Source organism: Manis javanica, chromosome 17 (assembly GCF_040802235.1).
Source record: "Manis javanica isolate MJ-LG chromosome 17, MJ_LKY, whole genome shotgun sequence".
In the NCBI taxonomy this organism is placed as follows: domain Eukaryota; kingdom Metazoa; phylum Chordata; class Mammalia; order Pholidota; family Manidae; genus Manis; species Manis javanica.
This window is the reverse complement of record NC_133172.1, coordinates 34041926-34186104: the sequence shown is the minus strand read 5'-3', so window position 1 is coordinate 34186104 and position 144179 is coordinate 34041926. Positions and strand designations below refer to the sequence as shown.

At 39.8% G+C, this 144179-nt stretch overlaps 1 protein-coding gene and 1 long non-coding RNA gene across 3 annotated transcripts in view; one reads left to right on the top strand and one right to left on the bottom strand.

Moving 5' to 3' along the window:
- LOC118968918 (uncharacterized) overlaps positions 1–12462 on the bottom strand; it is a 21553-nt gene extending 9091 nt beyond the window's left edge. The window contains exons 1-2 of the long non-coding RNA XR_005056795.2: positions 12370–12462; positions 4310–4420 (exon numbers count right to left, since the gene is read on the bottom strand). This is a non-coding gene — a long non-coding RNA (uncharacterized lncRNA). The remainder of the gene's footprint in view (positions 1–4309; positions 4421–12369) is intronic.
- Positions 12463–39655: 27193 nt separating this feature from the next.
- TOX3 (TOX high mobility group box family member 3) lies at positions 39656–139255 on the top strand. Of its 2 annotated transcripts, none has more exons than XM_037001479.2 (7): positions 39656–40184; positions 110518–110583; positions 114579–114827; positions 127213–127482; positions 131461–131688; positions 133366–133446; positions 137313–139255. In XM_037001479.2, the coding sequence occupies exons 1-7, from the start codon at positions 40098–40100 to the stop codon at positions 138045–138047; spliced, it is 1716 nt and encodes a 571-aa protein (XP_036857374.2). In that variant the 5' UTR covers positions 39656–40097; the 3' UTR covers positions 138048–139255. The 2 variants fall into 2 exon arrangements, with proteins under 2 accessions (XP_036857374.2, XP_036857373.2); XM_037001478.2 differs by having other exon boundaries at positions 39657–40184; positions 114576–114827.
- The last annotated feature ends 4924 nt before the right edge of the window (positions 139256–144179 follow it).

The window sequence follows — 144179 nt, the reverse complement described above, 5'->3', positions numbered from 1 at the left end:
GGATTAAAACAAAAAGATGAATTATAAATTATTGATTCATATAAGTGAAAAATCCAGGGGGGTAGTTGTGTGTATTAGTTAGTTATTGATGAATAATAGATCATGTTATTATATGATACACATATAGTAGCTTAACAAACTATTTAGGTCAGAATCTTCAGGTCAGCCATGTAAGCTGGGATCAGTTGAATGGTTCTTTTGGTCTATACTGAGCACCCTTATTCACTTGCATTTAGTTGTGGGTGGGCTAGGTAGCCCTGCTCCTGGCAGTTGGCTGGGGAGCTTGGCTCTCCCACACATCATCTCTCATCCTCCAGCAGGCTAGCCCAGGATTTGCTGCATGGTGGCAGGATTCCGAGAGGGTGAAAGTGGACATGATCACTTCCAAATGCATTGTACTGGCCAAAGCATGTCCGAAGACCAGTCCTTATTCAAGGGGCAGGAAAAATTCCCATCTCTTAAAGTTCTCAATGAGAAAATATATAAAGTTATATTGGAAACAGGGAAGTGTAAGAATTTATTTATGTGTTTCTCCACTCAATCTCATTAAGAGCTTTAGGCAAAGCTCTGCTGGGGCCTTGAACAATTTCATCATTCTACTCTGCTGGCTGCAGCAGTTCCAGACCCCCCATTCAAGTCTGGTGGGAAAGGACAGCCCATCTAACCACTTACTGCATCTCAGTCTCATTGGCTAACTGGATCATGTGCAGATAATCCAATCTCTGAAGCCAAGGGTATTCCGTACATTGATTGGTTCAGGCCTGTTCACATATTCCATCTTTGCACTAGGAATCGAGTCTCACTGGAGGTGTAAAGCCTTTGAGTATGGGAGCGATGGACCCTCAAGTGAAAATTGGTGGCTCTTTCCAGAAGAAATAATGGATGCTGCTGGTGATAATGATCATGGTAGAATGACAACAGACATCCATAACATACCCATAACAGAACACAACACATTTGCTGAGGCTTCATTTGATGGTTGTATAGGATAATGCAATAGTTTAGGAAAAAAGCAGTGCATTCACATTTGAATCCAGATCTTCAGAAACCAAATCTTACAATTTGACCTGAATTATTTTCTCCTCAACAGTGGGCATAATTATGCATAATGAGGAACAGATGATCCTGAATGGAAGAAGAATTTCTTTTTCTTTGTAATAGAAATATCACCCTGATGGCAGCTTTGGCTTTTTTTGATCATCTTCTTCATGTTGTGGGATCAATATACTTTCAAACACTTGTCCATTCACTGAGACATTATCTCCCCAAACTTCTTTGTCCCTGCTTATATTTGTCAACTTTACAATCCTTTTATTACCAGCAAAAGCTTTGGGAAGCAACAAATAAAAGCAGGGATTATAAAAGGATTCTTATTAAAGCATGCTTTCTTTGAGGCACAGAGTACAATGCCCTCCGTTCTCCCCTTGTGAAAAGATGTGTTTTCTTGTTTAATTAGAACAGACCTCCATTCCATTAGAAGAGGACACGTAGGGCAGCAGGATTGAGACTCCGGGCCCCAAGAAAAAAAAAAGGTTTATTTATTTCAGCTCCAGCCAACTTTAAGAGCATTTTGGGACTTTGTGAAATATGCTATCATATTCAGGATGGATGAATGCAAGTAAAGCACCACATCTCTGCACGTAGTAATTGATCATAGTCTCCATTTTGGGTGTTGACTTTGCTGTTGTTACTTTGCAATTAAAGCCCGTGTTGGAGACATGCAAAGCCAAGTGCATCAATTAGGGTCCTAGCGGGAAACAGATGGTACACTCAATTTGGATAATTCGAGAGGAGCTTAGTAAAGGGATTGTTTGAGAAAATGTGAGCAGGGTTAAAGGAAGCCACCAGGGACAGTGTTGTAGCCTAGAGTTAGCCCTGTGGGAAACTATCTCACTTAGTTCAGGGGTAAGTAAACTATGGTCCATGGGCCAAATCTGGCCTACTACCTGTTTATGAAAATAAAGCTTTATTGAAACACAGCTATGTCCAGTGTCTTGTCTGTGAACACTTTCACACTTCAAAGGCAGAGTTGAATAGTTGTATCAGAGACTGTACAGACTGGAACAATGAAATATTTACTTTCTGGCCCTTTACTGAAAATGTTTACATCAGTACTGGGACAAGGCATGGGCGTGAGAGTCAGTACTTCCTGAAATTTTGCACCTAGCCACCTCACTTTCCTCACCCTTGCCCAGCCTGGTTTGCTAATACCTCATCTGGAGAGTAGCTCTATAATAGACAAAGCTACTTGACAGGAGCTATAGTTGTCTGGAGAGAGCTGCAACCAACACACGGCAACTCTGCAGATACGGAGATTGGGAGCAAATGCCACAGCTTCTATTTTCTCCTGCCTTCCAAGCCCTCATATGGTGCAGGGCCAGGGAGCCAGTTGATAGGTCCACAAGGATCAGCCTCCTGGGTAACAGAATAGGTTGGAGAAGGGTGGAGGGAGTATCTGTGGGGCAAACTGGAGGACAGGGAAGAAAAGAGGTAGGTGAGAGAACTTGCTCCATATCCCAAGAGGCTCCAGCCACTACAGAATCATGGTCTGGGACAGGTAAGGATGATGGCCATTATTTGCCCAAAGAGACTTCATTATCAAGACATCAAATTATGTTGATATATACACACAATAAACACAATTTTATTTTTAATTTATACCTCAATAAAGCAGGAAGGAAAAAAAAAGAAGAAACTGCATTAAAAATTGTAACCAAGGAAAGAAAGTTGCTTGCTTATTCAAAAAACACTTATTTTTACCTCCAGAAATAGAAAACTCATCTTAAATTTGAGTTATATAAGGACAGGGTGAACCTTTCCTTCTCCATACGCACATCACAATTATTATTAAATGATATGAGTCTGTGATTGTTTATTTAAAGTCTGTGTTCCTCATTGTAAGCTCTATGGTTCACTGATTTATCCCCACATCCAATCCAGTGCCTGGCATATAGCAGCCATTCAATAATATGTGTTGGATAAGTTAATTGAATGAACAATATGTGAAAGAGCTTGCCCTTAAAAATAGCACAGTATGTCTATGGAATGAAGGGTAAATAGGCAAATGAGAAACACAAGAGCTAGGAATTTGAAAGCCTCAGAATCAATTAGGATAATGAAATTAGAAATGATTAAAAAGGATACATACCTCAAATATTTAATTCTATTTTAACCCCAAACACATATTATTTTCTCAAGCATTTGGGCCTCTCTTTTGAAATATGGTTACATTACATTGTAAAAATTCTAGATTATCTTCTTCACATAAACCACATTTATATTGTGTTATCTATAAGTTTCAGTTTCATTTTCTTCAAAATGGAATACAAAATCTTAAGAGGCTAAAAGAATATTCTAAGGGCAGTTTCCATATAGATCTTCACAATTTTCCTCAATTTTTTGCAGATTTACCATCACTCTCTTTAGTGACTTCCCTTTATTGAATATTTCCAAATCTTTTGATCTGGTTTTCACAGAAATATCTCTGTTCCCTTTGTCACTCACATTGCATTAATGTACCTAACCGCAAATACAGCAGGAATAAGGGCTGGAAATGAACATAACGGATTCCTAGTAAACACAGAGCTCAATTATGGAAGAGCAGGGGTAGAGCTGTACTGGAATGTAGTCTACTTTCCAAGAGCCTTCAACCATCTGGGGGCATGAGAAGTGTGTTTTGTAGTCGGGTGGAGCTTTGGTTAATTTGGTTTGTTGATTAAATGGAAGTTATTTCAGAAAGATTCTACTGAATGTAAGTAAACTAGTGCTCAATATTTTTGAGGTCTTATGACAAAGGATGAGCCCTTCATCATAGATCTCTGCCATTCTATCCTGCAGACAGCCCAAAACAGTCATAAGAAACACAGACCAGAACTGGACATACAGCTGCTTGTGGTTGCCTACAGTGAGGGTCGCCATTCCAGATTTTGTCTGGTGTTCCGCCCCCAGCGTAGACCCAGGGCAGCCAGTTGCTGGCAACTACCTGCACCTGTTTTTCTTTGGTCTGAATTTTGCCCAGTAATCTGGCTTCCTCCTGAGGGGTGGGGACAGGGAAGGATGAACACAGAGCTGCGTGCACCAACATGGGGCTTGAGCTGGGGGCAGGTCAGGGAGCAGGGCTCTACTCCTGTCTCGGAGGAAATGTCCCGGGTCGAGGAAGGGTAGTCATCAGGTAACCTGTGCCCCGAACCCAGCACTGCCACTTAGAAGCTTGGTGGCCTTGGCAGGGCACTTAAACTACTGTGTCTTTGTTAAATTATCTATAAAATCAATGATAATAATTATGTAAGAAATAGTATCTGTGTCCTACCTCTCTTGTAGGAATGCTGTGAGTCTCAAGTGAAACAAGAAATCAGTACTGTGCGGTGAGGAGAGGGCAGTCGTGTTGATTGTCCTTCCTCCCTCTTGTCCAGATCGGCATCTGAAAGAGTCAAAATTGGCTCAGTTACGCTGCAGTAACAAATAGCCTCAAACGTCAGTGGCTCAAAAAAAAGGTTTGTTTTTTCTCATGTCATGTGTCCATCCCAGGCTGGCAGGGGTCCCCAGACAGCACACACATTCTTGTTGGGTCACAGGCTGATGGCACAGCCACCCTCTTAAATATTTCCAATTGTCATGGCAGAGATGAGAGAGGGAGCCCTGTAACGTATCCACTGGCAATTAAATATTTGACCCGAAAATAACACATGAAATTCCTTCTGGAAATTCATTAGCCAGAGCTATCCATGTGGCCTCCGCCTTCTCCCGCGGGGGGCAGGAAATACAAATGACCGCAAACCTCCGAGTAAGAACTGGGGATGTTTGGTAAGCAGCCCTAATGATGACACCCCACCCTTTACCTCATCTTGTCTCCTTCCCTCAGTCCCTTCCTTCTGTCTTCCTCTATTTTCATTTTTAGAGAAAATATAGTACAGTGAAAGTATAAACTTTGAAGTCAAGTACAATCCCGTCTCTGTCACTTGCCAGTTATGTAGGGGATTTGGGGCATATAACATAAACATCTTCTTAGTCAATTTATCTAAAAAAGATGTGCACTGTGAAGATTAAATGAAATAATCATGGAAAACCTCCAGGAACAAAGTCGACACTTAACAAATGCCTGCCCCTTTCCTCAGCTCATCAGTTTCTCCTTTCCTTTCCTCTCCATTTTTCAAAATTCTTCTTGAAGGGAAGGTGAGGGTTTGGGGGTCAGGTGTGGGGCTAAAAAGAAAAACCATATGTGCTTTTACTGCATCCTCTACCTCCAGCCATGCCTTCAGATGACATGGCAGTGGAGGCCAGAGTCAACCTTGATCACTCAAGGTCATCTCAAGATCACCTCAAAGTGTTGAGAGTTGCCAGAAAATACTTAGCCGATTAGTTGGTATCAGAGCTCCTGAAAATCATCTCCCTAAGACGCTTGTCCGAGTCACTATTCTTTCCAGGAAAGGCACTGTGATATTCACCAGTGCCAGCATTTCTCCTCTTCTACATGCATCTGAATCACCAGGGGATCTTGTAAAATTAAGATTCTGATTCTTCAGGTCTAGGGCAGGGCCAAGATTCTGTACTTTTGACAGACTTCTAGATGATGCAAAGCTGCTGGTCCCCAGCCCATACTTTGATAAATGAAGTTCCAGGAAAAAGAAATGACAATTTGGGAGCTGTGGGTCTATGTAAGAATCCTGAATCTTCTACTGGCATATTTCAAAGCTTGGGTAAAACATTTTTCTATTCCAAAACTTCATTTCCTCGTCTGTAAAGTAGGCAACAATAACCATACTGGGTCATGGTGCTGTTGCAAGGCTTAAATGAGATCACACACCTGGGAAACTTTGTCGACTGGAAAACACTGTGAAGTGTGAGCTATTAGCATCTTCTTCAGGCTTACAGCACTAGGCTCTTCTCTCTACCAGAAAAGGAACACTAAATGGAGACCACATACGTGTGTGTGGGCAGGGAGCTCGAGGGGAGGGCTGGGGGGTGGCCCCAAAGCTAAGTAAAGTTGGTATAAATGGTCAACGCAAAGGCATCTTAGCCAAATAGAACCTGTTAAACCAGGCCACAAGCAATGAGACCCTACTTCTTCTTAGGGGATGCAGTGATAAAGAAATTACATAGTTATTTGAGAGGAACATAAATAAAGATTAATAGGTTAATGAGTTATTTTCCTTTCATTACTACACTATTGTACTTTATTATAATTGCTTTGCACTCATTTAATTAAATTTGAACTGGGGCCAACACAAGATAATTTGTTTTCCCTGTACTGAACAATGAGTATGCAGATTGGATGTACTGAAGCAGTAATCAGCCCTCTGTTTGCAACACTTTTCTACTCTGAGTAGACATTATAATTGATAATTTGATTGTTGCAGCGCTCTGTGCAATATATTTTAAAGCAACATTAACATAATGGAAATTATGTTGTGAGCTTAATCTCAGCTTTTCAGTGAGAGGCTATCCGGCTCCTCAGTGTAAACCAGCGAGGGTTTCGCGGCAGATTTCTCTCTCTCTTCCTGTTCCCTTTCTCTCTCCCTCTGCCTCTCTCCCTTCCTCTTTCCCCCTTTCCTCGCCTTGCATTCCCTCCCTTCTGTTTCCCATATGTTCTCCATCCCTCCTTCTCTTCCTTCCTTTTCCATCTTTCCTCTCCTTGCCTTCCTCCCTCCTTCTCTTTCTCTTTTGTTTCCCGTCCCCCCCAGCCCCCATAACCACATTCACTTTCTGTTCTTTCCCGGTTCTGTAGCTCCAAAAAGAAGCCAGAAGGATGGCAGAGGAAGTGCTCACAATGACCACTCGGTGGGTTGGCTTCACTTCCTAATTTTGAGACCCAGTTCACATCCGGAACATCCGGGAAAAGCATACAAGGGCCTTTCCTGCAAAGAATCAAAGGAGAAATTACTCAAGGTGGCCAGCACAACAGGCAGCACCATGCTTTGACCCTGTTGATAAACATAATGGATTAACTCACAAGGTGCTCTCTCTGAGGGCATTTCTGCACAATTTGGCCAATTTGGCTTAAATTGTCAGGAGAAAAGCCACTGACATTGTCTTTGAAGCCCATTCTTCCCCTCTTGAAAAGATGGGACCTTTATTCTTGGGAACACATTCTGGAGATGAATGCTCTTTGGGTCAAGGATTTGCTGTCCCACAGGGGAAACTAGGTGTGAGAATCTGTTTAATGATCTCAGGCCAGAGGTCTTGGGTACAGTTGGGGGAACCTTGTGTCTAGGTGACTTCTGTTGAGTTTTCCTAACTCTGTAAATATTTGTTTCTGTGTTTGTTTTGGGAGGAAAAACACCTGTGAGTGGTTGGAAATGACCGAGTTTGTTTTAGAACGTCTAGGGAGGGGATTCTCAGTGTCCTTTGTCCTCCTCTAAACTGTCCAGGCCCTGCTTTGTTGCCCAAATCCAGTTCCTTTGAAGAAAAGTCTGCTCTTGGTCTCTTTGCTCTTTCTAAGGTCTGGGCACCCACACTCTAGTCTTCTGTTATATTTCCAAACTACCCACCAGTGTGGAGGGAAAAAGCTGCACCACAGAGCGTGCAGAGCGGACAACTTTCCTTCAGAGCAGACTTTTTGCAGAAGGCAGATTTGTCTCCTTAATGCATTAGTTTCTCCAGTGAACACTTGAGTGCCAGTGCTGACTCTGAGAGTCTTTTCTTTTCTCTTTCTATGTTTTTATTTTTCATGGAAAGTGAAGCTAGAACTTGACTCACTCACACACCTGTTACCAGTTCAGAAACAGTGCTTCTGTTTCACTTTCTGCCTCACCGTCTCATTTGCTTAGGGAGCATGTCCTCTTAGTTTCTCTCACTGGGAGATGGACTCCTCTCAGCTAGGTGTACTGTTCTAGTTGCCTTTATTTTTTAAAAGAAAAAGGGCCCAGAGACTTTTGTATTTTTACTTTTTACCCTTGGTTAACAAAAAAGATAAAGAAGGAAGAGAAAACTGCATTTTGCCTGGATGGGTGTGCTTCCTTTTGTTCACAGATGCTGTGCTTAAGTTGAACAGCCTACATTGGGATATGGTCCCAGCCTGGAGACACAATCCCAGCTTCTTGCATCAGTCCACCCTGGGCTCCCTGCCTCCAGGGACATTGCTAAGGAAGCCTGATCCCAAGCAAGGACCTGAGGGTGAATTCTTGGAGCACAAGTATCAGGTATGCAGACACACAGGAGTTCCCCACTGAGGGAAACCACGGCAAAGGGTCTCTCTCTAGGTCCCAGCCTTGGATTCCGGGCACCCGCAGCCTCTACAGACAGCCTGATTCCTCAGATTTATTTCTCATAATTTGGTTCCTAAGACAGTGATTCAAGTGCAATAAGCTATTTGGAGATGACCCCAGTAAACACCAGGAGGGGGAATGAAGGATCAGGACGGAGAAGGAAAGCAGCCAAGAAATGATGTGTCATCCAGTCAGTGAGCAAAGGCTGCATCCTGTCGGGGGGCTCTGGGAACTGATGCAGAACATGGACTGCAGAGTCAGTGCACTGAGGCACCAGGGAGCTGCGGTGTTTAGAAGGCTGTGGCTCTTCCTAGGGGAGCATTAATTCTCGGGGATTTGTGCCCTGCTGAACACATGGGCAGAGCAGGCTCTGGACACCAGAGGGGAGATGCAGAGGCTGGCCATTGAAAGGAGCTGCAAGGCCAACACCTGAGAGGATGTGGGTGGGCGTAAGCAGTCTCTCCCACAGCTTTGCTGTGAAGTATCTCGTGTGTCTATGCAGTCTCTTCCTAGATTGTGCAGTAGCCGCTCCCACCCTTATCTGCAGTTTCATTCACACACAGTCCAGAAGCAAATGCTCCTCCTCCTGACGTTTGGTCAGAAGGTCAGCAGCAGCCTCACGCCGCCTCACAAGGCCTGCGTCCTCTGCCTCACTTCATCTCATCACACAGATGAGAAATCTATCATCTCACAGCATCACCAGGAGGGGAAGAGTGAGCACAGGACAGTAAGATATTTTGAGAGAGACAGGCTATATTCACACAACTTTTACTACATTATATTGTTAAAAATGTTCTAATTTACCATTAGTTATTGTTTTTAATCTCTTATTATGCCTAATTTATGAATTAAACTTTGTCAGAGGTATGTAGGTATAGGAAAAAATATACTGCCTGTGGGGTTCAGTATTATCTGCAGTCTCAGGCATTCAGTGGGGGTCTTGGAACGTATCCCCACAGATGAGGGGGGACGAGTATAAGCCCCATAATGACAATGGCTGAGCTCATGAACCAGTCTGTGTTCCCCAGTGCCCACCTGGACGCTAACATCATCATCCATTCAGCATTCCTGGTGGAGGTAATACTCTGCACAGAACAGGTCAGCTCTGTCAGTCTTCCCAACAGCCCCTTGGGGTAGGTCCTACTGTCACCTACGCCTTACAGATGGGGAAATGGGAGCTCAGGGAGTTAAGTAACTTGCTGAAGTGGAAGGGTCTGGATTTTCAAACTCGGGCCATCTGGCGCCACAGCCTACCATTTGGGGTGCTGTACTGGGCTGCCTCTCACAGCTTTGTGGTTAGAACCTGAATCTGAAGCTCTAGAGAGCATGCTCCCACAGCTGTCACAGTCACTTACCGACTGCTTCTCTCGTGTCTCATTCTGGGGTAGATGCTTTCCATCCAGTATTTTGTTTTGATTTTCTTCTCATTGAGGCCAAGTAGTATGTATTGTTATCCCCATCTTAGAGCTAAAGGCAGTGAGTTTCAGAGAGGTTATATCACAGAGCTGGTTAGTGAAAGGGTCGGTAGGGACACCTGCACACCAGACAGCAAAGCCGTGACTTCAAGATGCTGTGCTTCCCACTTGGGCCTCCGCAGCAGGGAGTGAGCAAGTGATGAAGGAAATCAAGAAAGAAAGTTACATCCTCTGGATTGCCCCAGAGAGAGCAGGTGGGCCAAGGGTCAAGCAAGAAACCAGGTTCATGAAGGACATCCCAGACCCTTTCACCCCATTTACCTATGTGAACATGGCACAATTAGGTGAGGTGGTTACTGTTTTTAAGTAACCTTTGGTAATATCCGAAGGGCTTTATAATCTACTTCTCTTTCACCTAGTGCACCAGCAGGGATACTGGCATGGACCCAACCTTGCCAGGCTTGGAGAAGCCATGCCTCCAACACGCTTATGAAAACTTTTCCCTCCGTACCTAAGGCTAATAACAGCACCACAATGACCCACAAGCTGGAGTCTGGGGGTTGCGTGCATTCTTCTCCATGCATGGGCCAACAGCCAAGCCCTGCCCAGGGTGCATGGCCATTTTGGGGTGCCCACCTCTGCTCCTCTGAAAGGCATGCTGGGTACTCCCTAGCTTGTGCTAATCTTCCCTTTCCTCCACTAGCTCCTAAGTCCCTTTTCTTCTTCATTTGTCTCTTGCTTCTTCCATTTCCTTTCTAGGAAAGGAAGCCCGGTGTGGTGAACAAGCACACCCAGGAAACCGGGAGGCCTGGCTGTGGCTTGCAAAGATTGCTGGACACCGCATCCACGGGAGGCAGCCCAGCTCAACCGCTCCCCAGCCAGCCAGCCTTCTTCTGTGTGCTGAACTTCAGTCCCCAAACTGTCACACAGGACAGTCATACTACATTATGGTTTTCAGCCCTTTTGAAAAGACAACAGAATTTTTCCTACACTGTTCACAATTATTTTTGAGCCTGCATTTTTTTTAAATGGTAGGTTTCACATTAAAAAAATATTAAGATGATTGGCATTCCTTGAAAAATTGGATCTGGATACACTGAAACTACAGTTCCCTCATGCCAACTGTCTGTTCCCTCTTCTAGGTGGGGTGTGCATGACTCACTCAGAGCTCGCACTGTTGTATACCCATCCTGTTTCTGGCTTCATAAGAGGCAAGGGAAAGATATAACCCCAAAGGGACCTCTGACATGCCCAAAGTGCATGCGGATAAGGAATTGACATGTCTGTGCTTTTACTGTGTGAGAAAAACTGAAAGCAAGACAGAACACGAGGCCAGCAATAACCTGGAGAGACTGCAGACAGCGGCAGCCATGAAGGGTCCTGCATGCACAGTTTCCAACGTGTGTTCACCCATGGGAGCTCGTGGATCCTCTGACATGGAGCAGCACAGCCTCCAGGGGCTGCTTTGCTCATTGTAAGATGAGAAGCCAGAGGTGCAGGGAGGGGAAGTGACTCACCTCAAGTCACAAAGCTGCTGCAGTCAATGCCAGAGTTAAACTCGGGTCTGCTCCGTCCTGGCCCAGTGCTCCCCCCACCGTCTGCTAGGAAGTCTCCCCATCTCAGTTTGTATTCTACCTTACATTTCCCACCACCTTATCCACTTTTCTCCTTTAAGGACTTGGCAAGCTCGCCAGGCAGCTGCTCCTGAACATATTTCAATAGATGAGGAAACTGAGGCAGTGAAGTCAGAATAAAGGCATAAAGTATACGGTATAAAGGTAGAAAAGCAGAGTAAGCAGTTCTCTCTGTGGCATAACTGGAGGGATAATGGAAGGGATGTGTCTTGTTCTCTTTCCCTCTCTCTGTATTTATCTCCCTCTTGTCTCTCCTTTTGCCTCTCTCTCAGTTTGGATGGGGAGACCCTAATACACATACCCTCTTTTTTTTTTAAGGGAAAAATAATGGGCAGAGAAAGTAGAGGTCCCAAAGTACCCAACACCCATCTTGCTCTCTTTACACATTTGGAAACATCAGTCCTGGATTCTTTTCTTTTTAGCTCCGCTTCCTTCCTGCCTTTCTTTATACTATGCAAACACAGGATTATCTAACAGCACTTTAGATTTTCAAAATGCTACATGAGCTTCTCAGTTATCAAAATACATAAAGGGAAGAATGGGATGATGAGCTCTCTTCCTAAGTTAGGGTACAGAATCAGCAGTGGAACTAACACGTCCAGGTTCTCTCAATAGCTGAGAAAGGAGGCTGAGAGCATGTCTCAGATCACTTGGGGTTGCAGTGTGAGCCTAGCTAAGCCTCTCAAAAGAATCGTTTCAGGTTCAGGAATATCTACAATGTGCCAGGGAAACTGCTGGGTACTTTACAGACAAAATCTCACAAAATTTTCCTAGAAGGGCATACGGTTGCCTCCATTTCCTCACTGAGAAAACTGAGGCAGGCCCAAACTGCCCGAATGCTGCCCAAGGGCATCCCACAGGCCTGAATCTGATGCCGGAGCTCTCATCCCCTCTACCAACTTGATTTCACAATAGAAAAAAAATGTTCTTAATGCCTCCCCTTCCCCAGTAATCCTGTGAGGCAGGTCCTTTCTCTAATCCACGTATCCCACTGATCCCTCCTGGGTGTTTGGGGGTTCCTACAGGTCCTCTGGGATTGTCTGAAGGCTAGATAAACTTGGGCCAGTTTGCCACCAAAGAAGCTTCAACAGTATAAAAAGAACGACAAAATCCTACCGCTGAGCCAATCGCCCACTTGAGCGAGCTCTTGCTTCTCCATTCATCTTAGGCATGTCCCTTTGGAAAGGAATGAAGCCGGTTGAAACTGAGGAACAAACATGCAGGAAGCAAAAAGCCACGCCACACCCCTGACACGGTGTACCAGGGAGGAAAGAGTAAACATTAACCAGAAGGCAAACGCGGAAACATCAGAGAGGCGGCGCGCATGGAGGCAAAAGCAAGTGAAACTGGGTAACAGTAGCTAAACCCATGGACGTGGAAATCAGCCAAAACCTGGGTTCAATTCCCTACTTTGATATTTGCTAGCATCATGGTATTGTTAAGTACCATTACTTAACATTTTTTTAGCCTTAAGTTTCTGTATAAATCTGGGATGATAATAATAGATTCCTCTGAGCCTTGTTATATAGATTAAATCATATAATGTATAGAACATGCTTAGGAGAGTGCCTCACATTATATGGGCTAAACCCAATGACAGCTCTTATTATATACAATTAACTGCAATTAACCTATTTTCAGCCTTTCACCTCTCAAATTTCATTGCTCCTATTTCAAGAAAAATGTCACATCAGGATTTCTATTCTGTTATTCTTTCTGAATCTCTAAAGCATGTTCTGTGGCCACTACAGACTCAGGCTAAATCATCCACAATGTGAATCTGTGAGCCTTAACATTAAGGATGGCTCCTCTATGACAAGCAGGTGAGACCAGGCAAGCACCTAAGAAAGAGAGTGACGTGACCACTGTCCTCCACGTACGAAGGAAAGAAGGCAGACAGGAACCCAAGAGACTTTTAGAAATTTGTGCAGAATGGACTTTGGGGAGAATGCCAACTGTCCATTAACCCGAGTCCCAGTCCTGGGTTGGGGCATCCTGGCCAGCCAATACCACGCAGAAATGGGAACTGGCAGAGACTGGAAAACAACGGCCACAAGACTTAGGGAAAATAAGCCCCTGGTTCATAAGAGGCAGGATGAAAGCTGAGACCAGTCCTTTCTGAAAAGAGAAAATGGGGGTATCTGATAGGATGGTGAGTGGCATCTGTGATGAATGCAGCGATTCTGGCCTGGTACAAAAGTCTACTGTGCCATTTTGGATATCTTATTATGAAAAGGTATCCATTAGTGAGGCCCAGTCAACACAGTTGATGTGATTGGGGCACAAAGATCCCTGCATATTTTAAAAGGGAAGTGAGACCAGGCTGGTATCGTTCAGGAAAGGGGAGATAGAGAGGAGGAGATTCACAGAGTGACACAGCATTCCGAAGTGAAAACCAAATAGAAGTTCAAAAGGCTTATTGGAATTCACTGGTCTCTCTCCCTGTCTCCCTTCCACTTCTTCCTAACCCAAGCAGCGCAGCACAGTCCGAAGGAGTTGTATAGTAACAAAGGCATTTGACGTTTGGTATGGGCACTCAAAAATATACTAAACATTGACCTGGGAACCAAACAGAGAAAAGAGAGAAAGAGAATGAAGCATTACAGGATTGAGGCGCGGAGTAACTCCAGCAACCACTCCAGTGATTTGGGAACAGCACCAAATAATTGGAGAAAAGAACAAAGGAAACAACGAAGTACTGAGCAACTGATGTGCTCCAGGCCTGGCACCTCCATTAACTGTGTGACGTTGGGCAAGCCCCTCAACTTCTCTAAGCCCCAAAAGCACTGCAAGCCCCTACCTCATTGTGTCTTTGTGAAGACCAAAAAGAATAATGCTTATAAAATACCTAGAACGGATGTTTTCTACCTTTATCTTGCATCTACCTACCACTTCAGCATTTTATTAAAAATAAAAATAATAATAATAATAGAGGGAGAAATGTGGGATCAACATATAAATCAAGTACAAAAATCAAACGAATATTCATATTTGACCTGATAGTTTATAGATCATAATGCGTGATCAAAACCGAAAGTTTCTGTGATGAATGCCCTTGTACTGTTCACCATGTAAGAATTTATTCACTATGTAAGAATTCGTTCGCCATGTAAGAACTTGTTCGTTATGCTTCAGAAGATTGGAGACTGACGAGAATTAGGCTTGAGATGGATTAATGATTGTACATTGAGCATCGACCCCCTATACTGAATTTTATTGTTGTTAACAACCATTTGATCAATAAATATGAGAGATGCCCTCTCAAAATAAATAAATAAATAAATAAATAAATAAATAAATAAATAAATAAATAAATAAATAAATAAATAAATAAATACCAAAAAAAAAAAAAATACCTAGAACGGGGCCCAATGTGGGATGGGCGCCCATGAAAGGGTTGTTATTATTATTGTAGCTGCTCTCAGTGTCCATCTACACAGCATCCCTGGGACACAGTACATGTGCTGCATGTAAGGAAATAAAGACTCAGAGAGGTAAAATAATTTGCCCAAGGTCACACAGACCGTAAATGTTGGGGCCTGTATTTAATCTCTGGCTTCTCAGGCACATTCACGCCCCATCCTGCCTCGTGATAAAGGAAAGATAAAATCCTACATACTAGCTATGCTTAATCTAGGCTTCCTTCACGGATGTTACATTTTTGTAGGAACTTAAAACACTAGCATATATTTACATGGTCTCTACACCTATGAGGGCTCTGCAGGCCTCAGTAAAAACCTGACTTATATTTGGAGATCCAGGGAAATGATCATCCTTGGAAGTCAAATGAATGGGGCATGGGGACTGCCTGCATTCCAAATGGATAAAAATAGTATTAAGACAATGCATTGGAGACTAGGGAGCATCTTGGAAAATTCATGAAGCTTCTGTGTACATGGACATGTTTCCCTCAGCAAACATACTGTCATACATGGTCATCTATGTATACAAACTGCTCTTCTTATTTACCATCCCCCCTTCTTTCTTGCTTACAGTTCACAGCCTAGGTTTTCATGGCAATATAGCCCCAACAATGGATCATGCATATCCAAAGGTCATCTGGACAACCTATTTTTCTTTTCCAGTAATAGTCAAGGATGGGTGTGTGGCCCATTTCTAGCCAATGAGATGTAAGGAAGTGTCAGCAGGAAACCTTTGGGTTCTCTTTTTCTGGCAATAGAGACATATGATAATATTCCTCCCATGTCTCCTTTGTTCCTGCTTGGTATGCTGCTGTGAGAATGTGATGCTTGGAACCACAGCAACTGTCTTGCAACCATGAGGGAAGACGTTGCTACCTTGAGAATGACAAAGCAGGGAGACACTCATAGCCTAAGTTAGTGGTGACAGCATTAAACTGCTGTGTCAATCCTGAAGCCACCTATTTCCATATACTTTGCTATGTCAGTTAACTAAGAGTTTTTATGCTTAAATCAACACTGGAACTTCTGTCACCAGGTCAATAATATGAGACCGTCTTTGGAAGGGACCTAGACATAGATCTTTTAAATATTGCCAAATCACCCTAAAAGGGTTAGGGTTGAGAACCATTTTCTTGTGAGAAGTGTTAGGGCTATTAAGAAGATGAAGAGTCTTCTTTCTGGGTGGAGTATCACTGAAAACATTTTGGAGTAGGTAGCCTTTGGTTTGTCCTGGGTGGGATGGGTAGTATCTGAACCTATGAGGATAAGAGAGAATGGTGTTTGAGTGAACAAAGCCCTGAGAGGCTGAGGATGTGTATATGGAAGAGCAATTTGTCTGGACCACAGGGTATGAGAAGTGATGAGACTGGAGATATGGTTTGGGGCTGGACTGGGTGTTGGGTGGTGGTTTAATGCCATGCTAAGAAGTTGGTGCCTGACACTGAGCTAGTCGCTATAGACAAGGGAAAAGAACCTTAAGACCCAGCCTGAACCACTGAAATGCTTCCAAAACATTTGGGAACACAAGGAATACTCATGCAAAACTCTCAGAGACACAAATAAGCCATATATAATCAAGCTGCTCAGGGCAGGGAACAGAGAGAAATAGCCATAGGATGTCCAAGCTGGGAGAGAAGGGTGTGGGGTAGAACAGGACTGTGGAATTGTAGGATGTTCGATGTAAAGATATCAACTGGTTCAGGGTCTAAGTTTTCAGATGAGGCTGAACTCCACCTGTAATGCTCTTGGGAAAGGAGCCATTGGACTCTGGCTAACCTCTTCTGGGACAGGGATTTCAAGGATGCAAAATTTGCATCCATTTTTAGACAGTTTCAATGACTATTCATTTTTTCATTACATTGTACCACAATCAATCTTCTAACTTTAGCCCAGTGACCCAAATTTTGCCCTACTGGTCTGGGGTGGGACCAGTTGAATTGATTAGTTCTAATACTTTATAATGTTAATATGTCTGCTTCTCTTCCCATGGCCTTATAGTGGATGAAGTGTATCTTCCTGACCCTGCACTTTGGGCTGGCTTGATTTGGGCAATTGCAATGTTGGTGGATGTGATGGCAGCAGAAGCTTTTAACATATGTGACTATTTGGAAAAGACCTCTTGTGCCTCTTACGCCACTGTGAGAAAAATATTCCCAGGGGCACCTACCAATTCTCTAAGAAAAAGAAACATATGGAATAAAACTGAACCCAAACCACAACTTGGAGCCAAGCCCAGCCAAGCCTGTATCAATCAGATCAAACTCCAGTAACCTGCAGATATGTGAGTTAATGGATGTGGTTATAAGCATTAATGTGGCAAAAGCTGACTAAAACATACAGCAAAGAACAGGTTTACTCCCTCTTACACCAGAATGCTCTTCAAATAGGTGAAGGTCACTCATTATTCCCCCAAAATATTATCATTTTGTTCTCATTTATCCCCAGTGCTGATGACCATTCCTGTGTGACATGCATTCCAAATCCCTCCTGAATGTAATTGCTCACTCTTTCACCCAGAGCTGAGCTTACAATACTCCAGATGTGATGCGCCCCTCACGGAATTAGGGTCATCACTGCCCTTCAACTGAAAATAATACTTTACTATTGCAGCCTAAAATTGCTTAAAAAATTTAAAAAGCAATCCATTGTTGGATCATATTAATCTTTGGGCTAATTAATCCTCTGATCTTTTCTGACTCAATTGCTGTCAATCAGCTCCCTGACCCTGGACTTACACAGTTGACTTTTTTTGATGTTAAATACAGATTCTATTACTCTTGAATTGTGTATGGTTTTGACCTGTTAGGTTTTGACCTAACAACCTGGCCTGTCAGTACAATTTTAATCCTTATTCTGCCATCAAACATACCAACTATTCCTTCTCTATTTATGCCATCCATAGTGTGGTAAGTATGCCCCATCCAAATCATCAGAGAAGAACACAGCACACACCAGGGGTAAAGACAAGAACCTTACACTGTATCTCTAGAGACTTCCAGGTTGGATATGAGTGTGGCTGATTGAAATCGGCAACAAATCCCCTTTCAGCTGTACAGTCATCCTGTCTGTTTTTTGACATGTTGTCCACAGAATATTGAGTGACATGGCCAGAAGCTTTTGCTTAGATCAATGTTTATCAGTGAAGCAGCTTTACCAAAAATGGAAATTGGTTGGTAGAGTATGATCTGCTCTTGGAGAGTTGATAATGGATCTCGGGAGTTACCTCTTTCTCTTCTATGGGCTTATCACTATTGTTGAATGATTTCTATCATATAATTGTCACGAAACAATATTGAAATAATGTCTCTAGGCTTGAGGACCTACCTTTAAAATTTTTAGTGACATTTCTCATTGATGAAGTAGCATAATTTGGGACAATGTGTCTGATGTGTGGGACAATGTGTAAGATGATGTGTTTTATCAGCACACTTTCCCTGGGCTTGGCCCAGTCTCCCACACTGTCTCTTGGACCAGAGGTGTTTGTGTACCACCCCAAACCCATCCTGACTGGGCTAGCAGTCAGGCGACCCCAGTGTGGATACGCACTGTCCCCGTGATTATGAAGCCAAGTCACTACAGCTTCTGCCCGTGTCATGGACGGAAGAGCACTCCAGAGCGGCAGCTCCAGACTCCGTGGAATATCAGGCACCTCCTCTTCTCACTTCCCCGTTACGTACCTCTCATCTCCTGATCCAGGACTTTCCTACTGTCACTGAGGCGCAGGATACCATGACATCCACGAGGCACCTTTGTGCGCACAACGCACAAGTACGGAGGAGTGGAAGTCCCTTGGAAATCCCTCTTCCTCCCTCCTTGCGCAGGCTGGTGTGGAGATGAGGCAACTTCCTATGGTCTCCGAAAAGACATCTGGTAAGCAGTTAGCTTGTCACAAAGTCGTACACTTCCATGTAGGGCTTCTCTCTTCCCCTGCCCCATAAGCACATAAGCGTTTGCCGAGTTTCACTTTCCAGGTAGTGCCCCGCTTCTAGCTTCTATCCCAGTGGCGCTCACTTTCTCTGCTCACTGAAGACTCCCTATGCCCCGCACTTGCTCTGGCTTCTCAGCCTGCATGTGAAACAGGCTGGCAGTGCTGGGGACCTGATTCCCCCAGAAGCAGAGGATAAATATCTCAGATTCCTCCCTCCTGGGGTGGGATGACTCTGAAGCAAGTTCTACCCTGTCTCTAAGAGGTCCCAGCGGGATGCAGCCCCAGCTAACCAGAGCGAACCCTCAGCCTAACCCTACTGACCGCCTTCCCTTTCCAATCTCCCTTTACCACTCCTGTTTTGGTGCTTCTTGGATGCTCTGCCTTCCAAGCAAATTATTTCCACTAAAATCCTTGACTCTGGACCTGCTTCTTGGAAAGCCCAACCTGAAGGACCGACTCTATCGGTACCATACTCTACAGACTCTTCTAAATGTTGCTTTCTCCCGTGAGAGTAAATCCTGGTGTTCATTTTACATCAGTAAACTTAGCCCTGCCTTCCTCTTAAAGTGGCATCATTCTCCATGTGTGGATCAGTTTTGTAATGATGGCTATGGAAGTAATTTTGCTTCTTTAACATAATCTAAAACTTAAAAAAACACTTTTATTTGCTCATGATTCTGAAATCTGAACTGGCCTCTGCTGAGCAATTCCTGTGGTCATTTCTGCAGATGGTTCAGCTGACAGGTGGATTTGGGGCTGCTCTCAGCTGGCACGCTGGGGCAGCTGGGTCTCTTGCTACCACTGTGTGTAGTCTCCGGGCCTCTTTCTTTCCCCATGAGCTCCTTGAGGTTTCTCTGCATGACCTCTCCAGCAGGGTAATTAGACTTCTATCTTCATCTTTGTTGAATTCTATTGGTTTGATCAGGTCATGGGTCAGCCAAGATTCAAAGGTAAGGGTCTTCACAAGGGTTCAGGCATAGGGAGATGTGGTTCATTGGGGGTCACTGATATGACAGACTACTATAAGGGCTTCAGGGGAAACTAACTAGTTAGGGGATCAGGGCTCTCAACAGATGTATGTTCCCTTTTATTGGATTTGTGATATTTTGTTTGAGAGCATGATTATACTTTTTAATAGTCACTAAAAATCACTAATTTACATCATAGAGTTACACAAGGACTTAGATCATCCAACTCTTTCCCTTCATTTGACCAATGAGAGATATGAACGTTTAAGAGGCTAATGGTCAAAAGAATCACAACATTGCCCTGACTTGTGGTCCCGGTGTCAGCACCCCAGTGCTTTATCCTGCTTCTTATCCCACTGATTTTTCTACGTGGGTTTCTACCTATTCAGTTCCTGGCTTAACAAATATTTATTGAGCACCTGCTATGTTCCAGGCACTGTTCCAGATCATTATTTCAGTGATGTAGTAATTCCAGCCTCACACATGTAAGTGGTATGCTTGGACCCTCTTGTAAGACCTGCTTGGGCTCATCTCCAGCTCCATGTTTGGTGAAGTCATGTTGGTAGCTTGAAATCAGCCATGCCAGGAATATTTACAGCAGAAAAATTGACAAACACCACACATCAAGACTTTTTTTCCCTCCAAAGAGTTGGTTGTTAAACATTTATCAGCACACCCTGGACCTAGTCTTAAACTGCATTCTCTTTCAGGCTAAGAGGGGTTCCTTTATCACAGTCCATGCTGACCTTTAGGTCTCTGTATTATTATTCCTCTACTCAAGCATTCAGTTAATTTTTATTGGTCAACTACCATGTTATAGGCCCTGCCTAAAAGAGGCAGCCTCTACTTTTTACCAGATAATTGTTTTCAAGCAGGAATGTGGGCCTGGTGTTATTAGATTTGATTTTTAGGAGAAGATGGTAATCCAGATTTTCATATAGAATTGCCCAATTTTTAAATGTGAGCAACAAATGAAGAAAATTTTAAACTAGTGCCTGAGCCAAACTACACACATGTTTCAGTTATATTTGTCATGGGGGGCACCAGTTTGTACCTTCTATTCTAATCCTACCAAAAGTGTGTGACGTCAAGGTCCTAGCCTCTCTACCCCTCCATCCCCATCCATCTTGCTGCAGTTAAGCCATCCAGAAATAATCCAGGAACACACGGAGTGCTCTACCCTCAACCCTATGTCTTTCATGGTAAGTTTTACAGGTGTGTTTAAAATAACATCCTTTGCATAAGGGCCTCATGCAGATCCAAATGGTGCCCACTTCTCCAGCCCTGCAGGCCATCTCTGCCAGACTGCACTGGTCCCCTTTCAGTTTCTTGAACAACCCCTGCTGCCTTCTGCCATAAGGTCTTTGAATTTTCTGTTCCCTCTTCCTGAAACATCATAGTTTCACCTCATTAAACTCAATACAAAGATTATTTTCTCAGGGAATCTCCATTCTTCTAGACCAGATTAAGTTCCACTGTTATTACCATACTTTACTTCTTTACAGTATTGTGGTGGCCATGAAAATGCACTTCTTGATTTTTACAGAGGGCAGCATGATCGACTGGCAGCCCCAGGTGCTGCACTCTGAATCCACCTTCACCTCTCCACGAGGCCACACTTTCTAAGGGTTGATCCCATCCTGTGACGGAGCACAGAAGGAACACACGGTAGGTCTGTTCTTTAGAATGTGAAACCCTCCTGATGGGCAACTTTGACCTTGCCAGTACGTCTTTAGAACTCTCCTTCACAGACCTACCCACTATCTGGTGACTCCCTGTCTGCTCCAGTCTTCTCCGGATTTTCACTCACAAGTAAATCTTTTGCATGTTTAGTTCTGTCTTATGTCTGCTTCTTGGAGGACATAAACTAACATAAGCCGTGTATTATTGTGGTAAATTTATATTTGTATGTGGAATGATTTAACAAGTGCTTCCCTCCCTCCTAGACTAGACTTTGAGGGCAGAGGTCGGTTCAGACATATGTTTGTCTTTGGCTGACCATTAAATCCCCTCCACCCGCCAGCACCTCCCACAGGTCCTGGCACATAGTGGGTACTCAGGAAACACTTGCTGATTGAACAAATGAATAAAACAATTGAAAATACAATGAATTGTGAAAATGGAAGCTTTGGTGAAAGGTAATGTTTGTTTGTCCTAACCATAGGCTGTACTCATTTCAACAGAAGAAACTGAAATTGAGCAATGTCCCCTGGAGAAGAAGGTAAATAAGTGGAAGACAAATTCAGCCAGTCCCAGCAATCCATGTGGCAATTTAGGGATTTAGAATTGGATTACATTTCAGTGTGCCTCTAGAAGGAAGCTCTGGTTTCTCCTTTCCTGTGCCATAATTGGTAATGGAGAACATACTAAGAGTCAATACAAATACTGTCCAAGATTGACAACCTCGGTAGTAGTAAGTAATTAATGAAAGCAGTTGACAAAGGAGTTTTGAGACCTGCCTAGCTTGAAATCTACAGTGACCTGGCTCTGCATTTTGGACAAGTCAGTTCCCTCTTTGGAAGTGACTTTGAATGTTCCCACCTGCAGCTTGAGAGAGGTGGCCTGGGACTCTGAGGCCCATCTAGCTTGGACACCCCTGGATTGTAAGTGGAGAGGACAGGAGTCAGGGGAGGAGGGACCTCTTCCATGTTTCTTACTGTGTTTCCAGGATCTACCTCAGTGTCTGGTGCTTGTCAGGCTCACAGTAAATCTTGCTTGAATGAATTAATGAAAGAACGAATAGAGGAGAGTTCCTCTTTCCCCCAGGTACACAGTGTTTCGAGGCCCCAGTTTGCACTAGCAGCGAAAGCAGGAAGCTTCTGTTTACCTTTAAGGAGCGGCAGGGTGATGTGCCTGTGTAAACAGCCATTTACCCAGGTGTCAAGAGGAGCAACTGAGAGAGAACACACATTTATTCCTTCCCCCACGGTAATGATGCAGAAATCCTGGCTTATCTCTCTGCATTTTTCCAGGCAAGGCTGGAGTGGGAGTCTGTTGGGTTCTGACTGGTCTGGGGCCAACCCAGACTCCCACCCTTACTCTTTCCATGCCCATGTCACTGCCTCTGCAGTGACCCTTCAGGACAAATACCAACATCCAAAGTTACCTTACTATTGAAATTTTTGCCTGCTTGTTGTCTGTATCTTTCCACTAGAATGCAAATGCCTTGAGAGTGGACCATTTGTCTAGTTCATTGCCCCATCCCCTTACCTGGTGGAGCGTCTTGTACTTGGCAGGTATTGCCTAATAACAGATGTTGATGGACTGATGGACCAGTGAGGTTTGCTCCAAGCCTGGTCCAGTGCAATTGCCAGACTGAAATTCCCACCATTAAAGTCAGCTCTTCAGGGGAAGTCAGCATTCATGACTCAGTCATGACATTATCACTCTTATAGTCTTTGTCATGTCTCATACTCATATACTTGATATATTTCTCTAATTCACTTCTTCAGTTTAATTTAAATAAATTTACTTAAAATGGACACTGTATGTCATGACTATAAATGGAAACCAATATCACTTTCCATAAATGCAAAGTAACCAATAAAAGAAATGCAATCATCACAAGACTTAGCACTAAGGGGATGGTGGATGGAACTCTATTTCAACATATTTTCCCTTTGTAGTACTAGGCACTTTACTGTATGCATTTATAAACCTTATTTTGGTATGCATTTACATGCCTTATTTTGATATAGGGCCAATGGGCTTCACAATTCTTCCAAAGGAGCCTGTGGCATCTTGCTTAAGAACCTCAGAGAAGAGATACCAAAATACAGTCTGCCAATGTAGTTTATTCAATGAGGCCTGTTTTTCCTGATGAAAAGAAAAATCCAGTAGTGTTAGGATAGTGTTAAAGAACATGTTAGCACCCACCTGAGACCTTCTACAACATAATCAGGACTAAAAAGAAATTGAAAAAGAGAAGGATTTTTAGATGTAATTTAGTGTCTGTGGGCCACATTAAGTCATCTCCAGTTCCTTGGATTAAGGGAGGGTCTTTAGAAATTTCAATTAAATTCCACTAAATTATTTAGTGTTAAATTGTAAATCCATTTATTTGGATTAATATATCAGCTCATATCAGTAAATACTTGTTGTATGACTATTATGTACAAAGGTCATGGGTTATTGGAGAAGAATGACTATGTAACTATGATATCAATATATATATGATAAAAGCTAATACCTCCCATGATAGATGGATCCCAAGATGCTGTGAGAATGGTGAGAAGATAACTTTGGCTAGTATTGGAAGGCAAGGCCAGGAAAGGATTCCTGGGGCAGTAATATGGGAGCTAAATTCTAAAGGATAGGCCCACATTTTATTTTTCAAAACTGCCTAGTCATGAGAATGAATGACCTATAGGATTTGTCAAAATGCAGATTTCTGGGCTCTATTTCAGACTATCTAGACCAGAATCTCCAGTAGAAGAACCTGGAAATCTTTTTTAGAAAAAGTGTCCCAGTTGATTCTTATGATCAGGTAAGTTTGGAAACTACCATACTACAAAGTCAGCAGCTCTCAGACTTGATTGTATGTTGGAATTCTACTATATATTTGTAATTACATAGATATTGGGATTATCTGATCAGATTCTCCAATTAAAATGGCATGGCTCAGAATCACTGAGCTAGACTGGAGGTGCGTGGTGTGGAGGTTAGGGTGTGGATAATGAATGGTTTAGGCAGAAGAAGACCATAAATGAATACTAGGTGTTGTAATATATGGGAATCTATGAGCAGCAGAGCACAAAGAGGGACCACATGAAGAGCCTGAATGTCATGGTAAGGAGCCTGGAATTTCTCCTACAAGTCATTGCTTCTTACTGATGTGTGTGTGCATGTGGTTGGAGAAGCACCCATCGGAATCATGGGTAGGATTTGTTGGGAAGAAGTATTAGAAGTGGAAAGTATATGAACTGGGAAGAGCACCAGGATATTTTTTTCTGGCAACTTCCTCAGTTTTAGAGCTCACTTTAAAAAATTACTCAAGTATACTCTACTCACAGAAAAATGCACAAATGTAAGTATAGAGCTTGAAGTAACACAAAAATCAGTATACCCAAACACCACCCAAATGAAGGAAAGGATTGCTACCATCATCTAGAAATCCCATTTGTTCCCCTACTAATCACTACCCTTGCTTTATCCCCAAAGCTAACCACTATCTTCACTTCTAACATCATAGATTATCTTCTCTACTTTTTGAACTTAATATAAATGAAATCACACAGTACATACTTCTTTGAGTCTGGATTCTTTCATTCAACATTATGTTTGGGAAAGGAATCTGTGACGTTGCCCATAGAAGGAGTTTATATTTTCATTTTTGTATAGTATTTCATGAACAGAGAGTACTTTGCCTATTTTAATGTCATTTCCAAATGTTGGCAATTATGAATAATGCTACTGTAGACATCCTTGGATATATTTTTTGGTGCATATATGTACTCATTACTTTGAACATGTTTTTCTAAGTGGAATTCCTGGATCATGGTGCATGTGTATGTTCAATTTTATATATACACTGTCAAAGAGTTTTTAAAATTTTGATTTTTCACCAGTTTATAATTCTACCAGCAGTATGAAAATTTCAGTTTCTCTGTATCCTCACCTCATTTTTATTAACAATCTTTTTCATTTCAGCTATTCTGTTGGGTATGCAGTGTAAATCCTTGTAGCTTTATTTTGTATTTTCCCAGCGACTAATAAGGCTGAACACTTTTCCATGTGTTTATTGTCCATTTGGATATCTTCTCTGTGGATTGCCTGTTTTTCCAGTATTTTTCTTATCTATTTGTAGGGGTTTATATATGTATTCTGAATATAACTCTTTCAGTACTTTGAGTTCTTTTCTCACTGTAATTCACTTTTCTACTCTCTTAATGATGTCTTTTAATGAAGGGTGAGTCTTTATTTTAACGAAATCCAAATCACCAATATTTTCCTTTGTAATTTTTACGGTGCCCTATTAAGAAATCTTAGTCTATCCCAAGATCATGAAGATCTTTTCCTATATTGTATTCTGAAAACACTATTGTTTTAACCTTTCACAGGCATATCTATAATCTACTTTGGGTATATAGGGTGAGGTATGAATTTTTCTCTATTTTCCCATATGAATTTTTAAATGTTTAGAACCTTTTCTGAAAAAACCATCCTTTCCCATTGCCTTACAGTGTCATCTTTTTCATAAAACTAGTGTTCATATATGTCTAGATCTCTGTCTGGACCCTGTATTATTTCCTTTATCCTTGAATCAATACCACACTGTCTTAATTACTGCAGCTTTATAATAAATCTTAGTCTCTGGTAGTATAACTCCTTTAATGTGTTCTTTTTCCAGATGGTCTTGCTATTCTTGGACATTTTCATTTTAACATAAATTTTGAGTGAACTTGTCAGTTTTTCCCGCAAAATCTACTAATATTTTGGTTGTATTTTGCACTGGTATTGGTACTGCATAGAAATTTGGGAGGAGCTGATAAATGTACAGTACTGTGCCTTTGTTTTTTAAAGCTTTCTTTTCAAAATTTTAGTTTGGCAGTTATTTTCTTTCTCTACTTTGAATATATTATTCCATTGAATTATGAGTTCCATCATTTCATTTAGAAGTTACCTGGAAATCTAATTATTACATCTTTAAAGGAAAAATGTTTCCTTCAAGATTTTTCCATTTGTCTTGGTTTTTAGTAGTTTTACTGTAACGTGCAAAGTATTAATTTCTTCTTGTTTGAAGTTAAAATACTTCTTGAATCTGTGGATTGAAGTTTTTTATTTGTTTTGAAAAACTTTTAGCTATTATTTCTTCATGTATTATTTCTACTCCATTTGCTCTTTCCTCTTTTGAGATTCCAACTCCCTATCTTTTTAGAAAAACCATGGTCATATGACTACTAGTCTCTTCACTGCATTAATCTATTTTTTCCATTCTCTTTGCATTAGATCAGCTATTTTCTCCTCATATAGCTTTCAGTTGACTAATCTTCCCTTTATCTGTGGCTAGTCTATTGTTAAACCCATATGATTTATTAATTTCAGTCATTTTATTTTTCAGTTACCAAGTTTTCATTTCTTTTTTATAGTTTTCTATTTTCTGCTGAAACTCTGTGTATTATAATCTAATTTTTAAGGTCTTAATCATAGTTATTTAAAAATCCATGTCTAATAAGTCCAATATCTGGGCACCCTCTAAGTATTCTTTCATCTATTTCTTCAGTCATGCTGTTTTTCCTCCTGAAATGACTGATGATTTAGAATTAGATACCAGTTGAAGTACTGAAAACAAAATTAAGATCATAGAGAGTCTGGGTAATTTTGTTTTCAAACAAAGATTTTCTTTTACTTTGAGCAAACTGAGTAAAGACAAATCACCTAACTCAGTCAGGGGAATTTATTCAAAATTGGACTTCCCTCTGTGCAGGCTGCTTTATTTCTGATTTACTCCCACTTCTAGGGTACAGCCTTTGTGATGCCAACTGAAAACCTGAGAGGCTTCTCATGGACTGCCAGAGGATTGCTCAGCTTCTCTGCTCTCAGCCACTGCTTGTGGACTGGGCAGAGGCCCGGAGGGGGAAGCAGGCTGGGTGTTGAGCTCACCTCCTTGCACTTGCCTTTCTCAAGGATCTTAGCTCCTCAAGTCCTTGGAGACTTGGTAGCTCTCTGATGCCTTCCAACCAAATTAATTCTACTTGTCCTTGGCTGATGGATTGGTGTGCAGCAAACAAATCTACCATTACCGCCTGTAGGTACACTGTTACACTGGACAAGGAATACGTGTGTTAAAATGATTATGTGTGTGATCTTATACTCATTACAATAAAAATACTAATAATTTGTTGAAAGATGCCTAGAAATATGATCTGAAAAAGTCACCCATTGACGTTGGTTAGATATTATGTAGTATTTCATTTTCTACACTGCATATTTCTGTATTGTTTGTACTTTAGCTTTCAGTGAGGATATATTCATATATATGGGGAAAATAATAAGGTCATTTAAAAAAATCAGAAGAATACAAATGGAATAATAGACAAGCAGCTAGAAAGTGAGCTTGTCTTTGTGTCTGTTTCTTAATTTGGGAAAGCCATGCTTACAACATATCTAGCTATATACAGAGAGATATAGTATCATGATTTGACTCAGGCTGTATATTACAGCAGTTTCCTCTTATTAAGCCATATTACGGAGGGGCCTCCTAGAACAGAGATTTTCCAGGTTGGTGACTTACCTGTGGAGACCCAAAATTATTTACTGGGTCTGTTATTGGCTTGATCTGCAAATAAAAGAGAAACCAACATTATAGGAATCTTCCAGCTCTAGGAAAATATTTACTTTGCCAAGGTACTGTACTATGCACCTAATTAAAAAGGGCTTCCTTCTTAGAGAAGACACAGACCCATAGAATTCTACAGTTTATATAAGGGCTTAATTTGAAAACTCCAGCCCATTGTTTTGGAGTGAATACTGAAATCTAAATTTGGAAGTGACTGCTTATCTGAGCTAATTTTTATCATATTCATTCTACCCAGGCTTCTAGAATTTTATGACCATTTTGAGTCTGAATTTTGTGTCAATCTATATTAATTCAACTCTTTCATCATTTTGTCAACTGAAAATTCAATTGGCATGTTTACTATGTCCTATTCTAAGTTATTTATCAAATTGTTAGAAAAATAAAGAAATCAGAACCAAGGGCAGAATACAGTGAAACTTTACTAAAGGCTTCTCTGCAGGTTGTCAATAATAAATCAACACCTGGTATGTATGATCCTTCAGTCTACTTCAGATGTACCTAACTACAGTGCAAACTTACCTGTATTTCGCTCAGTCTACTGGAGCTGCCAAGTATCTCATTCCCATTCAAATTCCCTTAGTGGAGTGGACTTAGTCACAGACTACAAGAGCAGCTCTTATGTCTCTGGCCACATTAAATTGGAGCAATGGTGAACAAACTGGGCCAGTCGGATTGTCTATCTCAAGAGTGTGGTAAAGAGTTGATAAGAGAGCAGATCTTAAAAGTTCTCATCACAAGGAAAACGTCCTAACATGTGAGGTGATGGATGTTAACTAAACTTATTGTGGTAATCATTTTCCAACATATACACATATCAAATCATCATGTTGTACATTTGAAACTTATTCAATGTTACATGTCAATTATATCTCAATAAAACTGGGGGACAAAAGCCTGAAACCTGAGTCTGTTGGTTGTAGAGAGCCAGACAGGAGGTCACGTGATTTCATGGCTGAGGCCAGCAATCCTGGGCACCCACGATGGGACAAGTAGAAGCAGAAGGGTGGAGGCTAATCTGTAGGGAGAAAGAAAGAATCGAAGTGTACATGCCGAGAGAAATAGAAATTTGAGACAAGAAAGAGGAAAAAGATGAAGAGAGGAACTACTTGCTGGCTTCCCAGTTTCCATGAGGTCTAACTTGATAACCTGAATCTTAACTCTGTGAGTTTCTCTGTAGTTTTATCCCTTTTTAGCTTGAGTATGTGTCATAACTACTCCCCTCTCCCCCACCAAGTTGGTATATTGGAGCCCTAACCCTCTGTACCTTAGAATTTGAGTATACTTGGAGATAGGGTTTTTCAAGAGGCGACTGGGTTAAAATGAGGCCTTAGGGTGGGTCCCCACTAGGGTGGGTCTCCACCCAGTCTGACTGGTTTCCTTATAAAGGAAATCAGGACGTTCAAAGAGACACCAGGAGGGCATGAGCACAGAGGGCGTCCCTCTGCAAGCTGAGGGGAGTGGTCTCAGGAGAAACCAAACCTGTCAACACCTGGGGCTGGGGCTTCCAGCCTCCAGAACTGTGAGAAAACACATTTCTGTTGTTTAAGCCACCCAGTCTGTGGTATTTTGTATGACAGCTCCTGGCAAATTAATACAGCACATTTAAGTGGGTTTCAGTGCTTTCAGCTGCATGAAACACAACACTTAGACTTAATTAGACCAAAGGATAAGAATGTGTATTATTTCACATAACCAGAAGTCAGGAGGAAAAGAGCTCCAGGGTTGGTTAATTCAGTGACTCATGACATCATCAAGGGTCTGTGTTCTTGGCACGTTTCCGTTTGACCATTCTCATCTCAGTGTGCCAGCTCTGATGGCAGGCTAGAGTTTTTCAGGTTGACAAGGTGGTTGCAACGTTTCTAGATATGACATTGTCCAGAATAAAAGATCATTATATTATCATGAGCATTTCTTTTTAAGACCAAGGGAACCTTCTAGAAGGCCTCCTGCACTCTTTTGCTCATGTCTTATTGACCAGGAATGCATCATAGCCAATGACTAAACTAATCACTGGCAGTAAAAATGGGGCCATCAAGATAGGGTCTACTCTGAATGAATGTGGCCCCATGGATGAGGGTGGAGCCTACATAAAACGGTTAAGCAAAAAGAAGGGGGAATGAATTTGGAGAAGGTGACCAACAGTGCCTTTCTGTTTCTGTTTAAAACATTCCCTCAATAGCAATTGTATTTACAAGATCATCATGGAAATTTTGGGCCAGTGTGTTGCTGAAATGGAGATATCTTCTTTAATATTACTCCGCTAATCTATTAATCTAGTTAATATACACAAAAACAAATACAAGATAGGTATGGATTTTTATATTTGCATAATTCTGCATACTTTAAAATGTATGTATTTCCTCATTTGTTATAGATACATTTTATGAGTGAGAAACTGAAGTGAAGAAAGCTGAAAAGAACATACAGTATTTACTCCTGGAACAGTGGAAAAATGACTAGGGATACATGACAGGGAGTAATGATATATTTGATTAGAGATATAAAGTAGTAATATCACAGGAATCCAGCTCAGATTACAAGGACCTTGAATGTCAGGGGGAGGAGTTTGAAATTGAATAAATATATAGTGAGATCTTAATCTGAGGAATGATATGATACAATGATATCTCAGGAATATTAATCTACCCGAACTTGCCATAAATAGTTCCTAGGTGGTTGAACCAATTTTGGATTCATTCATTTTCCTTCAACCAATGTTTGTTAAGTATATACCACATGGGAAACCTGTATTCAGCAACAGAGATAAGAGAGTGAGCAAGACAGATATGGTACTTCCCTTGTGTCATTAAAGTAAGGGAGATTTGTATTGATCAGGATAGTCCACATTATGTTACAGTAACAAGTAAACACTGATATTTCATGGCTCAACACCAGAAAGACATATTTTTGCTCATGTAACTTTGTGAGGCTTAAATGGTCCTCCTCCATCTTCTACCTACCTGGCCTCCAAGGACATCACAGTAGGGCAAGAGAGATATGGAGGATGCATATCAGCTCTAAATTGTCTAAGCCTGGGAGTGATGCATGTTTGCTCAGTCCATTGGACAGGCCACAGAACTGGTCACATGACCCCCTTGCCTAAAGGCAAGAAAAGCTGGGAAGTACATGGTGAGGGCAGGACGGGCAGCCCATGAACATCTGGTAAACAGTAATTGTCTCTGCCACAAGATTTGATAATAAATACCTAAGTAAAGACTTCTTTATTCACTGACAAAGTTGGACTCTGCAGAAAATGGTTATATAAACATCATTTTAATGACAGCTTCTGCTTAAAGAGTATCATCTTAACCTTGCTATCAGACTGTGGGTATAAGGAGAGATAAAGAATAACAAGTCAATACTAAAGCAAGTGACACGTTTATTCTTTGCCCTGTAGTGATGTAGTAGAAAGAAAAGATCTCAATTTGCATTTCATCTTTACACCTGCTACTTCTGTGTCCTTAAACGAGTCATTTAACCTCTGTGAACTCACTTCTTCAATTTAAATAAAAGGGAGGGATAATACTACTACCTGAGAAGGATGTAGTAAAGATTGAAATTTCAAAACATATGCAAATGTCTACATTGCACCTCAAATGGGTGCACAGCATAAACTCATTTAATGTTAAATGAGTTTGCTGTATATGAGTCAAAGCAAATTTTAGATCAGAGCATGCAGGGATGTTTTTCATGTCATTCCCTGTATAACCTCTTACATCAAGTCTAACTCAGCTGCCTGGCCTTCAAAACTCCATTTCACTCTCATCCTGTCTCCTCCCCTGACATCTTCCCTTCATCTTGTCTCACCAAGCTCTTCTCTTCAATATTCACTTACAGCTCCAGCTAAATGATTTTACTTGTTGTCTGAGACTTTTGATAAGTCTCTCAAAAACATCTTCTATGTCACTGATCCCATTATTACAAAATATCAGGGACCCCTCCCTGCAGGAGGGTCATTTTTTTGTCCCACTGGCACCAGGCTTGGCCACTGACTCACATTGATAAGGGAGAAGTGGTTGGAAATGACGTGGGCTTCCTCTATCGCTTTTTCCTCTGCCACAAGACCAGACAGAAGCTTCTGTTTCAGTTTTGGTCCTGAAATGAAAATGTGGAGCTGGCTGGTGGTAGACAGAAATGTGGGTGAGAAATTATCCTTTGTGGTGGTAACCCACTGAGACATTAGGGGTTATTTATTACCACAGCATAATCTATCCAAGAAATGGTTGATAAAACCCCATCTCCCCAACACACATATAACACTTCTGTTTATTAACCTGTGTTGGAAACCTTCCTCCCCAGGACATGTTTTTATCTGCTTGCCTCCCCCAAATGCTTTCTACTTTCAAATACCTTCTCTATGAAGCTTCCCTGATTATCCTGATCATAAGTGATCTCTCCCTTCTCTAAGCAACACGCTAGTATGTTACCTGTAATAATATCTGTAGATAAATGTTGACTTCTTTAGGTGGGAATGTTTCTCCATAGGACACTGATGCCAATATTTCACCATTATTATAACACTTCCCTTGTGTCTTACAGTCTTCAGTGCAAACAGAATCATGGTTTTTCCAATTCTGGGAACTTAGCACCACATACCTGAAAGGCACAGCAAAAATTTGTTGAACAATAAATGACATGAGTATCCATTCTGGGTGCAATGGAGTAATCCCATTCTGTACCATCTCCTCACTGAGCTCAGCTGTAGCACTTGGTACATCAAGCACACAGAACACATTTGGTGCTGTTTCTAGGTTAAGAGAGCTCAGTCTTTCAGTAAGACAACAGCTGGCATTGGACTTTGAACTGCAGAACAGATTTCTTTTAACCAGCTAAATATGAAAACTTCCTGAAGCTCTTTTCCCTGAGCCTGAGAATTGGCCAGGCCTACCGATATTAACCAGTTAAGTTGGGTCTTTAATGGCTATAATTTTGTTGCAACTGATGTGGGAATGTGAGAGACCAACAAGGGTTTGTAGTGCTCTCTCCATGATTACAACATCCCCAGTGAAAAGTGGGGAGAGGCCCATGTCCCAGGAGATCAGAAGGGAAAGGATGGTCCATAATATTTGGGGTAGTGTTTGCCTGGCAACTGCATGACTTGTGCAATTGGCTTTATTTTACAGTGAAAAGATATTTTGAGGAATAGTATAAAGTCTTTCTTAAAAAAAAAACAAAACAAAACCATAATTATTTGCACCTGGGGAAAAAGAGGTGGTAGAAAAGGTCAGCCTTGGGACCAGGCACACAAGTTACAGGGGTGTCACTTTTGACTAGCATTCTGTGTCAAGATTTTCAGTGACACACCAGTTCCAAAGAGTCTTCCACCGCTGTGATCTTCATTTCCTGCCTGCCCTGGGTTTCTGGAGTGTGTGGGTTGGGGTAAGTGGAGAAAGGGAATGGCATGGCTAGTACACTGCACAACTCTAGGGGGCACCATTCACACCGCATTTATGTAACAGGAAGAAGTTGTATTCTTCTTCCCCCTAGCAAGAGTGTATTCAACCACTCTTTAATTCCAAGAGCCTTAGGTCGAAACTTTTAATATCATCCTTTTCTTTGACATGTTGTTGACACAAAACACACTGAGTAGATAAAACTGATTTTTACCTGTGCATCTTAAAAAGAAAAGCTCTTTTGCTAACCAGACTTAACTTCCTTAAACACGCTTTTTAAAAGAAGTGCAAATCCTCTAATCTAACTTGTAAAACATTTAATATTTTAGCTATATGGCTTTAATGACCATCCAAAAGTCAGACTGGCTGGACAATGGGAGCTGCCAGACTATTATTGATTGGCCACAAAGCCATGAGGTGGCTCTTTCTCCCAGGTCAAGAGGTCAAGCTCCATGGCATTAATTTTGCTGAGTTTCTTTGTTATAAATAACAAACAAGGTCATTTATTTTCATTTTCTTGTTTCTAATTGCATGCATCTATTCCCGGGGATGAACTCCATAAACAGGTGGCTGGAATGCTGGGGAGAAAGCATAAAACTGTTCCAGAAAAGAGGGCATGTCCCGCTCTGGTGAGACGGTTTGAGGAGTTAGAGGTTTCGTCACTGCAGGGTACACACCTGCACTGTTACTCGGAAAGCAAACACTCATCTGTTTGGCACAAACACATTGTAAATTAGAGGAGATTATTTTGCTACTAGTCCTTGGCTGTTTCTGTGATCGATGCAATTGTTCCCCATTTCTTAAGACTCTTTATTAGATTCAGTTCTCTTCTTGGTTATTTTTACAATTTTAATTTTTCTAAAGTTATTAAAAATAACATGTCATTTAAATCAAGCCTAGAAGCACAGGTGTTTATCAAAGAAAGGATGCCATCAGAAGTTCCAACTCTGAGAGATATTGATGTGCAGTACTATAGAGATCTGTCATGGAAGGGTTTGCTTAATATCTGCCTAATGATTTTCTCTTCCTTAATGCCCCTAGAATTAGTTGTACCTTGGTGAAGAATAACAAATGGAATGACCCCACCTCCCACCCATCCCTAAGGGAGTCCTGGGTCCTCAGCTTTATTGTTCAGCCAGTGGTCTTTGTGGGCCACACTGCAGGACCCCTCCTGCTGGGAACTCTCTGAAGCTTCCTGATTTCGCTCCTGTATAAACCTCCTCCCCCATCACAACCTTTGTCTCTTCCAGGGGAAAAAAATCTTTTTCACTTGAGCAAAATAAAAACTACCCAGTACTTGTTTCTGGTGTGTAATTATAAACTTCATTTGTACATTCTTCCTGGCTTTGATGCTTATCTTGAAGAGTTCAGTGAAAATAAATTGTTTTTATGAAAGCAGAGAAACCATTTGATAAACACACTGTCTCTGAAAATTGTTCCTGCAAAAGAGGTCATTCTTTCATTTTAAAAGAAATAGAATATATTTCAGAAAACAGGCAGGACAACAGTTTAGGATTTCTGTGAATACAGGAAATTTTTTTTTAAGGCAGGGTGTAAACACACTGAAAATTACACACCTCCTGATTGTGTTGAGTGTATTGGTTTTTAAAATGGCTTTATTGAAGAGCTACTTAGGTCACAAGCAAATGCTTGCTGCCCTTCATATTCCTGGGAATGAGTTCTCAGCTCAGTACTTTTTTGCTACAAGGGTTTTGGAGGGGCTACCTTTCCATAATTACTATATATCTGTCAGAACCTATGCGTATATCTATTCTTAGTAAAAGTAATAGCCAACTGGGAAAATGATTACTTTTCTAGAGCTATTCTTGCTTTAGAGACCAATATGGCCAAAATGGGCTGTAGTAATATGAATAATGTTAGAAGCAATCTCACGTGTGTAACTGAATGTATATTTATTATCATGTATGAAACGTTTGCTTATTTTCTTCCCAATTTTACTCATGTTTCTGAATTTTTTGACCTAAGTAAAAATATAAAAATACTTCACATTTCCAGGCCTGAAAAGTTTGGATTCACTGAAAACTGAAACTAAAAATGACAAAGTCTGAGATTTTTTTCACACTATAATTCCTGTGTGGAATTCTCTCCTGGTGATTGGTTTAAAATCCTGCACTGGAGACATGTAATGAGGACCCCAAGGTCAGAATGCTTCCTGTATGCCATGTGTACATTCACTATAGTGAGAGCCTTGGTGGGTTTGACTTTATTTTATCTGCATGTGATTTAGGCTGTGAATGTGAAGTGTTGACTTTCTGACAGGAAACCCTCTTAAATTTCATGGAGATGAGTTATACAGATACTAAGAATCCATGCTGGAGAGAAATGCGATGCTTTATGACATGAAGCCAAATTCAGATGTAAAACCAAATATAAGACATTTTACCAATATAATACATTTGCTGTTACTATGGGAATAAATGAGAAGAAACGTGAGTAGCTCTGGCTTTGTTAATTACCATTTGGAGCTGCTGTTAATTTGGCTACATTACATATTGCAAACAAGAATCATAATATTTGGATAGGACTTTTCATGACCAAAACTCAAGAAAAAATTAAATTGTTTATAATGTTCTACTAGTATTGTCATCTCCTCTGGGCAAGTAGAACACAGAGAGGTTAAATTACGGTCCACAGATCCTTAAAAGCTAGGGTCTCAGTAAGATCTCAGGTTATAAAACTCAGCAGGTTTAATTCAGTCCTCATGGAGATTTTCTTGCTTAATCTGGAGCCAGATAAAGTAAAGAAATAAAGTTTTCCAGTTCTGTCAAGATATAAAATAGTTTTCCAATTATGTAAAGTTTGTGTATTTTCCCCCATGTTTTAGAGATTTATGGATGATACCAACTATTCAATTAGAAACTTCAAGCTAGTAAGGCTGACAGTTTCAACCGAAATCATATAAAAACCCTATAGGAATTTTCTTATGCCCAGAACCCATATTTTGGCTGCATAACTGATTCTTGTGTTGCCCTTCTAAATAACTGTTAGCACTGTGCAGCACAAATTCAAAGCATGTTTAAGATTTGTTCTTGGAGAAGTTTCTTCAAATTCAAGGCTAACCTAGTACAAAGAAAACCTTTGTGGCATTTCAGAAACAAAACCACTGACAGCCTGAAAAAGGTGACACCCTTAAGATGACAAATAGCATGACAGTTACAATTGCATTAAATTCTTTAAAGCATCATTCTCAAATTTTTAATGGATGTGCTTCAAATCCACTGGAACCCTTACATTAGATGGTATTCTGAATGCAATGGGAAGTTTAATCAGATCAGCTCTAAATGAAACATAATTCCAGTCTCAATGTATACAAAGGATCTAAGCAGGGTGCAGATGGCTCTGCTACCCAACCTTTAGGTATTGTGTACTGTTATCCAGATCAGAGAAAGAGGTCTTGGATTCACTCTTCTCAAATCTTATCTTAACCAGGTTCCCTGGGAATGATATTCCAGTATTAAAATATGTCCTTTCTTCCATTAAAATATAACCTTTTTTCTTTTCTTCCTTCCCACTTGCCTTTGTAAATGAATATTTATTTATTGTAAATCACTTAAGTACTTCAAGTCCAAGGTTCCAAGGTTCTTTGGATACAGCAGTGATCCAGCTTGGCTCTTGAACAGTGTGTCCTGCTCCCTCCCTTAAGCTTTCTTTTACAAATACCGTGAATGTGCAGAGCCTGGCATTCCTAGCACTGTATATGAATTTGTTAGATTCTTCTCTTTTCTTTTTATTAGATTTCCTACTTTTAATATTAGCAGTAGATGGGTCATGACAGGGTTTCCAGGTGATTGAATGGGACAGGACATGTGTGAATGGGAATGTATGTGTGTGCATGCATGCACACGCATGTGTGAAGAGGTATATCAAGGTCCAGGTCCTAGTCTCCTTTGAGGATTTCTAGGGGGTGCCACTTTTGGGATCCTCTCTCATTGACAAGTACCTCAAACAGCTGCTGGCACAGAGTAGGCTCGCAAAAAACAGCTGCTGAGCACACAAAGACAGAGCAAGACCTTACAACTGGCAGTCTTCCCAAATGACTGTTTCTGTTTTCAGTAATTTTATTTCATTCTAAATGCTTCAACATACATATATCTTCACTCATAAGTTTCTTTTTTCCCTCTCTGTCATCAAGATGTACTCTCAGAACTTTCACTTAACCTCCTGAACCATCATCACAATAAATATTGACTGATGAATACTGTTTCCCTTTCAAAGGCATTTGCATCAGAACAGAGAGGGGGATTTTAAGAGAAAAAGACTTTTCCTAAATAGTGGCCAAACTGTTGTTTTGGATATGAGCGGGCATTCCTAGCTCCTGGGCGTCTACCAGAAGGTTCTCACTTTAGTTATTAAAAGGCTTCCCAACTCAGAGCAACTCATCAGCTCACATGCAATTCCCATTCTCACAGCTAGTGGGGCTTCCGCTGCGAATATTTGTATTCCTCATCCTCAAAGTCTGATTACAACTTCAGGTTTCGTCTCTTTGTAACTTTGATTATGCTCTCCTTCATCCTCTGTAATCAAGCTCAGATTGCTCCAGATGTACGACAGAAGGTGAGGAATGTGAGTGTGCAGAGAAAAACTCTGCTTCCCAGCCTTTTGGGCCTCCTTTGAACAACTGTCTGGGAAAAAAAGTAATTTCTTCTTTTGGTACCTCAGATCAGCAGGTTGCTCCTCTCCTGTGGCCAGATGCTGCACTACATACCCATTGTTAAATACTAATAGTCAAACTTAAAAGATGTTCTCTTGCGAGACAACAGGTGGCCACTGCAACTTCCAGCTCTGATTGGTGGAAAGGCCACAGGCGCCCAGTGGCCCAGAGAAAGGCCTCCACTTCTGTGTTTCAAGAACCTGCTCAATGGGGTGTTGTCCTGATAATATCTCAGCTCGCTGCCAATTTGTGCAACCCGCTGGGCCATTAGGGAGCGCCGCTGGGTTGTCAACGTTAAATGGAGACTCGGGAGAGGAGACCAAAGCATTTTCGGGAGGGGGGATTGGAGTCAACCCAGGGCCAATGTGAGCAATCGTTCCGTTCCTGAATACACATCGCTCTTTCATGCAGTCTCCAAACACGCGTTTCTGCTAAGAGAGGAACAAGTACACAGACTTTCACCTAATTGAAGTTTATTTTTTCTGCTTGGTTCCAGAGAGATAATATTGAATGAAGGTAGGTACACAGGTGTCACCAAGCAGGAGTGCCTACTTTGGAGAACGCAAGAAATGAAAAGAAAAAACTGATGCTCGTCTAAAAAAGTTCAGGCCCTGGGCCAGCCAAGTGTGATCAGGGGACGAAAGTGTTCGCGTCAGCTCAAGTATTTGCAAAATCTCCCTTCCGGTTAAAGTAGCTCCTAGATAACTAAACCGGGGAGGGGGCGCAAATCTCTCAGCCTTTCCCTGATGTTCTCATCTAGTATAAACTCTCTTGCCCTCGCCAAGGCTGAGGGCCAAACTCTAAATTAATCCAAAGCAATAAAAGCCGAGGAGAGAGAGAAAAAGATGAAGCTTAAAAAAAGAGAAATAAGGAGGGGGTGCGGGTGGTTGAGTGCAGTGCGAGGAAGTTAATCACCCAGAACCTTTTAGGAAAATAGGGACATTTTCTCTGAGAGAGCAGTGAATGATCCGCCTATATCCAGTTACTCAAATGCCATTCGAATACAAACAAGAGCCAAGAAAATACGAAGAGAACCGACACGAGGCTTAACCCGGGAAGCTTCAAGTCCGCCTACCTGTGAAAGGTCAGGCCCCGACACCCCTTCTGGAAAAGACCACAGGTGTACATGGGTCCCGCTCCCGGCTACCGGGTGGCACTGGTGCGGCTTAGCTGCTCGGTTAGGTGCCTCCAAGCAGGGGACACTCGTGGGGAAAGGCGGACTGGGGCAGACGGAACGGGGCACCCGTCCCACGAGGCAGGGCTGAGGGCAAGGAGAGGACACCCATGGAAGGAGGCGCACGGCGGCGGAGGCCGGCAGCAGGGGCCGGGGCCCGCGGGAAGCGGCGGTCGGAGAGGGGCTGGAGGGCCACACCGGGCGCGGGGCTGGGGCCGGCCAAAGCGGCCGAGGCAAGCCGGGGAGCGAGGGGCGCTCCGAGGCAGCGGGGACAAAGAGGACCGGAGAGGGAAGGGGGGCGAGATGGGAAGCAGAGGGGCCCGGAGAGGGGGAGGCCGAGGCCGAGGAGCAGCGCGGGGGACGGCGGGGCGGCGCGGGGCAGGGGCCGCGGCGGGGCGGGGTCGGTGCGCCCGGAGGCGGGCCGGGCCGGGGAGCGCACCGGCGGGGCGGGCGGCGCGCCAGCTGCCCGCGGTGGGAGGGGCGGAGCGGCGGCGGCGCGGGGAGGGGACCGGCGGGGGAGGCAGGAGGGGGAGAAAGAGGGGAGGGGCCGGGCCCCTTGTCTCCGCGGCTCCTCTGCTCAGTCCGCCCGGGGAGGAGGAGGAGGAGCGGGGCCAGCCGCCGCCGCCGTCGTCCCAGCCTCGCCCCGCGCACCTGAGCTCGCCGCGTCGCCCCGGGACCCCGCGCCGCGCCCCGCGCCCCGGGCGCCCTGCCCGCGCGCAGCGCTGCCTCGGTGCCCCTGCGGGGCGCGTCCCCCGGGCCGCCTCCCGCTCTCCCGCGGCTCGCGTGGCCGCGCCTTTGTGTGCGGCGGTCGCGGCTCCCGGGCTCCTCTGCTCGGGTCGCGGCGCCCCTCCAGCCCCGAGTCGCTCGCGCCGCCCGCGGGCAACCCTGGCCGGGCGCCCCCGACGGTGGATCTAGCGGCTTCGAGGAGGCGGGCACCCGCCCCGGCGAGCCCCAGCCCCGGCCCCCCGGCCCCGGGCCCGGCTCCGGCATGGATGTGAGGTTCTACCCCGCGGCGGCCGGGGACCCCGCCGGCCTGGACTTCGCACAGTGCCTGGGGTACTACGGCTACAGCAAGGTGACCGGGCCGGGCCGGGGCTGGGGGCGGCGGGGCGGGGGCCACCTCCCCATCCTGGGCGCTCCCCGCGCCCCAGCTACCCGCGCGCTGCACTTTACTCTCCCCTCTCCACTCCTTCCCCTTTGCTCCTTCGTGTCTGTGCAACTCTTTGGCTCTACTCTTTTTGCCCTCTTTGCACCCCCTTTTTTGTGCCTTGCAGGCGCTCCTATCTCTCCCCACTCTCTCCACCCCCTAGCCCGGTCGACTCTGCTTTGCTGCCCCAAAGAAGCGAAGAGCAGCCTAAGGACTGAAAGAGGGGACTCCCGTGTGGTTCTTTGTTGTTGTTAGTAGTAAACACAATCGCAGCCCCCCTGAGTTTGTGGGGGCGACGCAGGAGTCCCTGGTCTTATGGTGCGATGACCTCGCCGCCCCCTCCCGGTGCATCTTGCCTCCCCCACTCATTAGAGACCTGGACCCGGGGACCGCTTAGGGAAGGAAAGCAACAAACTTTTGAGCGTGCCCTAGATTGTGGGGGAGGAGGGGGGCGCGAAGGGGTGGGATCCCCGCAGGTGGCCTTTGGTGCCCTCTTGCTGGGGCGCTTTGGACCAAGGGACAGAGATGCCTGCCCCTCCTTAGTTAGCGCAAGGGACTTACCATCTTTCATTTTGGGGGTAGGGGGGAGTTGGAGTTTCGGGGAGATCAGGGTTAGAGACCTCCACACCACGCCCTGGGTCACCTCTCCCACCTCCCCCTGCGCCAACTTCGAGGACCGAGCGTTTTAGGTGGGCAAAGGTGGATCTCAGAAGGGCAGCTGGCGCTGCTCCGAGCTGCGAGTCCGTACCGGAGCTGCAGTCCATGGGCCGGGGCGGCCGGACTCCCGTTCTCTATCCTTCCTGAAGCCCCAGGGCCAAGGTTTGGAGCAAACATCGTCTCGAGGGCGATATTCAGAGAAAGAGCTGTTCTCTGGATGGCCTGTGCCTTTTGAATGTGGTTTTTCTTTCTCCTTCTCCCTGCTCCTCCCTCCGCCCCCCTTTTTCTTTCAAATTGTAGTTTGTTTATGATTGCTTGGATAACAGAGGAGGAAATAAGGAGACTGCCGAAAGAAAGGTGCTATACAAAACTAATGAATAAATAACAGGAAGGGGAGGAATTGTGTCTAGAGAGGAACAGTTCGCTGTGCCCCGTGGCTGATAGAGGCTGGTGTTCCTGTCTATTTGTTTATACTTCGTTTCAACTCCAGGGCTGAAGTTTGTAAAAGACCATTAGGGTCTCTCTTCCTCACGCCCGTGTCATCATCGCCCAGCTCTGCGCCTGGCACAGAGGGGCCTCCCTTCTAGTACAGAAGGAGGGTACATGATACAATGTGTTTGGACCCTTTGGTGGTGGTGGGCGTTCATGCTCGCAAAATTCCAAGAGTGATACATTAAGCATTGAAAGAGAAGCGCGAAAAGGCTTGTCTCTGTAGCCAGAGTTAAGGTTTCGTTCCTGTCCTCTGATTTTGGATTTACTCAGATTATTAAATGCCTTAAGAAAGTCCCCCTTGTATGCTTAGTTAGGGACTTAGGCAGCCTAATTAAGTATGTAGTGTTTCTGAGAATCCACCTAATTGTTCCAGGGGAGTATTATTTATCTCCTAACAACTTAGCCTGTGTGTGCAAGCCTTGTATAACTGGGCAAGCTTTTATTTTTGGAAGCCATTACCTTGCCTAATGTAACTACTTTTTTCTCTGATTTAAGATCTGCAACCCTCGAATGACACCAAAATAGAAACCTTTTGTACTAATCCAGTCACTGCAATGCGTGGCAAATCTCTCTGTTCACTAGGATCCCAAGGGTACTTCAAGAGACCAGAGGAAATTGTGGGTGTTTTGTGTGTGTGTCTTTTTATTTTTTGAGAAAGCCTATTTTGACTCCATTTAAACTCAGAACATTCATTTTATGGAGGGTATAGAAAGCTTGAAAACAAGACATTTATTGAGATGCTTATTCAACTTCAGGAGTTGGTTTGCTGTCATATTTTCTTAATGCAGCTATTTGCCCGAAATAACTTGGTTTCTTTGTAATTCAGCAATTTGGTCATCATAAATGCTGTGTGTATCCAAATTATGAAAGTTATGAAAGTCAGACACAGTGCCTAATATTTGGTAGAAGTTAAATTTTAAGGGATGTTTGCATTTAATTCTTTGCAGATAAAAGGACAGTAATCTTTAAGTTGACCCCCAATGCTATAATTTCCTCCTCTTAATTTCAGAAGTGAAAAACCGAATTTTATTCCCTGTAATTTTTCTTTACAGGGAGAATGTAGTAGTAGAGGAAGTATTAACTTTCTGGGTATAAAACAGCAAGTGCTAATTAAAGGTTTATGGCATTTTGTTTCATAGCTAACTTGTGTGTCTGAAGAGGTTCTCTTCAGTATAGATTTATACTGAAAAAGTAAAAACTGGCAGGCAAAGACATGCATTTATTTTATTCGAAAATACCTGTAACTATTAATCTCTTAAGACCTAACTTCTGATGACATGTATTATTTTTCTGGATGGGAAATGATGGATTTCAAAGAAAGTATGTTTCTGCCCTTCCGTGTTTCAACGACCATCTGGGAAAGTTTAAAAGAAATACAGAACCCTCTGCTCCAGGCTTAACAAGTGAAAAGTTAGCACTTATCTTTAAACTAGTTTACAAACCATGAATAATAGGGTTTCATTCATTTCTCCCTTTAACAAATGACCAGAGTCCTTTGTATAAATTATATGCCTGTGTATTATCTTTACATTCTGTGACTTTGGGGATCTTTCTTAAATGCTCATGAAAGTGTACTCTATCTATGGAGAATGGGTGAGTTTTGAGGGTTCAAAAGTCATTGCAAGTAGGAGAATAACTTCAAATAAAATATGGCTAGGATCATTAAAATCAGTTAATAATTCATGAACCAGCCACTGATGTATAAACTTATAGTCATCTCTATTTTCTAAGGGCTAATTTCCATTTTAATTCCAAGTGGAAAATCTACTATTTGAACATTGCTTTTTCAGATGTGGCTACCAAATTAAAACCTATTTTTTTTTTAAAGAAAAAAAAGGGTTTATGTTTTTCAAGTGACTTAGTGACCCTTTGTTTATATGTTTGGAATTTTTCTTTCCCCAGGTTCCATTTGTCTTTTAAGCTGTTAGAAAATAATACACAAGCTATCAATTGGCATGAAGTTGTCAGAAGTCTGATACCCCAACATAAACTCTAGTATTTAATATCAGTGTAGGAAGGAGAAATCACAGTGGGTTAAGAATGAACTTGAACTAAACTCTAGTTTCTAGTTTTTTTTCTTATATTTTTAGGGTATTTTTACCCCCCCCCTTTCAAAATATGACTAGTGACTTCTTACCCTATGTAGAATAGTCCTATGTTGCTTTTACTCATTCCCAAACCTTGCTTTCTAATTATTATACATGTTATTGATCACTCTCAACATGTGTGAAAGCTTTCATTCTAACTTATTGGGCCTCTGCCATGGTTAGCTTGAAGAGTAAGAGGTCCTGAGGGCCGTTTTGTCATTTGTCTCTCTTATTGGAGACTGTGGTTTAAATTGAGAGCCGCAAGAGAGGGATTTGACTGAAACTCTTCTGCAGTTGAAACCTTGTACCAGTATGAGAACTAAGGAATTTATTTCTAGGGTGTGGCATATTGCGGGTGTTGACTTTTGAGAACAGGTTGAGAGATTTACACGTCAGGTCTTCAGACAAGTTGTTGAAACTATACATTGTGAAAGATAAAAAAGATTTTTCTAAGGACCTGAAACCAGGCATCATAAACTCAGAATGTTTAGGGACAGCCTTTTAAGCTACATGAAGATAAGGTTTCTGGTCAAGGGGAGAATGTTTCCCACTGAAAGGGGTAGCCTTGCTCTGAATTAGTACCTTGTTGCCTTGCCAACATTTGGGCCTAATATCTCCACATTTTGCAATTATTTTTTCAAGAGAATGATAATCTGGGTTTTCATGTGAAATGTCCTGAATTTTAAATGTTGGCAGCAAATTATCAAATTAACAAACACTTACATAATAATTTTATGGGATCCTCAAAATATGCTTGTGTGCTTCCTCTTTGCATTTTTTGTATTAGACAAACTCATATGCAGGTGAAGATTCAAAATCATTTTTAAATAAGTCACTTACTGTTTGTATTCAACTATGTGGACAGTTCCACTCCTTTGCCCAACTGGTGTACACAATATTGCTGAGTGTACGGAGGAACTAGAATCTAACCACTTTCAGTGTAGTTCTCATCTGATAATTTGTATTCTGTCATTTATTAGTTTTATGGGTTAAAGTCAGTGGAATTGTCCTAGATTGGGGTTGGCAAACTGCAGCCCATGGGTCACATCTGGTGTTCTTCCTATTCTTGAATGGTCTGTGCATTAAGAATGGTTTTTACGTTTTTAAATAGTTGAGAGAAATCAAAAGAATAGTACTTCAAAACTGTGACGATTACTACATGAAGTTCCTATTTGTGTCCATAAAGTTTTATTGGAACACGGCCCCTCTCATTTGTTTACATGTTTTCTACAGCTGCTTTCATGCTACTATAGCAGAGTTGAGTAGTTGTTGCAGAGACTATATGGCTTGCAAAGCCTAAAGCAAATCATCAGACCATTTGATGGTGCCATGATCTTCCTTTGTTCCAAGGCTGGGCAGTAGCAAGAAAACCTACTTAACAAGATAGAATAACTGGAGAGATGATTATCTCAGAGTTTACAAAAATGCTTCCAGAGCAGTGGGTTTTCAGCCCTGCTTTAGCTGTGGTCAGGTGGGAGGAGGCTTCTAAAACATACTCAAGCTCAGCCTTACCCTAGAGCAGTTCAATAAGAATCATTGTGGGTGGAACCCAGAAAACAAGAGCTCCCAGGTTATTTCAATGTGCAGTCATGGTTAAAGACTTTGTTTTAGTCTGAGGATCCTGCGGTGGAGTGAGCAACATTGAGGGGCAGTAGAACTGGGTGGGCAAAGAAGTTTGTGATTGCTATAAAGTAGACAAGCCTTACAGTAAGTAGATTGGTTGGTTCCAGGTTGGCATTCAGAACCTTTTTAAGACCTCGGCAGGTCCTAAGCACTATTGATCTGGGCTCCCCACCACATAATATCAGATTTTAAAATGGATCCATATCCTGTATTTAATGTAATCTGATATACCATATCTGCGTTTATGTTGATCAGTTGACTTATGTTTACATTTTGTAGGCATTAAATAAGCATCTATTAGTTTTAATTTTGAAGTGTGTGTGTGTGTGTGTGTGTGTGTGTGTGTGTGTGTGTGTGTGTGTGTATGTGTGTTGTATGGCCAGTTAATTTTTTTTCCCACATGTTAAACATTTTTGTAAGCCCATGAGAAGCTTGGATGGTTTAATCATGTCTTCAAGGACCCTCTTCTTTTTTATTCTGCCATCCTTGGAGTTTCAGCGGTCTCCTAATGGTCACAACTTTGCTGCTGTAGCTCTAGGCATCACAACTTCACATGAGAGCATACAAAACAGGAAGTAAGGTAGTGGTGGGGTAGAAATGATAGCAAAAGAGCACTTTCTCCATCTGTACTTCTCTTAGAGAGAAGAAATGGCTTGCTTGGAAATAGTCCCATTAGATTCCTTTATCTTATTCATCAGAAATGACTCACATGCCCACCCTAGGCCAGTCATTGACAAAGAAGATGGAGATCGCTATGATGAGTTTAGACCAATCCCATGTCATCCCTCAGGGCTGGACACAATGTCATGTGAACGTAATTGAGCATAATTGATAGTATGCTCTGTTAGCAAGAAAGAAGCTGCTAGAAAGGCCATGATGCCTACTACTGAACACATTTGAAGAATTTTGAGTGGTCCAGGGTGTGGTTGTAGGTGTACCTTGTGAAGATGCATCTGACCTGTTGAGTAGGTTAGTGTAGGACCAGGAGGATGCCACTGCCCAGTCATGATAAAGATGTGAGAGGGATTTGAACTAAGGAGATGTGAATAAAGATGTGATGCAGAGATGGACACAGAGTAGAGCATCTCTGTAACTTAGGGAGAAAGTGGAGGCAGAGATGACTCAGGATGTTTGAGCTCAGGGCCTGGACAAACTGTAGGACCTTGAACAGAAGCAGAGAGGTTAGAGGCGAAGCTTGTTTAGAAGGAAAGATAGAGCTGCTATTGGATATTTTAGTGGAATATTCCCAGAGACATCAGGTAGGCACCATTTACATTATTGCACTGGAACTCAAGAGAGAGCTCAAGACTGAAAAACCAAAGTTGGAGTCTCCCTGTGTGTGGCCAAGCAATGGAGATGGAAGTGACTCTCTAAGAGTGGGGAGACAGGAGTTACAAGGACACATCCTTGGTCTTGAGAGGTGGTTGGTGGTGTGTTTGCTAACTCAGCTTCCCAGTTAGTAAGGCACTATTTACTGAAGTAATGTGAGGGACTCAGAAAATTTGAAAATCTTACTGTACCATTAAAACAATGGTCTAAAAAATGTGTGTTTGTAAATTATATATCCTTTTTATCTTAATAGTTGTTTGGAAAGAAACATTCTTAAATGGTTGTTATTAAGAGGCAATGTTGCAAAATTTGCAATAAAATCATTTAAAATCATATCAGCCATTTGCGAATTAAAGCATTTCATGTTTTTTCCTTTATGTAAGATGTGCAATTTCAAATTGGATTTTTGTGGCATGTTAATGATGTCATAAGTATCTTGGAGAATCTGTTTTGAGTGTGGTTAATAAGGAAGGACAGGATTTTTGCTAAGTAAGTATGCTTACAAATGCAATGTTTTTTGAAGGTGGATTAAGCTCTTTTTTTAAAAAAAGCAAACCCTGGTTAAAATATAAGTAACAGAGGCTTTTATTCAAGGTCTGCATGAGCTTCTGACAGGTTTTATCTTCTCCCTTTGTAGTAGATCATTTTATTTTCTTTGTTTCCTTGGTTTGTGTCCTTAATCCTTTCCTCAGGGAGGCCATATTCTCTTAAATATGTTCCATGCTTGTGTAAAAAAAACACACACCAGCCATTGAAAAATGGCCCTTCTTGTATAACTAACATTCTGTCTTTAATCTTAATTTAATTTTACTTTGTTTATGAAAGAATAATTTGAGTGCCATGATAATCCATAAGTTAAACAAACTGGCCAGTGTCAAGAAGTATTTGGATTTCACACTAAATACATATTTGAATGTTATAGACTCATTCTTTTGGAGGAGAGAGATTTTGAGCTGGGCCTTTCTGTTCCAAATGTTGCAAGTTTAATGTGCCCTTTTCTGCATTAATGGAACTGTCTATATAGAAGAATTATATTAAATATGGTGATAGAATGAGTTTTAAAATATTTTTAATTGATGTAGAATAAGGAAGTGTACTTACTGTATTGTAAAAATTTCTAGCAATTTCTGTAGCTACTTCATAATGAGCAAGGAGTTTTGATGTAGAATAATAAACGTTTTACACTTTCTTTTTAAAGTCTCCAGGTATAGGAAGTAGAAGTCCCAAATGCTGACCTGCCTAGAAAATGTTTATGAAATATGTATGATTGATTGGAAGTTGATTTTCTTGAAAAAAGGATGAGTTAAATCTAGAAATACTGAACACTTTAAACACCTACTCAGTTGATGTGTTCTGCCACTCCTTTATGCCTCTGACTCTGATGAGAAACTCAATTCTTACTATATTTGGCTTTTACAAAAATTCTAATAAAAATGTTTAGTGGAGAAGTGGTTGAAAGTGTTGCATTTGTGAAAATTCCATTGATATCAAATGGGAAAAAGTCCTCAAACTGAATTAAATAGGAAATTAGTTGTAAGTTTTGTTTCTGGCATAGCTGGATCCAGAGTTTCAAGGGATGTTATCAATATTAGTTAACTAATATCCTATATTAGTTCTGCTTTCATCTGTTTGGCTGCTTTATCCATCAGGCTATGCTCAGGTGGGGAGATGTGCCATAGCAGCTCTGAATCACATCCCCAGAGCTCAGTCTCCTCAGGACAGAGAGATTCTTTTTTCCCACTTGTTTCAGCAGCTTCTCTGGGTTGAGTCTCATTGGACAGACTTGGGTCATATGCCCAAGCCCAATAGTCACATACCCATTCAGGAGTCGGGTTCTTACTGTTATCCTATGGAAACCACATGGGCTAAGAATCGGGAACAGAGCAGTTCCTAAGAGGAAAAGCAAAGTGCTAATGTCACAATGAGGGAAAGTGGGGTAGGGAAAAAAAACCCCACTTACCTGCAAAATGAAGTGAAGCTTGATAATTTGGAAGATTTATGAGGAATTGAGTTGTCCATGCTTATTATTATTCTTTGTGGAAATCAGAAATGGCCTGTGCTTATTTAATGCAGATATAATAATTATTATTTATTAAGTGCCTATTAAGAATGCACTCCTTTATGGACACCAGAAATAATGGTACTTATTTAATGCAGATACGGTGATTATTATTTATTAAGTACTTATAAGGAATGCACTTCTTACTAGGGGCTGACATTAAATGTGGTCTGCCTTCACGAAATCGCTAGCTTGGTAGGGGAGCAGGTGTGTACACGTGAGTGTTCATAAAATACGCATTTGTGTCAGTATGTGTAGGTAAGGGAGACGTTTAGGCTGAAGCCAGTGATTGGTGAACGTGAAAGTGCTCCAGGCACAGACTGGATGAGGGGAAGATCTCTGTCAGGTGCTGTGGTCAGAGCTCATGGAGGCCATCAGGCTTGGAATGGACACATAGGAAAAAATGGGATTTCAGAGAAGAGAGAGTAGGACAAGGAATTCCTGGCAGGGCTTTCTGCATGAGTGTAACTCTGTAGCAAAGGTCCCATTAAAGGGACAATTACAGAGATGAGTTTGCATCTGTGGAGAAGTTCCCTGTGGTGGGAGATGTGTTGGTTGAGACACAGTTGTGGGGGCACTAGAACGTCTGGTGAGAGACCTGAGGTTTTATTTAATTAGTGCTAGTCGAGTAAAGTATGTGTGTAAGTATAAGTGTATAGGTGCATTTGCATGTGCATAAGTACATGTATTTACATATGTGTATGTGTGTGTGCACGTCTGTGGAGGGGTGTGAGTGTGTGTATGTAGAGGATGACAGGTTGAGTGAGGTGGCTAATAGAGCAGCTCTTTTCAAGACAGTACCTGAAAATGTTTAAGGAAGAGATGAAAGAGGCACAAAGAGTGAGGGACAGAATGACGGGATGATGGATAAGGTGGTTGGTTGGTATTGGAATGAAGGTGGTAGATAAAGGGGAGTAGTGTTGACATGAAAGCATGTCAGCCTTTCTTAGAGATGAAACAGGGCAGAAAGAGAAGATGGTTAAAGATTGAGATATACAGTCCAATGGAAAAGATATGAGGGGACAGAGAGAGGAGAGGAGAGGAGGGAGAGAGGGAGGGAGATGAGAATGAGTATGAATGGGTCTGAGGTGGACGGACGAGCCCAACATCTACCCCTGCCTATTTCTACCTCATTTTGTACTGTGGCTGCCTCCCCCTTTGTGTGTCTTATACCACACCAGCCTTTTCCACTGGTTACCTTTGTCTGGAGCCCTCTCTTCCAAAGATCTTTTTCTCAGCATCAGTTCTCAGCTCAAGCGTCACCCTCCAGTGGAACCTGACCATTTAAAAATATCTAAATATCTGACATACCCTGTCCCCCATTCCTCCAGTCACTATCTCCCTACCCTCTGTATTTATTCCTAGCATGTATCCTATCCCTCTTTGAATTTTTTGTTTATTCATTTGTTTCTTGTTTATCTCTTTGTACTAGAATGCAAGCTTCATGAAGGTGGGGACTTTTGATGCCCATTGTATGCCAACATCTGCTTGGCACATAACAGAACATGTGATAAGGAGTGAACTAGGGATAATAAAAATATTGTTGAGCAGAAGGTCTTGCTGTAGTTTAATTTTTGAATAAACATATGTTGGAACTCTCTGTGCCAGATACTTCTAGGCAATGGGAATGCAATGGAAAAGAGTCTGTTCTCCTATTACCAAAGAGCTTGCCTATGGTTGTAATGAGCTCTGTTAGAAGTTTTTAAGCATAAATTTTATTTTAAATATCCTCTATCAGTATTTCATGTTTCCACAGGAATGGAGAAATGGATGGTCAGGAGAGTTGGTGGTAGATCTTGCCTGGGAATAGTAGAAGAACAGGGATTGAGGGAAACGAGTGAAGGAGTTGAAATGACTGTTCTTAATCCAAGTATTCAGGCTGGTAAAGAAATTGGTCAAGGAAAGGGAGACTTTGATATAGGCAAAGAAGGCTGTGTTAGCTAGGGTTCACCTGCAAGTAACACAAAAAAATAACTCGAGTAGCAATGGCTTAAATGAAGTCTGGAGGTAAGTAATCCAAGGCTGTTATGGGGACTTTATATAGACGTCTGGGAGCCAGGCTACCTGCAGCTTTCATGTGACTTGTCTGCATGATTCAGGGCAGAGCTCCAGTCATCATCCATGGTCCAGCCAGGAGGAAGGTGGTCAAGGGAAGAGGGTGGTTTCCAGAAGCTGCCACAGGACACTTGCTTATTTCTCAGTGGCCAGAACTGAGACCCATGGCCACTCCTGTGACTACAAGGTACCCAGGAAATGCAGTCAATTCCTGTGGTAGAAGGGGTGAGTAGATGGACAGAGACCACAAGTAATTTAGAAGGTGTGTGTGAGTGACTGATGGGTGAGATCCAAGAAACTATTTGGGTATCTTCATCTTTTGATTTTATGTACAAACTATAGCATTATAGTTTGATAACTTCATTTAGTGTTTTCATTTTCATTCGCTCCTTAGAGGGTCCTCTTTTGGTGACATGCTGTGATAAGGTGTCTTTTCAGTCCTTTTTTTCAGTGTTGGGGTTTTATTTGGGGCATTTAAAATACCCAATGATTTATGCTTTTCTTTGTAGGAACTATAAATCCCTATGTCCTAATTTTAATTGACTACCTATATTTTAGGCCCCAATTTTTTTTCTTTTCAAAATACTTCTTGAACTTATATGCTGTCATTTCTCAAGTCCTAACTGTTGGTAATAAAGTTTGGAGCACAAGTCAATCTTCACTCAACGTTTTTTGAGCTAGATTTTTTTAAACTGATGCTTTTCCTTTTTGATCAAACCCAGCCTGACTGAATCCTTATATCCCTGTGTCTACTGAATCCTCTTTCCCAGAAACCTACCCTTTGTGCCCCTTTTCCTCACTTAATCCACTGGCCCATTTTGTTAACTCTTGACTCTTAAAAATATTATTGAAGTATAGAAATACAATGTTATGTTAGCTTCAGGTGTATAATATAATGATTCAACAATTATATACATCACAAAATGCTCACCATGGTAAGTGCAGTTACAATCCATCAGTCACCAAAACCCTTGATTCTTTATGCAGCCTCTACTCAGAAGACAAATGTCAGCTGTCCTGGGTACCACCCAGCCTTCTCTGTCCCCTTTCCTGTTGCTGTATTTGTTGTGTCAGCCTTCAGGCAGTCTCATTTCTCAGCTTTAAAGAGATAACTGAAAGTGGTGTCCATTTTCCTTACTGAAAATGAATGCTGTTCGAGTATGTGTGGGTCCTTGCTACATAATCGTTTTGTTCATCTTCTTCTTCTCTTGGGCATTCTCCACAATGGGTAGCCCAATCTTTGCCAGTCTTTTCAAATTCCCTTCCCACATTCTTAGAAGGGAACTCTGATCTTTCCCTTTTTAAAGAATGTTGGTAGTATCTGCTATGAATCACTCATTTGCTGTGTTCACTTGTCTAGGAACTGGGTCTCTTCCCCAGATCAAGGTGAAAGCAGTTCTCTTCTGTGGGATCCTTCCAACCATGGTGTCGTCTTCTGACTACTGAATATTCTTGGTCCTAGAGGCAGCTCCCCACTTTCCTGTGTTGTTCTTCCTTTCTGCTTACAATGTGCCTGGATGTCCTCTGACCTCCACTGCAGATTTTCCATTCTTTAGTTTGAGTGCTCACTTTACTTGTGACAAATTTTTGCTATAATTCCATCCACATTATGTTACACTTCATATTTTGTTTAACTTAATTTTTTCTTCTTAGAGTAATGTGAAATTAAGACTACCACAAATGAAAAACCCTATCACTTTCCATACAGAGAAGAAACTCCTAAAAAACCCAAAGGGAGTAAATAGTACTGTTGATCTTACTGGAGACCTTGCTTTGCCTAAGGCTCTGCTCTCTGTTTATTGAAAAGGGAAATTTGCGAATGTGGGGGAGGTGTTGAGGAAGTGTTAGCTCCAAACTGAGACTTTGTCTTTGATTTTATCTGGGGGCTTGAAAAGGAATTCAAAACAGAATGACTTTCTCAAAATGTGATTAAATGCTTCTTCTTCCTTGTCTCTGTACCTCTTAAAGCATTGCTTCTCAAACTAGCCCGCTGGGGATTGGATAGAATGCAGATCGGCAGGTCTGGGCTGGGCCTGAGAGTTGGCATTGCTAACACATTCCCTGGAGATGTTGATGATCTTAGTTGTCAGACACCCTTGTAGTTGTGGAGTCCTGGAGAAAGGATCATCCCATTTACACTTTTGCCTGACTTTTGGACCCCCTCTCTAACAAGTCCTGAAATAAATCTTTAGGGTTCCATGTCTTTCCCACCCAGGCCCTCCTTAACACCCTGTAGTCTACTTTTTTTCCTTGCTATCTTATTGAAATTATCTTTCTGCTTTTCTCCAGTGAGCTCTGCCTTGCCAGATCAGACTTCCTTCATTCATGCAAGAATGTGGAGTGCCTACTTTAGGCCAGGTACTGTTCTAAGGTCCTGGGGTTTTTCCTGATGACTCCTTAAAAATCTCCTATCCCTACTCCATCCATCTCCTCTAGGCCCCATGTCCCTATTGTATATTTGGAGGCTTCTGATGGATTTTGCTCTGTCACCTTGTCTGCTGTTTTCCCTCATCTTCCCAGGCATTGGGAATATCCTCCCAAAGCTTGACTTCTTGCTTGTTTGCCTCTGTATGTTTTACACTTTGCATGTGGATCTTATTTTCTGCCTTTCATTGTTCCTGTCTGATGTTGTTTGTATCAGCTACCTATTATTGTGTGATAAATTAAACTTTGTGACTTAAAACAAAAAACATGTTTTGCTCATGATTGTGCAAGTCAGCAACTTAGGCTGGTTCCCATATGTGTTTGCAGCCAACCACGGGTTTGACTTTGCCTCTGGAGGTTGGGTAGCTTCAGCTGGGGCCCCTCATTTCTCTGCATCTAGTCTCTTGCCTCTGGCAGGCTGAGAGCCCTTGGTGGTGGTGGGGCAGCATTCTGAGAAGTGCAAAAGCCTTTGAGCCCAGCTCAGAAATGTCATTCTGTTCTTACTACCACATTCTGCTGCCTCTAGAAAGTCACAAGGCCAACCCAGATTCAAGGGGAGAGGAAATAGATGCCATTTCTTGAGGGACAGAGCTGAAAAATCACATTGTAAAAGGGTGTGGATACAGGGAGGTGAGAAGAATTGTGGTCCTTTTTGCAATCTACTCCCAGGCCTCAACTCTTCATCTCTAGCTTGATTCTATATTTCTCGCAGCCCACTATAGGATAGTACCACTGCCGTTTGCCATCAGTTCAAGTCCAACATAAGCCATATGACAATCTGCATCACTTCCACTCCCAAGACTCCCATTCAAGTTTTCAACATTTTTCTCAGTGCTTCCATCTTTTCTAGGTTAAAAAAAAAATGGTTTTGATTACTTGGCTTCTTTTGTTTTTTTTCAGTGCAACGGGGCTTCATATCGTCTTTACTTTTCCTTCTAATGATCTCTTTGCTTCTGTCTTCTTTCTCTCCACTGACAATATCCTAGCTTAGGCCTCTGCTCTATCCACAGGTTCGTGACTGACTCTCTATACTCTAAATTTCTCTCACCTCCAGTCAAATCTATGTTCCGCTTTTGGTTTAATCTTCAAAAGGGTATCAGTCTAAGCTCTCATTCTCCTTCTAAAAACACTTCCAATGGCTTTTCTTATAGCAGTGCTTTCTTATACTTGCCACTTTCGTTTTGGCCATATCTACATGACTAGTATTATTATTTATTTGAATTTTTTTAATATTGACTCACTTATCAATTTATATTGGTATTGCATATGGCAACTTTGTATTGCTCATAATATAAAAATTATCCATACCATACATGCATAACTACTAAAATCTTAAAAATTTATTTATATACCAATTAAATTAATCAAGTATGCCTAAGAGATATTGGGAGAATTGGTCTACAGAATGTTCTCAACATTGCTATATCCTCAGTGACATTGAAGACCCTCCAAGTCTAGTGTCAATGTTACCACATTAAGGAAAACAAAATTCATTAGCATAAAGCTGGTGAATTTTCTTAAAGATTAGAGTTGTGCTCAGGATCATTGTAGCAGTTATAGATCAGCTCCACCAAGTAGTGTTTTGCATATTGCTAAGACATATTAGTTGTTTTGAAAATATTAATTCAAAAGAGCTACTTTCTCTGTCCTTCAAAGCCCCGTTGTTCATAATAAAATCCTTTCTTGATGTTATAATAGCCTTGCTCAGTCTGCATTAATCATTTTTCAAATATCCTCTTCAATTCTGGCTTTGGCTTAACAGGTTTCTAATTACCAATAGTCTAAACTCATATACCACACATTCTCTTTTTTTATGGCTTGTGTCAATACTAGCTTCCTAGCAAACACTGTAGTTGTGATATGTACTGCTTTGGTCTTCTGAGCCTCCCCTCACACACACTTAGAAAATGCTGGCACTCAAGGATGTGCAGGGTGGAGTGTTGCCATTAGCATTCCCCTTCCTCCAAATTTCTTGAGACTGCATGCTTATTTACAGAGGAACAAGGCAGAAACCAAGCACAGGAAACCCAAATCAAGTTAAAGAAATTTTGATGCTATTAAAAAAAGTAAGAACAGTGATAACAGAAGACAAGAAGAATGGAAAAGCGGGATCCAGAAGATCCCAAAGTTAAGGGAGAGAGCAAAAAACATCCAGTTGTGGAAAGGAAAAAGAAAGGGTATGTATTTTTTTAATGAGGACAATTCAACCCAAAGTTAACAGGCACTTTAGAGGACAGACAAACACCTCATTGCTTGATTATACTCACCAACTAAAATTTCCCATTGTAACAGAATCCATATGTTAGAATTCAACTTTCTGGGAAATCTTTTTCTAATGATGAATTTTGCCATAATACTTCATTGTTAACACAGAATTTTTGTCCTTTGGTTTCTTATCAGAAATTACAGTCTTGAAGTCTGCTTTTCAATCCTTACTAAAAGCTCTGTTGTAAGAATAATATATTTATAGAGAATGGCTTAAAGAAGATGCAGTGCCTCCATTCATCCAGGTAATTTAACGTGAGGCTTCTGCCAGGCTGAGAGCTGAATGCTCAGGATGACACATCGTGGACCCCGCTCCTTAGCTGGCTTTTACTGGGTCTCTGTCGTTCTTTGAATTGCGCACTCTTAGGGCGCCACTTTGCATTGAGGAGAGTCATGAAGAATAGTTGGATGAACTTCCTTGGCTTAGGTTCCATTTAGAGTATAGCCCATTACATATCAGAGTGTCCACTTTTATGATGATTTGCCAGAGAATCTTTTATATCAGTACAGGTTACTATGTTAGGAAAAGCTGAAAAAGATCACTTAGTTTTATGTTCTGGGTATCATTAATCTTGGTCTTCACTGCCAAGAAGCTTGGAGTCCAACATGAAACCCATTTAGTAACTGGCCAGCACAATAGTATATACATTCCTGTATGCTGGCCATCTTGGCTTTATTATTTCTTGGTTTTATTTTTTGCTTGCCTTGATTCTTTGAAGTATTTACCCATCTTTTAAAGGTGACCCCAATTCTTTTGTGGAGAAAAGGTTTTGAAGAAATACTTAAAGTACTTATAAAGGCTATGAATAATGTTTGTATAGTGTCAAGAATACATTGCATATCTCTCTGCGAGAGCGATTTCCCTTAAGAAATTTAAGTCTCTTTTTCTGTCAATGTTCTAAAACTAAGAAACAAACATATCTTTCCCCATCTTCTTATAAGGATGAATGTAATTCTCAATTTAGAGCACTTGCTAGAATTTGTCTCTTACAGAATATTCCCTCCAGAATTATGGAATTATTGAAATAATGGAACTAGGGAAATTGGTACACTCTCTGAGAATTTAATGTTTTCACTCTCATCATTCAAAAAATACGAATTCCCAAAAGTTCACATCATATCATAATCAGCATCTATCTTAATTGAGTAAGATGCGCTTTTAATTTTACTTGAAGACTATGCTAAAATTAACCTGGCACCTAGGGTCTGCTGGACTGACTGTCAAGTGTTGACTGGTCCCACACATGCATCCTGTGATCCAGGAGTTAGCTCCCTAGTGGTGGGAAATCTGCACTGACCCCGGGCACTTCCTTGGAGAAGACACTGCTGTCTTGACTTGGGGAAGCCATCTGGGCCCTGCTTGAATTAAGAGAGGCAGTTAACCTCTTGTAAAACCAGCCACCCTTACAGATTGCTTTAAAATGACTCATGCCAATGCAAATGTACTTTAGCATTGTCTTGGGGTCGCTGTTTGTTTAATCAGCTTCCTGAAAAGTGGAAAACTTTATTTTGGTGACTTTGGAAAGCAGCCTGATCAGTCCTCCTTAGATCGCTGTTGGTTCTGTTGATGTAAGGTTAGGCCCAAGAGGTCTAATCGATTTCGATGACTTCACCTATCAAGCAGTTGGCAGGCTGGCAGGGTGTGAGGGAAGAGGCCAAGTCTGAACCAGTTTCTACCACTTATTGGCTGTGTGAACTTCAGTATGTTCCTGAGCCTCTCAGTGTCCTCATCTCTAAAACAGGCATTTTACTCTTCTGGGTGCTGCATAAAAGGTGGGGAATGAAACAGAAAATCCTGCTCCGTCACGCTTGCATCCTAATGAACCCCACCTCCTACATAGCATTACTGTGTGTAGGTTAACCAGATAGAGAAGAAGAGTAGTATTTTGATGTAGGGCTGTTGTAAATATTGCCAGTAACTCTCTCTATGCTAAGCACTTCACTAATGTTAGCTATGTCATCGTATGTTTCTAACATGTTATTACTATCCTAAGATTAGGTTAATTCTTAACATATGAATAAATTGATGAACATAGACTATGAGAGCAGAGTCTTGCCTCAGAATAGTCTGATATTTTAACAGATTTCCCTGGATGACTTTACATATTGATAGGTGGGCCCTCTGTCCTTTGCTTAATGTATAACTTGAGCGGGATTTCTCAGCCTTGGCACTATTGATGTTTTGGGCCAGATAATTCTGCTTGGGAATCTTTCTGGTTTTGTCCATTTAGAAAGTGCTAACTGGGATGTGTTGCTCCTTTGCTGCAGAGGACATCTATCTAAATATAGGACGGTGTTTCTCTAGGGCCTGATGTCACTCAAAGGACAGATGTCCATCACAGTGGTCCTTACAACCACTGAGGCCAGCGTCCATTCTGAGGAGTAGGTGGTCATCAGGGAAGGAGGGTCCTGGATCAGGTGAAGGAATCTATACCTGTCTTGGCAGCTGCCAACTCTTTTCTTTCTTTTTCCTTTTCATCCTCTCTGCTTAGAATTCTCTCTGGATGAGTAAAACTATATTTTGAATTTACAAAGCTGTGTGATACAGTGGATTGAGAAGAGAAGGTCAGTGTTCATCAGAGGGAACAATTGTCTGTGCACTGGGCAGTTGGCTCAGGTAGGGCCTTACGTATGTCCCTAGGTGCCTGAACTCAGTCAGTCACAAAGCTATTTGGAGTGAGTTGTTAAAACGCCACCAGTGACTGGTTCTGTGCAATGATTATCGTAGAATAACAGATAGGATCTAGATATCAAGGATTTTGAATTCTTATCCCATTTCTTCTTTTAATTTGGGGGATTCACTGAAGTTGATTGTTTTATGTTTGGATGTTTCTAGTACATCTGCCAGTTGTTTTTCTTTCTTAGCCTTGAGTCACATGGTCAGAAGTTTCTTTATTCATTCCTCAAATATTTATAGAATGGCTACTGTGTATGCTATGGTATTGCATGGAAGTTTAAGAAAGTTTTTGTCTCCTAACCTGGCTTCCAGAGAGCAATGACCATTTCTGTTTGTTTGATGCTCTGTCCCTAGTACCCAGCACTCTGCCTGGTGTGTAGGAAAATCTCAGTATAACTAGTTGACAAGATTTCACACTAATATTCAGTGTCCCTTGATTAAAGACTTCATAGGCTGATTACGTATTTTTTGAACAATTGACAGAATGTCTTAAGGAATCTGTAGCAATGTGTTTAAAAGCACAAACTCCAGGGACATGTGCTTGGTGGTCCAACATATCCCAAGCAGTAAATCACAAAGCCTACCTGGCTGATCCTTCCCAAAGCAGTTGTCACCATGTCCCTTCCCTCTCTACCATGCTTGGAATTCCCAAAGGAAAAGGGGGGAGCTACAGACAACAATGTCCCCTCTCTGGCTCTGATCAGAGTTTTATTGTCAGGAAATCCCCCTTTTCAGGCACTTCATTGTCCGCATCCTCTAACCAGCCCTCCCCCTGCCCCCCTTCTCCTGCCAGCTAATGATTTCAAGGCTTTATGGAAATGAAAAGTTGCTCTTCTTCACAACAAAGATTGGAGGAGATAAAGTGATTAACACTTATTTTGTTCGGGAATCCATCCGAGCTACCATCCTTGAACACTCATTTGGCATGTTGGAAGGGTAATCTCTTTCAGGAACATTGGACAGAATTGACCAATTCATTATGTATGTAAGTCTGCTTAAGAATGTTTAATCAGTGAGCCCTCATCTCCTGGCTTCGTAATCTCATGCCTTGGCTATTCTGTTTGTTCTCTTTGAGTTTCTGCAACTCATTTCTCCCCTGATTATTGAATCTTTTCCTGGACATTCCAAGCTTGGTAGAATCTCAATGAATAGATTTATGGGGGGAAAAATTCCATACACTTTTTGTTGGTTGCCGATGACTGGATTGTTCTGTGATAATTAAATCTGGGGAACTCCAAATTTAGGCAGAAAAGTATGAGAATAGTTAAGCCAATGGGAATGTTTGAAAATGTCCTAGGAATAGCGGGAAATTCTTATAAAATGTAACTGCTTTGGATAACATGGGCAGTTCCTGTAGAGCCAGCTCTGGAAGATCTAAATGAAAACAGATTAACATTTAGTTATTTATGGGCAGACCAGTATTTTTACTGTTTAAAGATAGGAACAAAAAATTCAATTGTGTGTATCCTTCAGTGGGGTATATTAGGCATTTTTTTTCAGTTTTTCTTCCTTTTGGGTTTACCTGCCAGGTTTGTATTATAGTCTTACTGCCATTATTACCCATAACAGGGAAGGAAGGTGTAGGCAAAATACAAAAATATTGGAATGTTGGAAGGGTGTGTGTGTGAGGGTGTGTGTGTGAGAGTGTGTGTGTACACACACTGAAACACACGCATTCATGCACCTGCACTCCCTGGGACCCAGATGGACTTCTAAGTCATGGAAAAGAGCAGAGACACAAGAAGAGACCCTTCCTTCGGGTTGCTGCCCATGTAGTTCGTGTTCCCACTATCTCTGAGACCAAAGAAGCAATGAGATAAATTTAGAGTGCTTGATGGTAGCCACTGATTTGAAATTAGTGTTTGACTCTCTGGGTATAGCTGGTAAAGGTCCTAATGGCAGGATGCATGCTTCTTAGCAAGTGGCCAGATGCCCGAAGTAGAATTCGATTGATTTTATTTTTTATGTTCTGTACTGTCTTAGTAAATTAGGTAGGTACAGGGGATGCCACATAAGTTTTCTTTCTATTTCCTTTCCAGCAGAAGGGCTTCAGGGAAAAGGACAGAAGAAAGAGAGAAAGAAAAAACATCCCCCAGATGCATTCAGTGGATCATTACATCATAATAAATACACAGATAGCCTCACTCCCTCACCAGTAGCCTGGGAATGCACCAGGGAGATGCTTGGCCTTTTTTTTTTTTTTTTTTTACTGTATCTGGTTCAGTAATCAGGGGATTAGCACATTACATACAGTTTTGCAGTCAGATTCTGCAATTTTATTTTTAATAAACCAACCAAAAAATTCTGTTTTCCCTCAAATATCTCACCTCTTAAATGTTTGAAACCAGAAAGAACAAGGTAGAGTTTTTCTTCTGTAATTATCACTCCAGTTAAAGAAACTTCCCTGGAATTTTACCTTAACAGAAGGACATCGGGGTAGATGTGCCTGGAGGTGGAAATAGCATCATGCAAGGTGTGGAGTTATGAAAAGGCAGAAAATTGGGGTACTCAGGGAGGCCATCCAGAGGGGAGGGTTGGAGCCAAATTTCAAGAGGTCCTGGCTGCTGTGCTTCAGAGTATGGGCTTTATCTTTTAGGCACTTTTTAGCTCAGCATGCTTCAAGTGTTGTGCTTAGATTTCTGTTTTGCTTAGATTTCTGTTTTGGAAGGTGGCTGGAACTGGTGTGCATGGCGGACTGGGGAGAGGAGAAGGGGGAATGGCCTGTTCTTGTCACAAGAGCTAAGTCCCTTTCGGCCCTCCGAAGAGAAGAGCCTGGAAGCATTCATTTCCTTTATGTCTTGTTGAGTGAATGCCGAAGTCTTCTGAAATCTCATTAAGAGACTTTGTAATCATGTACACGTACCCGTGGTGATTTGAAATCATTTGCATTTACTGCTCCATACATGTAAATCATAGTAATTTTAGTCAGAAAATATCACAAACATCTGAAAAATTCATTTGAATTCATCTCTTAGAGTCTGTCTTTAATATATCCTTTTCTTTCAGGCAATCTAATGTTTTACCAGCTTAAAAAAAAAAATCTCTGAAATAGACTACTTTTAGGCCCTATTGGATTCAGTGAGTTATTAAATTTCACATCTTCCAGGGTTTATTTTTTTCTGATGCCATAGTTCAAGATAATGTTTTTTTAATACTACATGCAGAATTCCAGAGATTCATAATAGCTTATGACATCTTAATGTCCATAGTGACATTCTATGGTCATATCCAACTGTGATAAACAGCTCTGTCCTCTAAAAAGATGACAGTCACTAAGTAAAATGCAGGAAGATGCAAACAGTCCCTCCATCTTATGAATAATGTTACAGATCCTGAATGTTAATTTTGAAGAAAACACATGCTTAAATTTAAAGTTTATGCTTTCGATTCATAGTCCTTTTATTCTTCCAGGAAAAAAAAAATCAAGCAGCTATACTTTAAATGAATTTAATGAACTGCAAAGACTGACATTTTCACTATAAAAGTCACACTTCATTTAATGAGTAGTTAAATATTGATGCTATATTAAAATACAGGCAGAATAAAAATGGCACAATGGATTTCAAAATAGGAATTCAGCGTTCTTTATGTTGAAAATTTCATGAACGGGGAAAAAAAGTATCGTTCACCAGAATGTCTTCATAAACAAATATTCCAGTGAAATAGCATCATAGCCTGCAGTACATAAATCCCAGTAGATGAACTGAGGTAAGTCTTCTCATTGTCTGATTGTATGTCAGTCTTTGTTGCCTAAGGACCCCGTCGTGTTCAGTGCAGTTCCTGTCTTTAATGGAAAGGTTATGAAATTGTAGGAGTGGAGTCTAGTTTCCTTGAACTGACCTTGATGTGAAGCAAAAGTAACTATGTTGATGACTATTCTAGAAAAATGAGCTAGGTCCTGTTACTCCTGTTACTTCTCTGCTCAGAGCTTTTCAGTGGCTCTGATTCATTCCCAGAGTCAAAGTCCACATGAAGGTTTGCACAGCCTTAGCTTGGTGGCAGCCGTATCTCTTCGGCCTCGTCTTCTGGGCATGGTTCCCACTGCTCCTGCCACGCACCTGCTCCTTGTTAGTACTGGACAGCTCCAGGCATATCCCCACCTCAGGGCCTTCAGTTTACTTCCCTCTGCCCCAAAGCCTTGGCTTCAGATATTTTCATGTCTTGCTTCCTTATCTTCTCAAGGTCTTTTGTCAAATACCCCTTCCGCAGGGAGGCCTTTTATGGCCACCCTGTCTAAAATGGAATTCTTTTCACTTTCCACTAGACTCTACATCCATCTTCCCTACTTCATTTTTTTCCCAACGTATGTCTTAAAACATATGTTGCATTTATTTCATTCATGGACTGTCTCCCTCATGTTAGATGTGAGCTTGTGAGGACATTCTCTCTCTTTTCTTCATTGCTTTATCACCATTGCCCAGAACTGTGCCTGCCGTAGAGGAGGCATCAATAAATATCTGTGGGATGCATAGGTGAAGGAGAGTGTTTTTTGAGGCAAAAGTGGGATTTGCAAGGGGAATGTTCCCCGTGGTAGTTGGAAACGGGGCCCAGAATATCAGGAGAGACACCTGGAGTATAGACTGCCATCTGCACCTACAGGGTGACCAACTCATTCTGGTTTCCCTGGGATTTCCCAGTTTTAGCATGAAGGACTCATGTCCCAAGAAACCCCCTTGGTCTCGGGCAGATTGGGATAGTTAATCACCCTGTGCATGGAGAACATATGGAAAGCTACTAGAGTTTGCAGGAGGACGGGACTCCCAAACCCATGGATCACAGACTCCAGGATGATGATACATGGCTGCCGCTGACCTGCCTGTATATGTCTGGGGCCCTAGTGAACAAGGGAAAGTAGGGCTTCAGAGACAGTGGTTGCCACTCAACTGTAGCCAATGGTAGGTGTAGGGAATTGTAAGCCAGGGTTATCTGAGCCCCTAGTATTTTTAAAGGGGCATAGAAATTTTGATTCTGTGACATTTTACAATTTCTGAATTTTGCCAACTAATTCAAAACTGTAAACATTACATATGGCCTGTGGGCTGTCATTTAGCTACCTCTGCTGAAGTAGACTGGGCTTCCAATAATTGAGAGACAAGACCTTGAACCTTCATTTAAAGTGCTGAACAAAGAACATAGTTATTAAGTGTGTTTATTGCTTGCAGAAAAGAAGTACCAATATTAGCTGTAGATAAAGGTTTTATGAAGCTTAAATGGAATACCATTAATGTTTGTGGAATATTTTCAGGAGCTATTCTAAGCACTGTATGTGTAGTAATAAACTTAATCCTCAACAACTCGGTAAGGAAGTACTACACATGTCCCAGTTTACAGACGAGGAAATAGAGGTGTGGCTAGATTAAATAACTCACTCAAGGTCACAGGCTAGGAGGTGATGGATCTGGGATTTAAACCCAACAAGCTGCTTCTGGGGCCTGTGTGCCTTCCCCCATGCCTCCCAAATTCTAATGAGCAGCAGAGTCACCTGGAGGGCTTGTTAAAATCCAGATTTCTGGGTCCCACACCCAGAGTTTCTGATTCATTTGGTCTTGGGTGGGGCCCGAGGACTTGCGTCCCTAACAGGTTCCCAGAAGTCGATAACTCTGGCTGCTGTGTTGGGGCCCCAGTATGACTATACTACTCTGAACCCAAGGCTTCTGAAGGGACCAGGGGCCATCAGGGAGAATATACTGGTATCCCCTGGAGCCGTGTGCACCCCCTTGATCTCTGCTGTCATACTTGCCAATTCTGGTGATGGCAGCGTCTTCCACACAGGCAGCCACAAAGTCAAATGATATTTAACAGGCATAAAATGGGTTTTATATAAAATAAAGCACCACCTGGATCCCTGTGGTCTTATACAACATAAGTTTCTTTTCAGCTGAATACTGAAGACCTCTGTGTGTTTCCAGACATCTGACAGAGCAGGTAGGACCAGCCAGGGACCCAGGAACCCCTGGGCTAACTCAGTACAGGACTAGAGGGAGCCAGGTGGTGGTGAGTGTCTGTCTCCAGTAGGACGTGATTTGATTTTCAGTTACAAGGATATGTTATTGAACAACACAGGAATTACATGGGACGTGTTCCCTTCCATTTCCCTTTGAGTCTCTCTTATAATCTCAGTGAGGAGAATCTCAGTTTGGTGTCAACACCAGACACTACCACCTAACACTTGCTGATGTCTTTTTCCCAACAGAGATTGAGAGACTAGGAGAGGCAGAGGGAGAAAAGGGGGAGGGAAGGAGAGAAGGAGGAATAAGGGAGGGAGAAAGACAGAGAAAGAGAAGGGGGAAGGGACAGAACACAGCACTTGGTTACAAAGCCTTCTGTAACTAGTAGTTTGCTAGAATGAAATAGATTATTTTGTTTTTATCGTATTTCATTTGGTGATTGTGTTCTATTTTGACCAAATATTGGTCTTCCACTTATGATGTAAAATTTCCTTTCATTATTGGAAAAAAACCCACAAATGTTTTTATTTAAATGGATGAATTAAAGAGTAATAAAGGTTCATAATATCTTATCCATAATTACAAAATTCTAAAAGCTCTGAGAAACAAAGTTAAAAAAATTGAGTTCATGACAACCATTTGCAGCCAAGTCGGAACTGAACTCATGCAAGACTCTTTTTGTTCTGCATTTATCTTCCTTTGTGTGAATATTCAGACATTTTGCTGCAGAAATATTCATGTTTGTGGGTGCAGTCCCAGACCACTGGACGTGTTGTGTAACAGGTGGAATATGCACCATGTTACTTTTCTAAATCTTAAAAACTCAAAACTGTAAAACACGTGTGGCCCCAAGTTTTTGGATAAGGATAAATCCTGCTTATAGATCTGCTTTAAATAGCAAAATGCATAAACGTGATATACAAATAACTGAAATTTGGCAGATACTGATCTAGGGTGACGAATTGTAATTTGAGGTGAATACATTAACATGAATAGAACAAACATAACATCTAACGGAATTTCTCAGCTTCTGTTTACTACAAACAGTTGGTAGTGGTTGCGTCTTTATTTGTTATAACTACATTTTTGCATAAGATAAGGTGCTAGTCTTGGCACTAAGTCTGACCTTTTAAAATAAAAAGCCTTTCAGGGAAATTATAATATTGAAAGTCACATTCTTTTCATTGGAAAGCTGCAGAGCCAAGAACCAGGTTTTAAATGGGTTTAGAGATACTATCAGGATTTTAAAAAGTGTCTTAATTACTCTTATGTATCTGATTTTTATGTTTGGATTTTATATACCAATACTTGATAAAACTGGGCATATCTGACATGCAGTGTCCACATCTGTATTCCAGCTGCTGCTCGCCATTGGGCATTGTATTTGCAGGTCAGTTTACCACTTCTTACTTGGGTGAAAAAATGGCTGATGGCCCATCTTTCCCTTTCTCCCTTTGTTCAGCTATGATTCACTTCTTCACCCAACCCAGTCCAGCAAAGAGACAGAAGAGAAGAGAAAGAAGTGGTAGAGCAGAAAGACTCAGATGCTTACAGAAGATATAGTGATGGGCAGTTGCCCAACTCAGGGGGCCCAGCTCACTGATGTAAACCTTGCCTCCTTGATAACCAATTATTTGATAGTTAGACCTAGTCTTCTGCTAAGGTGAACTAATGGATCTTGGGGGGCTGCTTGACCATGTATATTATCAGTTTGTGTGATGAATGAACTAGCCCTTGTTCTAGTTTAAAGACGATGAAAGTGACCTCCTTATTACAAGGTGTAGATCTCAATATAACATGCATGAGCTAATAGATTTCATGGGTTTCAGACAATTTGCAGCCTCTGAAATATTTGTAGATAACTCAAGACAGTTCAGCCCATCATCTGTCAAGGACATTTAGTGCTAGAAAAGGTTAGGTTTTACAAGCCCCGAGTAATACTGTTTCCCTTTGATCTTAGCAATAGCTGTATTGTAAGTGGACCTCACTGTGTGGAAGGATTTCCTGATAAGTTACATTTTGCCCTTCTGTACCTTCCTCCAGCTTCTAAATCCAGGCTCCTTAGTCATCTTCCTTTGTGTTTATACTCAAGTGTAAATTTTGGTAGAAAAAAATTGAAATGATTTACTCAACCACAGAATATTAATGATGATTGAAATATGATTCAAATCAGAAACATCCTACCATGGAAGAGAATGTTTGGAAAAGCAGTTCATTGCTCATCATACTTAAATCTGTGAAAAGTATATACAGTAAAGTAGTTGTTCTTTTTATTTATATTATTCAGATGATCATGAAGCCCCCAATTTTATCTAAAGTAAGTACTCTTCATTTCTGTGCTATATAGTATTGCTAATATTGCATTATATCAAAGCACACATAGATATTTAAGAAATATGTTGCTGACAATTCTTGTAAATATTAGAATTCTGTGTGGGAATATTGATATTAAAGCTATATTAGGACTGATGCCATTAGCAGCAATATAGAGAAAATGTTTTATTAAATACTAATTTTGTATGTTGTTTAACAAGTAGCCGGCTTTGAACACATTAATCTCTCTTTTTAATTCAAGGTTGATGGTCTGGGTCTTACATATTGTATCCCTGAATAGGCCATTCAATAACTATGCAAAATATCTATTTCTCCCATGGGTATTTGTGCTTTGATATATTCTGGTCCTTATTAAATTTAAACAGGATCAAATTTATACAGCTCTGGCAGAGATTTATTAAAATATACTGAATGGACAGCTTGTGGGAGCACAGTGCACTGTAATAACATATGCCTTTTACCAGAGAATAGTAATTATTGAGAATCAAATAAATCTGTAGGAGGTTAAGTATATATATGGAAAAGATATCAATTGCAGATCTTCAAAACTAGCCTGAAATATTATTTGAAGATAGGATACCATGCACAATAATGAGCCTTATCCTTTTAGACTCTAAATATTTAGCAATATTTGAAATGCAGGTTTTTGTTTTAAATTCCAAAAGTGTGTGTGGGGGGTGTTCAGCATTATCATAGGGTTATTACATGCTTTTAGCATACTCCATCTGTAGAGGCACCTGCTTTTTACTTTGTTCTACTTTTGTTAAATAAAATTAAAAGCACATGTATTACATAGTTTGCAAAAAACCATTTTCTGGAAGCAGAAATCTGTGCCTCCTTTGGCTGGGGGGTTTGAGAGAGGGATCACAGCTGAACTAAACAGGAACTTTTTAATATATTCTCAATAGTGTTTATTTTAAAAATATAATAATGTTTTGTTTTTAATTTAGTGTTTTCCTATATACTTTCAAAGTGGTCCGGGCGTGTTTAATCTGACTGAAAAGGTTGCATTATTTCCAGTTTATTAGTTTTGTTGTTATGATGGCACTGTGGAGGACAGTTAGGATTTTAAACACTGAATTTGTAGGTAAGATACATGTAGCCTCTTTGTTATTTCAGAGCTCCTGTGGCTCTAATATTTTATCCTTCATAAATTATTTAATTGTTACATTTATCATTATTAGTGCTTTTTCCTTCTCTGTATTCATAGGCACTCTGGGGGTGCTGGCCAGGGCGCTATCAAGGAGAAGGGAACAATCGGTGTGGCGAGAGGAGGTTTGCCACTACATTCTTCTCCTTCCAGACTGTGAATTTCTTCCTCTGCCTGACTCTTTCTAGTATAGAGGCAGAAGCAGAGGCAGGCTGCCCTTCTGCCCTGGTCAAAGTGATTATGAGTGTCAGCGAGACTAGACTGAAGTGTCTGGGAACCAAGGGAATCTTTGAGTGTTAAGACACCCCTAGAAATTCCCCAATTCTGCCCTGAATTACACCGAATATTGGTAAGAGATAATGTTCTGTTTTATGATGTCTAACTTAATTTTTGTACTTATTATTCCTTAACATAGAGAGTGTGTGTAGTTTGATAGGAGACACTGTCTACTTTATGCATTCTTTGTAATATTATGTTGGGTCATAATTAATATTTGTGTGCACCTGATACTCTTGGCAGGTACTCCATAGAAATTGTTCTTAGGTGTCATGGCACATGTGGGTTTGTTTTTTTGGCAGGTGCGGTGGAGGGTCAGATTTATTGAGATGTAATTTGTACACAATAAAATTTACCTATTTTAAGTGTACAGTTGGATAAATTTTGGTAAGTGTGATAGTTTTGAACAACCACCTCCTCGATAATAGGACATTTCCATCACCTCAAAAAATTTCATTATGCCCCTATGCACAACTTACCCCCAGTCACTGATCTGCTCTCTGACTATGTGATATTTATGATACAATTTTATGTTCCTGGCAACCAAATTAAGCCAGTAAGTGTGTAAATGTTTAGCCTGTATTGGTAAGCCTTTATGGTTAGCATATATGTTTTATATTTTTAAATCTTTGATTACATTTTGGTAATGTTGAGTCATTATCAGAAAGTGGAAATGTCGGAAATTTGAGTAAAAAGTTTGTATCAGTTAAATAGTGAAAAAGAGTTTTAATGCCCCAAATTATTTGTGACTTAGGAAATGAGTGTTATTATCTCTACTGCCAACTTTTCTCTTTCATTGATATGTGAGATAGATTTTTATAAAAGCATATAAATGATGCAACCAGGTCTCCTTGCAATTGCAAATTTTCATTTATAGATCTGTCTCTGTATGGGGAAACATTGTAATTGTCTTTTATTGCACAGGGCTGTACAGACCTAGTTCCTGGAACTTGAAAAGTGATACAAAATACTAGCTGGGATGATTTTTAAAATCTGAATGTGTTAGTGTTAATCTTTGGGTGATTTTCTTAGGTGTTATATCCATGACCATGTTATGTATCTGTGTGAAATTTGAAAGTTACTTTACGTTTGAGGTCATCTGAAATACCAAGAGTTTGGACCAGGTGAACTCCTTTGAGTTTCTTTCTTTCCTTTTTTTTTACAAATATATGTGTGTTGTATGTATGGAAGAGTGTGTATATGCAGATTCACGTACACACATGAATTATAAATGAGAAAGAAAAGAGAAAAAAATAAAGTGTGCTGTTAATATTTTAGTTACTAGTTCAGAAGATTGATTATAAAGGTAATTAAAATTTCTAAAAACATTCTAGATTGCACCAATGTGAACAGTGAAGAAAATGGAAAGCTAAGTAGTGCATTTTGCTATAGGTATTCTTAATATCAAGAAGAAAGAAGCTAATGGGCAAAAAGAAAAAAAATCAATTTATGCTGGTCTTCTGTTTTACCTCTTCCAAATTTAGAGAGTAACATGATCACTAGCTACATAAATGCCAAGCTCTTAAATCCTTTGCAGTAACAAGGGCATGTTTTAGTGTTGTCAGAACTTTTGTTTGCACCTGGTGTTCCACTTGATCACTGAATAATTGAGTGATAATGACTGTTATTTTTAAACTAAAGTATAATACCAGGGGAGGATAAGAAACACATAATGCCTAACTTCCCAAAGGGAGTAGGGAAAATAAAGGTGTCAAACATGATAGTACTATTGAAAGTATATGTAGTTAGCTATGCAAACTCAGAACAGAAGTCAGGGAATGATTTGTTCTGCAGCTCAAAAAAATCACACTCTTTTTTGTATTTCATAAAGATGAAAAATCAAACAAAGAAAAGATAGAATTTGGACACCGGTGAATTAGGATTAGGAAACAGCCATATCTAGCCAAACAACATTCATTCAGGACCAAGGACAAGGCACAGGCATGCCTCTCCCCACTTAAAATTTTTTTTGGTAAATCATAGCTCTGCTTATAAGTTATCCATTTGCTTCCTTTATTCATTCAGCAATTACTTCATGAGCATCTACCATGTGACAAAACCAGACAGACCAGAACTCTGCTCTCATGGGACTTATATTCTCTTGTGTCTTTTTATAAAGTTAGCTCTTTTATAAAGTTATATACTCTTTCTCTTCTTCTGGGGCTTGTCTCCTGCTTCAAGGTAATTCACATCTCCATATAAATACATCTTCTTAGATTTTCGGCCTACTGATCTTCTTCCCATATCCTCATCCGCCTACCGTCTTCACAAGCCTCTGTCTATTTCTGGCTCTACTGAACTTGCTGGAATTGTTATGTCAGCTTTTACAACCACACTGAGAAAACAATACCTATTGTCCTTGTTTTTAAATGGCTGTTGCAAAGATGAATGAAGTATATTAAGAGTAGTTTAGTGGTTACTTGCCAGTTGGGATCTTGCTCAAAACAAGTCCTGTGGAGTTAAATTTGTAAGCATGGGCTCTTGATTTACTGCTAAAATGACACCCAGAAGCACAAGGAGAGACACACAATTTTTAATAAAAATATCTATTGATGTCCCAATATTTTGGAATTCATTAAATTTGTATATTTTGAGAGGCAGTCTGTTATAGTGGGAAAACATGGATTTGGAGCGTAATAACCTCTGTTTAATTCTCACAATTGACATTTATTAATTTTGTGCCTTTGTTTACATTATTTAATATCTGTGAACCACGGTTTCTTCAGAAATAAGGAGATAGTAATACCTACCTCAGGTCCATTGTAAGGTTTAATGTATGTAAAACATCTAGAAAAACATATATAAATTCCCTGCCTTCCTTCTAAGTATTTTTAATGAAGCGAAGAGGTAGTGAATTTCTCCTTATTTTATAAGTTTTTACATTTTAGATTTTTCGGTCTGTGGTTGGCCTTTCCATCTCAATTCTAGGTCACTTTGCTTTTACTCGGTAGAGTTGGTTTCACAACCAGAGTGGAAGCAACACTGACAGATCATATCCCTTTGTTTTGGAAAGGAGCTATCATTTATTGAGCCCTTATAGGATCCTAGGTACTCTGCTTGGAGCTTTGCGTATATTATCCCATTTTAACTACAAGAGAAATAGTTTTCAGTGCATTTTCAATTTCTGTCTCATCTATGCTTCTGTAATTTTTATTCATGCCTTTACCCTTGCAACAATTCTAGTTATATAAATGTTTGTTAAGTATGGGCCTAGTTCTAGTTTCTGTACTTTAAATGTACAAAGAGGAAATGGTAAGTTATTGTCTTTGTGGTGTATATACCATTCATCTCCAGGTATCTAGAGCATTGTCTGTCAGATTGTTTGGAAGAAGGTCCTGCTAATAGTGATGGCTGTCAGTGGGCGTGAGTGAAAACGGAGAACCTCTCCTACAGTGTCTGTCCTTAATAGTGTTCGCTGGGTAAGGCTGTTATTTATTCAGCTTTTCATATTGGTGTCTCCACCTCCTTTTTCTTAAGCTCCTAAAAGACTGCTTTGCTTTCTGTGTGCATTATAGCCATTCTTTCCTTTTGATCCACAGCTATTATGCACAGTGTACACAGATATAATGTACATAGACAGTTTTTAGAATGCAAAAAAGAAAGTTGATCAATTTTGGGATATGAAGAATGGTTTATTTATTCCTTTTGCTGACCTTGCTTCTACCATGTTCTTTAGTCCCCTCCTTCCCGTCCAAGCTCAAGTCATAATACTCCCTGGCATACACTTTGCTTATGTTATCTTGGCCTTCCTGCTTGCTTGCTTTCTCCCTCTTTCTTTCTCTCTCTCTCCTTCCCTCTTTCCTTCCCTTACGCTCTTCTTTCTGCCCTTCCTTCCTTCCTTGCTCCCTTCCACCCTTCCACATGCCAGGCACATTCGTAACTCAGGGCTTTAATGCTTGTTCTTCTGCAAGGAATGCTCTCCCCAGCCCTAGGTATGGCCTGCTCCTTCTTATTGTTTATGTCTCAGCTCAAAATGTCACCTCCTCCAAGAAGACTTTCCTCTTCCCCCTCTCAAAAGTATCCTTACACCAAGTCAGTTTAAGTAACATAATCTGATTTTATTTTCTTCATCTGCATTTCTTATTGTCCTCTGTGTTTGTCTGTTCCCACTAGCCAGGGGCAGGAAGCTTGTTCTCTTTGGTTGTTAGCTGCATCGTAAGAACATAGGATAGACCTGGCTTGTAATAATAAATATGGCATTTGTTGCATAAATGGACATATTGAACAGTAACTATACTCTGGGTAAATATAAAACAGAGGATCATGATGGAATGTCCCTGGAGTAATGTTCTGAGCTGCGGAGCCTTTGGGGCAGTGGCCACTTTGACAGGGGTGACCACGATCCATCAGCTTTGCAGTTTTTCCTTCAAAATTCTTCTTGGCACTTCAGCAACTATTTCTGAGGGAAATTTTTATCCCTGTGATTGAGTTGAAAGAAAATCAACTGGAACCAATATTTCTGTGTCTTTTCCAGAATAAGCCCTGATTTCTGGAGTAGGGTAAAAAAAATATCTTACTCTTTTCACGGTCAGACTATCTTAAAGATAAACCACGAAATACAATCAAACAAATACAAATCATAGGGATTGTCACTTCACATTCAATATTTCACATTAGATCCTCTCAGTCACTCTGGGAGGGAGGTATGACTGGTATGAATAGTTTTTAATTTGGGAAATAGGGTGCTTGAACCTGGAAGATCTGATTCCAAGTCCACTTCTGCACTGTATCCTCAGGAGTTCTTCTCCCTTAGGAGTTCTGCATATATCCAGTTAGGCATCACCTATATTATTTGCTTTATAAGTATTCTTTGAAATTATAAAGTCTAACAGAAGTGAAACATGACTTTACACTGAAGAATTTTTTTAAATGCATTATATTATTGAGTCATGGGAGTTGGACTCATAATTCTCAAACTTCTTGAGACCTTAACAATCAGTCGTTTCATTGTTGTCTGGATCCTTCATGCTTTCTTGGGATAGTTTTTCCTTTTCTTTAACTGCGGGTTACTCAGAGTTCCCATATTCATTCTTTTGTACAAGCACAGATGGTGACCAATGCAGATCCCAACTTTATAAAGAAACGCATGCTTAACAGATGAAACAGAACATTCAAGCCTGTGAACACTTCACCACCTATTAAAATTTACTTTTCTTTTGCATTATGAATACCTTGTTTTGGAACACTTTACATTAACTTTTCTTCTTTAACATTCTGAACTCTGAGCTTTTCATAAGATGCACTTGTCCTAATTAATTGCAATTCATGTTCTCGTGTTGATTCTCAGGTGGTCACAGCCTGACCTGTGGGTCTCCCTAAGCTGCCTCCTTGGACCTCTCACATCCCCCACAGGCAGTCTTGAAAGCACTTTGGTTTTCTGAGAACCACAAGAAGTTCCAGTGGATCTTGATTTTTCTCCTATTTCAGCATATGGAATCAGCTATTCTCCAAGGAGCTCAGATTCCTTTTAATAGAAAATAGTTTAAGAGTCTGAAATTTGGATGCTATTCTGCTCAAGTGCTTCTGGATGGAAGAAAGGACTCCTCCATTAGGTCATTTTAGGGAGAGAGCTGAAAAGATAATATTTTTGTTAAGGTCATGAGTTCAAATAGGCTATTTTCAATTTAAATCCAGCATTACTAAATCCATTTTTATTTTCTTCTCATATAAATTTTTTACATATATTCCTGCTCAATATACCTACTGTAGATTTTAAGCCCCTTGTTCTAAGTATTTTATTCCCTTTCTCTTCTTTAATCTTTGTGTCTCATGGAGTACTTTGCTGAAATTGCTTTGTTGACACAAATATTTTGAGATTATCTATGCTTGTCATAAGAGAAAGGAGAAAGACAAGTAAGTAAAAAGGGATTTTGCATTTTACCTTGTAAGCATCATTTTTACTGAGGCTTGTATCTTTGGTTCTTTCTCTTGGAAATGCAGCAGATAAATTTGAGGTACAAGGGGAGAGGGTGGATTTCCAGAGGTTGGAAGAATATAGCTGAGTTTGTACAGAGAAGCTCCTTCTTCACCAGTACCAGCAGCAAGTGTCTTCGGTTTGAAGGGGCAGGACTCGGGGGTCCTTTCAGATTGGTCTCGCCGTTATAACACCAGCTTGGGGACCACTGCTGTGGATCTCAGACTTTGGACTTGCCAGTTTAAATTGAAAGACTAATTATATTAGTAGAACTGCTAATACCAATCATTCCATTCACTTTATAATGAGACGGGTTGCTAAAAGTGTTTGTTTTTAACCAATACCTAACAGTTAATGTGTTTATACGTAGTTAAGCAGTACATGTGTTTGTGTGCACACATACACACACAGGTTAGACCACACTGCATCGTTTGGGGGAATTGTGAGTGGGTGTGTGTGATTGGCAAGTGTGAAATTGAATTTAGAATGAGATTCTCAGTCTTAGGTAAAATATTTGAAAGAACATTGATAGCGAAAATCCTTTGGAAAAAATGGCTTATGTGTTTTGGGAGCAAGAGGTCTGAATGCTAAAATCTCATTTAAATGGCAAAACGCTTTTAGAGCTATCTAAAGAATTTGGCTTTAGTGGGAAAACTTTAATTTGCCTGTAACTTGAGGTACAAGTTATTAATTGCACCAAAGTTAACATACTAATTAAAAGGTTCATGTATAGTTGTCAGAGGTTAACAGTGCACAGTGACAGATTTGGAATAGAAACTAATTATGTTATGTTCTCTAAAAGGAGTATTTTTACCCACTAATGTAAGATATCTTATTATAGTACTGCTTTTTCTTAGCTTGGAAAGAAATCTCTTAGATGTTCTCTGTAATAAAACTGCAATGATAAGCATTCAAACTGATGCGGAGGCTATATAAATAGCCTTACTTGCAACACTAACTTCAAGCATAGTTATAGAGATAATTCCAAATAAACATTTATTCATATTTGCAGCTTAGAAGAAAGATAAACAGAGAGAAACTTTCCTAAATTTTATTATCCTGGTTTGAAAGTACATCACAACAACTAATATTTCTGGAAATACTCTAATGCTTCTTTTTGACTTACTTTATCAAAAACATCATCTTTTGATTGTTGTTATGCTAGAGATTTGGGTTTATTCACTCTTTATTGCATTTTAAATGGCGGAATTGTTATATATGAAAATATATACGTGTGTATATATGTAACTATTCATGTGAATTTAAATAATGAAATATATTTTACATACCAGAGTATAATTCATGGATATGTTTAAAGAATAATAATAAAATGATCACCTCTTTACCCAACACCCAACTTAATTGAAAGTTATCAATAATTTTGAAGTCCCCTATGTGTCTTCCTCAAATGCAACTCCCTTCATCCCTATCCCCAGAGGTAGTCACTTTCCTGAGTTTTACATTTACCATTTCCTTGTTTTTGTTTACAGTTTTACCGTGCATCTAGTTACCCTCAACAAAATGCTGTTCAGTTTTGCATATTTCTGATCTCCTTAATAAATGAAATTATACTATATATTTTCCTTTCTCCCTTGCTTTGTCTGCCTCAGTATTATTTTTGTGCTGTTCTTCGAAGTCAATGCATGTGGCTATCCTTTTGTTTTCTCTGCTGGAATATAATATTCCACTGTATGAATACACCACTACTCTTAGTGGATATTTGATTCGTTAGCAACATTTTGCTATCATGAACAGTATCCCTGCAGACATCCTTGCATCTGTAACCCAATGTGACATTATGTGTTTGCTCAGGCAGAGACTCATGGGCATTAGGGTAGGGTAGGTGCTTGACTAGGTAATGTTGAACTGTTTTCCAGAGTGGTTGTATTGATTTCTACTCCCATCCAGAATGTATCTGTATTAGACCTCTCCTCTATCTAAATCAGTCTTCATAATAATGTCTCCAGATAATTCTAAGAATAATTTGTTCTCAGTTAAGTCAAAGGGAAACTCTTCTTATATAATGGAAACTTACAGGGGTTCTGCTATGATAGCAAATTTCTTTGCTTACTGTGCTTAGTCAAAAGCACTCAATATTTTTGATCAAATATTAAACATGTTCAGTAACAAATCTGAAACTCATCCATAATATTGTTATAATTATGCGAACCCCATAGTTTAGTTGTATAAGAGTTGAGTCATCTAACTTCCTTTTACACCTTCCTGGGCTTTCTTCTGCCACCTGACATGATTGGAAGTTACTTTCCAAAAGTATAACGTAGATGCCGAAAAGAAAAAAAGAAGATAGTATTATCCCTAGTAAAATACAATTAAGATCATAGAGAGACTGTAAACATTAACATATTTCATTTCCTAGAGTATGACCTGTGGGCTTTAATTCTGGACTAACTGGTTATCTATTGCATTCCTTTGCTCCATTAACATGGAAATACTTGAGTATCTATCATGTCCCTTAAAAATAGTTTTTGACATAATATTTTCCTCAATATTTATTTGTTTATTTGCTTGTTTGTGGCTTATTTAGCTTATTAAAACATGTGTAAACAATTCAGCATACCTGTTGAAATGAAGGCTTCAGTGACTCCTTTAAGATTCATCTTCCTAAACTTTACCACAGAAGCACCCCCATGGCAAAGGCGGAGTGCTCATATTCTTAAGTCACTTAGCTTGCAGCAATTCTTTAAAGTCTTTTGTTTTATTTTTTTAATGCAGTTTCCATTCTTTTACACAGTGTCTCCGCGCGTGCTGTAATACAAAAGTCACGACTCCCTCCCTTGCTCCAGTCTTTAAGTAAAATTGAGTATCTGGGAAATTATCAACTTTGTTCTGTAACTTTGAAAATTTTTCATATATATCTACGTATTTTGTGTGCCCCAGTTAAAAAAGTGATAAGCATTACCACACATTTTCACATTAAATATGAACTCTGTTAGAAGTTTTCCACAGTTTAGCAGAATTCTGAGCTTCCCACAGTTTGAGCTGAATTCTGCTCGAACTGTGGCTGACTCCAACCAGGAGTTCCAGCTGGATTTAAGTAATCCACTCGCCTCCATGATAACCCCCTTTGAGAAATGGACACAAATGATACTCTGTTATAAATCATAGTGCTTTTTACATGAAGTAGATCTTCAAGTATATTCTAAGGAGAGAGTTCTAACAAGGAGAATATTCATATGTTTCTGAATCTTTAAAGTTAAGATTCTAACTGGTATCTTACCAGTGGAGTCCTCCCCAATGAATTCCTCCCCCTGGGCCATCTTCTTGCCTGTCTCTTGCCTGCCTCCAAAGAGTCCTACTTACTGACCAGTATGCTTGTGGTGAAGAGAATCTTATGGGAGGGGCTGGCTACCACGACCCTGTGCATATACCATTGTCTTGAAACCCCTTTGTTTAAAAGAAGGACCAAGAATTTATGAGACCCTTGAGTTGTACACTTCATATTATAAAGTCTCTAATTTGTATACAATCCAGTCTGATATACGTTACATGGTGTGTGGGGTTGAGAGGACGGCACCGGTGTTTTGAGTTCTTAACCTATGAGAAGTCGTTCACCTTGTTCTGTTCTCTTTATTCATCTTGGACAAGGCTTTTTCTACTTGGGGGAAATGTTCCTTTTTTTTTATTTTTTTATTTTGGTATCATTAATCTATAATCACATGAAGGACATTATGTTTACTAGGCTCCCCCCTTCACCAAGTCCCCCCCACATACCCCTTCACAGTCACTGTCCATCAGTGTAGTAAGATGCTGTAAAATCACTACTTGTCTGCTCTGTGTTGCACAGCTGTCCCTGTGCCCCACCCCACACTATACATGCTAATCGTAATGCCCCCTTTCTTTTTCCCCACCCTTGTCCCTCCCTTCCCACCCATCCTCCCCAGTCCCTTTCCTTTTGGTAACTATTAGTCCATTCGTGGGTTCTGTGATTCTGCTACTGTTTTGTTCCTTCAGTTTTCCTTTGTTCTTATACTCCACATATGAGTGAAATCATTTGGTACTTGTCTTTCTCTGCCTGGCTTATTTCACTGAGCATAATGTTCCTTTTTATCTTTCTATTTGTTCTTGACTTCGTAGCTAGACCTTGGACACACAGGAAATGGGGCTTGAGCATGTTGTGTGTTTTAGGCGTGTGCCTAGTGAGATGTGAAACCAAGAGTCATTTGCACATTGTTTTTAAAAAAGTGTGAGAAGAGTTTAAATTACACTGCTCTCTAATTCTTAGATGTAGATAAAATACCCTTAACATTTGATAAGGAGACCTTTCTTCTACAATGAATGTAATTTTGACTAGGAGTGTCAATTCAGGGCAAAGTTAACAAAATTCATCTTTGAGGTTTCAAATAGATTTAGGTAAAAATTGAGTGCTTGCAAGAGATTCTTAATTCTTACTGCGACATAGTATTATTCTGTTGACTGTGATTTTGCCTGTTGTGCATTCTCCAAAAGGAACTTGGGGCTTATCTGTGAGGCCATTCTCTGGATGCCAGCAGTTTGTGATTTCTGTAGGCAAAGTCCAGTCATTGGCTTCGTGAAAACCCAATCCAGTTATATTGTCTAGAAAAATCTGTAATCACTCCAATGTCCAAATTGCCAGTCAATTTGTTTAATAATAGTTTGTAGACCTTGTCATTCAGAATTTTTGATAGCTAAAGAAACAAGAAATAAGTAATCTCTGTGAAAAAAGTGAATTAGCCAGATGATTACTGTTATTCAAATGAGAGATTAATAAAATCAGAACTATTGGTGGCATAAATTAATCATGTCCTAACTGCATTATGACTAAAATCAGACTGGTGAAATGGGAAGACGCAGGGAGACCCAGCCAAGCTTTTTCTTTCCCACATGCTGCTCTTCTTACCTATCATCACTATCTTGCTTCTCTGAAAGTCTCTCCTTTTAGCACATCAGCAGGGACTGCTGTCCCATCAGACTTCTTTCATCTCCGCTCTTCATTTCATCAGATCAAGTCCCTCCTCGCCTTTCCGGCTCTCATGCTAGATCCTTTACTTGTCCGTCCCGTCCCTAGAGTTCTTTAAGAACCTCCTTTATTCTGTCAGTGAAACAAACCACACCTCTTCCACCCTTAGACTGCCACCTGCGCTTTGAGATGTTGCCACATGGGCGAGAGAGAATGTAGACATGCCTGTGCTCTCCAGCTGCTGTGTATTCGTGGGACCTTGTGTGCACACAGACACTTCTCATTCTCCTCACCTGAGAGTGTGAGGTTCTTAAGGGAACATACTGGGCCTTTTCATCCTTCCCCGACAACAGAAATTGTTGCACAACTAGGAATGGTTGGCATATGCTGCCCTCATGTTCAGTTCTGCTGTAAGAAGCTACTTAATCCCTATTATTGATTAAATATCTCATCTCATGCTGTAGTGAATATGAAAGTGATGATTTTGTTGGAGAACAAATACCGGAATATGAGTACTTGATTTTAAAAGGAGCAGAAAAGCCGATTTTGGAGTGATCTGGTACACTTGTTCTTGGAGTAATGTTTTACCATAATGAAACTGGTTAATGCACAATATGTGTGTTGTTCCCATAAACACATCTCTGGTTCAAGTAATGTAAAATAATGGCTCTTTTCATTTACTTTTATTTCTAGTCTTTGGAAGTTGGAGAAAAATAAATTATAATTTTCTCTAGAAAACCTTTTCATACAATTGAAATATTAGCTATTAATTTCTGTTACCCTTCTCTTCTGTCAAACATTAGAAGATTCAAGCTATGCTTTAATTTGGAAACTAAGGTAAAGTTTTGCCATCTTTCACTTGCTCCCTCCTTTTATCCCTTTCATTTGTCATTCACTAAATATGGGTATGTACCTACTTATGTTGGCATTGTGCTGGGTGTTTTTATAATATCATTAGAGAAATGCTAGAAAAAAGTTGATAGCAATAGTTATGAGAGGGTGGGTGGTAGGGTTATGCTTTGTACCTGTCCGATTGTCTAGTCCTCATGGTGAATGACACTGTGAGGTCAGAACTCTTATCATCTTGATTTCACAGGTGAGGAAACCAACACATTGAGATGGTAGGTCACATGTGTTGAATCACACAGCTGTCCTCCAAACCACCTCTGTTTGACTTCGTAGCCCAAGCCTTGCTTTTCATTCTGTTTTTATACTTTCTGAATTTCTTTAATGACAAACATAATTTTGATGGTAGAAAGATCTCAATGAAACAATCTTTAAAAATATTAAATAGATACAAATGCTAATTTAATCCAGGATCAGCAAACTATGGCCCATGGACTGCTTGCCTGTTTTCATAAACAAATTTTATCAGAACACAGCTACACTCATTCATTTATCTTCTATCTTCTTGGTAAGCTAAGTAGTTGCCACAGAGACCAGATGGCCCACAGAGCCTGAAGTATTTACTATCTGGTCTTTTAATAAAAAGTTTCCCAACCCCTGGTTTAAAGTATTGTGTGAAAATGCATTGTCATTGCTATTATTAGTATTAATATTATACTAGCAAGCCAGTGTGATACTTAACACAAGAAGCAATAATATTTAACAGAGTTTTAAAATTTTCAGAAACTGAGTTACTGAGGTTAGTCCTCATTAGGATGTCATGAAATTCTTGTTAGTTTCCAAAAAAAAAAAAACCTGACGATTTTAAGATACTTCCTCTTCTCTTACTTTTGTTGAAAGTTATATTTTAGAGATCTTTCTGGAGTCCTTCATTTTGACCACATTGTAACTAATTATTTGGTAGAACTTCCAAAGATTTCCTTAAAAACTTACTACTTTTTGTTAGACATGACAGCCTGGATCAATGGTAACTTTCCTTCTTTGCTGTTGAAATATTTTCTCAAACCATTCTTTTTGTTGAGAACAGACTTATATATTATGAAAATTGTTTCCTTTTCTTGAAGACCCATTCTTGTAGGTTTGATTTGTATAGAGTGTATTGCTGCTTATCTTACTGGAAACTGACGTTCTGGCTACTGTGTAAGGGAAGACACTTCAGAAATGAGAATTAAACTTGAAGCATGGATGAGGATGGCTTTTTCCACCCTATTTTTTACTTTGAAGTCTTATTCCTAAATGGCTGTAGCTTTTATTTTAGTGTTCCTGGTACTGCACACAGCCTGGCAAATAGTAGGTGCTCAGGAAATGTTTCATTGTTTGTCTAATTGTGGGGTTGGAAGGAACATTCAGGAAAAAATGGAGTTGCAGTATCCCAGAGAACCATGCATTGATAAGCCACCTGGTAAGAGGGCTTCCCTTTCTCCCTTACAGACATGGTCAAGTTTAATTTGTTGGGTATTCAGATTACAGGAAACTGTGATATCCTCTTTCCTTTTTCCTTCCCTCAAGTAACTGCAGGATGGAAAAGAGTCCACGTAACCCCTGGAAGGAAGGCAGAGGGAACCTTAACTGGTGATGTGGTTGTTTCTTATAGATCCTTCTTGATAGGGAGGGTTGTCAAAAGGAATCTGTTTAGATTAGTGGTTTATTCCCCAGTAGGTCCGCCTAGCTCGTAGAGTGAACTTTTTGACTGGGGAAGAGCATGTTAGTAATTATCTCTATGTTTTCTATCATTCTTTTTATTATAATTTTTGATGTGTTCTGATACATGCATAATATGTCAGAATGGTGGTAAGTGTGTATATAACTTATAAGTAAATAAAATGCCATATGTTGAGGGTAGAAGCCTCATGTTTTTAGAGAGAAAATACAAGTGGCTCAAGAGTGTGGACTCAGGAACCCATTTGCCTGCATCATCTTGTAGCCTTGGCCAAGGTAAGGTCCTTAGTTGACTTGTCTGTAGAATGGGTGTAGTGATGGTACCTGTCTCATAGGTTGTTGGGAGACATTTATGAGCTAACGTATGGAAAGGGCTTTGAATTGTGCTTGGCACCCTGGTCAGTAACAGGAAAGTGTTACTGTTGTTATTTATAGGAACATCTTTAGTAGAGGCATGTAATAAAAAGTAATTGGAGGCCAATTATTTAGAATTTAAGATTTCAGAGTCAAATTGTTCCTAGTTTGAATCCAGGCTTTCTTGCTGTGTGACTGTGGGCAAGTTATTTAACCTCTCTGAAATTAGAGTGGTGAATCTTAGTGTAAGTGGGGATAGTAATAATAATAAAAAAAACACTTTTTTTTTTTTTTACATTTTAATATGTCTGTAGTTGGATCTTATCTGTCAATCAGTGGTGTCTTAGATTTTGAAATACCGTATTTTCTGCCTCATAAGGTTTTTGGGAAAGATAAATTAGAATATTAATGGGAAGTGATTAGCATAATGTGTAGCATCCAGGAGGTGCTCAATAAATAGTAATTGTTGTTATTAAGACACATTGGTATGTAGGTTATTCTGAAAGGGGAGTGAGAAAGCAAATTCTTCAGTGACAATAGTTGGAGGGTTTTGAAGACCAGGCTTTGGAATCAAGTAGGAGTATAGGTTTCAGCCTTCCTTTACAACTCCTGGAAATACTTCTCTGGTACCCAGCTTGAGAAACCTAGAAGTATTTTAAGGTTCTTCTGAAGTCTTTGTGAACCATCGTGTGTGATACCATTAGTTCATCTGATCAAGTGCTAAGTAGATGGTTTCAATATTGGTCAATCAGCAGGGTATCTGTCGATTATAATGTTGTGTCAGGAGTTGCTGAGGATGTACCTGTTTTATGTACTTAATCCTGGCTTTTTGTGGGAGTGCCGCCTTCTCCAATAACCAAGATGTGGAAGCACAAAAAAGGAATGTGCAGATAGAGAAAGGGTAAAATCTGGTGGGATGTGACTTCCTCTGCCAACTAAACATTAGTAAGTTGTTCTTTTAAATCTCTAAAATAGAGATCTAAAAACCTCTTTTAGCTTGAGAAGAAAATCATGGTCAGCAAACCCTTTTCTAATCTAGAATGCCCTGTTTTTACAGAGACAGAAAGCTTCTGGCTTACATAAAAGTATCCTTTCTCACTTTAAATCAGAAGCAGAAATTTGCAGTTGTCACTTTGGAGCCAGTGACTCTTGTGTTTAGGCAAAAGGCTGATGCTTGCCATGGGTTTCTGCTTGTTGCAGACCTCTTATACACTCTCAGAAACCAACAGGGAACTGGCATGGAAAGGGTCTGGCATCCTTACCTCATACATGGGGTGGTGCTAGAGGTGGTCCGCAGCTTCCCTTCTGACTTCTACCCTTCCAGGAAGGTAGATGTTTGAAGCCATAGGGGAGAACATATTTTCAGTTCAGTAGAACCATGAGTCCAGATGTGCACCCTCTGCCATCTGAGAGTATCCTGAGGTGGCCCTTAGATCCTTCTAGATTGTAGGGGGAGATTGTCTAGAAATAATCACAATGAGGTGATTATTTATTTGGGGGTGGGGAGTAAAAGCTGTTCTTTGCCCAAGTTTCTCAGGCAGTTTTCCGGATTTTTAAAATCAGTCTGGTCCTCAAAACCTGATTAAAGAAGTGATGGATTCTTCCTATGATTTACCTAGCATCCTCTCATTTATGGGTTTGTTTTTTAAATCAGAAAACCTTGCATTAATACTATACTAGAACACAGCTTTAGTTAATGTTATGAGTATTTGGAACACATGCCATGAAGAATGAGAGGAATACCTCTCAAATAATTCACAAAGAGTGGGCTTTGCATGTTGTTCGGAAGTAAATGCACCCTGGCTTCATTTGAGCAGCTGTCTGCATCACTAAGACTGGTGTGGGAGCACCTAATTCCCTTCTTGCCTGCTGGCTTTCTAATTTTTCCCCTGTGATCCTAGTTATAAAACCTAATTTCCAGGGGGTCTTGTGAATCATATTAGTAGCTTTGTGTTATAATAGCAATTTTATATTGCATTGGTATTCATTTTCACTATTACAGAATAATCAAATCAGCACCTCTCTTATTATGCCGTTGAAATAGAAAATAATGGGACTGTAATGTAAAACTGCTAATGTGATGAAACTCGCTCATTGTGTTAGGGTAAGAATGGCCTCCTTTCTTGTTCTAGCTCACTTGAAACTGTGACTGAGGAAGGAAATGGAAGGCATTTCTACATCTGTGATAAGGCCCCACGTATATATCCTTGATTTAAATATGTAATTGTCTTTCACAGCTCAGAGGGGCTGGTTGCACACGCGGAGGCCTTCCCTGCGGCTCGGGCGATGCGCTGGCTAGCGGGAAGCTGCATGGACCACTGTCATCCTGCGGTTTCCCTTTTAATCATGAGTAACATTTGATGTCTCTGCTTCCAGAGGAATTGTTTGCATCCTCTTTTCATGCTCATCGATGCCTTCCTCTGACTTTTTTTTTTTTAAACATGAAGAGCACATTTAGTCTACATTGTTAGAAAGTACAACAAGCCCCCAAAAGGTTCTCATTTGACAGGGATGTTGGGAGGCAGGTCAAGTGACTGCTTAATGAAGATGAATGAAGAAAATTGTTGGTACTAGGATCACGCGGGGGCACCCAGCCCAGGTTGTTGAAAGTGTGATGGAATCTCATCACTTCATTTATCAGTGTCATATTTGGGCTAAAAGTGAGCAGTATTGTTCTCATTTCTCCCAGATGGATAGGTCAACTTTAATATTTATTGCTCTTGTAGAACATTTGTTTGATGTATTTCCATTAGCTAGGCAATAATAGAAAAGCAGTGGAGAGAAACATAAAACAGTTCCCTTCCTATTCAGTTGAAATACAGCGTACACTAATGTATAACTATGGGCTGAAGTGCCATTGATTTCCCCCTTTTGGTTGATGACATGATTGTATATATTAAAGATTCCCATGAAAATAATGGGGAGGCAGCATGAATATAATATATATTGAGAGCAGCTGGCAGGGTATAAATTGTGTTGTCTTATGATTTTCATGATTTGGTCATATAATTGGTAGATTTCTCTGGGCTATATATTAAATTCTTTGCCCAGTATCATATTTTAGAATTGGGAAAATGTGCAATAGATCGCATCATCCTCTGGGTTCTACTGGCGAATCCTGATAAAGCTACGATTTTCCTCACATTGTAGAGCAAATTGTTTTCAGTCGCTGAGTAATGTTGATTTTTTCTTTATATCTTTGTAGGAGAAAAATACCTTGTTATAAAAAGTATTTTCCCATATGTTTTGAATATATTAAAGATAAGGCCATAAACAGTCAAAAAGATTGGCTCTGCAAAGACATCTAGCTCCCAATTATTACCTGATGTTCACATTTTGCAGGAATCTGAACATTGAGATATTATTTTATACCATGGAACAAACCTAGCTCTTTGTGAGGTAGGTGTTGTCTTAAGTGCAAGGCAAACATCCTAGCCATATGTTTCTATAATTTAAATTAATTTGGTACAGTCATACTGTTAATCTTTAGTGACTTGTTGATTGGCATTTTGCAGACATATTTCTGGAAGCCTCCCAATACCATTTTCTGCAGCCTTTCTGGCAGTAGCAAAGAGCAACATTTCCACAAATTGGAATCTTGTACAGCACTGGGAAGCGAGCCAAGATTTAAATTAGACAATAACCTCTGCTCTGTATATAGCTTCTATTCTTCAGCTGTAGGCAGAGTGATTTGTTTAATACAGTCAGCCCTGTAGCATATAATAGACTGATATATGAGTCACTCCTTGGCAATGTGTGTTTCTTAAATTTATATAGATTGAACAACTGGTTGGTAATGTACTTGGTTACAGTTGTCCAAACAATAACTATTAGCAGGCCTGAAACAGGCCTGGAAAAGCTGCACTGGGCCGGTATTTGTGAGGATCCTGAAGTATTGCTGAATTTCAGATGAATTCCCCTTTTGAGGCTAAGGGAGACTCTAGTTCATAAACATGAGTTTGTTTTTTTAGCAAAGTAGCAATAAAAGTTTTATAGTTTTCTGTTTCTCATTTTCTATTTGTTTAAAATGGAATTGGGGGACCTAATTTGCTTCAAAAATTAAACTTAACATCAGCCTATGTTTTGGGCAGGATACTTTGGTTGCAGAGTTTGTGTGTGTGTGTTTTTAAACATATACTATTTCTTTTCAAAGAACATTGGTATAAATATGTCTTTTCCATTTTTTTTTCCAGGTTAGATTGTTGCTGGCATTAACTGTTCATAGATTGAAAGAGATCTTTCTGAACAACAAAGGTCTTTCCTTAAGGGAAAAGCTTGTGCTCCAAGTTCAGTTCATGTTTATTTAAAAGATTAAAATCATTAGACCAGATCTCACTTTTTTGTCCAAAAGAAAATTGATTTTGCTCCCCATAAAAGTGGGATCTGAAAGAGGATATTCAGGAATACGCAAATAGAGGCGATGTAGAAATCTGTTTGTGCAGCTGAACAAGGCAATTCTGTTTTTACTGCTGAACATTACTTAGCCTTGGTGTGAAAATTTCTGAACAGAATTGTCACCTGTCTTTAGGGAGTACTTCTTTTGTAAGGCAAAGGGGATTGTTTTGATCTGAAGTATTTTAATGCTTTTTTTTCAAACTGACACCAATTCTAGCATTTATAAAATAACGCACCCTGTAAATATTGAATGATACAAAGACATCTTTCATAACAGTTTATACTGTGTTGCGTGTGCTCCGTGGAAGCCAAGCAGTAGTTAGTGGCAAATGATATGCCAATCAAAAATTATTATTACGAGTGTAACCTGGTAAAATGCACTATCTTATCTGGAAGTGTCAACTTGATCTAAGCCAACTCTTTGTCTTTTAAAGTTAAGCTCTTGTTTGCCCTCAGTTAATTCTGTCTCCCAAAGGCTCATTTGAATTGCATAAAGGATAATCTACTTGACAGTTTTATACATTTAAACAATCTTGATTATATGGTATTTTACATGTTTTTTAAGCTGCCGGTTACTATTTTATATATGCTTTTAAGTCTTTGGTAAAGAATGAGAGAAACTCATAGGTAGAATTTGATCCTCTTTTGTGAACAACGTTTAGTAAAACTGGATATAGCACCTCTTTGCCCTGGCCCATGGCTCATGATGAGAATAAATTTGATCATTGTTGATGAGGGGGTGGTGGTTGTCTGAAAAGTTTCTAATGCCTTATTTCTACTGAGAACAAATGGAAGAAAATGTAATACTCACATTTCACTATGCTGAAATAGAGATTTGCAACTTATCTTCTGCCTTCACCCCCTGATAATCTGGAGAATTTTTAGATGAATGTGGGGGAAATTTCAGAATCAAGTGCCTTGCTACAAGAATTTGGAGATTTGTGCCAGCTGTGCTCTAGAAGGGCAGGGTGTGTATAAACACTGGTGTTCATGAAGAACACACCATCTGGCATCAGGCAGACTGGCTTCCAATCCTGTGTCCACCACGTGTGCCGTGGAAAGTGTGACTTTTGAACAAGATACTAAACTTCTCTGAGAATCAGCTATATCTGCAGCCAGGGGAGACAATAATACTTCCCTCAAGGGGTTGTGATGAAAGTCACATATACTGAAATGCCAAGAAATCTTGCTGTTAACATGGCATACCGGTTAGATGTTTTAAAGCCAATAAGATTTAGAAAAGCTGGTCCAGAGCAGTAACTTTACTGCTGATTTTCCTTTCATTGGCAAATTATTTGACAATTATTAGTAGAAAGTTATATGGCTTTTCTCTAGATTGCTGTCAAATCTTCTCTCCAAATTCATGTCCAGTGAATTTTGAAGAGAAGTAAAGCATCAGAATTCCATTTTGAGGAGATAGGGATATTTGCATTTCCAAAAGCGTTTTCTGAACTCTCAGCTCCTTTGAAGGCTGTGATGTCTGAAAGATAAAGGGGCTTCCTTTGCATCTCTTTCAACTGATGGACAACAACAGTTTTGTGAGGTCAGCATTGGTATTATCTCTGTTCTAGAGTTGAGGAAATGGGAATTTAGAGGATTTAAGGAATTTATGAAGAACTTGCATAATCCCAGCTGGTGGGTGGAATTTGAAGCCATGTCTCCAGAATGCAAACCTATGTCCTTTTCCACCACAGCAGGCAGTGTTCCTATTTTCAGGAGAATCACTTCTTTATGGACGACTGCGAACCACCCCACCCTGTGTGGTACTGAGGAGGGTGTTGTCATGAATGAGCCAAGTAAACCCCTTTGGCCAGTTGCCATACCCACTGGTGTATGATGCAGGTGAATGGTTTGTCACAGGAAGGAAAGAAAACTAAAAAAAAACCTCCTTTGTCCTCCAGTGTCATATAATCAGGTTGGCAAAATAACTTTGAATCAGATCTAAGAATACTGAATTAATATTTGTTGATGGGGGATTGAAGGGCTGGTATAACCATATGTAAGTGAATGTAATACAAGCAGTATGTAAGCGTTGAGAGAATGATTTTTGGTGGAACTTTTATTAGAGAAATGGATTTGATCAGAGACTTAAAGGACAAGAAAGATAGAATAATCTAAGTTAGGTTAGAACTGTTGATATTGCCTCAAAAGATACAAGAAGGAGAAATGAGTAAATGGGAGATGGTGGCCAAATAGCCCCCAAATGTATAATGGGGTAAATTTAATAGAGGTCTATTCCTTGTTCACCTATACAGTTCAAGGTTGGTCTGCTTGGCAATGAACTTAGGCTGGTGGAGGCTCCGCCATCTTTTAAGTGCCAACAACCACCTGGAATAGAGGGGAAATAGAAACTGCACTTGCTTCTCAACTGCTTTGGCCCCAAAGTGACACATACATTCCTTCCTGCTCGCATTGCCGTGGCGAGAGCACTGGGCAGAACTAGTTGCCTGGCCCCACCCAGTTGCAAGGGGTTTTAGAAACAGCCAGTAACTCTATACCCTGGAAAGAGGAGCCTGACTTTTAGAAAATAAGTAGCTGTAGCTGCCACAAATGACAAGCAGACCTTGGGGAGTCGGAAGGAGAGATTATAAAATTATTCCTAAAATTGTGGGTGGAAGGGTTATAGGGGAGTTTTGGATTATCAGTCAGAAAATTTCTACTCTCCTAAGAGATAAAATTGAAGCCTTTCAATATTGGTGAAGATAAATGTTTAAGGAGTGGGTGCCCACGGGGAGAGATGTCAACATGGCAGAAGCATCTGAGTATTGACACTGAATATGAGGAGGGTGGCAATGTCACAAGAGCTGTCTGGGTAATTATGCACTAAACGGAGGGAGTTTGGGAAGTAATTGCCACCTATCTTTCAAAGGGGGAGACTTTGTAGGAAAGGTGGGGTTTCAAAAGGTGGAAGTAAATTCACTAGGTTCTGGATGAGAAGGCACGTTCTCTAAACAGGACACAGAAGGTTCTGAGATAGGCTGGGATGAAAATAAAGAAGACAATGAAGAACTCTTGTGAGGCAAAGAAGGTCTGGGAAGGACAAAAGAGAGTATTTAGGGTTGTCAAATATTTATAACCGATTTTCTCTCTTTATTCTTGCCAGTAAGTAATTCTCTTCAGATGATATTTGGTGTAAAAATGTGCTTTATTGCTTTTCATCACCCTGTAGTTTATTTATACATTTATTTTTTAACCTCTTCCAGGAACTCACCATTACTGCTTTTATTTTACAGTCCAATTTATGGATGTGCTGAACTTGAGTAAACACTGGGTCTCTCTCTTTTCCAAAGAGCTGGTTTCCAAGAGGAAAAGGGTGGATGAATGTGTATTTGTGTCCAAGTTTAAGTATTTCTTAATGTTACCTTGCATTTATTTCTCTCTTGCACATTATTTTGCACAGTTGTTTGGAATACTGCTGCTGAGGTCCTATCCTTTTCCCTTTGCCCCAGTTACTAGCCACTGGTTTCAAACACCTATAGCTTTAGTGGGTAGGAGTCCTTTGCAGGTGTGAGTGTTAACGAAGCAGAGGGAAGCTTGGTTCTGTCGGCTTGTTCTGTGTTCAGTGAAAGTACAAAGTACATGTTTGTCTCACTTCTAAGTATAAAGGGGAAAAACCCACCTGTTTTACTTTCAGAAAGATTCTTTTGATCTGACTGTTCTCAGAACGAAAGATGGGGTGAACTTTTTCTTTCAGTTGGTTTCTGATCTACCTTGTGCCACTCATGAAAACAAAATGGGGAGTTGAAAGAGTCTACTCTTGAGGAAAAAAAAAATGAAGATGCTTTTCATCATTCAGCAAATCACAAGCAAAGATAGGGCCTTTTATTTTTCTTGTCATATCTGATAACACCTGGTAATGTTCTGAGCCCTGACTCAACTGGGAAGGGGTAGAGTGACCTAATTTTGATTGGCCATCTGCCTTGGGTCCCAGATACAGTAAATGAAAATTCAGTTGCTCATGAATGTTCTATATAAAAGGGAAGTTAAGGATTTTTTTTTTAGTTTTAAAAGTAACTGGCAATAGTAGCTCCATTAAAGTTTTTTCAAAGTATTGCCAAAGTAATTTGATACCAAAACCCATTGTATAGATCCATTTTGAGAAAGAGATCTAATTTATAAAGCCAGGAACAACGGACGGAGTAGTATTTCACAGTCAGCCTTTGTCATGTCATGGGGGCCTATCAAAGCCTTCAGATGGAAGTCTGTCAAAAGCCGAACTTCGTCTTGCTCCTGGCAACGTGGCATACAGCCCTGAGCACCACTTGGCATGTGGCTCTGTGTGCCTTCCTTTGAGAGAGCCAAGAAACCTTCAGAGAAGTTATTATAGGACACTGGAATATGCTGATGTGTCATCTTTTGGTTTTTGACAGGAAACCCCAGTCAAAGGGTTTGCACTTCAGTTTCCACTCTCTGAGAATGGAGATCACACGAATCATGATCTCACAGGGTCATATATTCATTTGTGCAGGAAATGTTTACTTAGTACCTACTCACACAATGTGTTCAATACTTAAAATAGTGAGCAAAAGGGATGCAATTCTGTTGTGACATTTACAGTCAGTGGGTGGGGCAAGTATGTCAGTCAAATAATTATGCAAATACATATAAATTGCAACACTGCAACTCAAACAATATCTGACATGGCACATAGCACTCAGTCAATTTTTGCTTTTCTTATAAATATGACATAGTAAGTCCTACACTGGTAACACCTTGTCCCTACTCATTTAACACACATTTAAGAAGCTGCTATGAGTCTTCGGCTGTGCAGTAAGATGGGGTATGTCATGGAGGGGCTCACAGCTTAATTAGGAAGAGGGATGAAGAAATCATATTCAGTGTGAAAGACAGTCTGGGTATCTTGGCAGCAAGGCCTGTTACCACTGAACAGTAGGAGGAAAGGCAGAAGTGAAGGATCATGAGAGCAGAGGGGGTGAGGTGACAGCAGAGAAGAGGAAGGGAAGGGTGGGGAATGAGGCTGTATATGGATAAGGTGGCATCCATTTCTGAATGGCCTTTTCCCTACCAAGGAAAGGAGTTTGTGGTCAGTAAACTGTGGGCAGCCTTTGAAGGATTTGAAGCCCCATAGGGACAGGCATGATCAGATTTCCATTTTGGAAGGCTACCATACTGAGAATGGATTAAGTAAATCATGCTGTACCCATGCCTTAGTGTACTCTGTGCCTATTAAAAATCACATCTTAGATGGTAAAGGTGATGGAAATGGTTGTGGATATTCCATAACCATTTAAGGAGGGTATTAAATATACACTCTGATCCCAACTTTGTTTCAGAGATTTTATACATTGCAGCGAGAGGAAAAAGATGGGAAAGTATTATGACAAAATACTGAATGGTCATACTGCGGTGGGGGGTGAGAAATGCTTTTCCTTTGAGTCATACTTTGCAGTATTGTCCCTTCTATTTTAACAGGGTGATAAAAAAAAATGTTACTCAGAAGATAAATTGAAAGACCCTCCAGATGCAGTTAGAGGATGGATTAGAAGGAGAGAAACTGGAAACTGAGGGTTGTTTAGTATTGACAGTGCTCCTAGAAAGAGTGATGCAAAACGTGTGTGTGTAGTTGGTGAGGCTGAATGATTTTATGTGGAAGACGAGAGAGAGGATCAAAGGTAATGTTCCGGTTGGGAAATTTAACAAATAGTGTTGGTTACTTGAGGAGAACACATCTGAGACTGGTAATATAAGCTCCATCCAATTTTGTTGGATTTGTTGAATTTGAGTTGTTAAGATGTCTATGGTGATACTCGGAAAGAGTTGGACAACTGTCCAAGCACAGATATTTAGACTGGAGAGTGTTGGTGGTGGGTTGGTATGTTGGATGTGATGAAATATCAGGGCATGTGTTAAGGGAAAAATGAAAAATCTTCAGGAGCCTAAGAAAACTGGCTGAGAGTAACTGTTTCCAAATGACAATACTCTTTCAGAAAGGGAATGGTTGAAAATGTCAGAGGAGGAAAAGTGAGCACTTTTCCATGCGTCCATGCGATTTGGTAATTAGTAGTCCACAGTAGTCTTCATGACAGCAGTTCATTAATTAGAGGGAGACAGATTGCAGGAGGGTAGAAGTGAATGTAAGATTAAGGTGTGGAGATGGAAACTGGGTTAGTGGGGAGCGAATGGGAATAATGTGAGAGGGGCTCAGTGGTCTTTCTCCTTCCCCCCAACCCCCAAGGATGAACAGGATTTGAACATTTTTATAAGTTGGAGGAAGCAGTTGAGAGGGAAAAGCTGAAGAAACAAATGGGAGGTAAATGGACAGAGCCAAGTCTAGATGACGGGAGGGATTCGGAGCAGAGGTGGGACACGTCTTCCTTGGTAAAGGAAGGAAAGGGATGATTTAAGGTGCTGGTTTGTGGGGTGATACTTGACAAATTCAACTGAAGGCCCTTGTTTTTCTTGATAAGGGACAAAGTTCTTTAGTGGAGGAGTAGGTGAGGATGGGGCCGAGAGCTGGAGTGGATGTGAGAAGGAGAGGGGACGGAGGTTCAGCTGAGCTGCTCTGGGAAGTGGATGGGAAGCGTTACCAGGGATGGCTGGGTGCTGGCAGAAGCAAGGCTGGAACTGAAACCTAATAGTGGCAGACGTCATGCCTATTGGGAGATGGCATATTTTTGGAAACCGTGTCTCAAAGGTTTATTAATCCTTTGTGTATGTGTGTGTGTGTGTGTGTGTGTGTGTGTGTGTGTGTGTGTGTATTCCATAATAAAGAAGGCTCAGTACACATTTCCTGAATAAACAACTTTTATATTTATAGACCAGTTTTTTGGGATCTATTTCCTGGAACCCAAGTAATATCAACAATGTCAAGATTTGAACCCCTTTTCCTTGTTACATTTTATTTTTGTGACCTTTGTTTCTCTTCAGTTGGCATTTCTTCTGCTACTAGAAATGAAATGTTCTTGTGCGAATGAAAAATTAAATCCAAATTCATATTGTGTCCCTTCTAGGGATAAAGCACTGTATGTGGCTGGTCCTGCAAAAAGAGTCATAGGGGACAAGGTGGTCCTTGCTCCTTAACAAGCTTCCAGTGTGGCTGGTGGGATGCAGCATAGAAAGAATTTATTATTACCAGCACAAGCTGAGTGCCCTAAAAAAAGGTGGAGAGGAAGGGCTTTGAAGATTCCAAAGAAAGAGACAGCAACTCTGGTGGCCTCGGCAGAGAAGGGTTTGTGTGGAAGAGGAATAATGTTTGCTTTGCTTCTTGAACGCATGGAATTTCAACAGAAGGCGATTACTGGGGACAAGAGGTTGTTGGAGTAAGGGGTGGGAAGAAAGCATTTCAGATGGAGGGGATGGCCTCACGTTGGGAAAATGTGGGAGGTGCTCTAGAAAGAAAATACATACCAGGAGGCTACATACAGAGAACAGCCAGTGACTCATTTTCAAGTTTGGGGACCCGGAAGTTTATCTTTTGCTTCCTTAAAAGAGCTCACAGGACCTCAGCTGAAAGGGGAAAGATTGAATGTGGGTGAATTTCATTCTTTGTAGGTATCAGAATGGGGAAAAATTAACTTTTCCTGATGAATCATCTTGATTCTAAAAATTGCAGACTTGTAGGAAATCACATTACTCCATAGACGAAACTGTCAGTTTCAAAGTAACCCGATATCAACATTTATCAAAACCAAATAGCTTTGTGAGAAATGGTTTCACATTTTATTAGAAATTTTCTCAGATTTCTAGTTAATATTTCATGCATTATTAACTCATACTAACAAAACCTACTCTGATTATCTTGTTTTTAAAATATTGGGAAGTAATCCTTTTAATCCTGTATCTTCTAGTAAACGTCATTTTCTTCTGAACACATCTGGTTCATTCCTCATACTTAAAGGGTGTGGGTGAATAAAACTGGAGGTGTTTCTTCCTCAATACTGTGATGTTTAATTTTGAACTATCCCTATGTCAAAATTAAGTCTTGAAGTCAATCTGTAATACCTTTTAATATGTAATGTTTCCTTGCAGTGAAAGGGTACTGGGAATGCTCATTGGTGCCCCACCCCCCCGCGATGCCACCACGCGTGATGAAAGGGATGTCTTTTTCTTTTTCCCTTTTTTGTCATCTGTGACTCAGCTGTTCCAGTGGCCCTGAGCTAAGGGTGATGGGGAGGGATATGAGGTATCAGAGTGGGAATGGAGCAGCCCTGTCTTACTACTGCCAGAAACCAACAGTTTCTGGGACATAATGGCTCTTACAGTTTATAGGCAAATAAGGTCTTTTCATTAATCCCAAAAGATGGCTTCTGCTCCATGGTGAGGAAATCTGTTTTGTCTATCTGTTCTAAGGAATATTCCTTTATAGACATTTTTGGACTCTCTACCTATTAAGGGATAATTTAGGTACTAAAGGTACTAATAATAATGCTTATTATTCTTCTCCCATAATAAATCAAGATCCCATATGATGGTGTTCACCACATTTTATTTATATTTCTACTTGCTCCTTAGCCACAGCGTTCCCTCTTGCTTGTCCACTTTCCTGGTCTTCTACTGAAACTGCAGTTGATTGTTTGAGTTTCTTTTAGATATAGTTTCATGCTGCATGTCTGTCTTGTCTTCACAAATCCTGGAGGGCAGCTGGCTCTACCCCTCCCCTTATATTTCTGCTCTGTGCCTTTTGTGAATGGCAGTGTCTTGGTGTCACTAAACCCAACAAATACCTTTCAGCCTCATCGTTCAAGGTTTTTGGTATTTAATGTGACTATCCCTTGTCTTCTCCCAATGTCAGGAATTCTGGTCTCCTAAGCTGCCGTTATACAACTCCTGCCACTCTTTCCCAGGTTCCTTTGCTGGATCAGTATCCCAGTCATTAAATATTGGAGTTCCTTAAGGTTCTACCCCAGGCCTCCTCTTGTCTCTCTCTCTGTAGGTTCTCCCTTCCCCATATCATTCATGTTCATGGCTTCATTGAACACCTGCACCGATGAGTCTCAAAAAGAGTCTCTATCCCAGACCTCTCCCATATAGTACAGGCATCACTTGGCACACTGATCACAACAGCTTTAAAAGGCATCCATGATACAGCCCATCCCTGGAGACTTCATTCTCCTTGGCTTCCCCTTTTTCCCTGAATGGCATTATCACCCATCCAATTAGACAAGCTCCAAATGTAGTTATTTTCCTTGAAGTCCCCTCATTCTCCCTTCCCAACTCATTATCAACTCCAGGGGAAAATCCTTGGAATCCAGCCACTTCTTAACTTTCCCCTTCTTCCCACCTCCAGCCCCCTGCTGCTGCCTCCTGAGTTCATGCTGCTATCATCTCTCATCTGGTCTGTTGCAGTAGTTTCCTAACTGGTCTACCAGCAGCCATTCTAATCCATTTTACACCCTAATCATGGCGTACTTCACAGGTGACGTTTCACCATCTATTTCTATAATCATTTGATTGCTATCTTATTTCCCTGCTCAGGGCTATATGCTCCATGAAGGCAGGGTCCATCTTTTTTGGCTCATGTTGTATTTTCTCAGTACTTTAGCAAACTGCCTGGCACACAATTATTATCAGAACATATTTGTTTTAAGAATGAATAAGTAAATTAACAGTAAAAAATGATTATTGCTATTTTTTTATTTCAGTAATTTTTTTTTACTTATGTACTTTATGCTGATAGAGATTAAGCAAATCCTTCTTGAGCAGTTCCATATAAATATATATTTTTCTGGCCACATACATAGTAGGCACTAATTTTAGAAAGCATAGAAAGATAAAAGAAGAAAAATTACATCACCCTGTATGTAGTTTTGAATCATGGTTTTCTGTTAAACTGTGACCATTTTCTTGTGTCATTAAAACCACTTCAGAACTGTTTAAAATAAAGTCAATAAATTTGTGACATACAGCCTTTCTGGAGTGTTTATATTTGATGCAATAAAACTCTTGGAAAAACCTTGTTTAGCTAATGAAGTTTCTCTACACGCTTGAAGTTGGTAAGGTTTAATGAACGTTAGGCTCCATTTAAAATATATCACATTGTATTTAGTGTCAAAGATACCTTTTACTTCAGTACTGCTGCTACTTTGTAATACTCAGTATTATTATCTGGACCTTCCCTCATTCAGATTTCTCAAGAGCAGCCTAAGGATTCCTTGGTCAGTACTGGTGACAAAGCAACAGATGACCTCATGCAGCACCAGTTTTGTGTTCTGCTATTTGAAATTAAGTCTCCCCTCTTTGGTAAAGTTCCTTTTCTTGTGTTAAAAACGGCCTTCACCAGTAGAGGAAGCAACTTTAAAAACTCCTGCCCAGGAATGGATGGGTAGGCACATGAAGGTTTCCTTTTAGCTCTTGTTTTCAAAAGGCACTTGCGAGTTTCTAATTGTTTAGTGCCAGAATGAGATGAGTCTTTTTTTTTTTCTCAGCTCTTCTCTTCTGGTCAATACAAGGGTCAAAACTTTGACTTAATATAACACATTTTCTGTTCTCTCTGGAGGGCTTATTTTCCTGTGGAGAAATTGGGTCTTTTATGTCGAGAGTTTCTTTTCACTATATACTTCTTTTTTTCCCTAGTTGTGCTTTAGGATATTTTGCTTCACCTCTTTATAATCTTATAAAGGTCATAAATACGTGAAAGTGAAGCAGACTGGGCAATATGCATATTTTTTGAGGACATGGACTTTCTGTGAATGCTAATTTTTGGTATGGAGTATTTAGATAACACAGTGGAGAAGGGAGCGCTAATGGCCAGTGCCAGATGGACATCCCTCATGGAATCTGTTACTTATCCCAGGGGTCCTATTATATGGGTTTGTTTTCAATATTAATTGTGATATGAAAGCAGCTGCAGTTATTTTTTAAAAAATACCTCTAACTTATTTTTACTATGGCCAAAGAAATGTACAGATTGGCCTAAGATGGATCTTCCTTTTTCCCTCAGTTATTAACCAGCACTGTAGAATGTGCAGTAATCTTTCCTTGGTGTCATATATATTCTCCCACTAGTATTAATGAGAAAAAAATCTTTCTAGGAATAAATGGAATCAGTATAGGTTGGTAATATGTGCACCTGGTATAAGAGTCACTGTAAGTAAGGTGCTCTAATAACATTTTACTTTAAAACTAAGCAGTTTGTCTTTTTATTTTTAAGTTTCTAAGCAAAAATTTCCACCTCAAATAGGTCCCCTTTTAACTGTGGCCTATCAAGAAGATCAGTAATTTTTTAGGTAATTTTGACATACTGTCTTTAGCTTACAGTGAAGCCTTGCTAATATCCTTTTGTTTTTGTTTTTTAATATTTTTACATCTGTTTTATCTCCTTTTTGGTCACATTTGCATTTACAACTTGATGTAATTTGCCTTCATAGAGTTGAGTCACTCTTCTGGAATAGAATTTGTTTTTTGCTGAATTGAGTAAAATTTGATATACGATTTAAGAAGAGTTGCTTACAAATTCCTATATAATCACATCTTTTTAAATATGCAAGGAAATGTTAAGGTAATCTTGAATGTATTAGTATACAACGACTGTTTGGAATTTCACAAATAAAATACCTCTCTTATTTAGGAATACTTAAATTTGTGATTATTTTATATCAAATGCTAAAAGTAAGCTTCAGCTATACATCAGATTAACATTGACATCCTGACTGAATTCTGTTATTTGTCTTCAAGATGAAAGCCAACAGTCCTACTTTGAAAGAATTTTATTTCATGGTCATGTTTAAGAAACCATTAGCCTCATACTTAAAGTAATTAAAATATAGGTCTAGAAAGGGGGAGGGGCTTGTTTTAAAATAAATCTAAGATGTAAAATCTTAACTTACAGATTTTGGAATAATTGGTTGGGAGGAATGTAGTTTCCTGTCCTACTGCCCCATGACCTTAATCAGAAGTGGAATTTAGAGTTTCATGTGAGCCCTTTCCTTGTAAAAGATTTTAGATAATAAACATAACTGGTAAGATACCCAAAACTGATGAAAGCTATATGATCACCCATCTGGTAAAAAGTTTCCCCTACAGAATTCAGGCAGCCATAAAATCACAGAAAAATAAATGTAATCAAGATACTCTTGCAGTGTGAGCAAAAGCTCCCTGCTACTACACTGTAAAACACCAGCCCTCACATGTTTCAATAGCCAAAACCATAACAGAGGTCTGTATATTTTTTATAATTTAAGTATCAACTTGTTCTTAAATTTCTGGAAATGATAGCTGTGAATTAATAGCCATTAATAGACCTCATGTATAACCCTGTTTGATTTCAATGATTATATGTTATGTACGCTTGTGAACTTCTCATTGACGATTTTTAGTGAAGTAAGCTTCCAGTATTTGGTTTATCAAATATGACTAAGACTGGAGAATAAACACATTCAGTCACTTAGAATTCTTTGGGAAGAATTTATAGGATCATTGCTCTTTTTAAAAATGTTGGCCTTAGAATAACATGTTAAATTATTTCTATTTCTTGATTTATTCACAGCAGGGAAAAATAAAAAGGAGCAGAGTATTTTTATAAATGGAGAACTTCAGAGCTGACAACCAACTAGTTGATATATGTTTGAAACACTTAAGAAAAACCTTGATGATAGTAATCTCGGAAGCAGCTGTATCCAAAGTCAGCCTAGTACCCACTTGAAGAAAGAGTACTGATAATATTTCAATAGTGTAGAAGTAATGATCCTGTACTATTTATTTTAAGGTACTCTGAATAGCTTTTGTTTATGTTTAAGGTATGGATTTATCCATATCAGGGTTTCTTGGCCACGGCGCTGTGGACATTTTGAACAGGATGATTCTTTGTTGTGGCTGCTGCTCTGTGGATATAGGGTGTTAGCAGCGTCCCTGGCTTTTACCCACCAAATGCCAGAAACATCCCCTAGTTATGACAACAAAAACTTATCTCCAGACATTATCTGATGTCCCCTGGCAGGCAAAATTGTCTCTGGTTGAGAATTATTGATGGATATACGTATATATGGATACCTCTTTGTATCTACGGCTTTACCTGCATCTCTATATTAGCATATTTGTTTAGGCACCTGAACCTGATATGGTTTAAGAGCATTAGATTTTATACTTCCGAGATCAAAGAATGGAAGACAGTAATAGGAAGTCATTGGTGTTCTGGTGGAATTTATATTAAATCAAATTAGAGGGATTGACTGCAGTTAGAGAATGTGTGTTTTACCATTGGCTAGTAGAGTTTGGTTACTAAAGAAACATTGTAATTAGTTAAAATGTTTCCATTTAAACATACTGAGGAACTTTTCACTTAATTTGTTGTTCCTTTTTTACATTTGGAATTTCATATGGTTGTGCAAGAAATAAGGCCCAAGAGACCTACTAAGGGCATTCAGTATAAACATGGCTCATCATTAGCAGCCTCAAAGTCTGTTTTCAGCAGGAAGTCTCTAAGGTCCTCAGTCATTTGATTGCAGCATGAACTACAGAGTCTGGCACTAATAGGAAAATAGCTCAGATTTTATCTTATATAAATTTCCATTTCTATTTTATTTTAAGGCTTGGAGTACTTGGCTAACCATAACAACGGTTCACCTGAATTCATTCAGCTGCTTTCAATGTAGAACAAGTCATGTTCACAGAAAAGTAAATGGCTTGGTTACATATATCTTTAACTACACTGAGGCTGCCAATTGCAAGTACCCTGAGGTTGGTCTGAGGACCTTGTCTTATCAGTTGAGTACCTACTGTGTGCCAGTCTATGGTGGTGCAGTGGCCAAGGAGGCACATATAACCTCTGCCCTCCATGGAGACAGACATGGGAATAGATCATTTTCACCCTGTGTGGAGGGGTGCACAGGTTGCCTCCAACTTGTGGAAGGAGAATCTAGTTCAGCCAGGTGTTGGCAAGGTGGTCTCAAGGAAAGCTCTTTTCAACCAAAGAGTTACTTTCTGGTCATTCTTAAAAATGATACCTACTGTACATCAGTAGATCTACTTACTATAAACAAATTCACATTAAATTGCCCATAATGGATGTGAGCCAAGTTGTTACTCCTCCCAAGGATATTGAACTTATCATGAGATACAACCCTTTCTTTTTTTTTTTTTATTATGGTACCATTAATATACAATCACATGAGCAATATGAGATACAGCCTTTTCTAAACCTGGGTGATGTACTGCTAGTAATGAAAATTTGCTTTTGAATATCAGATCCTTTGGGGCCAGAGGAAGGGGTCTTTCTAGTTCTTACAGTGACATCAAAGAAAGTAGCCACCTTTTCCTTCCTGACTAGTGGGTGATCTTATCATTTCATTGATTTTCAAGGAACTAAAACAGACCAAGCACATCTATTTTACCAGATTATGTCATATAAAAATGCCCACAGTTTGCCAAATACAATAGAAGGGGCACAGAATAAACATTATTCTTTCCTTCTGAAAGTTGTACTCTAAATCTTATCTTCATCTTATTCTCAGCTGATCTTCCTTCTGCTTTGTGTTTAGCTAGTCCTCCACCTACAAACAGGTGCAAATCTCCTTTTACCCACACAGTGTGTTTGAGCTAAAGCTTTCCAAAGTTTGGTGGTACTTGCTAGCTCCTGTTTTAACCTTCCCTCTCTCCTCTCTGCCAGTGCATGCATCCCCATTTCTTGGCCTGTTTAGGGCCACTTTTATGACATTAGGCCTTTGCCCAAGAAACTTTCTCTACCAGACTCCTCTCATCTCACAGGCAAGCTCCTCCACATCCTTCAAGACCCCACTCAAATAGCTCCTCTTATCTGGAACCTACTGCTGCCTTTCCAGGGGAAGTGCTTCACACATATCCCTCCTGTAGAACCTGTCACATGTATCTACCTCTTCCATTAGAATTCTTCTTCGGTGGGAACTGAGTCTTATTCACATATTTTTACCCAGTACCTACCACCATGTCTTTTGTACTATAGACACTTAATAAATAATACATGAAATTTTTCAGTGACACATTTATTTTTCCCACATTACCAAATTTCTACCTTCTCAGCCTCCTCACTCAAGTTTCTCACATTTACCAAGTACCCCTTCCATATAAGACCCTTTGCCAGGATGTCTCATTTCTCCTTACACAGCCCAGTCCCATAAAGTTATGCCTTTTTCTCCTTATAAATGAGAAAATAAATTCAGAGAGGCAACACAAAACAGCTTACCTGGTGATAACCAGCTTGCAGATGGGAGAGCTGGGATTTGAACTGGATCTCTCTGGCTCATTCCTTCACTCACACATTCAACAGATACTATACCAAGCCCCTATCTACCATTGGCCAGCTGTTGTCCTGGGTCCAGAGGAAACCACATTGAACCAGATGAATTCCTTGTCCTTGTGAACTCCCCATTTCAGTGAGGCAAGAGACAGACAACTAAGTACAGTGAAGTCTAAATGCAGTGACAAGTCCTCTGGAGGGAAACAAAGCAGGGAAATAGACAAAAGACTGAGGATAGGATGTGCATATCATTTTAGCTAAGCTGATCTGGGCAGGCCTTTCTGAGGAAGAGACCTACATAGAGTATGGGTGGGGGGAGAGAGGTTGCAATGGGCAAGGACAGCAAGTGCAGCGGCCCTGAGCAGGGAGTGAGGAGCTGCCAGGGCATGTGCCTGGAACTGAGCCGGCAAGAGCAACCCTCTTAGAAGGGAGTTGGGAGAAGCCACCAGGAGCCAAATCCTGTGGGAGCTTGTAGCTCACGGACTGGACTTTGGATTTTACTCTAAATATCATTGGGAAGCCACTGGAGTTCTCTAAGTAGTAGAACTCTCTGTGCTGTCACATAAGCCACAGCAGTTTGTGGAGCAGATATGCTTGGGCTGTTCTGGTTTCTGCAAGGCTCCTTAACATGTTACCTTGGTCATCAGTACAGATAGAAGAGGTGGTTTTAGATGTATGAACCCATCCAATAGGATGAGGCAGAGCTATTCTTAGCCCTGAATGATAGACGGGGAAACTGAAGCACAGAAGGGCTGCATAGCATGTGCACTGTCACATGGCTAGCAAGTAGCCTAGCTGGGTTTTGAACTTGTCCTTAAGACCACTTAGGTAACTTGCCTTCCATCCTGCTAGTTTGGTGGGATTGGAGTTCAAAGCCAGTCAGTTTGGCCTGAGATGAAATGCTCTCTATTTCATTCTTGTTTCTCTGCCACTGCCCAGTCTGGACACCTGCAGCCTCCCTCCAGCCTTAGTGTTTTTGCCTGGTTTTACTGCCAGTCTTCCCTAGTACTGACCTGTACACCCCAGACTACCGTTGTGCTCAGTGGGGGCTTCACATCTCTCCATCTCCTCCCACCAACAAAATCCTTCACGGGCCTTCCTTTGGGACATTTCAGAATATTTGGATTGGCCTTAACAGGCCCTCTGGCTGCCTACTGCCTCTCCCTGCTTTCCTCCTCTTCTGTCAACACCTGGCACCTTCCCCGCAGCCGCGTCGGTCTCTGCCTTGTGTGAACAAAGCCTGTGTGCACGTGGGTCTGCAGCTTTGCTCTCTGCATCCCCTCTGCCTGGGGTGCCCCGCCCTCCTGCCTTCTCCTGCAGTTCCAGACTTGTTCCTTGGAATGGCGGTTCCCTGTTGATTCCTTCTCCTAATCTTGCAGGCCATTTGTCACCATCACTCACTGACCTGGCCCTTAGGTTGATAAGTGTTTTTGCCGCATCCACCTAGCTGAGCTGTCATCCTTTAAAAGAAACGATGTATCTTCTACGTCTGTGCTGCTTCTTGATGTCTCCAAATATATCCTATTAATCAGCATCTAGTAGATACTCCATTTAGTGTTGGTAAGATTTTGGGGAGGAACTGGGGAGATAAGCCAGAATTGCGCACGCAAGGTGTGGTCACTCAACAGCATGTGTGTTACCACTGGCTGCTATGGTCTGTTTGTGTCTAAAGACAATTAGGGCCTTCTTTTCCCGTTCTCTGAATATTGGTGGTGTTTGGTTGCTGAGCCAGTCCCAAAGATGGCTCCATTTTTGCTAAAAAGGAAACTTAATTTGAGAAGCTTAGTGTTCTGTCCTCTACTTATATTTATTTTTCTGATATTAAAACAAGTGCACTTGGGTTTAAGGGGTTTTTTTTTTTCCCCTTGACACTTCTAACTCGTCCAGATGGTTATGCAATTCACAGACTCAACTTTGTCCAGATCATGAAAATCCAAAGGCCTTCCTATTTGGGTAGAGTCCATATGTTTAGGCATTGTTCCTTGTGTGGGTCCAGACCTTGTTGAAAAATCTAACAGTGGAACTTGTATTCCCTACTTGGTCCAACTTAGGATGTTCCCCTCCTCCTGGTCATGAGGTTAAGAGGTCGATGGTCACTTCACAAGTGATTACATTTTCCTGTCAGCAGAGAAGGTGATAAGACATTGTAAACAATCGAGCTATACCTTTTATTGTTCATCATTTATATGCTGCATCAGCATTTCAGTAAGATCATCACCAGATGTACAGAAAGGCTTATTTTAAAAAGAAACTTCCACCACGTTAGTCTAAAATGAATGAGGCTAGTGGTTTTCAAATATTTTAGAGTTCCCGAGAAGCTGGTTCAAGATACAGACTTTTACTGTATCTGTACTTAGTGTATTTTTAGAGATTCTGACACAGTAACTCTAGGGTGGAGGTCAATTAATCTGCATTTTAACAGGTGTCTGATTATTCTGTGGCCCTTAGCACCACACTTTGAGAAATTCTGACTTAGACTATAAAGCAAAATTTTTTTTTTAAAAAAAGCAGAGTATTTTAAAATAGAAAAAAATGAACTGTCAAAGTTAGCATTTTCTTGCCCCTTTGATGTTTGATTGTTGGCTTTCTCTTCTCTCAGCTTTTTGCCTGCAGCACAGATCTGTGTTGGTCCTGCAGCTTGTTTTTAGCCCCTTGGGGCACCCAGCACTCATCCTTAACACTCCAACCCACCTACCCAGGCCTCTGTATCTTTTTTACAAAAGGCTTAGTTCATTTTCCAGAAAAAAAAGCATTTTTTTTTAGTACAGTATTGTACATTTAGAATATTAATTTTGTTGGAATATATAACTCTTCCTATCACCACTTTTTTCCCATAGGTGTGGTTTCTGGCGGGAACCCATGGTGATGGGTGCTTGGTTTCCCCTTTTCACTTGAATTTCAAGTGCTTATACTGTGTGCCCTGCTTGGCTTGGAGAGCAATTACACCTACCCTCATTTCACCTCTAGAAGTGAATTCATTTGTTTGTTCATTCCATAGAGATTTATTGAACATCTACTATTCATCAAACACTCTTCTTGGCAATGGGACATCCGTGTTAACAAGAGACTACACGCTCATATCCTCATTACATTTACACTCCAGTCGGGGGGAGAAAGACAAATATGTTATGCTGAAAAGTGTTATGGAAAAAACCGAGTAGGGGAAGAGGGATACTGAGTGTTGGAGGTGGAGGAGGGCTGCAAAGGTGGTAGTCAGAGAGGTGACATTTGAGAAAAGACTCAGAAGGAGGGGAGTGAACAAGCCTCCAAATGAGGACATTCGAAGGGATGACAATCTGGGCAGAGGAAATAACTAGTGCAAAGGCCTAGAGATGGGAATGTGTCTGGAGTATTGAAGGAACAGCAAGGAGGCCAGCAGGGCCAGAGTAGGATGAACAAAGGGGGACAATGCTGGCCAGGAGTCAGAGAAGAAACAGGGGCCATTGTAAGAACTTGGGCTTCTTCCCTGAGTGAAGGAAACTTGGAAAGTTTGGAGCAGAGGAGTGAGGTGACTAGATATCCAAAGGATCTCTGGCTCTGCTGAGGACAGAGTGTGGCACGGAGCCTGGCGGAGCCAGCTGGACCTGCTAGGAGGCTAGCATGGTGACCCAGGAGGGAGTGAATGGCTTGGGCCTGGGTGAATGTCGTGGAGGTGGTGACAAGCGATCCACTCTGGGTATAGTTGGAAGATGAGCAGATGAATCAACCAAGTCTTTTGATGATTTGATGGGGGAAGGGAGAGAGAAAGAGTGGATGAAAGGGTGATTTTTTGGCCTGAGTCAACAGAACTGAGTCACTTCCCCATCAGCGGAGATGGCGAAGTCTGCGGGTGGAGCAGGTGGGGGGGAGAAGATGAGGAAAGCAGCTTTGCGGATATCATGGAGATGTCTACTTACATCCCAGTGGAAGTGCTGTGGGCAGTCGGAGTATGAGGCTGGTGCTCTGGAGATAATTACCTAAGAGTTTATAGCTTATGGAAATATGGAAGAGTTTATTTTTTTTCAAAATGTCTTGCTTTGTATTTGAATCTGTTAATGTATGTGTGTATGTGTATATATGTGTGTATATATTTAAGGATATGTGGGTACATAATTCTCTCTACATAGTTGTATCTATGTTATTAGCAGAATTGTGTGTGGGTGCCTGTGTGTTATATTTCTCCTGCTAGTTATACTCATAGTCCATTGTTTTCAGTTTTTTTGTTTCCAGACTACTGTTGCATCTGTAATCTTTGGTATTAAGTGTCCATATTCACTGAGTCATCTTTGTTTCCTGGTGTGGTGCTCCAGACCCACCCCTGGTAGTCATCAATGTTATTATCATTTGCCATATTGGGCTTGTATTCACTCCTGGAATGGATCACCATTGCAGAGGAAACAGCCAGTGCAAAGAAAACCACTGAAAATGGCAACTTAGCTCTGCTAAGTTCTTTTCTGAAGGGTAGTTAACAGAACCTTCGAGCGTGTGTGAGCTTTGCAGTGCAGCTTCTCCATCATGTGACCATGCTTGGCACACTTGATCCATGATGGCACAGTTCATTTGTGTAAGCAACCTGACAGATGTCCTTACCGAGGCATCAAATTGGATGGTGTCTGCTAACAAACCTAATGAGAAAAAAGAAAGAGAATTCAAAGGATTACCTTTCTTTTTAAGGATTAAATTTGTGCCATTTAGCTGTTTGATACCCTGTAGTTAATATTGCTTTACTAGAAGCCTATGCAATTCTTCACATGGGTGTCAAAATAATTTCAGTGAAAATGATGTTGTGATGATGTTGTGTGGCCTCATCAAGCTGAAGTATTCGTCTTGTGATTACAGATGGGTTTCTGTCTGTGCCTGCTCCACTTTCTTCCAAGCATTTTGCTTGACGAGCTAGACTTAGCCATCTCCATTAATTTACTCTGGCACTTCACATGGTTAGACAGGCCATGAACACGATGGTCTTTAATATATATTTTTTTACATCCTGCATTACTCCTTTTTAATTGATGCCCTTCATAAATTGTATTTGCTGAATCTATAATTACTCATCAAACAGCAAAAGCAAATCTACCTCCTAGTACAATGAAGATGTTCTTTTGTGGAATTATTAAGATACAGAAGTTCGACATGCAAAGTAATTTAGTTCTGCTTTATAATTATATCTTTTGGGATTATGTCTTTGGAGGTCACATCTACTAGAGCCTATCAATGTGGAAAGGACCGATCGTCAGCAGTGCACCTCATCAATGGCCCTGCCTTGCAGAGACCATTTCCCCATATATAAGCTCTTTAAAGCAGTTGGAATTTCTTGTTTCTTTCATAATATTTTTACGTGCTTCAGAGTAGTTAATTCTGCTTCATCTGATACTCCTTTAGTTTATTTGCAATGTTTTGACTCTTGAAATCGCAAGGAACCTTATATGGTTGAGTGTGGGATCTTTGAGGGAACATCAGTAGGAAGTTACCATCTACCAAGTTTGGAAATACACCAAATTAAGGCAACTTAGAATGTATAATAGAAAAATTCTTGTTTAGGTGACTGGCAAAATGCATAAACTTTACCATGGAGCAAAGTAGGACATTAGTTTTCTTATAAAAAAAGATTCAGGGAAAATAAAAGAATATTGTCAATAAAGGGTTTGTAGCAAGGTTTCCCAAAGTGTGTTCAGGGTGTTAGGGGGGGAAACTGAAGCAGGAGTTCCATAGCAAATTTGAGGTGGTGGTGGAGGTGGTGGTGTTTACTGTCTCCCACTTAAAGAAAAATGTAATCTCTGTCCAAGTAGGGTCCTTGTCACCTTCTTCATCATTTTGTCTCTGGTGCATAGCACAGTACCTTGCATATAGTAAGCGCATAAACATTTGCTAACTGTATGAACTGCAGGACTTCTCAGAGCCTTTGACTTCGTAGTGGCCCTTGTGACTTGTCAAAGAGAGAGAGCAGTGGTCTACAGTCTTTCCTAAACTTACTGGACTGCTGAACCTTTTCCTTGAAGAGCATTTTTACTACACTTAGTTTCCTTGAAAAACCCTCTGGGAAATTCTGGCTTTGGATAAGACAGGTGAAAATAAAGTTTTAAAACTGAATTGAGCACTGAGTGAAATATCCAAGTTTTTCTTGATATCAGAATGTGATACAGATTATAAAGCAGAAGAGATGCCAGGCTTCCTTATTTGTGCCTATGATTTTGGGCAAGTTGACCCCTAGAAACCTATAAAGGGTGATAATTGTGTTTGCCTAATTTGTTATTGGGAAAATGAATTACACTTAGTCCCACTTTGAAAAGTTAAATGAAATAATGTATGTAAAGCACTTCGTTAGGTAAGAACATTACTATTATCATTATCACCATAAAAAGGTAAGTGATAAAATCGCGCCAGTTAGGACGGATGATCAACCTTTCTCCCTCCCTCCCTTCAACTAAAACTGGAGTGCTTCTCATACAGCAGGCATTGTTAGTTGCAGGGGACACAGTGGTGAGCTAAGTAAAGACCTTCCCTGTGGGCCTAGGGTTTTTTGTAGTACTTTGTGTTTACTAATGTCACTGTCTTTTAAAACATAAAGCAAATTTAATTGTACACAATTCAGTTAAAGGTGATTGTTCTGAAGGCATTATATTAGAGATCTGCCTCAGAGGATCACTTTTTCTCTCAGAATCAGATCTGACCTTACACAAAGTAAAGCAGGATTCATAGGTCACATTTGAAAGTAAAAGAAATAAAATGAAGCTAGCATTACTAGAGAAGGTAATCCACATGGCAAGTGAAATCCCCTTTATCCTGGTCAGTTTAACCAGCATTGGAGGTGGACCAGATTTAGCCTGTAAAAATATACAATGCTTAATTAAATGGGAGTCACAGATAAAGAATAGTTTTATTTGTATATAAGTATGTCTCAAATAGTGCATGGTACACACACTAAAAAAAATTGTTTGAAGTCACATTTAACTGGGCATTCTTTATTTTATCTAACTAGGCTAACTACACAAAATGTGGGGCCCAGCCACCTGCACACGAGTAAGACAATTACCTGCACAGATCAACAGTTGAGGCCATCTTTGTAGAGGAGGCATTTTACTCCAAACTGAATAGAAACCTTTGCTTCTATTGGAAATGATTTATAACAGTTCCCGCCTGATTGCCAAGTGTTCCCAAATTAAAAGCCATTAATTAAGGCCTTATATAGATACAAAAGATATGCAAGGAGCGCGTTGTAATTCCAGCTCAGTACTTCAGGTGAGAGCTTTTCAAATTACGTGGACCACTGGAGCCACCTGCTTGACTAGACACAGCGCAGCCTGCACGTGGCTCATCGCGCATGGAGGAGCCCGCGTTGTTACTGATTTTTCTCATTTCTCCAGGGCAAATACTAATTAATGGATACAATTCACAGCTGATTAGCTGTAGTTTCTTCAGTAATTACATTCGCATACTAACTGTTCAGAAGAGGATTTCTAACCCACTTCTTATTTCACTCCAAGCTTAATTTGTTTTTTGAATTGTTTAGGCCCTTAGTTTAATAGCCATTTTATTTTTCTTTGTTGTTTTAGGTGCTATTAGATAATAAGTGAGTTTAATCTTAAAAAAATACTCTCCGATAATGAGCTGTTTTCCTTAAATGGATTTCTAATTTCCCAACCAAACCTACATTTAAATAACGTTAAAGTTGGGATGCAGCGCTGTCGGGTGGTTTGGGGAGACAGGACTGGTGCACCGGATACGTGTGTGACCCACATTCTCATAAATATCTGAAAGAACATTGGGAGTGGAGGCTGAGATTTTAATTCTAGGATCATTAATTCATCAAAATTCCAAGACAGAAATCTGTACTTTTTCTTGCATGTATTTAATATTGAAGGAAAAAAAATTTTCTGCATTTGTGTGTGTGTGCATGCACACCTGCTTATGTGTGTTTTCTTCATTTTTAAATTATTTTTAAACCACTTATTCAGGTGTGATGGACATACCAAAAATTGCACATATTTAATGTATGTGACTTGATGAGTTCAGAGATACGTACATATTTGTGAAACCATTACCACGTAGTTTGATATCACATGCCTTCAGAGAAACCAGATAAAGCACTAACAATACATCTTTCAGAAATCCTTATAAAGATAGTCTGAGGGCTCGTTGTATGCGTATTTATTTAGGTGTTGTTTTGCTGGGCGGGATTTTCCTTCTGGAGACTCTAACAGCACTCTGCAACCATTAGAGCCTTCCGAGTAAATCCCGCGTAGTTCTTGGATCCCTGAGATGATACAGTGTGGCCTGGCAATCCCGCTTCCATGCAAGAATCCTACAGGTTCAGAGGCAGGTGCTGAGAGCCCCCACAGAAATAAGTGTTTGTGGGTTTACTGAGAGGAGGATTATGTGAGCCTGCCGTGTCTATGTGTCTATATCTCTGTGTATTCTCTTTACTTCTCTCTGCCCCTCCCTCTCTTTTCTCTCTCTCTGCCTTTCCTTGGGAAATACGGACCTTTTACTTTAAATGATTACTAGCCCTTTTTATGTTAGAGAATAGATATATGCATTTCACCCTCCAGAGACCAATCCTGTTATTTGATGCATTGAAGGAAGGAAATAATACACTTTATAAAAAGAGGGGCATTCTTTTACCATTTAAAAATCGTGAAAATAATATAGCTTCAGATAATTAGGCTTACAGAGCCTTTCCATATTACCACACTGATAACAGAATGTTTAAAGCAACAAAATGTGGCTGCTTATACCATCTGAACCTGAAAAAACATCTCTGCCAAAATCCAAGTTTTACATTTTGATAACAGGTCTCTCCAAGTAAAGAGCTTATGTCTGAAATGCTGATACAGTCTTATTTGTGATGGAATGAATGGGCTTTTGTGTTAGGGAATTAAATAAAAATTGCTGTGTTCATAGGATCCCGCTTATTTTTTAAACCTCTTTGCACTTAATGTTACACTGAGAGATTAAGTTTCACTGTTTTCAACAGCTCTGATGGATATAGATACTGTTTTAAACTCTGTTTGGAGATTTAAAAAATATTCTTCAGGCTTATTTATTTATATTCATGCCACACCCCATTCAGTAGAAAATAGAATTTGAATTCTGGGAATTGAATTTTATTCCCTTTAATTCACATTTTAACCTACTCACACTTCTGACATCTGTTCTTGAAAAGCAAGCTATGAAATCCCAACATATTTTAAAAATATGTCAAGGTGGTTTTCTTGGAAACTCTTTTCTTTCTAGCCTCTGACAAATGCCAGTTCAATATATAACACCCGCTAGTGACCAGTTGGCCAAATGTTTACAGTTGTCTCCCTTTACTATTAGTCTTGATGGGAAACAACACGATTTTCTGGAATGATCAAGGTAGCTTAACTGTGTGCTTTAGTTTCTGAGGGGCCCAGCCGACAGTGTCCAGCATGGTGCTCTGCAACCTCTGTCACAGTCCACATTCAGTCTGAGTAAAACCCCTTTTATCTCATAACGGCGGCATTCTTTCCAAATCCTATCTGAGTATTAAGTAAATCACCAAAATTCTTTATTATGCTTCACATTAACATAAAACAATCTGTTTTCTTTCAGTTTGGAAATAACAGTAACTACATGAATATGGCTGAGGCAAACAATCCTTTCTTTGCAACCAGTGAGGTAGGTGTCTGTCTTAATGTGTCTGTTCATGTTCTGTGTGTTATTATGTCATTTAAAAGGCTTGAAGGGAAAAGCAAAGTACTGAATTTATCTCTCTCTTATGTGGCACAAGGTAATGGTTTTGGAGGAGAAACGAGAAAAATCTGTTGGAAAAGAAAATAACCTGACAAGTCTTTATCACTGTCCATAGGCTGTTATGAACGTTAGTAATTCACACACATCAAGTAATTTTCTTAATGAGAAGAAGTATATATGCAAACAAAAGTAAATATATAAGAAAGCATATCAAATCTATATATCCAAATTGGTATCTAAGCAGATAAATGGTTATTTTGGTAACTAGGATGGGAGTGACTTTTAATAGAAAATATTTTAATTTTACATTGCTCTGGAGATAATTTCATGTAGTTACTCTGGTTTGGAAAATAACGTGGCAGAACAGTATTAGAGTTTCTTGGGTCTTCGGTGGGAGGGATGTGAAATGGATGTTCTGGTTTTTGTTTGGTGTCCATAGCCTAGTCCAGTGCCTGGCACAAAGTAAGTCCCCAGATATTTATTGAATGAATGAATGAATGGGCATGCTCCAAGACATGGTCATAGCTAGGAAACCTGGGTGATGGACTCCAAAGGCAGCACCACGTGGGCTCTGGGTTGGTCTATAGTTGATCAGGACAAATGGAACAAACACCTTGTTGCAGTTTTCACTGCATTCCCTATGTACTGACGTAGGGCTGTTGTAGGAGGTCTCATCAGCCTACCCTCCAGATACAACTTGATCTTGATTAGATCAAGAAAATGGTTTCCTAAAAATGGTAAGCTGTGTGAGATTAAAGATTTTAAAACAAGAACAAACAGAAGTGAAATTGTTCCAAATGGGATGTTGCCTCTTGTGGTTCCTGTAATAAGAAGTCTTCATTTTCCAAATACAGTCAAATATAGGGAACTGAAGTAGCTTGACCCCAGAGAATGAGAGTCATAATGGCTTTGTAAATGATCTTGGTTACAGGGAAGCAAGTGGCATGAGAGAAATTAACTTTGAGAAATTATTAGAAAAAAAATGGCAAATCAAGAATTAAGGGCGTTCGTAGATTAATCATTTTTATCGTGACCAGCATCTCTCTAACCAAGAAGACAGCCTAGATAAGGGAATATTGTTTGGCACTGGCTGCTGTGTTGTTTGTGATAATGAACACAAACCCCATCTGTAAGGACAACATGATGTTTCATTCTGTAGGATTTTTTCCCTACATTTGAATCAAACATTGATGAAAGCTCTACTGCCAGCAGCTGTTCAGAGACAATTTAATTCCAGCTGTGATAATTCACCGTGTCAGACATTGGCTGTTATATGTTGATACAACAGTTCTCCAGATTTGCATTTTTATCAAAAGGAACAAATGTTTTGAACATTTCAGTACAGATGGTATTTAACCATGTACATACTACTTTAACATGTTCAAGGTAAACACTGAAAAGTCAATATCTGTAAAAAGTAATCATACAAACTCTAAATGATGAATCTAATATTGGTCATATGGTGTAGTTGCAAAAGCCAATGTCTTTTTTGTTGATGCCATACGTGGTTATTTTTATAATCTCAGACATCCCGTGTTTTGGGTTACTCTTTTCTCTAAGGAATGCTTAATTTTTTTTATATTTAATATATTACCTCTTTAAAAGTGGTTGAGGATATTAGCATTTTCTTGGTCATATTTTATAATATACCTTTATTGTATTGTTTTATTACATTATGGTACAGTAATATACTAATTTCTAACATTAAATTAATTTGTCTTTTAAAAAATTATACCACAGGGACATATTATGCATAAGACATCTCTCTCCATTCTTTAAAAAATAAAAATGAAAACCTCCTTAATTTTGACTGCCTAGCAAAAGACATGCTTTATGTTAGAGTTTAAGAAGTAATCTTAAGCAACGATTTCACTGTATATCTTTTCTTGAACAAAAAGTAAAGCCCAAGTAAATGTTAATCTACTACATTATAGCATGTGCCTAATTTCCCATCACTGCATTAAAAGTAAATTTATTTGTTACTTTAACATTTTAATGAGTGCAAACTAATTCAAGAAGACTTTAGGTTTGAATGCTGTAAAGTCGAAATTATGCCCGAAACCAATTCCCCTCACATAGATATTGCCCTGTAGATAACACAACAGGGACTGGGATACTCTGAGTTTGAAATTCACACATTTGCTTTATGTTTTCTGTCTGTGTCATGATTACCCTGACCATTTTTAAAGTACTTTAAATATTTATTGAAATAATATTTCAAGTGTTAATTACAGTGGTAATGAAAACAGCCAAATGCCACATATCAAGAATGAGTGTTTATCCGTATTGTTAATGTGATATGTTAGATTTCATTAAGCAGTAATGGGGTAGCAAATGAGTCACAAATTACAGTTGCATCTGTTACTAGACCACATTAGTGCCAAAATAACGGCAAATGCAGCCATAGGGTTACGTTCATTAGCCAACCACATTTTTGTGGCCAATTCATCCCTTTGTGTTTGAGAACTCGGGGTACCACAGTCAGAAACTGACATCTTTTGGGGGTTGTTATTAGAATGAATATGTCAGAAAATTTAATTATTGCATTCCAGCTTTCAGATGTGTTATTACGCTCTAATGTTTTGCACATACCGAATTTAAGAACCTGAAAATGTTCAATTGTCCTGCCATGGACTCCTATAATTTGTGACTTCTTTATTTTTTGTGAGATAACAGCTGACAGGTCCTATAGGCAAGAAATGGCTCTTTTTTTCTTGAGTTTGTTTCTGTTTTCTCTCAAGTGGTTATTAAGTTACATCATCATCGATAGTTTGAAGAAGGGTGATTTTCAGCTCTTAATTAGTTCTCTTAACCAAGTATAGCAGATTTAAATGATCTTAACACCAGTTCATTCTTCAAAAAATACTATTACTAGTAAGTCAACAATAACCTTGACCCTTTATGCTAGGAATAAAAAATATGAACGGTCCCCTAACCCCTTCATCTTACCAAAAATAATATCCTAGACTTTGACCACCCAGCCCCATAAAATCCAAGTTCTATTTTAAGAAAGATGGTTAGTGTAGTTGAGCAAGGCAGCCCTGATTTACATCAAAAAGCGCTATTTTAAAACACTATCTGAGAATCTAAGTAGCGGTGAAGGAAGCTGTGAATTATTGACTTAGGTCTTGAGAAAGAACACTTGTCTAACTGAGCAATATCAGGGAGCTAGTATGTCTGTATCAGTCTCTTTCTATGCTTGTTCTATAGATGGTCTTTAAAAGTTGAAGACTGCTAAAAATGTTCTGATAAATACATATTGAAATCTACATATAAAGAAAATATCTCTCTTTTTAGTTAAATAAAAGCATCAGGACCTTTTAATATATGCTCTGATGATCCTTATATAAAATATATTACAAACAGTAACAGTTTCCATAGAAGCTTTCATTGCACTTGGGAAAATACCAATAAGGAAATTAAAAAAGCAAACCACAAATTTAATATTACTTGTTTTAGATGTTGTGGCAGAAAGTAAATATGTGTCATGTTCACTTCTGGATTAATGTTGTGTGTGTGCGCCACAAAATCATCAGCATTTATGAAGCATGTGGATAATGTAAGCGGTCTGAGCTGTTTCACTAACATATCAATAAAGTGGCAATTTGTTATATAGCCAAATCTAATGTCGCTGATGCTCTAACAACAAAGACAGATGTTGCTAATTAAGTACGCATTAAAAAACTGTTAATACTGATACTCCATTAAAACCATATGATAATGAGACTGAAATCTTTAATCAGAATGATCAGCAAAACTTTATGTACGGAAATCTGTGTTTAAGATGTTTTCATTTGAGAAATAAATATTTGGCCTAACTATGTAGTGGTTTCATGAAGAATCTTTCACTTTCCCTCCGAGGGGAAATAAGATACATGAACAGAATGTGAAGAAATCTCTGTTTTATTTCTTTTCAGCAGACATTCCATACGCCAAGCCTGGGGGATGAGGAGTTTGAAATCCCCCCTATCACGCCTCCTCCGGAGTCAGACCCCGCCCTGAGCATGCCTGATGTTCTACCTTTTCAAGGCCTCAGCGATCCTTTGCCTTCCCAGGGAAGTGAATTCACACCCCAGTTTCCCCCTCAAAGTTTGGATCTTCCTTCGATTACCATCTCAAGAAATCTCGTGGAACAAGATGGGGTGCTCCATAGCAGTGGGTTGCATATGGTAGGCTCCACATTTATTGATTGAAAATGTTTTTTTTTTTTTTAATTATTTGCGCTTCTCATGGTAAAGATCTGAGACTCCATGTACTGAAACATGCCCCTGCCTATCCACGCGTGGACATGTGGATTGTCCGTCCCAGGGCCATTTAAATGCAGGTCCTAGATCAAGCCCTGGTTATCCGACAAGAGGGTATTATTGGGTTGGTCGACAGTCACGTGAACGAGGATGACCCACTAAGATCCTTCCGATTTGAAAGGATTTTTAAGAAGGCTGATTCCTTGAGAGAAGCAGCCAATGTTCTCTTGCCTGTGGTTTAACACAGAGGTGTACCTAAGTTGAAAGTCTGCCCGAGAGAGATCTTAGAAATGGAAGCCCGTATCAGGGGCCTAGGTCTTTTGTATTTGTTGGATTATAACATAACGTTCATGATACAAGATTTGCTCCTACATTAAATAAAATATCAAACTGTGATACAGACAAGGGAAAAAGAATAATTGCTTGTAACCAGCAGAGGAAAATATAGAGTGGGTTATTGTGTGAAATATACCAAATTGTGTTATTTATTGTTGTAAACATTGAATAAGGCACTCCAGAGAGTCAAGATTACTAACGCAATAATTTTAGTTCTATTTTTCTTAGTGTGCAATTAGAGTCAGCAATCACCAGAGTAAATCTGCATAAGTATTTTAAACTCTTCTGGGATTGTTTTTTTTCTACCATAGAGTATAATGCATTTGTGTCTATCTAGGTGAGGTACTAAGCGGACATTTTAAAACAAGATTAATAGTTTAGAGGGCTTTTTCTTAACCCTGATAAAATGAAACAGATGTGTCAGTATAACAAAAAACAAATCCTATTGCTTGTTTACATATTTCTCTGCACATTAGGACCATGCCAGTGATGTTTATTGGTTTCATTGTTAATTCCCCAGATAACAGCAGATGACTGCAAAATATGTAGTGGATTAGTGGTGCAAAGATTCAGTGTGCTCTCTGAAATATAAGATTACTTTCCCAAAAAGGATTGCGGCAACATAATTTTCTTTGCTTGTGATCTTTTGTGTTTGAGCTGAACATCAGAGTTTTTATTTTTACTTTTTTGTCAGAAAAGGATGCAGTGAACAGTCGGGAAATGGTCATTAAGTATTCATAAACGTTTCTTGCCATCACAAGTAATTATTTCCTGTGGACTTTCTTACATTTTGTCCTTTTGACACTAGAATGGAGGGCTCTGTCCTCTGTTCTTCTACAGTCAGACTTGCAATGTTGTGCCTGGAAAATAATAAAAATAAAAAGGGTGTTTAGTCACCAAGGGAGTTGGCCAGGGTTTACCATTATTCACAGATGCTCCACGAGGCTCATTTAAGTTGCGGAAATAGTTAAAAGACCATATAATGCATGCTAAAATGTGTACTTTATTAAATTGGTAAATATTTATTAATAATATAAGAATCTGCCTTTAAATTAAACATCTGATGAATTACCTTGCCTTAAAGCTATAAAACTGTTATTGCTGCTATAAAAAAGTGTAAAGGAGGCATTTTGACTATGAAATTTCATTTCATGGTCAATTGAATTTACTATATTGGAAAGAACTAAAGATGGAATCATAAAATAATTATGATATTCACATACACTTAAAGAACAATGCTTTCACGGACTGGCCTTGGGAGAGAGGACTCAATTTTTAATGCTTCTTTTGTAATGGATTGCTAATCACTAAAGCAGCTGAATTATTTCATTGATTTTTAAAAGTATAAGTACTTCAGCTAAGTGCAGGCTGTTGTCATGGTATTTACATGGACCTCATCACATTTATCGGTGCCTTTCTGAAGTTTTGCTGAATCTGAATGGTATATTTATTTTGGCTTGAAACAAACTAATCTTGTTGAAAGTTCTAGTAGAATTTCACCTTGAAGAAATGTCGTGGGATTTTAAATCACAAATGTTGGAACAAATAAAATGTACTAGGACAGAATTATGATGAATACAGTGTGTCGTTGGCTTTGTTCTATGTACTACCTGACATGTTCACCTATAAACTTGAATTCAGAATCGCCAGAGGCATGGTTAAAAATAGGCTATATCAAGGTTCTTCTATTTCTCCCTTCGGGTACCAAGTTGGCTGGCTACATCATAATGCTCCACAGCAGCTTCTCGGAGATTTCCCTTAGGAAGGTCACCAGAAAAATCATAAATAATACTTATACATCATGCATTCGGCCTCCTAGTGTGCATTGGGTATTTCATATCTTATGCAAGTAAGAAGTTTTATTATCCAAATGAATATGGCTGTCTGTTAGGGTTTGCTATGGTGAATTAAGGCTATCATCTAAGAAGAAAAGCCAGCTTGTTTATGTTGTATTGAACCAGCTTTTCAGAGCTCCACTGGTTTTCCTTTAGAAAGACTGACAGTTTGTCACTTTACTGATTAGCCACATTTCGGTTGGCAACAAGCACAACATGTTTATCTTCCTTACATTTATGCCATTATATTTAAAAACAGAAAGCAGGAACAAAGGGGGGCATTAAAAAGAGTCCAATGATTAGCATTCATGTTTCAAAATATGCAAATAATGCTGTAGTAGTCAAAAGCGAATTGTTGAAAAATTGAATGTCGATGCATTTGTGACTTCCAAGCACAACCTTGATTTGCCTCTTGTAGATTATGTATATTTTAAAACAGGATGTGGTTGGCAAAGCAAAATCACCAGTATATTTTGGTTAAAAAATTCTTTACCTCTAATCATTATTGTCAGTTCAGATGATCATCTGGAAATTACTTTATGGTTAATTCTAAAAATCTACAACATGCACTCCAAAGGGTGTTTTTTTTTTTAACACCTCTCTATAATCTGCCCAGCCTGCTGAGTAGCATTGACATCAGTAGTACATCAATTTCAGAAAGTGGATTATTTTTACTAGACAGCTATTGTGACATATTGGGTCAGTCATAAATGAAAGATATTCATGCAAGCATGCAATACTTGTAATGAAGTCTCACTCTGACCTTCTGTATGATTGATTCTGTAATTTAGTTTTCTCAGGCAGTGCCTGAAATGAAATGAAATCATGTTGAACAAGTTTTGAATACCCACAGTGCACCAGGAGAAGAAAAATCTGCAGCCCTAGAGGCTTGAGAGAGAGCAGCTGAACGATTTATCTCTATGCTATTATAGCCTTTGCCAGCATTCAACATTTCTTTTTTTTTTCTTATTTGGCTTAAGTACTTAATTCTGCAGGTAGCTGTAAATGGGAAAATAAAATGCTGTTCAGATTTAAAATGACAGGACAGGAGTATGTGCAGGGGACTGATAAAATATCTTGAATAGAACTGACCTTTCATGTAGCTGAAAGTTACTGGGGGATTCATCCTCATAATTACCATATAGATTATTTTTATTTCTTTCCTGCAATGAAACATTTCAGAGAGCAGTAGTGCTGATTGAATGAAAATTGAACTTGTTAACATTCTTTTCAGCTTAGCCTGTTGTACATAACAGAAGGTTAGCTTTGATGAATTTCAAAATTCTCTTTGATATCCAAGAAACAGACAGTAAAATAATTGTCTCTAGTCTGATATTTTGTATGCCCCCCAAAAGAGAATTTATAAAACACACTGATGATTCACATACTTTTTCTTCATACATTGTATTTCATGTTTAGAGGACTGACATTTTCTGTTTGATATTGCTTTGGATTTAATTGTGATAGCACATACTTACAGAAAATGCTACACTGGTGCTCTAGTAATATCAAGCATAGTATTAGAAAATTGAAAAAAGATGGAAGTGAGGTAGTTTGAGTATGGTAGTCTCTGTATCTGTTGAGGAAAGAGAAAAAGAGATTTTAAAAAGTCCTATAGAAGATAAACATGCAGAGAAGAAAATGATGAGCTTTTAAAATATTCGTAAGACTCTTAAGTCATAACCTAGACAGATAAAATTTTTGACCAGAACAATGGGGACGTATCAAAATAATACATCTAAAATTACCAGGCTTAATTTTGAAGGTTTTACTTTTCATGCAATCATTGGGTAAGGATCTAATTTTAAAGTTGAATTCTTTTTGTTTTCACAAGATGACTTACATGCCATTTTTATACTTTAAAAAATCTTACATTAAGAGAAATAGCATACTTTCAATTAATACATTGTTTTAGCAATGTTGCTTAATGTGTTACAGATAAAACCGTTATTTCATGGGTCATTAATGTGTTTAATGCGTGGAACGTTCTATTAAAACAAGCCCTTATTATTGTTATGAACACGTTCATTCCCATTGTGAGCAGAGTCTGCAGACCTAAATTCCACAGAATGATTACCATTTAGCCATTGGGGGAACCAACAATATCTCATACAGATTGAATGATTACTCCAGTAATGTTTATTTTTGGTCAAGTTATGGTCTAAAAGTACTTTTGTTATAAGTTAACTATAGAAAAGGCGTGATGTACAGAAGCGAAAGACTTTGAATGGAGTGGGATCTATCTTTTTAAAGTCCAAATTATGAAACTGAAACCATATTAATCTTTAGCAAATATTTACCGAGCACCTACTAAGTGCTACATATTGTTCTTGGTAATTAGAGACTGATTATACTATTTATAAAATTGTGTTCTTGATTACCAATGTCTCTACCATGTAATGCAAAGATTCAGTCTGATTACTGCTGTAAAGATACATATTGTCCAAAGTCCATTTTAATTTAGCTGTTACTATACCTTGACAGTTGTCTGCCTGAAGTACCCAGGCCACACACATTTCTATGAGCTACCTTACTTTATAGAGTAAAGAGCCTTGTACTATGCATGCCTTAAAATAAATATACTTTATTCTTGGCCTATAAATACCAACTGACCCTGAACATATTTGTGTTGTTTTTAAGGTTGAGTTAACTTTGGGGTCATCTATTAAAGCAGGAGTGTGTTCCAAACTTCTGCTAAACCCAATTAGTTCATGTGAAGTGTGACCCATGATTACCTGCTTGATTTATAACATTGGAGGAAAAGTGTCATTAGAAAGTTATGCTGTGATTTATTTCCCTGTATCTTGCTTTTAAACTATATTATCTGTAGTTACCTATTATACATAGTTACTATTATACTATGCCAGTACTTCCCATTGAGTGAGGGACAGTAGAAACACCATTTTACATCCCTCAGAATCATGAATAAAACTGACACAGTAGCTCAAACATTTTTTAGAGGAATGAGAATTATTTTGTATACCACTGTTCCATTTCCTTTTACTCAAAATAGTTGTTTCTCTTGAAATGGTCTCCATTGCTTGTTTATGGCCTGTCCTGTCCCCTACCTAGCCCGTCTTCTTTTCTGTTGTCATCCTTGGGCCTGGCACAGTGTCTGGCTAGAATACACTAGGCTCCCCCCAGATATTTTATTTGTTGAATATATGAATGAATGAAAAGACAACAAAAGAATATTTATTTGTTATTAAGTGCATACCTTGACTACTAAATAAAAATAGAGGGGAAGGGCTTAATGTATAAAGAATTATAAAAATGAAATTCCTCTTGAAAATTTTAATTCAGGACTGAATAAAATAAGCATGGAGCTCTGACTCCTTGGTAAAAATAAGGGAATTACAGGACATATGAGTAAAATACCATTAAGTGTTTTATGATAAACTCTTGCAAATTTTATTTCGTTGAGAAACTATTAATTACGTTCTGGGAAGACTGTTTTTCACAAAATGTTCAGGTGTAGGTATGTTTGGTTATAATCCTGAGAGCAGTTATTAAGTAAAAATGACCTATTTTAGTGCAGACATTTTGATGAAGTTAAAGTTTGTGGTTTGTAGGTCTGTAATTATCATTGGCATGCATTTGGCATGACTGTTTGTTTCAAGGTCTATAAAGGTTAGGAATATACTACCTATGTGCAATGATTGATTGATGTTAATTTGGAAATAAAATTTTAACATTGCTAAAGGACATGACTAAATAATTGAGCATAAAATTACTGGCCTGACTTTCATATTGTAGTTCTCTAATATTCATTAATACAAAGCAATTTTTATTACTGATAATTGTTTAATTGCTCCATTTCTCAAGAAATATTGATTAAAAAGCCGACCCAGTGAAAATGTATTTAGTCACACTCTCTAATATATTTGAGTTATTTGCTTCTTAATTAGATGTTATCCTCTATTATGAAAACTTATCATTGGATTGTTACAGAGATTACGTGTTTGTAAATGCGGCTGGAAGGTGAATTAACCACATTTGCATATTAGATTTCAAATCTTCTATGATAAAATCAACCCAGGTGAAAGTAAAACCATTGTGGAGCAAAAATAAATAAAATAGAATAATAATGTGTGATATTTAAAATAAAATATCACTTTGAAAGCTTATGTCTTACATTTGCAAAAGAAACAAAAATGCAACATTAGAGGTTGTGTAATTATGTACTTCTAAATGTGTAGCACAGAGATGAATGTTAGGTGTCAGAGGGAAGGTGGACTAACTCATGCTCTGAGAGGACATTGTAGAGGAGCTGGCCCTGGCTCCAGGCCTGAACGAATGAGTAAAAAAGGTTTTAATATGCAGAGGAAGTAGTGTATTCTTGGCTAAGAAAGTAAGAGCAAACTGTTCATTCCCTACCCTACCCCCCCAAAAAGAACCCCACATATCTATATGATGTATAGATGTGGTGACACAACAGTGATTTACACAGGACAATTTTCACCTTTCAATTCTCTTTCAATCTTGATTAAGTCAAGGTGAAAGTCCCAGTTTGGAACTAACAAGTCTTTGACACCTCTCTTTCATTCCTTTTTAAATACGAGAAAGCAGAACCCCAACCCAGAGCCTTAGGCAGGCCCCTGTATTTAGACTGACTATAACGGCGTCCTTTTCTTTTCTTGGTATATAGTTGGTATTCCATTGATCACAGGTGATCCGTTTTTAATTTATACTACTGATCTAAAGTTTCCTTTTTAATAAAGAACTCTTCAGATTTTAACAGTTCACACAAATGACTAATGTTCAGTAATAAGGGTTTCAGGCAATTTAAGAAAATGAGAGACCTCAAGTAGAAACATCCTTTCCTTGGTTTCCTGTAAAAACAATAAATATATAAGACAAAGAAGCTCTTTCATCAGGTGAAGAGAGAAGCAAGCCTCAGCTGAGTACTGCCCCCACCAAGACATCCACAAACCGTTAAGGCTTTGTTGAGGCAAGCCTTTGTAGAATTGTGTGTATGGGCAAACAGAAGGCCGTGTGCTCCTCTTGGGAGTGTGTCATGAAGCCCATGGCCTGCCCATTCAAAATGACCTTCCCTGATTGCAAAGTTGGTCCTTGGGTACTCTTCAACACATAGGTTGAGGTGTTAGGTTATACATTTGTATTTGTATCATTTATATTTAAATCAAACTGCCCACAGTTCATTTAGATGGTTGCCCATGAAGTAGGATCAGCCATATTTATTGGAATGAATAACCCCAGTAGGTAGATACCAAGCCTTTAAGCTTCCAGTGGCACCCATGTATGCTGTGCATGCAGTCCAGAGCCCCCTAGGATGGACTGTAAGCCCATCGTTTATGGCCGTTGCTGCTTCGCCAGCTACATGGCAGCCTAGCTTCTCTCAGTCCTGTAACACTGGCCTGCCTTTGCCATCTATGATGTGCCTCCTCATGCCCCTGGCCTTTGCATGTGTTCTTCTCTGCCTTGGGTGCTCTTCATGCTTTTCTGGCTTAATCAGCTTTTACTCTCTCTTCACCCCTCAGCTCATGCGTCATCTCCTCTGGGAAGCATCCCGACTCCCTCAGCTCCCAGCATCTGACCTCTCTGCTGCTGCAGCCCCACTGTGTTGCACTCTTCACCCTCCTACCCTGCTCCTGTCTGTACTGGTGTCCTTTCCATATTTTAAGTATGCCACACTCTCTCCGACCCCGGGCTTTGCACATGCCATTCTCTCTGCCTGGAACACGCTTTCTCTCCCCTGCTTTCCTGTTGGGCTCCTCATCATCATTTGGGCATCAGCTCAAACATCCTCTCACAATGGCTTTTCCTGCTGAGCCAGTCACATGTGGCCAGCATTCCCGCAATGACTTTAAAAAAATAACCTATTTGTTTTCTTCACACTGTGTATACAATTTGAATCTTGTTTATGCACATGGTTTCTAGTTTTCTGGACAGAACATAAGCTGTGGACACTCCCACCACACCCAAGAAGATGATTTCCATTATATTTGTCTAAGAAAGTAGTTCATGAACAGGAGGGATTTTGCACACACACACACCCCCCCCCCACACTCCCCAAGGACTTTTCCCAGTGTCTGGAGACGTTTGGGTTGTCACAACCTGGCTGGGGAGAGAAGGCTCCTGGCATCTTGTGGGTAGAAGCAGAGATGCTGCTAAGCATTCCACGATGCATAGGATGCTCCTCCTCCAGCAAAGAATTATACAGACCAAAATGTCAGTATTACCAAGGTTAGGAAACTCCTATGTAATATCATAAGAGGACAGAGTGAAACCAAGAAGAGAGAATGAGTTTTCCCCAAATGATGAACAGTTTAGGAAATGACACAAGTGAACCCTACATGTAAAATACAATTGTGTAAGTTGAAAACGCTACAAGCATTCAATTCTTACTGCCATAGTAAGTGGCTTATTAAGCCAGAATAATAATATATGGATATAATAGTGGCAGTCTCTTATAACCCACTAGTCACTTTGCCTTTCAGTGATCATTAGTAAATCTTACATGACTTAATTTTAAGAAGTGAGAGTTAATGATTTACAAAAATGCTTTAAATTTCTGAGGTCCGTATCCATGGTTATACATTTCTTTATATTGCTATTACTAGGAAAAATTGTGAGCTATTTTTGAGGGGTATATATGAATTACTCTTGCCTATACTTTGTCAGAGTAAATTTATTAGCTCATTCTAAATTATGTTTTACTAGAGTAATATTTTAAAATATCACATGGTAATTTTCTAGTTTTCAAGGATATGAGCTTTGGTATATTGGTTTGTCTGGCCTGGCACATAGTCAGGCGTTCAATCTAAACTGAGATGACATCTTTCTCTTTTTAAGTGGGGATCTTAAGATCAAAGGAAGTGTCTTTGAAAAGTTACTTTTTATGGAAAATGATTGGAGCTGTTAAGGATCGCCAAGCTCCCCAAGGCAGTTGTTAATAATTGGTGGCCCTAAAGGAATTTGAATTTCTAAAGAGACATTTTCACCATTAATCTTCTTATACTGTAATCCTCATGCATAGGAAGTTATCAGATAACCATGGACCATGGTAAATGCTAGCACATTTTGATGCACTGATTATGTGGTTCAGAGGTTACTTGAAAATATTTTAGAGGTCCTTGGTATACTGTCCTATGGAAGATAAAAAAGGTGGGGTCAGCATGTTTTTGGATCTGAAAATTATGTAGATGGTTGTAAGTTTTGGCAACGCCTCAGCCCCACCCTCAGTGTTCTTCAGGAGTGATTTTTAACTCCAGCCCCACTGCAGAAGAACCTTATTTTTTCCTTTTTTTTAGTGAAATGTTATGCGTAATCCTAGTTTATAACAAATAACAAATGAAAATAGAGTTTCTTTCGTTAAAGGGGGATGATGGCAGTGGAGCCCCACTCCTCTGGAGCACCATTCATCTCTCTCCATCAACACATGCCTTTGCCACTGTGGTAACATGGCTTCCTGCAGCACAGCTTTTCCATCAAGCAATCATTACTAGCTCTGTGGCCTGGTGAATCACTCTTATCTAAGAATGGGTATCATAGTATCTAGATCAGAAAGTTATTTACAGGACTGAGCTGGAGAATGCATGTTAAGCTTATTAGCACAAATCCTGGCTTGTAGTAAACATACGGTAAACGTTCCTTCTTAGTACAGTGAGTGTTGGCTCTCTGTCAACAGGAACTTGCAGACAACCAGGTCCATAATAAAGGCATAAATTATAGGTGGAATTCAGAAATTGCTGATGAAGCCAAGAATGCTTCCTTCTTGGCCTTCTGTCTGGCCATGAGACCCGTCTGAAGTGCTGTAGGGATTTTAAGTATATCTCTATGGTGCTGATTTTCATGGACATTGGAACAAAAGAAAACAAAGTAACTCCTCTGCTAATGAGAAAGCTGGGTAAATCAGTTCACCAGATTTCATGGCCATGCCAGTTAACTAACCTATTATTTTACTGGCATATTAGCTTAGTGTAAATGTAATTTAAATGGAAGTTTCTTGTAAATAGTTTAAAACATCTAGATTTAAACAAGTCTGAGAGGACTTTTAAAAAGCATTCTGAAGGATGTATATGGAGAATCAAATTAATAATAAAAATCCCTTAATTGCCAGTAGTTGGGGGGTGGAAGTGACATAAGCAATGGTGGCACTTCAAAAGAACATGGAAGAATGGACGAACAGCTCAAATTTTGAGGACAAATGGGTAAATGTGTGGTCAGATGCTACCCCCCCAAAAATTAGGACAAACTGATAGGGTGTTCCACTTCTATGACACAAGTCTGCAGAAGGACCTCTGCAAATAGAATGCAGTATTTTAGGAACAGTGGAAGAGAACATTGTCACCAAGGCAAGGAAGAGTGGGATTGTTATGATACATGACACCTTCCTCCAGGATTCCACAGCAAGTTAATAACTCAGAAATTAAGAAATTGCAAGTTTATATATTTAATATTAAACCCTAGCAATTAGCTACAAACTGTTTTAACTACTTGTATATCTTCTTTTCCATTGTTCTTGACCGAAGTGTTTTAGTTTTGTATTCGTTTTGTTTTGTGTTTTTGCAAATGGGAACTGTTAAGAGGCTCTCCTACTCACTGGTCCAATCCTACCCCTTATAATGTAACCGTTGTTGAGCTGAGATACACTTTTTGTTGTTGGTAACAAAAAGGGGCTGTACTGTTTAATTATTTTGTAACTTGCTTTTTAGTATGTCTTAGATCTCACTCTAGGTCAGTGGTCTCAACTGAAAACAATTTTGCCCCCCAGGAATCAATGTCTGGAGACATTTTTGATTGTCATGACTGGTGGGGTGAGGGCGGTTGCCATTGGCATCTACTAGGAAGAGGTCAGGGTGGCTGTAATCATACAATACGAAGAACAGCCTCCACAACAAATAATGATCTGGTCCAAAATGTCCGTAGAGCCAAGATTGAGAAACCCTGCTCTAGGTCAAGACACATAAATCTAATTTATTATTTTGAAAATCTTCATAACAGTTTTTGCATGGTAGATCATAATTTATTCAACTAGTTTCCTATTGATAGCTATGGCTTCTTATTTAGTGTCACTTATGTATTTAATATTAAGAAGCCAAATGCTCCAATTTCATAATTTTTTAAGTCATTTGTTTCTTTAAAGAGTCAAAATAAGCCTTATCAGAAAGACTCAAGAAGAACAGTTAAGAATTCACAGGCTTGTGTATAAAATTAGATTCTAGGTCACTATGAGTCAAGAGAATTTGGTTTCAATAAAATCACAGACTCATTCTAAATGACAGGTCTTAAAGTAAGTTGTTTGAAAAGCCTGTCTTCATTTTTGAGTCCTTGAAATTAAAAAACCAGCAACAACTCTAAAGTCTTTTATATGACGGCCAAAATCAAAGAAGCCTTCTTTTGAAGTAATAACTTTCAGAGAACCTAATTCTGATTATTCTTACCGCCTCCTTCTATATGTTTTTTAAAAACCCATTAGTATGTTAAATCATGGTAGGTTGAACAAAAGAAAACAAAGCAGGTTTAACATGAAGAAAGTGATATCCAATCCTAAAGACTTTGAATGACTTCCAGATGCCATTGACAATGAAACTCCGAATTGGAATGACCCTCTGGTTAACCACAGAGGGTTTTCCAGCAAGGGTGCCCTGAAGCAAACAGATGTTTGTTCCCTGGTTCTTCAGCCCATCCTCTCTACATGCCATGTGCACTCCTGGAACGATAAAATCAAGAATTGAGTCTCTTTCCCTTGCAGAACTGGGAAAAGGGTAATGGAACCAGAGTAGGTTTGTGAGAAGGATGGCAAACCAATTGTGAGCCTGAAAGGGTCAGACCTCTGCACCATGCCTGTCTTTTTCTCAGTTTCCTCAATAAGAAGCAAGAGTTGGCTGTTTATCTTTCCTTTGCCAGTAGTTTTTTTATTTTTAAAAGTCACCAGTGACAGTTCTGTAGCGAAATAGACTAGGCTGGTTAGTTTGGGCTTTGTGCTTTTGACCTTTCAACTTTTTGGCATGAGTCCTTACAGTTAATAAATTAATAGGGACCATCATCGTGGGATAGGTCAGACCTGTCAAAAGGGCAGTGGGTCAAAACCTTCTAAGTAACTGCTGACATCAGGAGTTCGTTGATATTTGGGAGAACTAAAAAGAGTTTCCCCTGTGCTATTGCCTTTGTAGGATCAGAGCCACGCGCAAGTTTCACAGTACCGTCAGGATCACTCCTTGATCATGCGGTCCATCGTCCACATGACCGATGCTGCTCGCTCCGCCATCATGCCTCCTGCCCAGCTCACTACTATCAACCAGTCTCAGCTCAGCGCCCAGTTGGGGTTGAATTTGGGAGGTGCCAGTATGCCCCACACGTCCCCTTCACCTCCAGCAAGCAAGTCAGCAACCCCCTCCCCTTCCAGCTCCATCAATGAAGAGGATGCTGATGATTCCAACAGAGTAAGTTATCTGCCTTAGTATGTAACCTCCCAGAGAATTTGGGATCATCCTATGTGCATGCTTTGAATTTCATTCCTGGTATTGGCTTCTTTTTCTTCATGGATTTGGAATAGCATTTAAATTTATGACAGTTACATTTTTTTCTTCACTCTATTTATTTTCTGTGTAAAGTGCATTCAACTGGATTGGGATGAAGGTGTAGGCATCAAACAAGTCATTTAACTTGTAGACCTGATTTTCCTAATCTGCGGAGGGGAAGGCTTGCACTAGATGTTGCAGGAACTGCTTTGGTTCTAAATTAATGTTCGTGTGGCTAAATTTCTTTCATTAGGTGGCTGAACTGCTACCACATCTGACAGCCTTGCACCTTGGATGATGGTTTATCACTTGATAAGTTTTAATCATTTAACATCTTTGCTTTTGTTATGGAAAATGTATGTTATTCAAATATACATAGTTTGTAATAAAAACTTAGTTGCAGGTATGACTTATCTGAATGCCTAGAAAAGATTTGTTTCATTAAAGTCACTTACTCTGCTACACAGTTACTCACTCCTTAGTCATTAATTGTATGTTGTACACCTACTCTGTGCTTGGCATTTTACTTGGTTCTGGCAATAGAAAGATTTATAAGAGAATTACTGCCTATATGATTCCCCACTGGGGATGAATAGCAATGTTTAAAACTATCTTCCAATGTGATTAGTGGTATAATTGATGTATCTGGTGTGCTGAGATTGGAATCGATTCTGCTTGAGAGAGTGATTTGAGGAAGAGTTTATTGAGAAGGTGATATTTGAATTAGGTCTAAGAGGATACATAAAAGTTTGTGAGGCAGAAGAGAGGTCGGCATTCTGGTAGAGGGAGCAGTGGAAGTACATGTCAATTTATAGGTATCGTGAATAGTGTGATATGGGGGAGGAAAGAAATAGGAGTCGAAGAAAGAAATGGCTGATTGTGGTAGCCTTTCTCCTGTTGGTAGTTGAGAGCTGATTAATTATTTGCATAGAGGAATGGCAAAGGCAACTTTATTCTTCAGACACAAAACATCAGCTCTGTATAGAATGCATTACAAAGGGAGGGACCAGAGAAAAAGAAGCCAATTAGAAGACCCTTTTGTGATGAAGTTTCATTTCAGCAAAGAAAGGAATGGACAGGAGGTACCAGGCTAGTGAGACACTTAGGAGGGAGAGTGATTATGGCTTGGTGATCCATTGGGATTTGAAGGAGTAAAAGACAAATTGGATTGTAGTTTGAAAGTCAACATGAATGTCAATAGAGAAGATCAACCCCGAAAGAGAGGAGTGTTATTTTTTCTCTGATGGGGAAGATAAGGGTCGGGCATGTTCTGAGCTGAATTTGAGGTGCTTATATTTAAGTCTAGAACTCAGTTCATTGGAGATAGAAACATAGATTTGGGAACCACCAGCACATAGATGTGAAGACATGGATGTGATTAGGATCTCTCAGTGTGTAAGGAGCCAGTCAAAGCCAGAACCCTTGAGCATCATTAATTTGTAAGTAGCAAATGGAAGAAGTGGAGCCAGAGAAGACTGAGCGCGATGTGGAAGAGCAGAGGGAGATTCGAGTAGCGTTGCAGGGATTTCAAGAAGGAGGGTTTGGTCCATACCCTGGTTTGAGCACCCCATTGGGCCCAGAGTGGGTAAAAGCACTCAGCCTCTGCTCACACTCACAAGAAGTTCAATGATGTGGGAAATAATGATTAAAGAAACCCAAGGGATTTGAATAAGGCACAGCTAAAGTAGACTTGGCCAGGACACAGCTCAAATGGATTCCTTCCCTAGCATTCACATTGCCACTGACCTCAGTCCCTACCTCTGTACCAAACTGAAATCATCATGTCTAAAGAGAACCTTTTCTGTGACTTCTGGCTTATTCCATTTTAAATGTGGATCTAGGTTTTGTGTAAAGACTATCTTTTAAGCAACTTAGCTGAGAAAGGAAGAGTGAAATTGTCATTGATGATGTCTTTTTTGAGTGAAGCTATGTCTCCACCTTTCCCAACCCTCTGGAGTCAACACACAGAAGTTTCTTTAGAACCTGAGCTTTTATTCAAACTGTGAGAACCTTCATTTCATGTTTATTGAAGGTTCTTTTATAAAATAATCATAACTTCCTAGTTGTTGAAGGTAATCAGAGCAAGTTATGGTTATCTAAGAAAGACATCAAAGCTTGTCAACATTTGACTATTTTACAGAGAATGAAATTGAATTCTTATTTGGAAGAAGCTACACTGAAAATATCTTTTATCTCACCATTGGTCAGGGCATAGCTGGCACAAAGAGTGCCACATTTTCTTCCAAAGAGTATAGTTGTTTGACTCAATTAGAAAAACCTGTGTATATGTGTTTTTTTCTTGTCGCTGAAGTAGTATTTTTCTGTTAAGGAAAATTTGGCTTCAGTTGAAGTTCTAACTGAAAGACATCTGACTCCCTCGCAACTTAAGAATCATGAACTAGAATTAAGTAGGCCTCACTTATTCTGGGAATTCAAGAAAAAGATGATGGGACCTAATAAATTATTGAATTAATTGTGTGAGTTATGAAAGATGGCATCTTGGAGGAGATGCATTTGAGATGCATCTGAAGTATGCAAACTATTTGTATAAAGTAGATGTTGCTACTCAAGTAATGCACACAATAGGCCCGCCTAAGACTGATGCTTTCCTAACACCTCAGGGGGTATTAAGCTCTCAAAGACAAGTTTCTTCTCAGTTTCCTCCCTGAGAATTTTCGTAATTGAATTAAGTTCCAAATGACTCTCATTCAGAAAGTAATGATACTCTTGGAAAATTTGAATTAGGATTCCAGACTCAAGGCCATTAAAAGCCAATCTGTTAGTAACTTGAATCTCTCTCTGTTGATCTTGCCCAAGGCTGGCTTTTAAAACAGATTTTGTCAAACAGTTCAGCATTTTTGATTGAGTTAACAGCAAAATATCTTCAATATAGTCATATTATTATCTAGAGGGATAAAACAAGGTTGATAAATCCTTTCCCCTGCTCCTGATAAGTATGTGATCATTGAAATTAGATGATGGTAATAGTTGAATCTGGGGCTCAATGGTATATAAATTTGAGGAGGTGTGCCCATATCATTTCTGTGGTTTTAATTCACAGGTATTGTGAATACCTGTGAACATCACTAGAACAGTATTCTTCTAGGCAGAGTTATTTGTCATATATATCTTCTTCTTAGTTTTCTTTCTAGCCTTATTGATTTTAAGTATCAGCTATTGTGCATTTATAATTTCATGAAGAGTATCAATTTCCATTTTATGTCCAATTTTAAAGGAGTTTTGCCATTTTACATTTTTTGTTATCCTACTCTTTAGAAAGTTATGATTATTTTATAAAAACTTCCCCTTATTGTGCAAGCTTAGGGACTGTAGCTAATTTCCATTTGAGTTTCTGGTGACCCATTAGCAAAATACAATTGTGATAAAATTAAAACACCAAGCCTCAAAAATATAAATTCATGCGGCATGAATTGCTACATGAGTCATACATGTGGTATGTGACTGTGGCAGGAGACCTCATTTAAAATATATCTGGATGTGGTCAACATCCTGAATATTATTTAGGTTTACTCCTAAAACTTCAGAAAATGTAAAATATTTTGTTTATGTGTACATGTGTACACAGCAGGTATATATATATATATATATAGCATCGCCTGGTTCAGAATGTTCTGTTTTTCATTACTCATAATTGCTATTTAGAGCATATGTTGTGAATGTATTGAAGATACTTCTGGGTCTCATTAATCAATGTTCTAAATGCTAATCTCTGCTGTCCAGTTAACTCTAAGCAAATTTACCCCTCCCCTGCTTTTGGTGGTGATTCATCTGTTGATGATGCTTAACAAAACCTTAACAGAACAACTGTGGACCTGAGTCAGTCTTGCTGCATTCTTTGCAAGTGCATTCTAGGCAATGAAGTTTCTTTCTGCTTTACAGGCCATTGGAGAGAAAAGAGCCGCTCCAGATTCTGGCAAGAAGCCCAAGACTCCAAAGAAAAAGAAAAAGAAAGATCCAAATGAGCCACAGAAGCCAGTGTCAGCATATGCCCTGTTTTTCAGAGACACACAGGCTGCAATTAAAGGTCAAAATCCCAATGCAACCTTTGGAGAGGTCTCCAAAATTGTAGCGTCGATGTGGGACAGTCTTGGAGAAGAACAAAAGCAGGTGAGGCATAGGTCCATCATGGCTATATATTAAAAAGTTACCAGAGTATTCCATACACCTTATCGAAGTGAATACATTCACTCAATATGATTGCTTCTTATGAAAGCCTTTCTAAACTATGGAATTAAAAAACACCTATATAAAAATTCGGGAGGTACCGGATTAGTGAGACATTAGTAAGAGTCTCCAGTTGTACGGATTTCTCAGCGCCCTTAAGGGTATATGTTCAGAACCCATTTCCAGGAGAGTTGGAGGGAATCCAGGCAGCATCCTGCAAGCATAAACTTTTGATTATAATCTTTTCATTTTAAATAATATGGAATTCTTTCCCCTTTGTTCAAAAAGGGCTTGACAGAGGGATTATTCCATCCTGCTTGCCTTTTCTTTGATCATCTTTCTGAACCCTTGTTGCTATTCTGGTGGGTTCCCAAACTTTGAAGCTGCCTCTGCGTGTCTATTATTGTCACCGGGCATTTGAAATTTTATTCCAAGTTCATTTGAAAGCTCGGCCATATATGAGAGGTATAGAGAAATTAACCATGCTAATGGGAGCTACTTCCCTACAGCCCACTCTCCTTGTTTCCCTTGCAGCTCTCCACATATAAATGGAGAGAATGGCTTCCTTGCAGGCCAATCATGCCCCCTCTACCCCTTGCTCTTGGCATGAAACTCCAATGACCGTTAGCAGGAGTTAACTTTACATATCCCCAGAGGAATAGATCCCTATTAGTAATAAAATAAGATAATGGTTTCAGGAATGAACATCAGAAACCCATGATTTTTTTCTTTTTTATTACAAATATTGAGCTCATGCCTCCCTGCTAACCATCATGGGACCCTACAACTGTACAATTTGCCTGTTTGTTTGTAGTGAGCTTCTTGTTGTATGTTCCTTATGTATGTCATTGTATGAGCTTATCATTGTTGACTGGGTTTCTGTCCCAGAAATATAATCCTCAGGGACTGGCAAACTGCTGCATCTTTTAAATTCTGGGGAAAAAGACAGTTGGGATTTGGTTTAACACTCAGCCATCAGACTAGTGTTAAGACAAGGAAGCTTAACTCATGCTTAATATATTGGAATTTTTTTTGTTTCATTTAACTCATTGGCCCCACTAATGGAAATCTCCCATATTTCACTACTTCGGACTTCTTTTTTTTTTCTCCAAAAGAAAAACCAAGGTTGAAAGGCCTCCATCTTTTCTCTTCTGGCTTCATACATTCTGCCTGTTGTTGGTCTTCTAATCCTCTGATTTGGTACAGTTTAAGAAATGTGTGTCAGGGAAAGAAGACATTGTTGGAGAAACTCATTACTTTCTAGAATTTAAACCATTTGCAATACATTTTACCCTTCTTGCTACCTTATTTACTGCCTTAGCATGAAGCCCTTGGTCACTGCTCTCAAGAAATCTAGGCTGCAACCTGACATCTCTTATTTATAATAATAAACATCAAAATTGTGCTCCAGTGAGGGTGGCAGTGTTTTGTTTTAATGTTTCCGTGAGTGTGTGTGTGTGTGTGTGTGTGTGTGTGTGTGTGTGTGTTTACATTTAAAAACCAAAGCCGTGGAGACCAATGTTGTGTGTGAATTAGGTTCTGACCTAATTTGTGCAGCAGTTATTTTCTGGCTGAGAAATTTGTATGCTAAAGGTGGTGCTAATTGTGGTCTTTTAATAGGTGTATAAAAGGAAAACGGAAGCTGCCAAAAAGGAGTACCTGAAGGCCCTGGCTGCCTACAGGGCCAGCCTCGTTTCTAAGGTAAACCCGAGCGGGGAGGCCAGGCTCTGAAAGAGCTGCACTGTTGAAAAGAATCCTGGAGCATTGATCGCAGAAATGCAACTCCCTTTAGAGTTGACAAGAAAAGCACCTTGAACAACTAATAAACTTATTTGTTTCCATTAGAGATTGCTGCAGTGATGGTGTGAAAAAGATGAGTTAATTTAAGCTGCTGAATCTAAATTGTTTCCAAAGATTCTATGATCTCTGTATATGTGAAACTATTTAGACAAATTTGAAATAGGCTCTTACTGTGTATTTTCATCAGGGATTGAGATCCATGTTAATGTTCTCTACTTGAACGGGGAAGTGTGCTTGTCAGGTCTTTTGGACATCATATCATAAGTTCTCCAATGCTTACATTACTGTGATAGGGGATGACCCATTTTTGACCAAACTGTTCCACATCATATAAATAAGTAAACTTCATGATTTTTTAAAACAAAATTATGCTCCAAAAAGAGACATGTATATATGTATTAGACATAGAGTATATAATGGACCCTGCCGTGTTATAAGATGGGTCAGAATCCCAAAGCCAGTGTCACTCTAGCTTATTATTACCTTGATCCAAAAGGGGCATGAACTATTACATTCTATTATTTTAACATTCAATTCACTTTGTCCTTAGCCTTAGTCAGGCTTTGGGGAAGATAATTTGAACTAGTGTTTTTGCTCTTGATGTTTTTCCTCGGGCAAGCAGATTCCATCTCCTTGTCATCCTTAGTGCCTCGAGAACCACACAGAGCCTCAGGGCATGGAAGGTGTTGCAGGCAAAGCTGTTTTACAAGGGTTTGTCCCTTTTTTGTCTTCTTCACCTGAGTTGTTCCTTCTTTAAAATAAAGTCAATTTTTGGCAGCTGCTCAGAATCAGATCAAGGGGTTCCTCCTGCCTTTGTTGACAGCTCTTAGGATGTTTCTCACTTCATGAGAAAGAGAAAACATTCATCAGGTCAATAGCAAGACCTTTCTTTGAGACTTTGGAAAACACGCTTAAGAAGATATACCGATTGGATTCTGGTCTCAGACTTGCACCCTGGCAGAAAACTACTGTATGTGTGCACTACAGATGTTAAGAATCGAGATAAAGTTGATGGCTAATTAGAGTGAAGTGCATAGAGTAACAATATGCATGTACTTCTTAAGTGGATCATTTATTCATTCATTTACCCAGAAGCAGGTATAGGTGATCTTTGTGCATTAGGGCATGAATAATTGACCACACATGGATTTAAGCCAAGAGCCAGCAACTTGAGTGGCATTCAAGGAACTAGCAGCCACGATTGGGCTCTTCAAGTCTATGATAGACTAGAAGGGATTTCTTAAAAGTTACTAGAATCAGAATTCAGAAGTATTTCTGAATGGAATTCAAAATGTAAATTTTGGAATGTGAAATTTAAAAAGAATTAATCTAAAATATTGTTTGGGATGAGGTTTTTTTTTTTTTCTTGTTTGTTTGTTTTTTCACGAAGCGCAATTTGAGAACATCCTAAGTTTATATTCAGAGAGTTGGCAGGCAACTAAAATAGTCCCTGAGGTAAAAGTGTAGAATGATTTCAACCTGAGCCAAAAGTGTGAAGTATCTGCTAATATGGTGATCTCACAGGAATGGTACAATGTAATGAGTAGACCATATCTGAAGAAGGGATCTGTTTTGGACCCCAATGTAAAGAGGAATGGTGGCCAACAGAAGGTTCTCTAGAGGGCTGCCTTCATGATGGTGAAGACTGAAAATCAAATCATATTGAGATTATCAAAAGAATCAGACAGTTGAGGGTTTGGGGGCGTATGATCTTTGTCCTCAAATATAAGGACCATCATGTTAAGGAAGTGTAGGTTTGATCCCTGTGCCCGAGATAGAAGAACTCACCCAAGGAGTAAGGTTACCAGGAGCAAGATTTCAGCCTCAAATAATAAATGGAGTTGCATCATATGTGCATTTACCATATGAGTCTACATGCAGAGCCTGGGGCTCCTTCTCCTAAGATGTGACTCTGCCATCACTTTTCATCTTCACAGCAACCAACAAAATCAATAGAAACTTAATATTAAACAATAAAGGAGTAAACCTGGCAGGCAAGCTGGAACTCTTGACAATCATCCTCCCATTTCCATTCACCACCAGGGTAGTATCTTAAAGGTGCAATGGTGTGATTGCCCAGGTGTCTAACTATAGACTTTCCTTATCGTTTCTTCCTTAAGACTAGCTTGGTGATTTTTAAATATTAGAAAATGCAAGAATTATGTTCATGTTTATATCTATAAAACTGTGTGTTCTACTCTATGGGTGATTTAATGGTTTTTAAAAGGTAACTAGAAGTATTTGCAGGCTTCTTTTCACCCTAAGACTTTAGAATGTGACGCTCCCATAGCATGCAGCCCCGCTGAGCTCTTGTACAAAACCAGAGAGCTGTCTGCTGATGGATGGCACTTCACAAGGATGACATGTGTTTAAACAGGAGCCATTAACAATGGTTTTTCCTATATTAACTCTCCATATAAAGCCACTTCTCAGATTCCTTCTGATTCCTCCTTCTCTGGAAACATTCAAAATCATTAGAGAGTATGGCTGTCAGCTTGATGCTGCCAAGGTCCCCTCATAGCACCCCTCCCAACAACCCCTAATTTTTTAAAAAGAGGAAACAAATAGCCTTTAAGGGGATTCATTCCAGTCATTGTTGCATTAGCAAGAGAACTTATTTTTGTGGAGATAAGACTGTGTTTTCAGCACAAAATATAATAGGTGGTCTCTCTCCATGCTGAACCCCAGATCAGTGGTTTATCTTACACAAGGTTTTTTAGTCACATGATTGTTGACTGTTGGCCCCTTATCTATGACTCCTGTGATAAATTGGAAATCTTTGAAAATATTTGGTGAACTAAAACATTTCTGAAGTTGTAAAGTACTTCAATTTAGTATTTCTAAGGAATTCAGTTACATTTTTCTTATATTCAAGTGAGCACTGTTATATGTAATCATGTGACTAGAGGGCTTTGACCTTTTCCAGTAGGAGTAGTTTTTTGATTATAGTAGTTATTAATTAATAAAAATAACTAACATTTACTAAGTGCTTCTCATGGGCCAGGTACTATTCTAAATGCTTAACACATATGTGTTCATTTAATACTCACAACCTCTACACAAAAATCCCATTTTACATATAAGGAAACTGAGGAATACCTAGGTTAATTAAGTGGCCCAAAGTCACAGAGTTGTTAAGTCGTAGAGCTAGACTTGAATTCAAGCAGTCTATATTCTTTCAATATATTCTTGGTGGGAGGTTAGTTCAGACTTAACTGCTGAGGAAATTGTTGTTCTTACATATGTGTATCAGTTACCTTTGGCTACAGCACTACTGTAGTGCTGTAGCCACAACACCCAGTGTCTTTTATCCCAGAGTACGCCAGTTAACTGGCTAGTTTCTTCAGATGGTTGCCTGGCCTAGCAGCATCAGCTTGTCTTGCTCATATGTCTGCAGGCAGTGTGGACCTTCAGAGGTTGGCTCATTTATGGCCATTGACTGGCTAGCAGCGACCTGGCTGTGGTGTGCGGTAGGTTTCTGGAGAGCATGGAAGCATACAAAGCCTCTGGAGACCTCACTGTCCTCACATTCTTCTGAGCAGAGCAAAGGCACAAGGCCTGCTCAGATTTCAGGGATGGAGAGTTTGACTCCACCTCCAGGAGGAACTAAAAGGCCATATGACCCCATGTACAGGGAGGAGTGAATAATGGTGGTCATTTTTGTAATCACTTTGCAATGCTTGAGAACACTGCAGGGTTTTCAGTACTCATGTATTTTGATGTGTTGAAATTTTCTGCCCTCCACCGCACCCCCCCCCCCCCCACAGGCTGCCGCTGAATCTGCAGAAGCACAGACCATCCGCTCTGTGCAGCAGACCCTGGCATCCACCAACCTGACGTCTTCCCTCCTTCTAAGCCCTCCGCTGTCCCAACATGCAGCAGTGTCCGCCTCACCCCAGACCCTCCAGCAGCCGCTCCCCAGGTCCATCGCTCCCAAGCCCCTCACCATGAGACTCCCCATGAGCCAGATTGTCACATCAGTCACCATCGCAGCCAACATGCCATCGAACGCTGGGGCCCCTCTGCTCAGCTCCATGGGAACGGCCATGGTCGGCTCGGCACCCCCCACCCAGGTGAGCCCCTCGGTGCAAACCCAGCAGCAGCAGATGCAGTTGCAGCAGCAGCAACAGCAGCAGCAGCAGATGCAGCAGATGCAGCAGCAGCAGCTCCAGCAGCATCAGATGCATCAGCAGATTCAGCAGCAGATGCAGCAGCAGCATTTCCAGCACCACATGCAGCAACACCTGCAGCAGCAGCAGCTCCAGCAGCAAATCAACCAGCAGCAGCTGCAGCAGCAACTGCAGCAGCATCTACAGCTGCAGCAGCTGCAGCATCTGCAGCATCCCTCGCAGGCTTCCCCACGACAGTCCTCGCCCGCCACGCCCCAGCTCACATCCCCCATCCCCACCATTGCCAGCCCCCAGCCCGCGCCCCCGCAGCACCAGTCGCAAATACAGCCTCAGACTCAGACTCAAGTATTGTCGCAGGTCAGTATTTTCTGAAGACGCGGAGCCGACATTGGGTGCACCGCGTGGCGAGGCGGGAAGCCGGTGAGGCCAAGCCTGCAGGCGCTGGTGGCCACGCGGACGCGCGGACCCTGGGTCCTCTCAGTGCCTATCAGATAGGCAGTACCAAGCGCAGCGCGGCCGGGCACGCTCCTCCGGCCAACTCTAAACCGCCCTGTTTTTAAGCAAGAAAAGCTGTGCTCTTTTCTGTGATGCCTTTTTTATTTATTCAGGCTATACCTACAATATGTGAATCACACTGTTTAATAAATCCGGGGACATTCTGGTCACCATAAACTGGCCTCTCTGAGTCACAGAAAACGGCCTTATTTCTCCGGAAGTGAAGAAACCCACACTTCGAGGCTATTTGAACTTCCGAAGCCCTAAAACTAAAAAGCACAGTTGTAATTACCTGGAACACGAAGATCCAGTTTCATACAAACGTTTGTATGACGAAAATAGTCGATGGCATTTTTTTGTCATGAAAAAAAAATGTAAATCACAGACTTTTGCCAAAGCTCTTATTTTTTTCCTAAATCTCTCCAGAAAAAAAAAAAAAAAAGAACAAGTGATTAGATCCAATTCTTGACTCATTTCCACTTTTTTAACCCAGGACTTCTCAAATCAAACCACAGTATATGTCGTAACAATAACTGTGACCACTGTTAGCCCATTATATCCATTCCAATTAGAGGAAAGAATGTGAATACTATATTCTGTGTTTTGAGTGACAAGTTTCGAAAAATAAAAACACTGTATTTTTAAAAGGGAAATGCACTTAAATGAAAACGGTTATTACAAAAGTTAAGATTAAAAAAAAAGACACAAGAGTTTTTATTATGTTGTAAAACTGGTAGAATATTTAAAAGGCACCCCACCTCTGAATAATCAATGTAAATATTTTCTTTCAAAGTTGTAAGTTTTCATATCATGTGTTGTAAAGTTTTCATAAACGAGGCTTTAACGTAAACACTGGTGACACAAACCGTTCATTGCTACGTTGCTTATTGTGTTTTTATGCTGTTTTATACTTTTTTATGAGTTATGATAGCAGCTATTAAGTTGTTTGTATTTTGCTTAACTAAAACAAAAATGCTTTTATCTTGCTATAGAATAAACACATTTCAGTACAAACTGTGGACTGTATTTTGATGCAACAACCAGGAACTGTTCACTTTTCAAATAAAATGATATGTCGAATTTCACATTTGGTTTCTTGAATTACGTACATGATGGGGAAATATGCCACAGACCAACTTTTAATTGAGCCCAGGCATCATCTTCCGTTTTCAATTGGAAAAACAACGTTCATCGCTAAGAATTTGGATTGCTAAAGCCCCAAATCAGAGCCTCTTAAAAAATAAAACACCTTTGGAAATATTTTTGTAATTATCCTTTGTTAAGATGCAAGTGACAAGGTAACTATAGAGGAGAAAACAATTGTCTTCTATTTAGGGCTATAAGTAGCTGGCATTGTGTTGTTATTGCTATTAAAGTGGATGGTGAGTGCTAATTCGTAAGCCAAAATAATTATTTCAGTGCCCATTTCTTCCTCCCTTTCCTTGCTCTGTAGTGGCTCTTCTTTGCGAACAGTGTGACCACTATCCCCAGTTGTCTTGCATGATTAATTACAGCATCTGTCCTGTCAGAAGCTATAATGAAGAGGTCTTGATAAAAATTGCAAATTACCACTGGCAACAGTCTTAAACTGCTTATGATAAAATGAAAATTAAAAACAGCAAGTGTCAACCCTGAGTGGAATTCTAATCTGGAAAAAATGAGGGTGTGAGTAGTACCATCCACAGCTATTGTGTGCAAGACAGAAATAATGGAATATGGATTCCTCAAAGTTGTTGCTGTATTTCAAAGAATATTTACTGTATGTTGTGGGCTATGAATAATGAATTCAGTTTTCAATATTTCATAATCCTCTCCTACTCTGTATTATGTACAAATATTGAACAGCAAGAGATTCTAATTATAAATTTATAGATTTCTTGCTGCAGAAAAATTTATGTCTGAATTGAAGCTTTTCATAAGATGTATTAGTTGACAGGTATCAGTGTTCAAACATTCTTAGAATGATGCCTAATCACATCTACAAGGGGGCAATTGTATTCCACAAAGAAATGATCTGCTTGCATCAGACCCATCAGAAGCAGAGATGATGGAAAAAGATTTTCTGTGAATTGAAACTAACATTACATAACAATAAGAACCATTTTATATTCTGTTGTGAAACCTTTAGACAAATGCCTTCAAAGTTAATTGCTAAACTACATGTGACAGTAATTGTGTATTAGTTCTGTAATTGTCATTTTGAAAACCCATGAAGTATTATCGCTTGGAAAAAAATGTCACTAGTGATAAGACTTAATTGCAAGCGAATTCTGTTTTCTACTGTTTGCAGTTAGAAGCAGGTGCTGTAACATCTATTAAATGATTTTATAAATCTTGGGTTTTTATCACATTTGATTAAATGCCGATGAGACACTGACGGTCAATTTAAAAAAATAGTGTAATTACTGCAGTTTAAAATATTAATCATCAAGCAACACTATATATTTAAAAAGTCAAAAAGGCTTGAGTCATGAAAGGAATTCTCCAACCTTGATACCAAACTGTTTTTCTGAGGATTCCGGAAGGCATATTATGAATCAACTTGTATTTCAATTTATGCAGGGTTTCTATTCCTGATCCTCAGTAGGTACTTGCTGTACTTATTGTTACAGGGGAGAAATAAATCAGGGTAATGAAAAATAGGCATGAGGAAAGGAATGTGGTATCTGATTAGTGGGTTGTCTAAATGGTCGAAGTACCTTCCCTCTGAAGTGGCATACAGACATTAACGAGGCTGTCCGCACCCTCCGCCTGCATCATGCACACCTTTTCTCTCCCCTGCCATATGCAGCTTATTTTATTACTCTGGCAAAACATGTTTTCTCATTTTGCGTTAACCTGTGGCTGCCTTACGATGAACGAACATAAGGAGTTTTCATTTTTAGCTGACACAGGGTCATTAGTTCCCAACTCAAAGAACAAAAGCTGAAATGCCTTTGTGCAGCATACTTTCTGCAATCTATTACCACCTGATGGGGGTTTGAAGGCTTTATAGACAGATGGATTAATATCTCAAGTTTAAGTAGTTCTCTGCTGTGTCCATTCAGGGGACTTCAGATATCTGAATGGTTTCTTTCCCATTTCTCCCTTCGTGGAGCATTTTTTCAGCACTGGACTTTAAACTAACCTTTCCTCCCCCGCCCAGCCCCCTTTGTTTGGCTTTTGTTTTGCAACAGCTGTTATTATCGTTTTTGGTCAGCTGTGATTGCTGGAGGCAAAATAGGACCAGATGGTGTTTTGCTATGCATGAATGGCGAGTTAGTGGAGTTGGGATTGAATAGGCCAAGTTTGAATGGTGTCTATGCACCACCTGCCTGCTGGGCTGTGGCATACACGTCACAGTGGCATGATCCGCCTCAAACTTACTAGACTCGGATGGGAAAGTGGGGAACTGGGATGGATTTTCCCCATATTTATTGATCTTCCATGCACTAACAGAATAATGCAGTGTACAGGCACTTGGAGTTAATTGGATATGACACAGCATGGGCATGTAATCTATCACTCTAGTATTCTGTTTTACTGTAAAGGTTTCATTGCTCCCCCAACACACACACACATATACACACACACAGTGAGTAATAACAGAAATTAAGGGGCTAAGTAGACATAAGGTGTTTTTTGTTTGTTTGTTTAAGTCTTTCTAAAATAGTAGACTTAAGAGTTTAAGCTTGAGGTTTGGAGAAGAGGAGGACATTTCACAATACTTGTGTCCATTAATAGTGCAAAGTAAAAAAAAGTCATGATTCTGATATGTGTAGAGGGCCCTCATATTTATAGGTTATCCATCAGATGTTGCATTTTTGTAAGAAATGTGCCTTACCAGGAAAGCCACACAGATACACAACCAGATTAGAATTTCTTCAGAAAATATTCTTAACTATACAAAATGTTTCTTCTCATCACTTCAAATATAGTTAGCTTTGCTGACCATCTGAAGGATATTTATCTTAAAGATAAGTATGTTCCCTGAATTTTAAAGTTGGTGAATGGGCTTAACTCATGTTATTGTGATCCTACAGGTGTGAGGGTTGTGTGCCAGAGTGTTACCAAGGAGAAGCTTAACCATCCAGGAAACGAGGAGTTAGACAGGTAGACAGCTCTATTTGCCTAAGGCCCTAATTGCTTAAATTTACTTCTGCTGCATGCAAAACACTGTAATAGGTCCCCAAGGAGATGTAAAAATAAACAAGGCTTTCTGTTTACTTTCTATATGTTTGAAAATTTCCATAATCAAAGTTCAAGAAATAAATTAATAAGCCATCCTTAACTTCAGGAGCTTTTATTTTGTATGCTGGTGGGGCAATAAAGCCATCAGCAGAATGATTAGTGTGCTGAAAAGAGACATAAAACAAATGTGTGTGGTGGTTGTGCTGTGTTTTCTGTTTTTTGTTTTTTTGACAATCTGAGAAAATCCAAATTTATTTAGAAAGGGAAGAGATTGCAATTGGTTAGAAAACGGCATGGAATCATTGGCATTTAAGATGTGCCCTTGAAGCAGTTCAGCAGGCCAAGATGGAAGTTGTTTCCTGGTAGAAGTAGGAGACATCGCCAGACAAGGGAAGCAGGAGAAAAGCCATTTATGCTGGAAGCACAGGTACCATGAGAACTGCTCTAACAATATCGCAAATCTGGCACACAGTGTTTTGGGGAGGTGAGCAGGAGAAAGTGCTAGAAAGAAAGTTAGGAGTTAGATTTGTAGAAAGCCTTGTATACTCAGATGGGGACTTGTGTTTAACACCAGGACCACTGAAGGTACCAAGTAAGGAAGCCATTATAATCAGGATTGACTGAATGCATGAAAGGACTTTAACTTACTGTTGAGAAGGGAACATCCTGTTGCTACTACAAGCCGAAAGAAAAATAGAACAAGATTCCCATCAGAGCATGTGTCTCAATATTTTAATTATCCACATACATACATAAAGCTATCACTTCATGCGGTCCCTCACACCACTCCCATTTTCCTGGTGCAAGAACACACCATCGACAAAACCAAATGAAGTCATTTTTGGTGACATAAGCATCAAGAGGGACATCGTTTTCTGTGTTTCTGCTGTGAAAAGAAAGCTATTTTCACCCCTGGTAAAAAGTATCTCTCAGTGCTTGAACTCAAGTGTGATGAATGATGAAAAGAAGCTCTTGCTTTGCTGCTGAGTAAAACGTCAGGCAGCGCTGGAAGGGATGTTGGTTCTGGTCTCAATTTAATTTCAAAGAAGAACCTTCACAGATAGAAAACGTGAATGTGGATGTACACTTCTTAGCAAGGGAGTAATGCTCTTTTGTGGAACATCTCATTATCTCTCACATTTGTATAGTGCTCTGTACTTTTTCAAAGCAGTTTTTGGTGGACTACCCCATTCAGTTCTCTCTCTAGATAGGGCAGGACTTAACTTCATGTAGCAAATGAGGAAACCGAGGCACAGAAAGGGTTGTGACTCATTCCAGTAACTCCTTGCTTATAAGAAGACCAATCAGAACAGGAATAGAAAATTTCTCAGTTACGTCTCCTGTTATTTCATTTACCTTTTAATATTCATGTAGGTATAGCATGTATATTTGACGTATTTTTATCTATCACTTATTTGTATCTAAGATGTATAGGTAAATATGTGTGTAAACAGGTGATGTGGATAGATAACAGATAGCTAGGTAGATGACTGAAATCCATCACAGTGTCAAGGAGAATAATTAATCCATGTTTTCCTCATGGCTAGTCAGGCAGTAAACCAGAGTGAATGCCACCTAGCCATGTTCTCAATGGGGCAGAATGCCACATGGCACTTTTTTTCAGTATAAATACTTTCCAGTCTGATTGTTTTCTCTACCAAGGTCTCTCTGTAATTATTTTGTATTCAGGCAAACAGCTTTGACTTGTGGCATTTGAGTGTTAGGGGCTGGAAGTGCCACAAAAGTGTCAAACATAATATTGCTCTACATGTTGTTTTTTTTTAAAAAGGGTTTTAAGGAAGATTGGGAAGGGTGAACATCAGGTAGGTGTGCATTGTT

Bases quoted from the DNA above. Each gene is read 5' to 3' on its own strand.
- TOX3 (XM_037001478.2), top strand. From the start codon at position 40,098: ATGGATGTGAGGTTCTACCCCGCGGCGGCCGGGGACCCCGCCGGCCTG. The intron at 40,185-110,517 runs GTGACCGGGCCG...GTTTTCTTTCAG, and splicing joins GGTACTACGGCTACAGCAAG to TTTGGAAATAACAGTAACTA. The intron at 127,483-131,460 runs GTAAGTTATCTG...TCTGCTTTACAG, and splicing joins ATGCTGATGATTCCAACAGA to GCCATTGGAGAGAAAAGAGC.